Source organism: Somniosus microcephalus, chromosome 8, assembly GCF_052327205.1.
Source record: "Somniosus microcephalus isolate GS21.2 chromosome 8, FLI_Smic_1.0, whole genome shotgun sequence".
Classification (NCBI taxonomy): domain Eukaryota; kingdom Metazoa; phylum Chordata; class Chondrichthyes; order Squaliformes; family Somniosidae; genus Somniosus; species Somniosus microcephalus.
In genome coordinates, this window is record NC_140994.1 from 242,867,001 (window position 1) to 243,011,179 (window position 144,179).

At 48.7% G+C, this 144,179-nt stretch overlaps 1 protein-coding gene and 1 long non-coding RNA gene across 3 annotated transcripts; one reads left to right on the forward strand and one right to left on the reverse strand.

The window, feature by feature from the left end:
• Nucleotides 1-35,193: 35,193 nt before the first annotated feature.
• On the reverse strand, nucleotides 35,194-107,160 carry LOC147114221 (E3 ubiquitin/ISG15 ligase TRIM25-like). 2 transcript variants are annotated; one of them, XM_085995886.1, is made up of 8 exons: nucleotides 106,529-107,160; nucleotides 84,079-84,174; nucleotides 54,890-55,120; nucleotides 54,161-54,183; nucleotides 51,544-51,677; nucleotides 49,263-49,397; nucleotides 46,690-48,333; nucleotides 35,194-41,540 (listed from the first exon to the last, which is right to left on the reverse strand). In XM_085995886.1, the coding sequence occupies exons 1-7, from the start codon at nucleotides 107,084-107,086 to the stop codon at nucleotides 47,813-47,815; spliced, it is 1,698 nt and encodes a 565-aa protein (XP_085852012.1). In that variant the 5' UTR covers nucleotides 107,087-107,160; the 3' UTR covers nucleotides 35,194-41,540; nucleotides 46,690-47,812. The 2 variants fall into 2 exon arrangements, with proteins under 2 accessions (XP_085852012.1, XP_085852013.1); XM_085995887.1 differs by lacking the exons at nucleotides 35,194-41,540; nucleotides 49,263-49,397 and having other exon boundaries at nucleotides 48,142-48,333; nucleotides 51,534-51,677; nucleotides 106,529-107,157.
• LOC147114222 (uncharacterized) lies at nucleotides 51,637-54,923 on the forward strand. Its single transcript, XR_015079385.1, has 2 exons — nucleotides 51,637-52,415; nucleotides 53,147-54,923. It is a non-coding gene; the product is annotated as an uncharacterized LOC147114222 (long non-coding RNA).
• Nucleotides 107,161-144,179: the final 37,019 nt, after the last annotated feature.

The window sequence follows — 144,179 nt, forward strand, 5'->3', positions numbered from 1 at the left end:
TTCTACAGCATTGAAAGGCTGAAAACACTGACAATGACTGTACAGAGGCACAGGGCTGTACCCAGGCTCTCCCATGACACCTCTATATGCTTATGGAGGGAGTCAGAGCACGCAGGGAGGTCCTCTTCCCTTCCAATGGGCAGAAGAGACCTCCCCAGGAGAATAAAACAGCCTGGTTGCACATTGCACAGGAGGGCACAAGCAGGGATGTGGTCAGGAGTTCCTGGGTTGCAGTGGAGCAAACCTTTCAATTATCTCATTAGATCACAAAACGTTAGTACAAAGCCACACTCGACCTCATCCTGCTGTGCCTCTCAACACATCACCATCACTCTGCTTTCCCTACCCTACTCCTGCACTTCCTTACTCACACCAACTTACCTTGCACCTCCACCCATCCCTCTCGATCTACATTATCACATCTCCATCTCACTAGCCACCCCTCACACTCACCCTCATCCTAGTGTAATCATATCAACTAACAACACACATGAATAACCACTTGGGTGTTTTATGCAATGTTCATGTAAGATTTCTCTTAATGTGATGTCAAACATTGAAACCTTTATTTTCAACACTTTCCGATCTTGGACAGATTTGTGTGCACCTTTGGAAGTGTCTTAGTGAGTTTCACTGAATGATGAGACATAACGGTCCTCCCGCAATGGTGGTGAGTGTGAAAGGAATGGATTGGACATTGTAGGGATGCTTTACCGTGTTGGTGTGAGGTGGTGCCAACCTGGCGCATCATGTGGCAGCCAGGGTGTACAGCGTCAAGTGAAGTAAATCTGGCCATGGTGAGGCCATCCCTGGCCTCTCGGGCAGCAATGTGCTCGGGTGCTAATGCTTTCTGTCCTGTGTAGCATCAGGTTGGTGTTGTTGGTGCTGCTGGTGTGCCTGGTGCTGCTGGTGTTGGGGCTGATCGTGGTCGGATTCTGAGGACCAAGATGAGACAGTATAAAGGGCACCCATGTTGATGGAATAGATGGCAGGTGAAGTAGAGATGACAGAAGCATTCTATCAATGGTGAGAGAGTTCTTCCAATGAGGTAAGAGTGGATGGAGAGTGGAAAGTGGAAAGCCCGCAGAATCTGTGCTGGAAATGGACTGAGAAACAGCTTGTGGCTGAGGAAAGTGATGATCTGTCAAGTGGGAGCTTTTACTGTACATTTGAAGCTGTCAAGTGATCAGCTGGAGCAATGGTCATTCAACTCCCGCCTCAGGTTCACAGACTTGGTCCCCGAGCAGCAGGGACCCCGTGGGTGAGCAGTTAAAGTTAAAAGGTAAGTTTAAAAGCATTATTAACTGTCTGTCAACAACCCAATAATTGCTTTAATTGGGTTGCCCGTCTCTGCAGGCTGGGTTGGATCGGAGATCATACATGCGCCTGTGGGAAAGTCACTTTGCAGTGAGTTGACAGCGGGGTCCCGTCCCACTGTCAAAAATATCAAATTTCCCACCGACCCGCCACCAATCCCGTCCGCTGACCCGAGGGAAATTTCCAGCCTGTGTAATTATGTTATTTGCAGTCAATAAATATGTATGCTCATAGGTTGGTTATGAACGACAAAATGTCCTTTTTCCAAGCAATGCTTTGCAGGCTCAGATTTCCAGGTGCTATTTCGAGGTTCAGCGGAGGGATCTTGCACCAAGGTCGGTCCTTCCCAGCAGAGTCAACATGGAGCAGAAACCAGGAAAATTCCAGCTGCAAGTTGTAGTGATTCTGAGAAATGTTAGAATCTGAAAAAGAAAACCTGAGGATTTATAACAAATGAAAACATGTTTAAAATGTAAAATCAGACAACAGCAGAGAGAAGGGGTTTGGTTTCCACGGTTGCAGTTCCAGTGACGGGTTTCTCGCTGCCTTGTGCAGGTTCCTCTGCCCCAGTCTCCGAAGCCTTTTGTTCAGCAACCTCCTTTCTCCTCTGGTTCACAACAACACTTTCCCAGTAAGCACGAGACTTCGTAGTGGAGTAAACTGAACAGACTTTATTGATACACAGTAAAGGTGATCAGTCTTAACTGAATACAGAGAGTGACTTTACCGCTTTCTCTATCTTTCCAGCCCATTCTGACAAACTGTTGACACCGTGCTCCTTTATACACCATATAATATATCTTGACTACATCAAAGGAAAATGTCAAAATGACGAATCTATTTCCCAAATCCTCTGGAAACAGATTATCGATGGAAACAGTTTGCAGTTGTTTACCTCAGAACCATTTCCCCAAAACGAGACTTCCTGACGTAATATTTTCTAGCATCTTTGACCAATTGTTATCTGCATCTAATGGACACCTACTGCCCATGTTTATTACCCTAAAACTAAACATTAACCATTCATGGGTGATGTCATCACTGACACTTCTTCCCTTACACAAGCACTTTACATTTCAGAAACAAGCACTGCCTTCTCCCAAACACTTCAATGTCATCCTGTTTATATCTTGGAAAGCCTGACAATGCATTCCTTCTACGACACTTCCAGGAAAACCTGATGCTTTAAGATACAAAGTAGTTTAACTGTTAAACTTTTAACTTTCACGATGTCCAACATATCCGCCACTTTTTATTTCTTCTTCTAATGCATGTTCCTATAATGAGGTCAGCTGTTTATACAGGATAATTCTAGTCCATAAGTGCTGAACTATGTTTTAAACTGTCACCCACCATTCACGATTTCAAAAGGTAGATGTCCCCTTTTTAACGTTAGCATTACATCATATCATATACATTTAGGCCACGATTTTGCCGGTGCTCAGGGGGCGGGTTCAGAGGCGAGTCAGATGTTAAACTCGCAATGATTGACGGCGGGTCAGAAACCCGCCGCGAACCCGCCTCCGTGTGAGTTTCAAGAGTGTCTGGTCTGTTTTTTCAGCAAAGACCCGGCACCAAGCAGCAGGTAAGGGATTTAAGGCACTTAACTCCTTGTTAGGTGCTTGTTAACTGCTATTTAGAGAGCCTTTTGCAATTTGCCAACATTTGATTGGGGTTTCACGACGTTCGGACAACACGCCAGGTAAGTGTGTCGGGAAGACCAACGAGCTGGAAACGCCACAGCTGTAAATGCAGAATAAAAGCTGCTCTCTCAAATCTGCTCAATTTCAAATGTCAAAGGCTGCTGATTTCACAATTTGGGATACTGTCTTGAGGCTGTAAGTGTCTATTGTTAACTCTATATGCACTGTCACCTGCATTGCTGGACATAAAAGGCGCCCTCATCCATCATTTTGCCACTTTAAATTGGGATCACACAAATGGCAACGATGTCAAATGTTCAGACAAGATTAATTTATTCCAACATAATAAAAGAAAAGAAACTTAACATTGAATTTTATCAGAACACTCAAGTGAGTACCCTTGTGATCATTTATGTGTCAGCTTTCTCTTACGCGTGCTTCTACGTTGTGCTACCCCTGTGTTTTCAGCAGAGGTAGAGACAGCCTGCTCACTTCTGTGCTGCACCTGCTTAGACACCTTTGCCAGTTGTCCTCTGGGTATTGGAGCCTTTGCAGACACATCCCATTGTGCATCATCATGAGCATTCCATTTCTAATGACATCAGATATCATATGTATCACTGGTGAAAGCCAAATACGATGGATGGAGAAGCATTCTGACACCAGGTTGTTCAACTGAGCCCATCTCTCCGTTCCCCACTTCGAGCTGTTCCACTGATCCCACAATTTCCAGAGCGGCCTCCTCAGCTTTGGTCAGCTGTGATAAAGATGGTGGTCCTCCTCCTGTTCTCTCGCTCTCCCTCTTATTGTGGGCTCTCTTTTCCTGCAATGAGGAAAGAAGTGGAGTTTCAGTGAGAGTGATGGAATGAGTGTAAAGAATGGATAGGATAGATGCTTAGAGGGAGACTGTGAATGAGTGGGTTCCCATAACGAAGTTCCCTCCTTTTGAGTTGTTAGTTGTTATCAGTGCATAAACTTGAGGGTGGGTGTGAGGGGTGCATTGTAAGATGGGGAAGTAAATCTGTGCATAGGGAGAGAGGGATGGGGGATGGTGCAAGGGATGTTAGGTTGAGTCAGGCTGTGCAGGAGTAGGATTAGCAATGCAGAGTGATGTGGATGTGATGACAGGCACAGCAGAATTAAGGTAAGTGAGCATTTATACTCAGAATGCAGGAGATCATTGAACCTTTACCTGCATTGGACCCAGGTGCATCTGTACACAGACCCGGCATTGACCTCCTCAGCTATTCGCAGCCAGGCTGCCTGATGTGCCTCAATAGTTCCGAGACTCGATGTTAGCGAAACAAAACAAGGCTTTTATTAACTTAGAAGGTAACACGCAGTGGAGAGAGGTATCTTCCATCTGGAGGTCTGCAGTACTGGATATGAGGCCAGACTGAGCTTGCTTACATAGGGGCCAGGTATGGGCGGAGCCCTACACACAATACATTACAATATACAATACAATGGTGAGGAGACGGAACTGAGGTAAGGGAACTGAAACCTGAAACCAACCACAGTCACAGGCAGTGATGAATGGAATATTTCATCACATTCACCCCTTCTATAGATTTAGTCTGCTCGGGGGTTTGATAGTCCTCTGCGACCGACGTGGCTGTTGTGGTGTCGCGGGTGTCGGCTGGGTGTCCCCGGTGGCCTCCTGGGTCTCTGCCGGGGGTGCCGCCAGGGTTGTTGAAGGGGTAGTTGGTGGGGGTGCCGTTGGTCGATGTTCTTCTGGGGGTGATGAAAGAGTAGTGGGTGGGTAAGAGTTGCTGTGATCGTTGTTGTTGCTATTGCCGTGGTTGATGTCGTTAGCGGCTGGGGCGACGTCTTTTATGGACACGGTGTCCTCCCTTCCGTCGGCGTGCCGGACATACGCGTATTGGGGGTTGGCGTGGAGTAGGTGCACTGGCTCCACGAGAGGGTCCGTCTTGTGGCCCCTCACATGCCTTCGCACGAATACCGGACCTAGGGTGGAGAGCCATGACGGCATGGATATGCCTGAGGTGGATTTCCGGGGAATGACAAACATTCGTTCATGAGGCGTGGCATTAGTGGCAGTACACAATAGCGACCGTATCGAATGGAGCACATCTGAGAGGACTTCCTGCCAGCGGGAGATAGGGAGGCCCTTGGTCCTTAGAACTAGAGTGACTGCTTTCCATACTGTCCCGTTCTCTCGCTCCACTTGACCGTTACCCCGGGGGTTGTAGCTGGTGGTACGGCTCGTGGCGATCCCCCTGGACAGCATGTACTGGCGTAGCTCTTCACTCATGAAGGACGCCCCCCTATCCGTATGGATGTAGCTCGGCATACCGAACAGGCAGAACAGGCTGTTGAGGCATTTAATGACCGTGGCGCTGGTCATGTCTGGGCAGGGGAAGGCGAATGGGAAATGGGAGTATTCGTCCACAATGTTCAGGAAGTAAACATTGCGGTCGACTGACGGGAGGGGGCCCTTGAAATCTAAGCTGAGCCGCTCAAAGGGCCGTGTAGCTTTGATTAAGTGGGCTCTATCTGGGCGGTAGAACCAAGGCTTGCACTCAGCGCAAGTGCGGCAGTTCCTGGTCAGAGACCGAACTTCCTCAATCGAGTAGGGTAAGTTACGGGACTTTATGAAGTGGAACAGCCGCGTGACCCCTGGGTGGCAGAGGTCGTTGTGGAGGGTCTGTAGCCGATCCCCGGTGGCGCTGGCACACATCCCTCGTGAGAGGGCGTCAGGGGATTCGTTAAGGGCCCCTGGCCGGTAAATGATGTCATACTCGAAGGTGGAGAGCTCGATCCGCCACCTAAGAATCTTATCATTTTTAATCTTCCCCCTCTGTTTATTATTGAACATAAACGCTACCGACCGCTGGTCGGTAAGTAGGGTGAAGCGTTTGCCGGCTAGGTAGTGGCGCCAGTGGCGCACTGCCTCCACGATGGCTTGGGCCTCCTTTTCTACGGAGGAGTGTCTGATCTCGGGCCCTTGGAGGGTCCTCGAGAAGAAAGCTACGGGCCGCCCCGCCTGGTTGAGGGTGGCCGCCAAGGCAAAGTCAGACGCATCACTTTCCACTTGAAAGGGAGTGTTCTCGTCCACTGCCTGTACCGTGGCCCGCTCAATATCCTGCTTAATGCTTTTGAAGGCGGCGTGGGCCTCAGCAGAGAGCGGAAAAGAGGATGCTTTCAAGAGGGGGCGGGCTTTGTCGGAGTAGTTGGGGACCCATTGGGAATAATAAGAAAATAACCCCAGGCACCTTTTCAGGGCTTTGGGAGTGTTGGGCAGGGGCAGCTCCCGTAGGGGGCGCAATCAGTCGGGGTCTGGTCCGATTTCCCCATTCTCCACCACACTGCCTAGTATGCAGAGACGCGTGGTGTTGAAAACGCACTTGTCCTCGTTGTAGGTGAGGTTGAGTTTTTGTGCGGTTTTCAGGAACCTCTCGAGGTTCGAGTCGTGATCCTGCTGGTTGTGACCACAGATGGTGACGTTGTCGAGGTAGGGGAAGGTTGCCTGCAAGTGGTGGTCATCGACCATGCGGTCCATCTCCCTCTGGAAGACCGAGACCCCATTCGTCACCCCAAAGGGGACTCTGAGGAATTGGTAGAGGCGTCCGTTCACCTCGAAGGTGGTGTACGGGCGGTCCTCTGGTCTGATAGGGAGCTGGTGGTACGCTGACTTGAGGTCGATGGTGGAGAACACCCGGTATTGGGCGATTTGGTTCACCATTTCTGATATGCGGGGTAGCGGGTAGGCGTCTAGTTGGGTGTACCTGTTGATCGTTTGGCTATAGTCAATCACCATCCGTTTCTTCTCGCTACCCCTTACCACTACCACTTGGGCGTGCCACGGGCTGTTGCTGCGCTCAATAATGCGCTCTTTCAGGAGCCTGTCTACCTCGGTCGCGATAAACCGCCTGTCCTCCCAGCTGTACCTCCTGCTTTTGGTCGCTATTGGCCGGCAGTTAGGGGTAAGGTTCGCGAATAGCGAAGGCGGCTTTACCTTCAGGGTAGCCAGACCGCACACTGTGAGGGGCGGCTGGGACCCACCGTACTTGAGCGTGATGCTTTGGTGGTTGCACTGGAAATCCAGGCCCAAGATCACGCTCGCACATAGATTCTTCATGATTAATACTTTAAAATTATCGTATACAGTTCCGTTAATGGACAATTGTACCGTGCAGTAACCCAGAATGGTCGATGTCTGGGTTTTATCAGCCATAGAGATGGTACCCTGAGTAGGGACCACCTTTAGGGAGAGTTGTTGTGCCAGTTCAGGGTGGATAAAACTCTCCGTGCTTCCACTGTCAATTAAACATTTAACCCGGCACCCGTTTACCTCGATGTCCACCATTGATTTGGATAGCGGGTGCGGCCTGGTCTGGTCCACTGTGACCGATGCCACTGTAGGGCCCTGATCGAGACAAGATGGCGTCCACGCTGTCTGCTCATGAGATGGCGGACCCCACGAGGTCGGGCAAGATGGCGTCCAAGATGGCCGCTCCCACGGCGCACACGCGGCGGTGGCGGGTTTTCCGGCGGGGTTCCCTCTGCACACCTTCCCGAAGTGCCCCTTCTTACCGCACTTAAAGCAGGTGGTGCCTTTCGCCGGGCACAGGTTTCTGGTGTGCTTTGGCTGCCCGCAGAAGTAGCAGTTGGGTCCCCGACGCGTCGCGGCTGTCGTAGGGCTTCTGGGGGGAGAGCGGGGCCCCGACAGTGTCGGGCTGCCGGGCGGGGAAGATGCCTTCCAAGATGGCGGCGCCCTTGGTGCACACGTGGCGGCGTGGACGGCGCGGGCTGAAGAGTAGGCGTCCGAGTTTCTCTGGGCCACATCCAGGGATCGCGCGGTGTCCGCAGCCTGTTTCAGGTCCAATCCCGTTTTTTCCAGCAGTCTCTGCCGGATGTAAGTGGAGCTGAGGCCTGTGATAAAGGCATCACGAACAAGCTCGTCAGTGTACACTGCGGCTTTTACATCTTGGCACTTGCAGTCTTTGCCAAGCATTTTCAGGGTGCCTAGGAACTCCTCCACCGATTCCCCGGGTTGCTGTGCGCGAGTAGCGAGCAGATGCCTAGCATACACCTCATTCGTAGGCTGCTGGTAATGCGCCTTTAAGATGTCGCAGGCGGCCAGGTACGTGTCGGCGTCTTGGATGAGGGGGTAAACCAGGTGGCTTACCCAATTCCGCAGAATTCCGAGTTTCATACTCGCAGCGTCCGTAGCGCCTTTGACGGCTGCGGAATTGTCCAGGAAGAATTCCATACACATAAACCAGTGTCCGAAGCGTGCCGATGCGTCCGAAGCATGCTGGTCCAAATCCAAACGTTCGGGTTTTAGGAGTTGATCCATTGTGTTGAAAAATAAGTTAATAAAATTGATGTGCCTCAATAATTCCGAGACTCGATGTTAGCGAAACAAAACAAGGCTTTTATTAACTTAGAAGGTAACACGCAGTGGAGAGAGGTATCTTCCATCTGGAGGTCTGCAGTACTGGATATGAGGCCAGACTGAGCTTGCTTACATAGGGGCCAGGTATGGGCGGAGCCCTACACACAATACATTACAATATACAATACAATGGTGAGGAGACGGAACTGAGGTAAGGGAACTGAAACCTGAAACCAAGTGATGAATGGAATATTTCATCACACTGCCTTTGTCTGCTGAGAAGGTTTCTTTCTTCCATCAGATGGGTGCAGGACCTCCCGACATCCTCTGACTCCCTCCACAAGAACATGGAGGGAGTCCTGGTTGAAGCGGGGAGCTGCCTTTTGTTTCTCTGCAGACATCGTGGTGAGAAGCAGCAGTCAGAAACACCAGAAACCACCTGAGATCGAAAGGGGAAATGGCCCCTTAAATGCACCGGCTGCAAACGCGTCAGCCTATCAGCTGACCAGAGCCGCACCTTGTGATCAGGGCGGGTAACCCACACGGCGGCTTAACGAGGCCAATCAACGGGAAATTGTGTCAGCAGGCCAGCAGGAGCCGGCAGCAGGACGGGAACCCGCCCACTACCATTCCCGACACAAACCCGCCTCCAGGAACAAAATCACGGCCTTACTGTTTGGGTTTTAAACTATAGGGGACAAAATTTGGCTCCTTTGCGCCTGTGACTAGCGCCTCTGGGGGGCGCTAACGGGGCACAAAGGCGTTATTACCCAGGGCGGGGTGGGGGGCGGAAAAAGACCCTCCCACGAAATTCGGCGGGGCATTGCTGAGGTGCTACCCGATAGTGCCGCGCCACCACCGGTAGCGCCCCGGGCCACCGTGCCGCTGGTGATGACACCATCACCGTGCACGGCAACCACTCAGCACGCCGCCGCGTCCCCTTACCACCCTGCAGCAGATATTCAGCTGTGCCCCATGAGGCTGCTGCGGGCGGTGTCAGTGCCAGCCTCGCGGGTCGTGAACCGGGCCAACCTCTGCTCGCGGGGCGGTACTTACAGGGGAGTTGCGGCCTTGACCGTCGCCGCCATTGTCTTTCTATTGCTGACCTCCAGGTCGACCCTCCGTGGTGGTTCGTGGCGTGGTCCTGGCCGCCATCGCGCAGCCGAGCGCCCCGTCTCAGAGCCAGGCTGTGACCATGGCACCACGCTGCCCTGGTGGCCTAGTGTGGGCCATGGGAGGCCCTGCAGAGTGCGGAGCAGCCCCTCCCCTTTAACTGAAGTGCAGGGTGTTGTAACGCGGCAGTGCTCTGCGGCGCCACCGTCAATCGCTGCCGATCGCGCCCCGACATCGCTTCAGTTACCACCCTACTAGGAAGTGGATCTCCCAAGATTGCACTCCACTTCCTGGGCGGGGCGGTAAGGTGAGTTTCACGGCTGTGGCGGGACTTCCTCGCCGGGCGCAGGATGTCCCGCCTCGCCAGCGTTACCGCCCCGAAACGGGGAGCTACCGAATTTCGCGCCCTAGCGGTCTTGTCTATGTTTAACTTGGGTAGTAATGTTACTCATCATGATACACACAAAGAAAATCTTAACACATTGTACAGAACATTACAGTTTACCATATGATCAAGTACTCAGAGATTAATAGAGTCTCCAGCTCTCCTTTTACAATTATACATCTTGTGGATGTTGTCTCTAACTATTGGCCCAGAAATTCGGGTCGGAGGCTTCCCACAGGTGCAAGCCTCCGACCTGCACTTACCTTGCGCGCCAGCCGTTGAGCTGTGGGCCCCTGTGGAATTGCGATCCTGGGCCTCCTCCAACTGCCGGCACGCAGTGCTTGCGTATCCCAGGGGCGCAGTTAGTTTGATGCGTCCCCTGGGATCACGTGGGCCATGGAGAGCCAATGGTAGCAGGGAATGCATCATTCATAAATTTGACAGGAAAAGCTGTCAGGAAAAGCCCCAAAACATCACTAAAACATCAAATAAATATTTTAAAAAATCACATTTTTAAAATAACTATAAATTACATGAAATAACTATTTAAAACAATAATTTAAATTTTTGAAAAAAAAATTACATTTTCTAACGGAGCTAAAAATAAACTTACCTTTCTTTAAATTATTTAAAAGTAATAAACCTGTTGTGTATGTCCCTTTAAGGGAATAACTGGTCTTAGACTGCAGTACCGGCAGTGACCACCCCTGTATAAAACGCCCTAGCAGGCTTCTGTAGTTTCAGTTTCAAGCTGCCTCTTGTTCAGTAAAGTACCTGTTAAACTGTTCTCCCGAAGTCCAAGTATTATTCAGGCGCGGACTTTACAGTGGCGACGAGTAAGTTCGAACTCACCTGCAGTGTGGCATCATCTCACGGGGATCTCGCCTGAAAGGAAGGTCCTGGAAGGTCGTAGTCTGAGCAACGGGTGTCGACGGAGGGCAACCGCCCAAAGAATCCATCGGTGTTTGGAGAATTGCGGGAGAGACTGTGGTTCCAGCGAATCGTGCTGGTAGCAGGTAGCGCGCTGACCCTTCCGGACTGCGGCGGGCCCAAGCTCGATCGAGCGGCTCTACAAATCGGGCCGCGCAGTGTCGCCGGATAAGAAAACAAGAGAGAGAGGGTGGAGCGCACAGGGCGCGGTCGGTGCTCGAGAACAGGACAGTGGAGAGAAACTAAACGGGGGGGAAGGAAAGCGAGACGAGCCGAAGCTGCGGGTCGCCGCCATTACCCCGTAGAACGCTAGGAGCAGCGTGGCAGTAAGGGGAAGAAGCAAAAGCGCGGGAGGTGCCATTTTATCCTGTTGGGGAAGAAGCGAAAGCGTGGGAGGCGCCATTTTATTCCATTGGGGAAGAAGCAAAATCGCCCAAGATGCCGAAAAGCGGCAGTATCACTGCTTTCGACAACGAGGTAGAAGACTGGACCACGTATGTGGAAAGAATTGAAGTGTACTGCAAGGCAAATGAGGTGGCTGATGGAAAGAGGGCGTCGGTATTATTAAATCTGATGGGTGCGAGTACGTACGGCCTATTGCGGAATTTAATTACCCCAGCTAAACCAATGGAGAAAAGTTTTGAGGAGATTGTTCATATCTTACAGGAACATCTAAGCCCTACACCACTGCTGATAGCAGAAAGATTCAAGTTCCATAAAAGAAACCAGCACAAAGATGAGAGCAATGCTGACTATCTTACGGAACTACGCAAGTTATCGAAGCACTGCCAGTTCGGAGCAGGACTGGCAGACACCTTATGGGATAAGTTTGTCTGCGGGCTCCAGAGTGAAGGAACCCAGAAATGACTACTTTCAAAAAAGGACCTGACGCTAGAACAGGCTTTCAGTGTGGCAGTATCCTACGAAGCAGCAGCATGGGGAGCTGCGGAAATACAACAGAAACCACAAGAACACAGCGCTAACGAAATGGCGTATGGAGCCGAAAAGTGCTATCGCTGCGGCAGAACAACCCATGAGCAGAAGGACTGCTGCTATGCAGGCAATGCGGGAAAATGGGACATATAGCAAGAGTCTGCAGGTCGGGAAAGAAGACCAACACGACAAGAACTACTAAGGAACAGTACAGGAAAGTAAGGAAACTGACAGATAGTAGTTCAGAAGATCAGGAGAGTGATAAGGACTCCGGGAACAGGCGACTAAGTTGTTTAAAGTTACACAACGTGATCGCAAAAGAAGATCACCGAACCATTTGGGTCACCCTCATGATAGCAGGGTCCCCAGTGAAGATGGAATTGGACACAGGATCAGCCCTAACTGTCATGAATCGACGAGACTATGAGCGGCTATTCTCACACATAGCCTTAAAGGACACGTCCATTGTATTGAAGACATACACGGGGCAAAAGGTCTACCCCAGAGGAAAAATAAGGGTGCCAGTTGAATATAACGGAAAAGAAACACAGAAACTATACATGTATATACTACGAGATGGAGGACCACCATTATTGGGACGTGAATGGATCCGAAGACTACAATTGGATTGGCATTCCATTCTGGCACTAACTGTGACTGACAAAAAAGATGATGACGTCGCACCTGGACGTCTGTCACAAATTCTATCTGACGCGGAAGAGGTGTTCCAACAAGGACTTGGGACTCTAAAAGGAGTAAAGGCAACCATAAAGATTGAGGATAACGCTACCCCAACATTTTTCAAGGCCAGACCGGTGCCATACGCAATACGCCCAGCTGTGGAAGCTGAACTGGAGAGTCTGGAGAGTTCGGGGGTTCTGTCTTAGGTGGACTGGAGCGAGTGGGCCACACCCATCGTTCCTGTAATGAAGAAAGCATTGAGCAGCACGCCTGGGAAGCCAAGGAAAGTTCGCATCTGTGGGGACTTCAAGGTGACTGTGAACCCAGTCCTGCACACAGTACAGTAGCCAGGGCGTTTGCGTGGTGGCCGGGAATCGATAAAGAAATCGAGGATATGACCAAGAGATGCACAGGATGCCAGAAGGTCCAAAACGCTCCACCACAGGCCCCGCTACATCCATGGGAGTGGCCCTCACCTCCATGGCAACGGGTGCACATTGATTTCGCTGGTCCATTTATGGACTCAATATTTCTAATCGCTGTGGACGCCCATTCGAAATGGCCAGAGGTCATTAAAATGTTCTCCACCACCACGGAGAAAACTATTGCAGTCCTAAGGACCATCTTCGCCAGGAATGGGTTGCCAGAACAGATCTGTTCCGACAACGGCCCACAGTTTGTGTCTGAGGATTTCCGGAGGTTCCTGAAGAATAATGGGGTGAAACATTACACATCTGCCCCATATCATCCAGCCACAAATGGATTGGCTGAGAGGTTTGTTCAGACCTTTAAAAAGGCCATAAAGGCAATGTATAATGACGACATACCACTGCAACACAAGGTGGATAACTTCCTGTTTGCTTACCGGAATGTGACGCATGCAGTAACCAACCAAACTCCAGCCGTACTGTTTTTCAACCGGAGACTAAGATGTCGCTTGGATTTGCTCAAACCAAACATAAGACGAGATGTTGAGGATAAGCAGTTCCAGCACATAAATGAGAAGCCAACCAGGAGCTTCAAGATAGGGCAACCAGTCTTGGCCCGCGACTACCGAACAGAAAAATGGCAGCCAGGCACGATATGCACACAGCAGGGACCACTAATGTACACAGTGGGCGTTGGAGAGAGCATCATGAGACACCATGCTGACCAGATTCTAGAGTCACAGGAACAAGCCAAACCTGTACCACAAGCATGTGCACCTGGTAATGAACCCGAAGTACAGATTGCGTCTACCTCAGAAGCAGGGGTATTGGAAGCTGACGAACCAACCAATGACAATGAGCCAGAATTGACTCCACCGCCAGAACAGGATACTCGAGAAAGGCGCTATCCAGTCCGGATCAGGAAGCCTCCTCAAAGACTGAACTTATAAATGACTATTCCAGTGGATGTACATATTACTGAGAAAATTGTAATTGTAATTAGTTATTATTTAGTTGTTAAATGAATGTTATGTACTGTTTATCTAAAAGGGGAGGAATTGTTGTGTATGTCCCTTTAAGGGAATAACTGGTCTTAGACTGCAGTACCGGCAGTGACCACCCCTGTATAAAAGGCCCTAGCAGGCTTCTGTAGTTTCAGTTTCAAGCTGCCTCTTGTTCAGTAAAGTACCTGTTAAACTGTTCTCCCAAAGTCCGTGTATTATTGAGGCGCGGACTTTACAAAACCTGTGGAAAAAATGTTTTAATTTTAATTAATTCACCACTTACCTTGTTAAAAGCAGACCTTGCGACTGCTTTTTGCATGTCTAACTGCTGGAGACTTAACTTCCCGGAAAAACCTGTAAAAAAAACGTAAGTTCAATGCACACGCGCAGCCTCTCCTGCGCATGCGTTCGACTTTTGAACCCCTTCTTTCAGGGGATGGAAGTGCCGGTTTCCCGCGCATGCGCAGTGCATGCAGGAAACCGTCACTTTCGTTGGGCCTACGCGTCAGTACCCTGTGCGTACTCACGCGTTGGGACCCGAATTTCTGGGCCATTATTTCCCACTAACTTTCAGTTATTCCAACTTCATTGTGATCTCCACCCTGAATTTTAGAAATCGAAATCCTATGTCCCAACTTTTTTAATTCCAATCCCTCTGATAGGCCCCAGTGCATTTAACTCTAAGGTTTTCTACAGTCTGAGCAAAGTCCTGTAACTGACTCCGAGCTCCCGTCTACAGAAGGCTCACAATCAGCTGGTCCCTTGGCGGTGATGTCGTCCATGTGGCGTGTCCCAGCCACATCCGCCTGGAAAGTTTGGCTGATGATCCTCTGCTGCCAGCAGGTCTTGATTGGTTTTTGACACCAGCCCAGCCTCACATCCTCTTCCTCTCACTTGCTTCTTTTGGGGTAAAGCACGCACTGTAATATTCTGGGGTTCAGCAGGAGGCCCCATTGGCTGCCCATTCCTCCACATCATCCAGCCGTGTCTGGGGCTTTCCTGATGCTATTTCCCACCTCGTGGAGGATACCCAACCGGTGATGTCATCAGCAACTGTGAGGAAGCTCCAGTCCTGTATCGAGGTGTTGGAGTGTTGTTGCCATAAATGAGGAATGGGGGTGGGCCGTGTACGGATGGAGTGGTCCACTTCCTTTACCAAGCTGCTGTCTTGTTCCTTGTGATTGGGTTTGGTGTGGACAGGGCAGAGGTTATCATTGAAGAACTCTGCTCTCTCTGGGCCTGTCTCCAAAGACCAAGAGACTAGTCCCACTGATTATTCATGAATCCAAGAGCATATTTCAAATGAATCGGTTTCTGCATGTGAAGCCAGCCAAGAATTTACCAGCGGAGAATGTAAACAGGAGTTGGGAACATTTTTTAAAAATTTGTTTATGGGATGTGGGCGTCACAGGCAAGGCCAGCATTTATTGTTCATCCCTAATTGCCCTTGCGAAGATGGTGGTGAGCCGCCTTCTTGAACCGCTGCATACTCCCATAGTACTGTTAGGGAGGGAGTTCCAGGATTTTGACCCAGCGATGATGAAGGATCGGTGATATACTTCTAAGTCAGGATGGTGTGTGACTTGGAGAGGAACTTGGAGGTGATGGTGTTCCCATGCGCCTGCTGCCCTTGTCCTTCTAGGTGGAAGAGGTCGCAGGTTTGGAAGGTGCTGCCGAAGAAGCCTTGGCGAGTTGCTGCAGTGCATCTTGTAGATGGTAGACACTGCAGCCACAGTACGCCAGTGGTAGAGGGAGTGAATGTTTAAGGTGGTGGATGGGGTGCCAATCAAGTGGGCTGCTTTGTCCTGGATGGTGTCGAGCTTATTGAGTGTTGTTTGAGCTGAACTTATCCAGGCAAGTGGAGAGTATTCCATCACAGTCCTTATTTGTGCCTTGTAGATGGTGGAAATGGTTTGGGGAGTCAGGAGGTGAGACACTCACCGCAGAATACCTAGCCTCTGACCTGCTCTTGTTGGCACAGTATTTATGTGGCTGGTCCAGTTAAGTTTCTGGTCAATGGTGACCCCCAGGATGTTGATGGTGGGGGATTTGGCGATGGTAATACCGTTGAACGTCAAAGGTCGGTGGTTAGACTCTCACTTGTTGGAGATAGTCATTGCCTGGCACTTAAGTGGCAGGTAACATTCGCGCCACACATCAGCCCAAGCCTGAACGTCATCCAGGTCTTGCTGTATGTGGGCATGGACTGCTTCATTATCTGAGGAGTTCTGAATGGTGCTGAATCAGCGAACATCCCCATTTCTGACCTTAAGTTTGGCTGAAGGTCATTGATGAAGCAGTTGAAGATGGTTGGGCCTAGGACACAGCCCCGAGGAACTCCTGCAGCAATGTCCTGGGGCTGTGATGACTGACCTTCAAGCACCACATCCACAACTGTAAGATCCACAAAATTTGAACATTGTATTATAAGGGTCCTTTGGCAGAATAGGCCCTGTTTTAAAGACTGTTTTAAAAGAAGCCCAGGAAAAAGGGGCATATAAAACGGCCGCCAGACCCCATGACTAGCATTTTGGACACTTTAAAATGGTTCCTGCAGTCCCCAGGCAGCCTTTGTGGATTCAACCCACAGTAAGTTCTGGAAGCCGTTTCGGAGAAAACGAAACCAGACAGAAACACATACAGATAGATAGGATGCAGATCCAGTCAGAACGGCCTGTAGATAAAGACCGTCTAAATGTTTACCCAGACAAAGGGAAACAGTTTCATATTCATAATGGGAGCATCAAAGACCCATTAAAGACATCAAGAGGACATTCAGAACAATGCAGGGTCATTCCAGACCAGAGATGGCCATCACCGGCCATCCCGAAAGCAGTTTAAATATAATAACTACCCCGCTGTGATACAAGCCCGCCAAAAGTTAAACAAAGACTAACTTTGATTTGGCGGAAGATAGAGGCTTCTCTTGAGAAGTATATTTGGGGAACCCGGGGTAGCCATCGAGAGCGATTAGCCATCGAGGATGCTGGTCATCCTCCTTCACAGATCACCAGCTCGGAAGAAGAAGAAGAAGAAAATGAGGCAGCCATCAAGAAGGTGATTCGAGTCTGCGTCCCGCCCCGGGGTAACCATCGTCGACAAACCCCGGGCCGCTGACGAGACCAAGGGCAGCAGCCCTACAGAAGAAACCCATGTGAAAATGGTAACCAGCTAGAGACCCCTCTAACCGTGGTCTCCGTCACCGCCGACGTCCAGGCCTGCCAGTGTCCAGCCTGCCCGTGACCTTCACCTCGAGGAGAGAGTAGAGTAGAGTAGCGCAGCTCACTGTGGCTCCACTGACCACGCGGAAACAGGACGCCTGAGGGGATCAAAACGCAGGCTTGTTTCAAAACTCTATACTTTTCCAACTGGATTGGTGAGCATGTTTCTGGCCCTTCATAATCGGATCTAGATAGGTTTAAGGGGGTGGGCATTTTGGGTATAATTAACATGAGTTGTCCCTCGATGTTCCGTGTGTTTCCCCATTTCATGATGACGTTTGTTAAGTATAATATGCCTGTATCTATTTTAGTTAGTACTGTATTTTGATTTGTTTTTCCCTCCCATGTACCCTCTTATTTGCTTGCATTTGATTTGTTTTTCCTTATGCAATAAAATTTCATTTTGTTTCATTAAACTTGGTCCATTGTAGTTCCTGCATCTAAGTCCAGTGTCTAGAACCTAAGGGGTGAGTGGGTCGAACCACTCAAGGTTTTACTGTGCAAGAGGGAGAGAGAGGCCTCTAGAGAGAGAAACCTCTGCGATCCAGATAGGAGGAAACCCCTTACACAATCATTCACACCTCATCTAGAGTCATCTTTTGTTTCTTAACTTTTCCCATTACCTCTCTTTATGCCTTGCACCATCATCCCTTTTGTCAGTCAATCTCTCCTGCCTTCCAGCCTGTCACAGACCTTCCCTTTGTTCTTTCCGCCCCATCTCCCTGCGCCTGCTTAAAAATCTCTCTTCTCTAAACTTTTCTAGTTCTGACGAAGGGTCCTCGACCCGAAACGTTAACTCTGTTTCTCTCTCCTCAATGCTGCCTGACCTGCTGAGTGTTTCCAGCATTTTCTGTTGTTAAACCACAGCCATCTTCCTTTGTGCTAGTTATGACTCCAGCCAGTGGAGAGTTTTCCTTCCAATTCCCATTGACTTCAGTTTTACTAGGGCTCCTTGATGCCACACTCGGTCAAATGCTGCCTTGATGTCAAAGGCAGTCACTCTCACCTCACCTCTGCAATTCAGTTCTTTTGTCCATGTTTCGACCAAGGCTGTAATGGGGTCAGGAGCTGAGTGGTCTTGGCGGAACCCAAACTGGGCATCAGTGAGCAGGTTATTGGTGAGTAACTGCCGCTTGATAGCACTGTCGATGACACCTTCCATCACATTGCTGATGATTGAGAGGAGACTGATGGGCCGTAATTGGCCGGATTGGATTTGTCCTGCTTTTTGGAGGATGGACAAGATGTCTGCTGGGCTGGCAGCTTCTTTCTGAACTGCTCGTCTCTTCAACTGTAACCGTGGTCATCCATTGCCATCCTTTGCCCTTTCTTCCCCCAGTCTGCTCTCTTCAATTGCTTAAGATACCCTGCCTCTGATAGTGAAGGCATTTCAGCTCAAACTACAAGTTCAAACTACAAGTTTAAAGCTCCCCCTGCAGAGTCCACTGCCCATCCCCCAGTGTCTTTGTTCTCACTGAGCTCCTTCAACTGCTGGAACTCTGCTGACCCTTGCCCTCTATCACTGGATTCCTCGCGGACAGGACCTCGGTGACTACACCGTTTGACTCAGCGGCTGTGGCACTGCTTTGTTTTTTAGTCACTTCAAGTCTTAAGCTGCGGAATTCTTTCGTCAAATTAGCTTCCGATCTCCTGGTCTTCTCCGGACATCTAGACTATATTTCTGCTTTGAACTACATTGGATTACACTATGTTTCTGCACTGGATTACACTGTAAGACATAGCTGCTGTGTCTCTATCTCTGAAAAGGAAAAATGATTTTTACCTTTAACCCTCGGGCTGTGTGTCTGCTGAACTGGTTCTACTGGTTTTTCAGCTCTGCTGGATTGTAGGTAGCAGCTCCACTTGCTGTCCGGTGATTCGTTTTGCCGGTTTTCAGCTTCGCTGGTCACTGGTTTATGGTTTTACTTTTTCTCCGCCGCTTTGATCTATGGTGACCTCCAACTTGCGTCAATTTCACCATCATCTTTCTGCACTGCTACCGACTCTCATTCCTACAGCAACAACCTCCATCCTCGAACTCTCCACCCTTCAAATAGCTTCTGGACTTCACTCGCCTGCTTTGGACAGCAGTTCGTCGATGCTCCGTGCCGGCCCCATCCTGCTCACGTCAGCTTGTCCTTCCATGGGACCTCTGACTTTGACCCTGGTCTCCCTGTTATTGTCTCCAACCTATTCCCTGCTACCAGGAAATATGTATCCCATTAATTATTACATTAAAACAGGCCTATGTAACCTGAGCTTTTCCCGTTTCCATTTGTTTTCACACTTTGGCTGTCGCTCCAAACCCGAGCCATTCCACTTTTTCCCCCATTTTCCTTTTCTCTCTATCCCTCCCTGTCCGCTCTCTCCTGTCGTCATGCCTCCTTTCCTCTCTTCTCTCTCAGATACACTGCCCTCCCAAATCCCTACCCCAATCCTTCATTACACTTTGACCTTTCTACTCTCCTGCCGCCATCCCAGGATTGACTCCCTCTTAGATAAGCCTACAGCTCCTCTCTGTGCCTCTCTAGGCATCCTACGAAGGGCCCATCGATGCACTGATCGCAGCCGCAACAATCCCAACTGTCCCATCCTGCTCTCTGGCTGACCTTCCAGCCCAGCGCGCCCACTGGGGGCAAATCTTGCCAATCTCCTCCCCGTCCATATCATCTCCCCCAGCGCTGACCCTGTGGATGCTGGCAGCGGGGCAGCCATCACCGACCCTCTCCGCATCTCCCTCCAGAATGTCCGTTCACTTGCCAACAAGGCCCTTGCCATCCATGAGCTTATCGTGGATGATTGCATTGACATCATGGCCCTGACGGAAACTTGGTTGAGGGGTGATGACACCTTACCACCTGGCTAGACATTCCACCACTTGCCCCGCTCAGACCGCCGTGATGGCGGTGTGGCTCTCATCACCAAATCTCACCTTGGTCTGTCCCGCTATTCCTCCGCCACTTTCTCCTCCTTTGAGCATCTCACCTTATTCCACCCATCTCACCTCTCATTTAAAAACCTTGTTCTCTACCGCCCACCCAAGTCCCATAAACATTTTATTACTGAGATATTTTCAATGCTCTCCTCCCTCAGCCTCTGCACCGAATGACTTCTCATCCTCGGTGATTTCAACCTCCATCTCAATTCATCATGCTCTCTCCCCTCTGAGTTCACTAGCCTTCTATCCTCCCTTAATCTCTCCCTTCATGTAAACTCCCCAACCCATACTCACGGCCACTCCCTTGACCTTGCCATCCATCGTGTCAATTGCAGATAAAGCCATCGCTGACCATTTCCTTGTATCGCTCTCCACCCACATCCCCCTTCCACCCCCCCTACCCCACAACCCTACTTCCTTCTGTGTCTGCCCCTGGAAAAAACATAGAAACATAGAAGATAGGAGCAGGAGTCGGCCATTTGGCCCCTCGAGCCTGCTTCGCCATTCAATGAGATCATGGTTGATCATCCAGATCCCTTTAGCCTTAAGAAATATATACAACGCCTTCTTGAATATATTTAATGAATTGGCTTCTACTGCCTTCTATGGCAGGGAATTCCACAGGTTCACCACTCTGTGGGTGAAGAAATTCCTCCTCATCTCTGTCCTAAATGGCTTACCCCTTATCCTTAGACTGTGACCCCTGGTTCTCGACTCCCCGACCATCGGGAACATCCTTCCAGCATCTAGTCTGTCTAGTTCTGTTAGAATTTTATAAGTTTCGACGAGATCCCCTCTCATTCTTCTAAACTCCAGCGAGTACAAGCCCAATCGACCCAATCTCTCCTCATATGTCATTCCTACCATCCCAGGTATCGGCCTGGTGAATCTTCGCTGCACTCCTTCCATGGCAAGGACATCCTTCCTCAGATAAGGCGACCAAAACTGCACACAATACTCAAGATGTGGCCTCACCAGGGCCCTGTACAACTGCAGCAAGACATCCTTGTACCTGTACTCAAACCCTCTCGCTACGAAGGCCAACATACCATTTGCCTTCTTAACCGCCTGCTGCACCTGCATGCTTACTTTCAGCGACTGGTACACAAGGACGCCCAGGTCTCATTGCACTTCCCCTTCTCCCAATCTATTGCCATTTAGATAATAATCTGCCTTCCTGTTTTTGACTCCAAAGTGGATAATCTCGCATTTATCCATGTTATATTGCATCTGCCATGTTTCTGCCCAATCACCCAACCTGTCCAAATCATAATGGAGTTTCTCGGCATCCTCCTCACAGCACACATGCCCACCCAGCTTTGTGTCGTCTGCAAACTTGGAGATATTACATCTAGTTTCCTCGTCCAAATCATTAATATATATTGTGAATAGCTGGGGTCCAAGGACCGATCCCTGCGGTACCCCACTAGTCACTGCCTGCCACTCGGAAAAAGACCCGTTTATTCCAACTCTTTGATTTCTGTCTGCCAACCAGTTCTCTATCCAAGTCAATACCTTGCCCCCAATCCCATGTGCCTTAATTTTACACGCTAATCTCTTATGCGGGACCTTATCGAAAACCTTTTGAAAATCCAAATACACCACAGCCACTGGTTCTCCCTTATCTATTTTACCAGTTACATCCTCAAAAAATTCCAGTGGATTAGTCAGGCATGATTTGTCTTTTGTAAAGCCATGTTGACTTTGTCCGATCCGGTCACTTTTTTCCAAGTGCTCTGCTATTACATCCTTTATAATGGACTCTAGCATTTTGCCCTCTACCGATGTCAGGCTTACCGGTCTGTAATTCCCCATTTTCTCTCTACCACCCTTTTTGAACAGTGGGGTAACATTACCTACCCGCCAATCCATGGGTACTGTTCCAGAGTCTATCGAATTTTGGAAGATGAGCAACAATGCATCTATTATTTCTAGGGCCACTTCCTTAAGTACCCTAGGATGTAGATTATCAGGCCCTGGGGATTTATCGGCCCTCAATCCCATCAATTTCCCTAACACCATTTCCCTACAAATACTGATTTCTATCAGTTCCTCCCTTTCATTAGACCCTATGTTCCCCGACATCTTTGGGTGGTTATTTGTGTCCTCCTTTGTGAAGACAGCACCAAAGTATGTATTTAATTGATCTACCATTTCTTTGTTCCCCATTATAAATTCCCCTGTTTCTGACTGCAAGGGACCTACGCTTGACTTCACCAATCTTTTGCTCTTCACATATCTATAAAAGCTTTTACAGTCAGTTTTTATGTTCCCTGCAAGATTACTCTCATACTCCCCCCTTTTTCCCCCTCTTAATTAATCCCTTTGTCCTCCTTTGTTGGATCCTAAACTGCTCCCAATCCTCAGGTTTACTGCTTTTTCTGGCCAATTTATATGTCCTCTCCTTGGATCTTATGCTATCTCTAATTTCCCTTGTTAGCCACGGTTGAGTCACCTTTTTTGTTTTATTTTTATGCCAAACTGGGATGAACAATTTCTGTAGTTCATCCATGCGATCTTTGAATGTTTGCCATTGCCCACCCACCGTCAACCCTTTGAGCGACACTCCCCAATCAATCCTACCCTACTCGCACCTTATACCATTGTCGTCTCCTTTATTTAAATTCAGGACCCTAGTCTCTGAGTCAACTATTTCACTCTCCATCTTAATGAAGAATTCAATCATATTATGATCGCTCCGACCCAAGGGGCCTCGCACAACAAAATTGCTAATTGATCCTTTCTCATTACATAATACCCAGTCTAAGATGGCCTGATCTCTGGTTGGTTCCTCGACATATTGGTCCAGGAAACCATCCCGTATACACTCCAGGGATTCCTCCTCCACAGTATTGTTACTAATTTGGTTAGACCAATCTATATGTAGATTAAAGTCACCCATGATAACTGCTGTGCCCTTATTGCACGCTTCTCTAATTTCCCATTTAATGCCATCCCCGACCTCCGCATTACTGTTTGGAGGTCTATATACCACTCCCACTAACGTTTTCTGCCCCTTGGTATTTCTCAGTTCTACCCATACAGATTCCATATCATCAGAGCTAATATCCTTCCTTTCAATTGTGTTAATCCCCTCTTTAACCAGCAATGCTACCCCACCTCCTTTTCCTTTCTGCCTATCTTTCCTGAATATTGAATACCCCTGGATGTTGAGTTCCCAGCCTTGGCCACCCTGGAGCCATGTTTCCGTAATCCCAATCATATCATATTCGTCTACCTCTATTTGCACAGCTAATTCATCCACCTTATTACGAATGTTCCTCGCATTAAGACACAAAGCCTTCAGGCTTGTTTTTTTAACACTCTTAGACCTTTTAGAATTATTATTTACTGTGGCCATGTTTGATTTAAACCTTTGATTTATCTGCCTGTCACTTTTGCTTTTCTCCTTCCTGTCTTTTGCTTTTATCCTTGTTTCCCTTTCCTCTGTTTCCCCGCTCAGGTTCCCAAACCCCTGCCATTTTAGTTTAAACCCTCCCCCACAGCACTAGCAAACACTCCCCCTAGGACATCGGTCCCGGCCCTGCCCAGGTGCAAACCGTCCGGTTTGAACTGGTCCCACCTCCCCCAGAACCGGTTCCAATGTCCCAGGAATTTGAATCCCTCCCCCTGGCACCATTCCTCTTGCCACGTATTCACGTATTCATCTGAAATATCCTTCTATTTCTACTCTGACTAGCACGTGGCACTGGTAGCAATCCTGAGATTACTACCTTTGAGGTCCTGTTTTTTAATTTACCTCCTAACTCCCTATATTCAGCTTTTAGGACCTCATCCCATTTTTTACCTATATCATTGGTACCTATTTGCACCAGTACAACTGGCTGTTCACCCTCCCCCTTCAGAATGCCCCGCAGCCACTCCGAGGCATCCTTGACCCTTGCACCAGGGAGGCAACACACCAACCTGGAGTCTCGTTTGCGGCCGCAGAAATGCCTATCTATTCCCCTTACAATAGAATCCCCTATTACTATAGCTCTCCCCCTCTTTTTCCTCCCGTCCTGTGCAGCAGAGCCACCCCTGGTGCCAGGAAGTTGGCTGCTGCTGCCTTCCCCTGGTAAGCCATCCCCCCCATCAGTATCCAAAGCGGTATATCTGTTTGAGAGAGGAATGGCCACAGGGGACCCCTGCACTACCTGCCTGTGCCTAGTACTCTGCCTGTTGGTCACCCATTCCCTTTCTGCCTGTGCCACCTTTATCTGAGGTGTGACCAACAGATTAAACTTGCTATTCACGACGTCCTCAGCATTGCGAATGGTCCAGTATGTATCCAATCACTGCTCCAGCACCACAATGCGGTCTGCTGTAAAGTCTGTGGGTTGTGCAGCTAATAAATACACAGACTTCAGGAGTAACAAACAAACAGGTCTTTACTATTCGAAGGTCCGGGCGAATCTGCCCCAGAAATCCTGCTACAACACTTATATACTGGTGTGGTCACTATCGGTATTACAGTATACAGAAGCCAAACAAATAGTGCCACACCTAAAGTAGTTCCCTTAAAGGTGAACGGTTACATTCAATATTTCCCTTAAAGGTACATACACTACAATCCTCCCTTTTTAGCTTATTACTTACAGAGTCCCCGTTAAACATACATATCTTCAACTTCCTATAAAACAAATTACAGCTATAATCTCGGTGGAGTCAATGTCATATAAAACAATTTACAAATATAATCTCAGTGGAAACAGTTCACAGGTTCCATCTCTGCGGAAACAGTTCATAGATTCAGTCTCTGATCTTGACTCGTTCCGAACAACATTTCTTTGGGGTAGCCGGTTCACCTGGCTAGCGTGACTCCTCCATAGCCTTTTTCTTGACGTAGCAGCTTGAACTTTCGTCCTGTTGAACCAGCAGTGCGGACTTTGACAACCAACTGGCTGTCTTGACATTTACCAGTTTTTCAACTAAGTTAGCTCCTTTCGTAATGTCCCGCCTGGAATGGTAGAAGTGCTAATATTTTAGACAGTTATTATCTTCTGCTTCTTCTTTTTCTTTTCTGCCTTTTTGAAACTCTCGGAGCTCCTTTCTCGGCTGCCAGCTGTAGCGCCACCAACTCTCTATGTTCCTTAGACCTTAAGTGCTTCATCCGGATTTCAGCACTTTGAGAGTTTTCATCACAAGCTGGCAGACCACATCCTCATAATATTCAGTGTCACTCAACAGGTCATGGTAATATTCAGGTTCGTCCTGAGTTAGGCCAGCGAGAGAGACTTCTTCTTCCTCCTCACCCGTCTGGACGTTAGCTGATGGTGGTTCCTTCCCTAAACATCTTTCTTGAAAAGCCTTCTTCATGCATTCATATTCATCCCGCTCTTCCTGGGTTATCTGCCATTCCTTCCCGACGGACCTCATTTGTGAGTTCAATACCTTCCGTTCCACTGGTAATTGCGTTATCAGGCTATTTAACCCTTCTACTGAAGTAACGGGTTCCACCTTCTTCTGTTCACCTTGACGTGATTCAACGTACTTTTGGCATCCTTGTAAAATTTGTGTTGCCACCTCAGCTATCTCCGTGACTTTTGAGAGCTCCGAACTCGTTCCCCCTGAAGATTGAAGCTCGTGTTCAGATTGTTCCCCTTGTAGAGTCTTGTCCTTCAGCATATGAAGGAGTTGGCCGACCGTTAACTCTTCCCTGGGAACACGGTGGATCAGAGTCTTCTCCATTTCATCCACCTCTTTCTCCAATACTTCCACCTTACGTTCCTCTTGAACTTTGGCTTTCAGCGCTCGGAAAAGTTGCGCCCTGATGCTCTCTAGTTCATGTTCAGGGACCATTCTTACAGTGTCCTGTTCTTCCACTGCAAGGATTCCCAGTTGAATCTGTTCTTCAAGTTGTTGAACCTCAGACATTGCCGCCTCATATTTGTCTTGGGTGTCCTTCAATGTTTTTATAAGTTCTTGGACATCCTGTCTTTCATGCTCTGCCATGATTTTCACCTCTAATTGCTCATCTATGGATGGAGCTTCTATCGATGAGTCTGTCTTGGCCTTGAGCTCATCAAGAATTTCCTGCAGCCTTTGGACTTTTTGCTCATGTTCAACCTTTAGTTGTTCATATGCTTCTACTGAAACTAGCTTTTCGGAGGCTGCCGAGTTAACCCCCTTCTGAATTGTAGCCTGGGCCTGTTCATACTGTTCTTTCAACTTCTCACACTCTGCTTGTAAGGAGTCGTAAAGAAGAACTGGAATAAAATCCTGGCTCCCTGAAGATTCCTCTTCCTTTGGTTCATTCTGTAAATATTCTAGTTCCTGAACAGCATCAGGGGAATGTGATTGGTATTTGACCATGATGGCTCTATGGTCGTTCTCTGCTTGAGCTAGCTGTCTCTGTAGTCTTTCCAGGTTCCCCCATTCGGTGTCCCAGAACTTTTCCATATTTTTCATCTCCTGTACGAGACGATCACTCAACTGTTCTAATTGTTGTCGTACTTTGACATAAGTTTGCGTCCGAGCTCGGTGTTCTTCCGTCATGGATGAATCCTTTGCTTGAACAGGCTCAGAATTCTCTGTCAACCTGGAGTTCTGCTCTGCAGCTTTATTCTTCTTGGTACCATAAGTCCTTCTGCCTGTCTTCGTTTTCGACTTGGTCTTATCATCATCCATTTCAGAATCTGAGCTAATAGCTTGCACCGAGTCCTCCCTCATTATGGCTTTTAGGTAATGCCCTTCCATGTCTATTTTCTTAATCCACTCCCGTCCTAGAAGTGGTGGTCCTCCCTCAGATAATACGTACAAGCTCATTCTTGGTTGTTCTTTACCCCTATCTCTCACCTTGACTCTTATTTTCCCCACGAGGTATATGTTATGCCCCGTGTATGTCTGTAATACGAACTTGGTATTTCTTAAAGGTATGTGAGAGAATAGCCGGTGGTAGTCCCTTCGGTTGATGACTGATAGAGCTGATCCAGTGTCCAGCTCCATTCTTATTTGGACTCCAGCTATTTTTAGTATGACCCAGATGGCCTGTAGATCCGTTTCTTTACCCACATTGTGGATTCTCAGACTACCCAGCTCCTGGTTGTTTGGGTCTGAGTCTGAATTCTGTTCGTCTGAACTCTTCTCAGCCACCTTGTGTACCTTGTTGTACTTTTCTGGTGGTGGCTTCCTTTGATTATTGATCTTTTTCCCGGACCGGCATACCTTCGCGATGTGACCCAGTTTGCCACATTTCCTACACTCTTGGTTCTTAAACCAGCATTGATTCTGGTCATGCGTTGTCTTCCCACAACGGTAGCATTTTGTTGTGCTTGAAGTAATTTGGTCCACCCCGAGTGCCGCCGCCTTTAGTTGCATTTCCGCCATTCCTTTCGCTGCGGCTTCGTGCGATGCAGCTATAAGGACAGCCCTGTCCAGTGTGAGGTCGTTCTCTTCCAGTAGTCGCTTCTGCGTCCCTTCTTTGGACAATTCGCATACGAACTTGTCCCGCAGCGCTTCTGTCAGATTCCCTCCGAACTGGCAGTATTTCGCTAGCCTACGCAGTTCGACCAAGTATTCCGCATTGCTTTCGTCTTTCTTCTGCGTTCTTGCGTAGAATTTGAATCGTTCAGCCAGCATCAGCGGTGTTCAAGTGATCCTTCAGCACAGCCACAATCTCTTCGAAGGTCTGATCCGCTGGTTTATTTGGTGCTATTAGATGCTTCAAGAGCCCGTATGTTTGTGCCCCCATCGAGTTTAGCAATGTTATCGCCTTGTCGTCTTCCTCTATTTTGTTGGCTTCGCAATAGATCTCTATGCATTCCACGTACGTGGCCCAGTCTTCTATTTCAGAATTAAAGTCGTTAATATTCCCTCGCTTAGGCATCTTTCTTCCCTTGGGAGCAGCACCAGTATTTCTTTAAGTATTCTTATTTATTCATTTGTTTCTAAGATGGCGGTTTTCCCGCGAAATCGGCGGTTTCCCGCTCTTTCCTTCTCTCCCCGCCCACTTCAATGGCGGTATGTCAATCAAGATGGCGGTTTTCCCGCGAAAATGGCGGTTTCCCGCTCTTCCTATCTCGCCCCGCCCACTTCAATGGCGGTTTCCCGCTTCTGGCGTCTTCTCCGCCTAACGGCGGCTTCCCGCGTTTCTTCCCGATGGAAGGGGTACGCTTCCCCCTCAGCGGACAGGTTCAGCCGCTGGCTGGCTACCGCACAGCTCCCCTTACTCGGCTATGTCGTTTCCTCCCGCCCGCACGGCTCTACCGGCGCTGGGTACACCCCGTTAGCGGAGGACAGTTCAGCCGCTGGACTGGCTCTCGCGCAGTCTCTCTCTCCGTACCCGGCTCTGTCTCTCTCACCCGCACGTTCGATGCTACCGGCCCTGGGTACCCCGTTGGTGGAGAACAGCTCACCGCTGGACTGGCTCTCGCGCAGTCTCTCACCCCGTTTTCGGCTGTGTCTCTCACCCACTCCCGCACGTTCGGTTTTGCCGGCTCTGAGTACCCCGTTGGTGGAGAACAGCTCAGCCGCTGGACCGGCTCCTCGCAGTCTCTCTCTCCGCACCCGGCTCTCACCCGCACGGTTCCCGTTCGCCTCCCCAGCCCTCTCGCAGACCGGTGTTTCCCTCCCCGGCTGCGGCTGGGTTTCTCTTCCCGCGCCTACTCGCAGGCTCAGCGCTTCGTGGCTGTGGTCGCTGCCCCGATTGTCCCGCCGATTGCGGTCCGGCTGTTACCCGACGCCGTTGGACCCGTCTTTTGGCTGGCACAGCTCCCCCTCGACCGAGGTCGAGTGCTCTGCCCTTATCCTCCGGATGCTTCTACACCTTCCCCTACTCACAGTCTCTTCGGCCGCCTTGTTTCTTGCTGGTCGGCTCACTCCGCACCGTGGCAGAAGGGTAGTCAGTGCCTGTTGCTGATACAGCTTTTGTTGTCCTGCTTTCTGTTGTTGCAGCCTCGTGTTTTCTTTTGGTAGCACGACGAGGGCGGTTGTCTCTCTTCGACGCTCTTCGTTGCTTATGGTAATCTTGCCACAGGGCACGATCGGACTCGTCGCCACTGTAAAGTCTGTGGGTTGTGCAGTTAATAAATACACAGACTTCAGGAGTAACAAACAAACAGGTCTTTACTATTCGAAGGTCCGGGCGAATCTGCCCCAGAAATCCTGCTACAACACTTATATACTGGTGTGGTCACTATCGGTATTACAGTATACAGAAGCCAAACAAATAGTGCCACACCTAAAGTAGTTCCCTTAAAGGTGAACGGTTACATTCAATAGTTCCCTTAAAGGTAGACGGGTACATACACTACATCTGCCAGTAGCTGCAGCTGGACACACTTCCTGCACACGTAGTTGTCAGGGTCACAGGATATGTCCCTGAGTTCCCACATAGCGCAGGAGGAGCATACCACGTCACCGGGCTGTCCTGACATGACTTACCCTTTAACTAATTGAAATTAAATCAAATCAAATCAATCCCACCAATTACACGACAGATAAATGATATATTTTAGGGCCCTGGTTCACCAACAGTCCCTGCTACACCACAGGGACCCTAGAAACTATAAACCACAGAGTTAGAGTTAAAAAGGAAAGAAATACTAACCAACCAATCACTTAGCTGCTTTCTGGTGACGTCACACTTCGATTACTTTTGACTTCTCTCCCTCTCTGAGATTGGAGATTAGCATGCTATGAGGCCTACCTGGTCTCTGGGGGCCTTTTAAAGCCTCGCTGCTTATGTATCCCGCCGCCGCTGCGGCCGCTGATGCTATGAGGCCTACCTGGTCTCTGGGGGCCTTTTAAAGCCTCGCCGCTCATGTATCCCGCCACCGCTGCTGCCGCTGATGCTGTGAGGCCTACCTGGTCTCTGGGGGCCTTTTAAAGCCTCGCCGCTCGCGTTTCCCGCCGCCGCCGCTGCCGCTGACGTTGTGAGGCCTACCTGGTCTCTGGGGGCCTTTTAAAGCCTCGCCGCTCGCGTTTCCCACCGCCGCCGCTGCTGCTGACGCTAACATCTCTCTCCCAACTCTCTTACAACTGCACTTATGAAATCCCAACTGTCCAGCCTCTGGCCCTCCATTCACCATAACATTTCTGCAGCTACCGATCTGCTCAACCACACCCTCACCACTATCTTTGATGCCCTAGTCCCTACTAAAACAATAACCCTCTCTCACCCTGACTGTTCCCCCTGGTACGGCTCTCATCTTCGCTCCCTTTAGTCCAAGGGATGCAGACTCAAACGGATATGGCGGACAACTGGTTTAGCCATTCACCGCCAGATCTGGATGGACCACATGAAGCATTATCGGGTCCTGCTCTCGTCTGCCAAAACTGCTCACTATTCCAGAATCATTCTGGATTACAAAGATAAACCCTGGCTCCTATTCTCTACTGTTAACCGTCTTCTTTAAACCCCTGCCCTGTCTCCTCCACCATCACCTCCAATAACAAGTGCGAGGAGCTCATGGACTTCTCTGTCTCTAAGATTGGGACCAGCCGTTCAGCTGCCTCTGCCACTTCCCTTCCTTCCCCTAGCCCACTTGGACAAACTTTCTCTAAGGTTCCCCCCTGCCCTAGCCCTGAACTCACATCTTTCTCCAGTTTCTCTTCGATCTCCTCTCATGAACTCTGTGCTCATCTTGTCCATGAGACCCACCTCCTGCTCCCTCGACCCTATTCCCACCAAACTGCTGACCACCCAACTTCCTTTTCTGGCCCCCATGTTAGCTGATATTGTTAACGGTTCGCTCTCCTCAGGTACTGTCCCACTCTCCCTCAAATCTGCCATCATCACCCCTGTCCTCAAAAAAACAAACCTTGATCCCTCCTTCCTTGCAAACTACCGCCCCATCTCCAAACTCCCTTTCCTCTCCAAAGCCCTTCAACGTGTTGTTGCCTCCCAAATCCGTGCCCATCTTTCCCACAATTCCATGTTTGAATCCCTCCAATCAGGTTTCCGCCTTTCCACAGTACCAAAATGGCCCTCATCAAAGTCACAAATAACATCCTTTGTGATTGTGACAAAGGTAAACTATCCCTCCTCGTCCTTCTTGACTTCTCTGCAGCCTCTGATACGGTTGACCACTCCATCCTTCTCCAATTCCTCTCCACCGTCGCCCAGCTGGGTGGGACTGCACTCACCTGGTTCCATTCTTATCTATCTAATCATAACCAGAGAATCACCGGCAACGGATTCTCTTCCCGCTCCCACATCGTTACCTCTGGTGTCCCCCAAGGATCTATCCTTGGCCCCCTCCTATTTCTCATCTACATGTTGCCCCTTGGCAACATCATCAGAAAACACAGCGTCAGTTTCCACATGTACGCTGACGACACCCAGCGCTACCTCACTAACACTTCTCTCGACCCCTCCACAGTGTCTAAATTGTCAGACTGCTTGTCCGACATACAATTCTAGATGAGCAAAAATTTTCTCCAATTAAATATTGGGAAAAACAAAGCCATTGTTTTCGGTCCCCACCACAAACTCCGTTTCCTAGCCACTGACTCCATCCCTAACATCTGTCTGAGGCTGAACCACACTGTTTGCAACCTTGGTGTCATATTTGACCCTGAAATGAGCTTCTGACCACATATTTACAGCATAACAAAGAACGCTTATTTCCACCTCCGTAACATTGCCCGTCTCCATCCTTGCCTCAGCTTATCCGCTGCTGAAACCCTCATCCATGCCTTTGTTACCTCAAGACTTGACTATTCCAACGCACTCCTGGCTGGCCTCCCACATTCCACTCTACATAAACTTAAGGACATCCAAAACTCGGCTGCCCATGTCCTAACTCGCACCAAATTCCGTTCGCCCATCACCCCTGTGCTCGCTGATCTACATTGGCTCCCGGTTAAGCAGCGCCTCGATTTCAAAATTCCCATCCTTGTTTTCAAATCCCTCCATTGCCTCATCGCTTCCTATCTCTGTAATCTTCTTCAGCCCCACAACCCCCGAGATATCTGCGCTCCTCTAATTCTGGCCTTTTGAGCATCCCTGATTATAATCGCTCAACCTTTGGTGGCCGTGCCTTCTGTTGTCTAGGCCCTAAGCTCCAGAATTCCTTGCCTAAACCTGTCCACCTCGCTACCTCTCTTTCCTCCTTTAAGACACTTCTTTAAACCTACCTCTTTGACCAAGCTTTTGGTCACCTGCCCTAATTTATCCTCATGTAGGTCGGTGTCAAATTTTTTTGTCTTAAAATACCTCTGTGCTGCGCCTTGGGACGTTCTACTACTTTAAAGGCGCTATATAAATACAAGTTGTTGTTGTTGTTGTTTTTGTGGTCAGGACATACCTGGGCAGTTTTCCATATTGTCGGATAAATGCCAGTGTTATAGTTGTACTGGAACAGCTTGGCTAGAGTCGCGGCTAATTCTGGAGCGCAAGTCTGCAGCACGATAGCAGGGATGTTGTTGGGGTCCATAGATTTTGCTGTATCCAGTGCGCTCAGCCATTTCTTGATGTCACGTGGAGTGAATCGAATTGGCTGAAGACTGACTTCTGTGATAGTAGGGACCTCAGGAATAGGCCGATATGGATCATCCACTCGGCACTTCTGGCTGAAGATGGTTGCAAACGCTTCAGCCTTGTCTTTTTACACTCATGTGCTGGGCTCCACCATCATTGAGGATGTGGATATTCATGGAGCCTCCTCCTCCCGTTAGTTGCTTAACGGTCCACCACCATTCACGACTGGATGTGGCAGGACTGCAGAGCTTTGATCTGATCCGTTGATTGTGGGAATGCTTAGCCCTGTCTATAGCCCTGCTTCCGCTCTTTATCCTGCATGTAGTCCTATGTTGCAGCCTCCGCAGGTTGGCACCTCAATTTTAGGTATGCCGGTGCTGCTCCTGGCATGCTTTTCTACACTCCTCGTTGAGCCAGGGTTGGTCCCCTGGCTTGATGGTAATGTTAGAGTGAGGGATATGCCAGGCCATGAGGTTACAGATTGTGGTGGAATACCATTTTGCTTCTGCTGATAGCCCACAGCACCTCATGGATGCCCAGTTTCGAGCTGCTAGATCTGTTCTGAATCTATCATTTAGTATGGTGGAGGTTGTCCTCAGTGTGAAGATGGGACTTAGTCTTCGCAATGACTGTGCGGTGATGACTGTTACCAGTACTATCCTGTACAGATGAACCTGCACCAGGTAGATTGGTGAGGATGAGGTCAAGTAGGTTTTTCCCTTGTTATAGTTTTCACACCACCTGTCGCAGGCTCAGACTCGGTCAGCAGTGGTGCTACCAAGCCACTCTTGGACACTGAAGTCCCCCACCTAGAGTACATTCTTTGCCCTTGCTACGCTCAGTGCTTCTTCCAAGTGGTGTTCAACATGGAGGAGTATAGATTCATCAGCTGAGGGAGGGCGGTAGATGGTAATCAGCAGGAGGTTTCCTTGCCCATGCTTGGCCTGAAGCCATGAGACTTCATGGGGTCCGGAGTCAATGTTGAGGACTGTATATATTATATCCGTGTATAATTGAGACACGGACTGCAGGAGTTGGTTATAACAGGTCTTTACTGAATGGAGGCAACCTGGAACTACTATGCAAATGTTACTACACAGGCTTATATACAGGGGTGGTCACTACTGGTACTGCAGTATACACGGACTGCAGAATATAGTTCCTTCTGCAAAGTACATACACAACAGTATACCGCTGTGCCACCACTCCTGGTGGGTCTGACCTCCTGTGATGGAGGATGTTGGGACATTGGCTGAAAGTATGATACTGTGAGGATGACTATGTCAGGCTGTCTGTGCAGCAGCTCTCCCAATTTTTGCACAAGTCCCCGATGTTGGTGAGGAGGACTTTGCAGGGTCGACTTTGCCTTTGCTGTGTTGGTGCCGGGTGGTCTGTACAGTTTCATTCTTATTATTGTGTTTCGTAGCAGTTTGTTACAACTGAGTGGCTTGCTAGGCCATTTAAGAGTCAACCACATTGCTGTGAGTCTGGAGTCACATATAGGCCAGACCAGGTAAGGATGGCAGATTTCCTTCTTTAACGGACATTAGTGAACCACGTGGGTTTTTATAACAATCCGATAGTTCTATTGCTGATACTAGCTTTTTATTCCAGATTTTTTAAATTAACTGAATTTAAATTCCCAGCTGCTGTGGTGGGATTTGAACTCACATTTCTGCATCATTAATCCAGGCCTCTGGATTACTAGCCCAGTGACATTACCAGTATGCTACCATTCCCATAGGGAGACTGTAGTGGGAACTGGTCCAAGGCCCAGAGCTGCACAATCCAGGGAAAGGGGCACAGCCACAGGTTAGTAGGAACCCCATTCAGGGCCAGACAGGGCCGGTTACTGATTGGGGGCCATATTAAAGTATAAATTCAGCCCCACCCTGGGCACTGTTCCCTTGGATATCAATGGTCCCCTGTTCTGTTCCTCTCACAGTGAACGGGCAGCAACAAATCAGCAAACTCAGCGACAGATTGTAAAGGGCAGATTATTCATCAATTTACAGCTCCGCTCCCTCACACATTACTGCCAGTAATAACCTTTCACCTCAGCGTGCCTTGCCCTACCCATGAGCCCTGTCTATCCAGACTGGGGTGGCACTGAGTAAAGATCTACAAATTGAATAGTGTGGGGAAACATGCTCGGGGGGTGAGGCAGAGCAGCTACCCACTGTGGTTCACACCCGTGCAGACAGCAGGTAAAATCTGCCCGTGCTGTTCATTGGCTGCAGGCCTGAAGGTGGGGCCTAGTATTGGGAGTTCAAAACACTACTTAAAGGCAGCCAGCACCTCTTAAATGGGAGGTGCACTGTGGCTGCAATCCCTGTTCTACAAGTACCTGAGAAAGAAATGGCTGAAGCAGGGAGAGAGAGGGCCCCAAGGTTCTCTGATGCTGCACTGGAGGCCTTGGTGCAAGCAGTGAACATGAAGAGGGCCATCCTCCCCATCCCCCACCTCCCCACAACTGGCAGGGTGCCATCCAGGCAGCTGATGAGGCAGTGGGAGGAGAAGGGACATCCTTTAACCCCTGGGGGCAGGAAGCCCCTCTGGTACCTGAGGCAGAGGCAGTGGGAGGAGATTGCTCACAAAATCAATGCTAGGATTATTGTTCCCAGGACGTGGAAGGAGTTCAATGATTTGACTAGAATCATCAAGGTAAGAGCACTGAAGTACTTTCTCATCACAACTGCACCACTCACAGACCATGAATGACAACACTCACAGCACTCACTACACTCCCCTCCCCCACTACTGTTGAAGTGCCTTACTTCTTAGCTCTGGGTAATGACTCAATACACTCTTGGATTCGTCAGACGGACAGGCCTTTTATTTCACTTGCAAGGGGAATCAGCACCTCTACTCAAGGGGTGAGGCTACTATTCCAATGATACAGCGTAAGCGTTCCATATTTATACAGTGTAACAAACAAGTTTGATTGACGTTCCTTTGTTCCTCTATCAGGATACATTTTAGATTAATCATCAGGTCTTATGACATACTAACAGAAGGATCCTGGACACATAAGTCAACCGTTAATCTATAACAGGGCATGAATCGTGTAACCGGAGGTCCTCTTTAATCTTAATCATGTATTGGGAGGCTAGGTTTGCTTACGGTCGCAAGTTGTCAGGTCACTGGTTACTTCAAAGGAACCCATTGTTTCACTTCTACATTCTCATTAGATGGGCAGACATCTGTTCTTGGCTGTAATCTAAGTACGTACAATAGCTTTAGTTACACATCGACTCTTGACCGGTGTCAAGTCTGAAAAACTTTTACCCAGCAAGCACCTGAAATTAACCCCTTATAATATGTAGATTTCCTCATTCCCCCCTTTTGTCCTTTCTAAGGACAATCTATTTCGCTAAGTTTAAGAAATTCTACATCAAAGGTCTCACCCTTAATATCCTCATATTCAGACATCATTGGTACTGGAGGAGTTGACGTTAACAAGGAAAGGACTTTTGTACACAATAATTTTAAACAACCAATCAATAAACTAATTAAAATGATTATCATCACAATTGCGATCAAGGCTTCCAAAATTTGCTTTCCTAGTGCTCCTCCCCATCCTGAAATCCAATCCCACATGGACCACGGTTCAGGTTGATGTAGTTTCTCTACAGCCTCCTTTATGTGGTTTACCAGGTTGGTGATATTTTCTGAGCTATCTGGGATATAGGTGCAACATTCGCTTTTTATGATTGCACATGTGCCCCCTTCTTTTGCCAACAAATAGTCCAGAGCCATGCGGTTTTGTAAGGCAACAGTGCGCATAGCCACCATTTCTGCGTTTACATCGCTAAGAGCATCAGCAGTATCATTGGCTATTTGTTCCAACACTGCTGCCATGTTTATAGATTCTCTTGCTAACTTCCCTGTTCCATACCAGGGAAATGCTATAGCAAAGAACCTTTCAGTTTCTGTAATGGCTCGTTTTGCTCGTGTCCCAGGGTGGCTATCCAAAGATGAAATATGATGTATATAGGGCACTACATATCCCAAATAACATGACCCAGTCCAATTTTGTGGTAACCAAGGGTATGCTCTATGCCCACAGATGAAATAGGTGTTATTATAGGCTTCAAATTTGTTCCATATCTGGTGCATCATTCCTATTCCTTGTTCTCCTTTCCAGATTTTTTTACTAGTCAAATTTTGTACTGTGGACAGGTTCCACTGTCCCCAATAGGGCCATTCGACTGCACCCGGTGGTTTAGTAGTAGTTTTAGTCAAAGTGTAGTTACATTTGCACTCACTCCATCCAACCATCAATCCTTCTCCATTGTCGTTTACCAGACAGACTTCTCCTTTTGTTTTATTTACGGTTCCCATTGACGTCACTAATAGACTCTCTGGATTCCTTTGATTATCATATTGGGGATGAAACCACCCTTCAAATTTTATAAGGTTGTATCCGAAACCACCCTTCAAATTTTATAAGGTTGTATCCTGCATCTTTCCATTCATTTTCCAATTGATCTGGGTTTAAACTATTTTGGGTCTGAAATGTACTGGCTGCCTCCTTATTCCAGGTGGTATTAGACTGTAATAACCACCCTACCATCTCTTCTATTTTGAAGGGAATGGGCCTTAGAGGTATTCCACCCTCTGCGTGCACAGGGATGTGGCTGCATATCCAGCATTTAGTAAGGTTCTGTCTTTTGGCATACAAATAACTCATGTATAGCCATGCTTGTTTAACAGCCTTCTTCCTCTTCTTCCCTGTTTCTTATCTGTCTTATTAAGTTTTCTTTTCTGAGTGGCTAATGTTGAAATAAAGGGCTGTGTAACTGGATTGTTACAAAACATTGGCCTGGCCGTCAGGGCCAGTCCTCCCTTTGGATTACCACTACAGATAACTCCTTCATTCGCAATTCTTTCACTTGGTGACACAGTATCGGGGCATGTAACCCATAGTTTATCAAGCTTCTGTCCACTATCTTCTTCTACTATCTTATTCTGCCTAATCCTAAGACTCAGGGGTTGATACGGGGGTACCTGCATAGTGTGATCCTGAAGCTGAACCTTCATAGTCTCGTTATAGCATATAATATAAAAGAAATCACTGTTTAAAAGTACACATTCTTCTATGCATGGTTTGCCCTTCAGGGGATCTGGGTAAATCAATATGGCAGCTTCAATTATCGTTAACAAAGGGAACAGTCTTATTAGAGTCCAAATCCAGTTCATCTTGGCAGTGTATCGTCTTCAACTGATGCGTTCTTACAATGGGACGCATGTATCCATGTTGGTCGCTCCTTTACTTTTACAGCGGTGTTTGTGGTCAGGAGTACTTGGAAGGGTCCCTCAAATCTGGGTTGAAGGCCATTCTTTCACTTGAAGATTTTTATGTAGACGTTATCTCCTGGCTCGAAAGTATGGCACTTTCCTTCAGCGGGATCGACCTGGGCTTCCTTCACCTGTTGATGGAAACTAGGAATGCATTTGGTTAGTGCAATGCAATAACTCAACATATCTTCCTCCATTTTATGAATGTCCATTTGTTTAGCTGTTAAAGGTGCCAAAAAGGGCAATCTTTGTGGTCTTCCCATGACGATCTCGTGAGGCGACAATCCTGTAGTTCTGTTGGTAGCAGACCGTATTGTCATTAAAGCTATGGGTAACAAATCAACCCATTTAAGTCCAGTTTCTTTACACAGTTTTGCAAGCTTGTTTTTCAGCATCCCGTTATATCTTTCCACTAGTCCAGCCGACTGTGGATGATAACTGCAATGGAGGTGCTGGTTAATCTGTAAGGCTTTGCATAGTTCCTTAATCACTGTTCCCGTAAAATGGGACCCATTGTCACTTGACAGTTTTGCTGATATCCCAAAGCGAGGCACAATGTCCTTCAATAAACATTTAGCAACAGTAGTGGCGTCACTCTTTCTACAAGGAAACGCTTCAATCCATCTTGAAAACATATCAACAATAACTAATACATATTTAAAGCTCATACACACAGGTAGTTCAATAAAATCCATTTGCAAGTGTACAAAAGGACCCATGGGGTTTGGATGGGATGCGGGCTGTACCTTCTTTATTTTTTTTCCTGCATTCATGGTCTGGCAGATAATACAATTTTCACAAATTTGTTTTGCCAATTTTGAGATTCCTGGTGCATACCAGGTCTTAAGGATATAGTCTGCCATCCCCCCTTTGCCCGCATGGGTGAATTTATGAACACATCGGGCAATTGGTGATAGTAATGATTTGGGTGCCACCATGCGGCCGTCATGATGAACCCATAAGCCGTCAGTGTTTTTAAAACAATGATTAACAACCCATTCCTTTACTTCATCAGAACTGGCCCTATCTTGATGGGTCAGCACATCATCTAAGGACGGGGGCTGCGGTATCTCTGGCTTTTCCCTAACAGGGAAGGCTGAAACTTGTCGTTCAGTACTTGATATAGCTACTGACTTAGCAGCGCTATCTGCAGCAGCGTTTCCAAGCGCAACCTCGTCCAAATGCCCCGTGTGCGCTTGGCACTTAATAATGGCAATCTGCTTAGGTCTCTGGATGGCTAATAAAAGGTTTTGAACCTCGTGCATTTTTTAAATTTGGGTTCCTGATGACGTTAAATAACCGCGAATCTTCCAAATCTGTCCATAATCATGAGCTACTCCAAAAGCATATCGAGAGTCAGTATAGATATTTACAGACTGCCACATAAATTCATAGAGACATCTCCTGATAACAGAAAGGAGTGTTCTTCCTCAAATTCTTCTACTTTTACTGTGAGGGGAGCCGATTGATTCAAGCGTTGTAGTATTCCAGCCAATCCAGCTATCGGGGTCTTTTTCCCATTAATAGGCATTCCTTCAGAATATCCTTTCCCTAACACCGAAAAGGTTGCTCCTGTATCTACTAAAATGAAACAACGGGCATTTGGTGGTCAGTCAGTAATTCTGATCTCTATTTCTCCTAAATCCCTGTCCCTGTAGGGTAACCTCCTGACTGGTCCGAAAAAGGGTTATAGACAGTGAAATTAGGACCTTTATTCTCTAACGGAGGTCCATTATTGGAGGTTTGGTTCTGACGATTTTTCGCAGGGCATTGGTTTGCCCAATGTCCGGGTTGTCCGCAATTGTAACAATTACCAGATCGTCCATACCCTCTTACTCTACCACGTCTTCCTCTATATTCCCCTCTATTCATCCTTCTATAGTTACCTTGTTATCCTACCATAATAGAGGAGAAAGGTATTTCTTCGGGGTAAATTTTTTTTTTCTTCTGACTCAACAAACATAGAGGCATTCTTTTTATCTGGCTGTTCTCTATTTCTCTCTTGTCCGTTAAACATTCCTCGAGGCAAGTAATTCTTTCTATGTTAAATGAACCATCTGAGGGAAAGGGTCTAGTCTTATTTACAGTCCATTTGGACCAATTTGGTAGGTGATCAATGGATGATTTACCACAGTTCTTTAACATAAAGGCTGCTGGCGTGCCTTTCTCGGGTGGCTTACTGGTGCTAGCACCCATTTTAGCAGCTTAAATGGTTCACTTAAAACAATCTAAACTCCTGTGACAATCCGTGATCTGCGTTGTACGCCCCTACAGATCAGATTAATAAACTATACATGCGTATAAAACTCGAGGGTTCTCAACCCTCGTGGAAGGTATTTCTAACTGGGGAAAATACTGAATCCACAATAGCTTAGTGGATCATGTAAAAGACATCACTATTTTCTCAACAATACATTCCGCCGCGGGACTCACTTCCCCGGCTTGGGTCTTTTCCAACCCCTTCTGCAGTTTTTTTTTCAGCTTAAATATTTTAGTTAAAACATACAACAATTCCGTAACATTCTATGATCTGCGTGGGACGCCTCTACAGATCAGACATAACTAAACATTAATACATATGACAATAAACAATAAACAATACACTTGTTAAACAACAACCAAAGTGTTACTAAATCCCCAACCTATGCAGCCTTACTGGACAAAGTTGATTGATAATAACAAGTAGTTAATACTCACTCTCATAAACATTAAACATTGACACTGTGTTTCAGACAATCGCCCACTCTTCTTCCCTCTACCCTACTCCCTTTAGCCAAATTTTTAGCAAAAAGGGCCTTCAATTTGTCCCAACTAACTTCACCCACTCTTCTCTCCTTCTACCCTACTCCCTTTAGCCAAATCTTTAGCAAAAAGGGCCTTCAATTTGTCCCAACTAACTTCAAGCTGGAACCTTGCTAGTTCAATTTCCAATAAATCGCTAGCTCCTTAGTTAAATCAAATTCCTGACTTAGCCTTCTCTCTCAGTAAGCTGGAACCCTGCTAGTTCAATTTCCAGTAAATCGCTAGCTCCTTAGTTAATCAAATTCCTGACTTAACCTTCTCTCTCTGGTACCTTTATTTCAGCGCTTCCTACAGTCCTTTTCTGCCCGATCCTGTTCGCGGGGCGTCAGCGCCTCATGGCTGATCCCCTGTTCCGTTTCTGAAAGGGAAGCACTCACAACGGCAGTTTAACCTCCGAACCTTGTGAGTCAATTACCCGATGGCAGTACTGTCCAATGGAATAAACAGACTATGCGCAGCTATGCTTCTGGCAGGGAAAGTCCCAAAAATGTGGCAAAACACCACCTTCGGCCGATGGGATTTTCCTAACCGAGCAACGTACTCGGCGTCTGTTAACTCACCAATTGGTACAGCAAGCCATCTCGGTGGAACCTCCAAATTGTTGAAGTGCCTTACTTCTTAGCTCTGGGTAATGACTCAATACACTCTTGGATTCGTCAGACGGACAGGCCTTTTATTTCGCTTGCAAGGGGAATCAGCACCTCTACTCAAGGGGTGAGGCTACTATTCCAATGATACAGCATAAGCGTTCCATATTTATACAGTGTAACAAACAAGTTTGATTGACATTCCTTTGTTCCTCTATCAGGATACCTTTTAGATTAATCATCAGGTCTTATGACATATTGACAGAAGGATCCTGGACACATAAGTCAACCGTTAATCTATAACAGGGCATGAATTGTGTAACCGGAGGTCCTCTTTAATCTTAATCATATATTGGGAGGCTAGGTTTGCTTACGGTCACAAGTTGTCAGGTCACTGGTTACTTCAAAGGAACCCATTGTTTCACTTCTACATTCTCATTAGGTGGGCAGACATCTGTTCTTGGCTGTAATCTAAGTACGTACAATAGCTCTAGTTACACATCGACTCTTGACCGGTGTCAAGTCTGAAAAACTTTTACCCAGCAAGCACCTGAAATTAACCCCTTATAATATGTAGATTTCCTCACTACCCTGCACGGTGCTACAATCACTGCACCACACTTCAATCAACATCCTTCTCCTCATCCTCACACACTCAGCACGATTACAAACTTCACTTACCCACAACTCACATCTCACACACACACACACAGTCAGCTTTTCCACCATGGTAGCCACATTCTCCAAACACCTCACAAGACTCTCACTGACACACTTCCCTCTTTATTGCAGGAGAACTATTAGTCGAACGTCTGTTGTGGGGAGGTTATTACAAACTGTTAATAGGGACAGAGTGACTGTCGGATTTTTAAATTTACTCTCTGAGTACTGAGTGCAGATAAACAGAGTGCTGCTAGTTGGGTGAGTCAGGGAGTCTTAATTGTTTGCTAAAATCAAACTTTTGTTTGTTTTACTTTTACTGTTTAAAATCTAAGTTTCCCAGCTTTAAGCAGGGTTATAAAGGGATATACAAGGCCGACAATTCAGAGGAGCTGAAGGCAGTTAATTAGGGGAACTAGATTAAACTGGTTCTCCTGAAGCAGGGCAGGGCCCAGCAAGCTCCTTGGTTTCAAGGCCTATAAAAACAGGCTTTGACGTGTGATTTTGCACTGTGTGCGGTTTGAACAGAGTGCTGCAAGTTGGGTGAGTCAGGGAGTTAGGTGAGGAGTGGAAGGAGGAGCTCCCTTGCTTCGCCTTTGTTTTTCCTAACTTTTCACCCTGTAGGAATTGGTTCTTACTCTACACCAATGAAAGAGTCCGAGAGCGGGACCAGTCAAACAACCACAACTGCGAAACCGCTAAAGTGATGTCACAACCAGGGAAGGAGCTGATTGGTAAGTAGGACCTGGTGAGTATTTCTACAGTCCAGTCGTTAAAGGCAAAGTAATGTCTCTAGTTTAGAGCAAGTAATGTTTAAAGGGAAGTAAGGTCCCTAGTGTAATTAATATTATTTAATTTAAAGGGAGTAAATTAAGGGTAGGACATGGCAGGGCAGCTCGGCTGCGTGGAGTGCTCCTCCTGTGCTGTGTGAGAAGTCAGGGACAATTTTGGTGTCCAGGGCGAACACATACAGGAAGTGTCTCCAGCTGCAGCTACTCGAAATCCGCGTTTCAGAGCTGGAGCTGTGGTTAGAGTCACTGTGGAGCATCCGCAAAGCTGAGGTCTTCATGGATAGCATGTTTAATGAGGTGGTCACACTGCAGGTAAAGAGTGCACAAGCAGAAAGGGAAGGGGTGACCGCCAGACAGAGTAAAAGAACTAGGAAGGTAGTGCAGGAGTCCCCTGGATCCATCTCCCTTTTGTGGTAGATTTTCCATTTGGGATACTGCTGGGGGAGATGGTTTCTCAGGGGAATGCAGCAAGAGCCAAGTCTGTGGCACTACAAGTGGCTCAGCTGCACAGGAGGGGAGGAAAGAGTGGGAGAGCAATAGTGATAGGGGATTCTATCGTAAGGGGAACAGATAGACGTTTCTATGGCCGCAGACGTAACTCCAGGATGGTATATTGCCTCCCTGGTGCCAGGGTCAAGGATGTCCCTGAACGGCTGCAGGGCATTCTGAAGGGGGAGGGCGAACAGTCAGAGGTCATGGTTCACATTGGTACCAACGACATGGGTAGAAAGAGGGATGAGGTCCTGCAACAAGAATTTAGGGAGCTAGGTAGCAGATTAAAAAGCAGGACCTCAAAGGTTGTAAACTCTGGATTACTCCCGGTGCCACGTGCTATTGAGTATAGGAATAGGAGGATAGAGCAGATGAATGCATAGCTAAAGCGTTGGTGCAGGAGGGAGGGCTTTAGTTTCCTGAATCACTGGGTCTCCTTCTGGGAAAGGTGGGACCTGTGCAAGTCGGACAGGTAGCACCTGAACCAGAATGGTACCAACATCCTTGCGGGGAGGTTTGCTCGTACTTTTGGGGGGTGTTAAACTAACTTGGCAGGGGTATGGGATACGGAGTGGAGCTATAGTAGAGGGTGATGCACAGCCAAATATAGAGGAAAAAACAAGTCAGCCTGGAAGGCAGAGCAAATATGTAATGGCACAAGGGAGTATGGCAAGGCTGGATGGCATTTATTTTAATGCAAGTAGTCTTGCGAGTAAGGCAGATGAATTGAAGGTGTTGATGAACACATGGGAGTATGATATTGTTGCTATCACAGGGACATGGTTGAGGGAGGGGCAGGACTGGCAGCTCAATATTCCGAGGTATAGAATCTTCAGGCGAGACAGAGTGGGGTGTAAAAGAGGAGGGGTTGTCGCAATATTAATCAAGGAGTCAATTACAGCTGTAAGGAGGGATGGTATCTTAGCAGGTTCCTCTAATGAGGACATATGGGTAGAACTTAAAAACAAAAAGGGGGCAAGCACATTGCTGGGAGTGTACTATAGGCCGCCAAACAGTCAGGGGTAGATGGAGGAGCAGATATGTAGGCAAATCTCAAAGAAGTGCAGAAATAATAGGGTAATAATAGTAGGGGATTTCAACTTCCCCAATATTAACTGTGATAATCAGAGTGTGAAAGGCTTAGAGGGTGCAGAATTCTTAAAGTGCATCCAGGAGAGCTTTTTGAGCCAGCATGTAGAAAGTCCGACAAGAGAGGGGGCAGTACTGGACCTAATTCTAGGGAATGTAGCCGGGCAAGTGGTAGAAGAGTCAGTAGGAGAGCATTTTGGTGACAGTGATCTTAATTCGGTGAGATTTAAGGTAGTCATGGAAAAGGACAAAGAAGGACCGGAAATAAAGGTTCTCAATAAGGGGAAGGCCATTTTAATATGATAAGGCAGGATCTGGCCAAAGTGGACTGGGATCAGCTACTTGTAAGAAAATCCACACCAGAGCAGTGGGAGTCTTTCAGAAAGGAAATAGAGAGAGTACAACGCAAACATGTTCTCGCAAAGGTCAAGGGTGGGTCCAACAAACCCAGGGAACCTAGATGTCAAGGGATATACAAGAATGGATTAGGAAAAAAAGGGAGGCTTTTTGCAGATACAAAGGACTAAAAAGGGTGGAAGCCCTAGAGGAGTATAGAACATCCAGGGGGGTACTTAAAAAATAAATTAGGAGAGCGAAGAGGGGCATGAAAAAACACTGGTGGGCAAAATAAGGGAAAATCCCAAGATATTTTATAAGTATGTTAAGAGCAAGAGGATAACCAGGGAAAGAGTAGGGCCCATTAGGGATCAAAGTGGCAATCTGTGTGTAGAGTCGGAAGATGTAGGTGAAGTTTTAAATGAATATTTTGCATCTGTGGTCACTATGGAGAAGGACGATGTAGGTATAGAAATCAGGTTAGGGGATTGTGATATACTTGAACAAATTAGTATTGAGAGGGAGGATGTACTAGCAGTTATAGTGGGCTTAATAGTGGATAAATCCCCAGCCCCTGACGAGATGTATCCCAAGCTGCTGTGTGAGGCAAGGGAGGAGATTGCAGGGGCTCTGACACAAATTTTCAGAACCTCTCTGGCCACAGGGGAGGTACCAGAGGACTGGAGGACAGCTAACGTAGTACCATCATTCAAGAAGTGTAGTAGGGATAAACCAGGGAATTACAGGCCAGTGAGCCTATCATCAGTGGTCGGGAATTATTGGAAAAAATTCTGAGGGACAGAATTTGTCTCCACTTGGAGAGGCAAGGATTAATCAAGGATAGTCAGCAGGGCTTTGTCAGCGGGAGATCAAGTCTAACCAATTAGATTGAATTTTTTGAGGGGGTGACTCGGTGCATGGATGAGGGTAGTGCAGTTGATGTAGTCTACATGGACTTCAGTAAGGCTTTTGACAAAGTCCCACATGGGAGACTGGTCAAGAAGGTAAGAGCCCATGGGATCCAGGGCAATTTGGCACATTGGATCCAAAATTGGCTTAGTGGCAGGAAGCAGAGAGTGATGGTCGAAGGTTGTTTTGGTGACTGGAAGCCTGTGTCCAGTGGTGTACCGCAGGGATCGGTGTTGGGTCCTTTGCTGTTTGTAGTGTACATTAATCATTTAGATACGAATGTAGGAGGTATGATCAGTAAGTTCGCAGATGACACAAAATTGGTGGAGTGGTAAATAACGAGGAGGGAAGCCTCAGGCTACAGGATGTTACAGATGAGTTGGTCAGATGGGCAGAACAGTGGCAATTGGAATTTAACCCAGAAAAGTGTGAGGTGATGCATTTTGGGAGGACTAACAAGGCAAGGGAATACACGATGAATGGTGGGATCCTAGGAAGGACAGAGGATCAGAGGGACCTTGGTGTGCATGTACATAGATCCCTGAAGGCAGCAGGACAGGTAGATAAGGTGGTTAAAAAGGCATATGGGATACTTACCTTCATTAGCCGAGGCATAGAATATAAGAACAGAGAGGTTATGATGGAGCTGTACAAAACGCTAGTTAGGCCACAGCTGGAATACTGTGTGCAGTTCTGGTCGCCACACGATAGGAGGGATGTGATTGCATTGGAGAGGGTGCAGAGGAGATTCACCAGGATGTTACCTAGGCTGGAGCGCTTCAGCTATGAAGAGAGACTGGACAGGCTGGGATTGTTTTCCTTTGAGCAGAGAAGGCTAAGGGGGGTCCTGATTGAGGTGTACAAAATTATATGGGGCATAGATAGGGTAGATAGAAAGGAACTTTTCCCCTTAGTAGAGGGGTCAATAACCAGGGGGCAGAGTTTCACGGTAAGGGGCAGCAGGTTTATAGGGGATTTGAGGAAAAACTTTTTCACCCAGAGGGTGGTTGGAATCTGGAACTCACTGCCTGAAAGGGTGGTAGAGGCAGGAACCCTCAAAACATTCAAGAAGCATTTAGATGAGCACATGAAATGCCACAGCATACAAGGCTACGGACCAAGTGCTGGAAAATTGGTTTAGAATAGACAGGGCTTGATGGCCGGCGTGGACACGATGGGCCGAAGGGCCTCATTCTATGCTGTATGACTCTTTACTGTTTAATCAGTGGTAAGATCAACAAGGCTTTAAACATTTCTAACTAATTGGTTTTATTAACGTTAAAATACAAGTAGTTTTACAGATAGAGATTCATACAAGCTTTAAGTCAGTAGTAGAACTCAACTGAGAATGGTCAATTCTTCTGCTTCGGGAGACTGAGGGGTTAATTCTCCATCGCCATCCTGTGTGGTGATCTTCTGGTCTGTCTCATGGACTGTCTCCTTCCATCTTACTAAAATGGCTGGTTTACACCCTTCTTGCTGGCAAAATCACACAGTTGGTACTTTTCCACTCTCTCTTTCCCACGGTTTAAAACAAGTTGATACGACAGCATCTGATGTTTACAGCAGTTTCTTACAGACCATCAAGGCCACGCGGCTCTGACCTTTAACCTTCTAGACAGTCTGCTGAATAAAACTTTCCCAATGTGGCCAACCTTCCCAGCATACCCCTCAACAGGCAGCTTAACAATTCCTTGGTTGAATTCATACTGTTAAACAAACTCAGCTCCTTTAACAGGAAATTAATAACTGGGATTTAGAATTCCAAGATCCATCAGTCCTCCCTCAGTGAGTGTGAGAGATCAAACAACTCCCTTTAAATCATTCATGGAATCTGAATTGTGCTCACCACAATCGGGCCCCGCCCACAGCATCACCAGGGGGAGGGGCCTGACTGAGAGCCCCGCCCACAGCATCACGAGGGAGGGCGGCTGAGAGCCCGGCCCACAGCATCACCAGGGGGCAGACAAGGAAGTGACATCATCAGTGCCCCCAGCCCAGAAGTGACATCTTCAATGTGCCAAAACAGGAAGTGACAGCATCATTGACCCCAGCCAGGAAGAAACATCACAAACCCGTTTATGAGGACCCGCCCAAAACCGGAAGTGACATCACCAGATTCCCAGAGCCAGAAGTGATGTCACCGAGTCTCAGTTATGGGGCTTAATTTACCAGGGGGAGGGGTCTGAGAGAGCCCCGCCCACAACATCACCAAGGGAGGGGCCTGAGAAAGAGCCCCACCCACAGCATCACCAGGGGAGGGGCCTGATACAGAGCCCCGCCCACAGCATCACCAGGCTGCAGACCAGTGACATCATCATTGACCCCAGCCAGGAATGACATCATCAGTGACCCCAGCCAGGAAGTGACATCACAGACCTGTTTCAGAGGCCCCACCCCAAACCGGAAGTGACATCACCCGATTCCCGGAGCCGGAAGGATGCCGCCGAGTCTCAGTTATCGGGATTAATTTAACAGTTTTAGGGATTTGTTCCCACAATAAAATGCTGGAAACACGGGTTCAGTGAATGTGGTTTGAAATGTGTGTAAATGTGTCAGTGAGTCAGTGACCTGGTGAAATGACACAGTCCCAGCCTCGCAGTCCAACTGAACTCGGATCCTGATCACAGACCCGAACCGTCCGAGGGGAGTGAACTGGGAATTGTGCCGGGCCCTGAGAGAACCAGAATCATAATATAAACCCCAGGATTTACTGTTGTACCCAATGAGAGAGATTACCCCCGCCCTCTCGACGCACCCAGACACAATCCCGATTATCCAGTTATTCCCATCAGTCTCCACATCCCAGGAATGGGATCCTGAGGAGAAGCTCTGGGAGCAGAGGACTTGGGAACAGTCTTTAAACCTCTCTGGGTGAGGTGGGTAGGGCTGTTTCTGTTCAGTCCGTGTCACTGATCTCAGATCATCAGACAGAACCAAGTTCCAGTTTGCTGTCTTTGGATCCAGGCTCATCGGTGAGCTTTGCCCTAGAGAGGAGAGAAGAGATTGGTCAGACAGGGTTATTCCACTCAGATCAATGATTGACAGCTGCAGGGTAGGAGTGTCAGTATTTCCCAGACAGTGTCAGCCCCATATTACCGGTTAGACTGGATTCTTCCCATGTTAAATCAATGGCCTTCAATCAGAATCCCTGTTCAATAGCAGTGTGTGGGCCCCAGTGCTGTACACTCCGGGCAAACGCTGCAGTGAGACACACAGTAGCAGTCAGTTTAAATCACACAAGCCCCTGGCACTGTGCACACGTTCTCCCAGACACAATGGAGGAGATTCACCGGCACACAACACATCCAACAGCCTCACAGTTACAGCCCCACAATCTCAGCACTGGCTGTACTGGGAACACACAGCTCACAGGAGTGTTCCCGGGGCTCACTCCCTCCTGTTACTGTTTATCCTGACTACAGGAATGTTCCTGGGCTCCCTCCCTAATGTTAGTTCATCCAGAATACAGGAGTGTGTCCGGGGCTCTCTCCCTCCTGTTACTGTCCCATCCTCTATACAGGAGTGTGCCCTGGGCTCTGTCCCTCCTGTTAGTGTCTTATCCTGAACACAGGTGTGTTGCCCTGGGCCCTCTCCCTCCTGTTACTGTTCATCCTGAATTGAGCTTTATTAAAGCCTCCACCATTTTACACACAGCAGTGAGGATTCAGTTGTGAATTGAGATGAATCTGAGGACCCTTCTGTACATTAAACTGTTGCTCCCTGTTCACTCTGAATTCACCAACACCCCCTCGGCCCCAGGTTCTGAGACTCTGTGAGGAGGGAACAGGTGCAGGAACTCGACCCTCAAATCCCTCACACTGAACTCTGACTGACGAAACAACACAGAAAGACAAAGGGTTAAATAGAAATTTAAAACTGTCAGAGTGATCCCCGTTTCAGATTCTAAACACACATTGGGATACTCCCTCTCTCCCCCTGATCCCAGTCGACTGTTTGATGGCGCTCTGTGGGACAGGGGCTGCTCCAGAGGAGCTGTGTGGGGGAGGAGTTACGTTCGATGGGCCCCTGTATTCGGTGGAAGCTGGCACTGCAAACAAAGCAGACGGTGATTGGGAATTGTGACACAGCGAGGTCCCGACTCCTTCATATTACTCGATGGGGGGGGGTTATATATTCCATACTTAGATATTCTGACATTACAACTGTGACTACACCTCAAAAATAGAACTTCATTGGCTGTAAAGCACTTTGGGACCTCCTGAGGTTGTGAAAGTCGCTATATAAATGCAAGTCTTTTTTTTTTACTTTACCCATCAATAACACTGACGGCCCTGTGATGAACGGTGCCCCTTTAAGAGACACCCTGATTAAACATAAGATGATAAGAATTTGGAGCAGGACTAGCCCCTACGGGCCTTCGAGCCTGCTCCGCCATTCAATGAGATCATTGCTGAACTTCGATCTCAACTCTACTTTCCCGCCCGGTCCCCATACCCCTGGATTCCCTGAGAGTCCAAAAATCTATCGATCTCAGCCTTGAATATACTCAACGACTCAGCATCCACAGCCATTTGGGGTCGAGAATTCCAAAGATTCACAACACCCTGAGTGTCGAAATTCCTCCTGATCTCAGACTTAAATCCTGAGATTATGCCCCCTAGTTCTAGACTCTCCAGCCAGGGGAAACAACCTCTCCTATATGTTTCAATGAGATCCCCTTTCATTCCTCTAAACTCCAGAGAGAATAGGCCCAATCTACTCAATCCCTCCTCTCATCCCAGGGATCAATCTAGTGAACATTCGTTGCACCTCCTCTAAGGCATGTATGTCCTTTCTCAGATAAGGACAACAAAACTGTGCACAGTACTCCAGGTGTGGTCTCACCAAAGCCCTATACAATTGTAGGAAGACTTCCTGACTCTTGTACTTCAACCCACTTGTAATAAAGGCCAACATGCCATTTGCCTTCCTAATTGCTTGCTGTATCTGCATGCTAACTTTCTGTTTTCCCTGTACGAGGACACCTAAATCTCTCTGATCACCAACATTTATAGTTTCTCAGCTATTAAAAAAATATTCTGTTTTTCTATTCTTCCTACCAAAGTGAATAACCTCACATTTCCTCACATTATACTCCATCTGCCACCTTATTGCCCACTCATTTAACCTGTCTCTACCCCTTTGCAGGCACTTTGTGTCCTCCTCACAGCTTACTTTCCCACCTATCTTTGTATCATCAGCAAACTTGGATACATTGCACTCGGTCCCTTCATCCAAGTCGTTAAAATAGATTGTAAATAGCTGAGGCCCAAGCAATGATCCTTGTGGCACCCCACTAGTTATAACATGCCAACTGGAAAATGACCCGTTTATCCCTACTCTCTGTTTTCTGTCCTTTAACCAATCGTCTATCCATCCTAATAAATTGCCCCCAACCCCATGAGCCCTTATCTTGTGTAGTAAACTTCTATGTGGCAACTTATCGAATGTCTTTTGGAAATCCCAATATACTACATCCACTGGTTCCCCTTTATCTACCCAGCTAGTTGCATCCTCATAAAACACTAATACATTTGTTAACCATGATTTCCCTTTCATAAAACCATGTTGACTCTGCCTAATCATACTATGACTTTCTAAGTGCCCCATTATCACTTCCTTAATAATAGATACCAGCATTTTCCTGATGACTGATGTCAGACTAACTGGCCTGTATTTCCCTGTTTTCTCTCTCCCTCCTTTCTTGAATAGCGGGGTTACATTTGCTACCTTCCAATCTGCTGGGACCGTTCTAGAATCTAGGGAATTTTGGACGATCACAACCAATGCATCCACTATCTCTGCAGCCACCTCTTTTAGAACCCTAGGATGTCGGCCATCAGGTCCAGGGGATTTGTCGGATTTTAGTCCCATTAGTTTCTCAAGTACTTTTTGTTCACTGATATTAATGACTTTAAGCTCCTCACTCTTATCAGTCTCTTGGTTCCTCACTATTTTGGGTATGCTTGGCAGAGTATAACCCGCCCCTACCTGGCCCATGGGGGGTGAAGCTCTGGCCCATTACAGTGAGGAATGTTTAAAGCAGGTGTTACTGGGGGCTGAGGATTAATCTCAGGCTCCTGATCCACAGACACAGGGAGCTGATATTAAAGTTCGGGATATTCACTGTCTGAACACAACTAACCCGACCTGCTCCCAGTCCCTTATATTGGAGAAAAGCTGCATGTTCTTACTGATGATTCCCAATATGTCGGAGTGGTACTTTTCCCATCCATTCAGCCTCTTCTGGATAAGTTGAGATATATTGGACAGGTTGAGGGTGAGCGCTGGAACATCTGGGTCTGTGATTCTCTGAGTCTCAGTCACTCTAGAATGAAAGAGGAGAGAATGTTTTTATCAGTGGGGACATTTCGATCAGAAACCCAAAGGGGAACGAGTGATCAGTGCAACAACCTGCAGCCCTTCTAATGCTCGTACTGACACCCTGCAGCAACCCATCCTGAAAATGGCAGAATCCCGGGATTGTCAGTCTCCCTGCATTCACACTGATCTCCACACGTGCAGTGGGATCCTGCTTTGCTGCCACTTCAGCTCAGTTTGTGATTTTCAAAGCTGTCTGTGTTCAGTCCAGTGTCTCTGTCCTGGAGTCTCATCTTTCCATTATTAATAATAATTATTATCCCAAGGGTCTCCAGTCCGTGCTCCCCCTCGCTGCAGGAACACACTCACTACAATCACGTGAAGTGAGGAGAAGAGAAGGAACAGCCTCCCAGGGACCTGGGATCGGTGGGTTTCCCTCACAGACGTCTCGATTTTAATCCCCTCACACCCCGACGGGCGGGAGAGGATCTGGGGTTAAAACATCCGGATCGAGTAACCCGACCCCAGCCCGACCCCGTTCCCAGCTATTTCAATTTAAACAAACACAAATCAGGCCATCGACGAGGCTCCTGCGAAAGGCAGGCGGGGCCTCATTAACATTCGAAAGTCACGGCCTGATGACATAATCAGGATGGTGAGTGAAATGTGAGTGTGGGTCAGGGGGAGGCCGGCGCTGTCGGCTGCCCCACAGCAGATTCGAGACGGGAGAAGCCGACTGGCCAAGGTAAGGGCGAAAGATCGGATCATTTTAGCACTCCTTGTGGGCCCGGAGGAGCAGGAGACCCCCAGGCCTCACAAGGAAGCATTGGGCCTGCCCCAGCCCAAATCTTTCAGTCTTCGTCCCCAGCCCCCCGCGCCCCCCTCCCAGTGGGCCCTCGGTCCATCTCCTCTCCCCCCCCCCCCCCCCTCCCTTCCCTCTCCCAATGGGCCCCCAGAGCCTCTCCTCTCCCACCCTCCCCCTCCCTTCCCCCCCGCAGTGGGCCCCGGAGCTTCTGCTTCCCTCTTTCTGAGTGATGGGGAATGCCCCCACGGGCCCCCGGCTGCAGCCTCCTGCCGCTTGTTTTGCTCCTGTCCGCCGGCCAGGCCATCAATCAATAGGGCCTCCATGTCCCCGGCATTCCCACGTTAACAGCCTCCCCCGCACCCTCCCCACCTCCCCGTTAATATCAGGGTCATAGTGTCCAGTGACACTGACATTCCTGGGAAATCTCAGCACCCACTCATTTCTCTGTTAGTGGATAGAATGAGCCAATCACAACACATTTTACTGTCACTGACACTAGGACCCGCCCCTCTCCTCATTCTCCATGGGCTGGTTGACAGAACAAGCCAATCACACAGCACTTACTGACCCAATGGAATAAAGCTGTCACTGACACACATGGAGCCTTCAGGAAGCCTCGGTTAGATACAGGTCACTGCAGCTTTAACACTCTCTCACTTCCTGTCTAACAGGTTCCTGAGAAGCTCGACACACCGATGGAACAGCTCATGTCACTCAACAACAACAACGTGCTTTCATATCGTGCCTTTAATGTAGTAAAACATCCCAAGGCACTTTACAGGAGCTTGGTCGAAGGGGTAGGTTTTAAGGAGCATCTTAAAGGAGAAGAGAGAGGTAGAGAGGCGGAGAGGTTTAGGGAGGGAATTCCAGAGCTTGGGGACCAGGCAGCTGAAGGGGCGGCGGCCAATGGTGGGGCGAAGGAAATCGGGGATGTACAAGATGCCAGAATTGGAGGAACGCAGAGATCTCGAAGGGCTGTAGGGCTGGAGGAGGTTACAGAGATAGGGAGGGGCGAAGCCATGGAGGGATTTGTAACACAAGGATGAGAATTTTAAATTCAAGGTGTTGCTGAACCAGTGGTCAATGTAGGTCAGCGAGCACCGGGGTGATGGGTGAACAGGACTTGGTGCGAGTTAGGATACAGGAAGAGTTTTGGATGAGCTGAAGTTTATGGAGGTTGGAAGATGGGAGGCCGGCCAGGAGAACATTGGAATAGTCAGCTCAGGGTCACACAGGACACTGAGGTTACAAACAGTCTGGTTCAGCCTCAGACAGTGAGCAGGGAGGGGGGATGGAATTGGTGGCCAGGGAACGGAGGTTGTGGCAGGGACTAAAAGACAATGGCTTCAATCTTCCCAATGTTTCATTGGAGGACATTTTGGCTCATCGGAGACTGGATCTCGGACAGGCAGCGTAACCAGACAGATGCAGTGGAGGGGTGGAGAGAGGTGGTGGTGAGGTAGAGCTGGGAGTCCTCAGTGGACATGTACAATCTCCCATTTCCCACAGGCTGCCTGAGCCAATAACCCCTCAAACCCCAGTTACACATCACTCAATATTCCCACCATTTGAAAGCTCCTTATCTGGGAAGGTTTCCAAGCCGTGATTCTACTTTCACTCTTCTCCCAGATACAGCTGAAGGTTCCCTATCAGCAGCAGCTACTGTATGACTGAGAGGAACTTACCTGGAAAGGAGCTGCTTCGAGTTCTGTGAATAAAGAGAGGAGATCAAATCAGTCAATGAACAAACCAACACCCAATGGAACCAAACCGTGAATTTGGGATTGAGAGTAAAGAGTTCAGTGTGGGACAGTAGGTGGGGCCAGTCACAGGAATGGGGAATAATCCCACATTTCACTGCAGTCCATCCTGGGGCAGCACGAACACTCCGAGGGCAGGGCGGAGGGGGCACCAACACTCCGAGGGCAGGGCTGAGGGGCACCAACACTCCGAGGGCAGGGCTGAGGGGCACCAACACTCCGAGGGCAGGGCTGAGGGGCACCAACACTCCGAGGGCAGGGCTGAGGGGCAACAACACTCCGAGGGCAGGGCTGAGGGGCACCAACACTCCGAGGGCAGGGCTGAGGGGGGGCACCAACACTCCGAGGGCAGGGCGGAGGGGCACCAACACTCCGAGGGCAGGGCTGAGGGGCACCAACACTCCGAGGGCAGGGCGGAGGGGCACCAACACTCCGAGGGCAGGGCGGAGGGGCACCAACACTCCGAGGGCAGGGCTGAGGGGCACCAACACTCCGAGGGCAGGGCTGAGGGGCACCAACACTCCGAGGGCAGGGCGGAGGGGGCAGCACCAATGCTGGGTCCCACCAACAATCTTCAAACAATTCAGCCCTCACACCAGCCTCACACAAACGCCCCATTCCCCAGCCATGGCCCTGTTTATATTGAAGATGTACCTGAATAAAGGAGAGAGGGTCCCTCTGTACCAGACTCTGGGTTTCTCCATCTATTAATGAAATCTGTTCCATCCTCTTGTTTAATGCTTCAGAACAGCTTCTAATCTGTGAGAGAGCTCGGAGCCCCTCCTCATCGATCAGTTTCAGTGCGTATTCTTCATCTTCTTCCAGCTGTCTCCTCCATTCAGAGAAGCTCTTCGATAGCTTTCCTTTCAGCTCATTGATTCGTGTCTGAAACCCAAACCAACTCTCATTACAAACGTCCCTTCCACACAGCTGTTACCCTGAGCACACGGCACTCTCCAGGGACGGGACAGTTTGTTTAGATCACAACTCGATCACCCGTTAAAGATAGACAAGCAGTGGAGGGTGTCTACTGGGAGAGAAAACAGAGTTTAACCAGAGTTGCCGTGAGCCTTCTTAAAAAAAAACCTGCAAAGGAGTTAACCCTTTCCACTGACAGCTGTTTAAGTTCACCAAGCAGCAACTTTAGTGTTGCTGAATGAAATTTAAAGATATTGGACATTATTAAATTTAAGTTTCTTAATTTTAAGTTAATATTTCCCCACAGTGAATGAAGGAAAATTATGATTTGATAAATTAACCCCTTGGGTTCTGAAGCAGAGCCACAATGGATTCTCTGTTTTCTTTTGTTATATGGAAGTCACCTTGTAAACTAATTGTAGCACTTCTGTCTCTAATGATAAAACTCTGTGTAAACCACCTAGCCTGGGAATCACTGGTTTCTGAAATTGGAGTTTGTAGTGTCTGTGTGTAGATAAAGACACTGAAGACAGGAGTTGGTTCATAGGTATTTACTAAGCAAGTCTGGGGGGGGTTTCTAAAGGATATACACAATACACAGGCTTATATAGCCCAAGTGGCAATTACCAGCATTACGCACACCTGGGGCTCTTAAAGGCACATACACCACAATTCCTCCCCTTCTAGCTAACTAGTACATCATATTTTAAGTAATTATTAATTACATGTTATATGCAAAATAATATACATTGCTGTATTAATTAATTATAAGTTAGTCTCTCAGGAGGCTTCCTGACTCGGTCCGGATAACGCCTCGGGGGTGTAGTAGTTTCTGGTGGTGTAGTAGGTTCTTCTGGCAAGGCTGATTCGGCTTGAAGGCCAGTGTCGGGTTCATCGGGCTCCAGTATCACCGGATCGGAGGTAGATATGGGTATCTCTACTTCATCGTTAGATGTATAGAGTGGTGGTGTAGGTTGTCCCTTTTCGGATGACTTGATGATTTGGTCAGCATGGCGCCTTATTATGCTGTCTCCGATGTCCACGGTATACATCAGTGGTCCTAATCGTGTGCAGCTAGTTCCAGGCTGCCATTTCTCGGTACGGTAGTCCCGGGCCAAAACCGGTTGGCCTATCTGGAAGGCCCTAGTTGGCCTTTCATTCATGCCCTGAAACTGCCGGTTCTCCACGTCCCTTCGGATGTTGGGCTTGACCAAATCCAGCCGGCATCTTAGGTTTCTATTGTAGAACATCATGGCGGGAGTTTGGTTAGTAACCATATGCGTTGCATTCCTATATGCAAATAAGAAGTTATCCACCTTGTGCTGAAGTTTTATGTCTTCATTACCCATGGCCTTGATGGCCTTCTTGAAGGTCTGGACAAACCTTTCAGCCAATCCATTGGTGGCGGGATGGTATGGGGCGGACGTGTAGTGCTTTACCCCATTGTTCTTTAAGAACTTTCTGAATTCTTCGGACACAAATTGCGGTCCATTATCAGAACATATCTGCTCCGGCAGCCCATTCCTGGCAAATATGGTCCTTAATACTGTGATAGTTTTTTCCGTGGTGGTGGAGGACATCTTTATTACCTCCGGCCACTTGGGAGTGTGCATCAACTGCTGTAAGAGCCATAAAAGCTTAAGAAAATACTTTAAAATAGTGGCTAAATGGCATAATACAGTTAATTTACCTGAACGACTTATTGTATTAAGAAACCCCCTATTTTCTTGCTCCAGTGGTATAGTCCGACACCCCCTTCAATCTTGCCACAATGGAACAGTCCCTAAGCCACACATGGGTGCAGCCATCTTACAGTTTTAAACTGCACGTGGTGAAAGAGGCAGAAGCTGTGAGGTTTGGAGCAGTACAGTTTTTGACCGTGTTCGTTTATACGTGTTTGCTTTGTAATTCTGTTTAAGTGTTATAGTAAACCATTTAAAAGACAAAGCTACGTTTGGGAACGTTTTATTTCGACACGCGTCTACTCGTTGTTAAAGGCCCCACAGCTCAGTGGCCTGCCTGTTTGGAAACTAAGAAGCGCCACTACATTAGTCAAAAACTAGCTCCCTAAGAAGGAAGGGACGGAATCGTCGGCGAACGTATACATGAATGGTCACGGAGCCAGACGACAATTTAAGAAAGCGAAGGTACAGTGACTGTTACTTGCTTTGTTCATTCTGTTGAGAAGCTAAATAAGAGCTGCGGGTAAAATGGCCGAGGCCTTACGGAGCCAGGAGCTTCCCCCAGCCAGAAGGATTGCTGGCCAAAAGAGGGAAATAAAGCTCACCCCAAAGGCAAGGGAAGAGAAGTTACATAGAAGCATAGGTGCAAGGAAGGCTAAATTAGTTCAGATAACTGGAAAAATGAAGATAATTGATCGTCTCATGGAAGATAATGCTAATATTAAGAAAGCTGAAGACATGATGTATTACGATTTCTCCAAGCTGCATGAAGAATTTAATATACTCAATGAAGATGTATTAGCACTTCTGTCTGAAGAAGAGGGAAACACTGATCAGCACGACTGGTTTGATCTTAAATCAACCAGCATTAAGGACTATATCAAGGCCACGGAGCAGTGGATGTTAAAAATTCGTCATGATGCGGATACAGCAGAGAAAGATAAGGTTGACGATGAAGTCGGACCAGACGATAGCATTTCAGAGACTTCCGCCAGACCGAGCAAAAATCGAAAAGAAGGTAGCTCTGTTTCTGGACGCAGGTCAGTCGCTTCTACCACAAGCTCGGCGTGACGCATGAGAGCGGAGGCTGAACGGGCGGCGTTGATGGCGCGCGCAGCATCTTTAGATGAGAAGCAAGCTCTTGAACGGGAAGAGGCCCAACTGCAGGTCCAAGAGGCCCAACTGCAGGCTCAACTGCAGGCCCAGCGGGCCCAGGTGCAGGCAAAGAAAGAACGGCTGGAGATGAAAACAGCTATCGAGGTCTCAGATGCCAGGTTGAGTGCGTACGAAGATTATGAAGGCTCACGGGACGGCGGGAGCCACTGCCAGTCAACGTTGCCACATAGAGTTGGATCCAGGGCACCTTCAAGAGTTACAACAGAGCCCAAAAGCAATTCCCCGGCATTACAGCGTGGAAGAGTGGCCTCTCCACTAACAGGAGCACGTGATGCTACCCCAGACGTCAGAAGGTCTAGACTGGACCCTGCTGATGACCACCAGAGGCCTGAAGACACAGGGAGAAGCCTATACCGAGTGATGCAACGTCAGAACGAAATTACAGAGATGCTTGTAAAACAACAGAATCTGTTTCGACTCCCTCAAAGAGACATACCAGTGTTCCAAGGCGACCCACTCAAGTATAAGCCCTTCATCAGATCCTTTGAACAAGCCATTGACTCCAAGACAGAGAGCAGCAGTGATAAGTTGTACTACCTGGGACAGTACACCAGTGGTAAACCACAAGACCTGGTCAGAAGCTGTGAACACATGAGACCGGACCGGGGATACATAGAAGCCAGGAAGTTGCTGCAGGAGCACTATGGTAACGAGCTGAAGATAGCCACTGCATATATCGAAAAGGCTACCAAGTGGCCACAGATCAGATCGGAAGACGGAGAGGCATTGAACGCATATGTTCTCTTCCTCATAGGATGTCGCAACACCATGGAGGATGTTGAATTCATGGAAGAGATGGACAATCCTACGACTATGAGAATCGTCATCTCTAAGCTTCCTTACAGGATGAGAGAACAATGGAGAAGAACAGCCTTTGAGATAATGGAGAGACGGAAAAGTAGAGCCAGGTTTGCAGACTTAGTGAATTTCATAGACAAACAGGCTAAAATTGCTAGGGACCCATTGTTTGGAAACATCCAGGATGTCAGCCCGACCACCGATGGAAGAGTGAAAGCCAAGCCTGCTGAATCAAAGACTCTCAGGAAAGGTGGTTCCAGGGGAAGCAGCTTTGCAACTATCATCACTCAGGCCGAGGAAGAAAGGCCCCAGAACTCATCTCCCAAAAAGAGCAGCACAGTGACACCTGCTAATGCCTTTCAGAAGCCATGCTTATTCTGCCAGAAGAATCATACATTGGATTTCTGCAGCGACATCAAAGCACAGCCACATAAGGACAGAATCGAATTCCTGAAGTACAACGGCCTATGTTTTGGATGTCTCTCTCAGGGGCACCTGAGTAGAAACTGTAAGCAAAGAACAACATGCAGAGAGTGCACTCGGAAACATCCCAGTCTGCTGCATATCCATAAAGAAGAACAAGTCTCTAAGAAGAGTGAAGAAAACAATACCGACGAGAAGGTTGTTTCAAGTGCTCTGGTGTCGCTAGAACCAGAGACTTGTGGACTCACTGGGGCCGGTGACAGTGACTGTATTCTTGCCATCGTACCAGTAAGGATCAAGTCTAAGAGGAGTGAGAAGGTTGTGGAGACTTACGCCTTCATGGATCCAGGTAGTTCAGCAACGTTCTGCACAGAATCACTCATGCGACAGCTGAACGTTAGAGGCAGAAGAACAGAAATCCTATTACGCACCATGGGTCACGAGAAGTCAATGCAAAGTTATATCCTGTCAGACCTAGAAGTGTGTGGACTTGAAGAGAAGGACTTCATAGACCTGCCTAATGTTTTCACACAGAGGGAGATTCCTGTTAGAATAGGGAACCTAGCCCTGCAGAAGGATGTGGATAGATGGCCCTACCTAGAAAAGGTGCGTCTCCCATACATTGAAGCAGAAATTGGCCTATTAATTGGAACCAATGCCTACAAAACTATGGAGCCATGGCAGGTGATAAACAGCAAGGATGACGGACCCTACGCCATCAGGACAGCCCTTGGATGGGTAATCAATGGACCGGTAAGGAGAGATGATGGCCACAAGTCGAACAAGGAGGAACGACAAAACGTCACAGTTAATCGCATCTCTATCGCAAGCATTGAAGAGCTGTTGATACAGCAGTTCAACGCAGACTTCTCAGAACGCAGCTGTGAGGAAAAGACAGAGATGTCACAAGAAGACCATCAGTTCATGGGTTTGATGACAAGGTCTACACAGTTCATTGATGGCCACTATCACATTGGTTTGCCACTGAGAAGACAGACCGCGAAGATGCCGAACAATCGCTGCATAGCAGAGCAACGCGCCATCAGTCTAAAGAGAAAGCTGAACAAGAACCCCGACTTTCACGAAGACTACAAAGACTTCATGAGAAACATCATAGCGAAAGGCTATGCTGTAAAAGTGCCCGAGGAACAGTTGAACAGAGACGATGGAAGGGTCTGGTACATTCCTCATCACGGGGTGTATCACCCAAAGAAGAAAAAGATCCGTGTAGCGTTTGACTGCGCCGCCTCATTCAGAGGAACTTCATTGAATGATCAGCTGCTTCAAGGTCCTGATCTTACTAATACCCTCATTGGCGTCTTGACTAGGTTTAGACAAGAGCTCGTTGCCACGATGGCAGACATAGAATCAATGTTCTACCAAGTCAGAATCCCTGACGAAGATGCTGATCTTCTGCGTTTCCTTTGGTGGCCAGATGGCGACGTTAGTGAAGCGATGGTGGAATGTAGAATGGCCGTACACCTGTTTGGAGCCACATCATCTCCCAGCTGTGCAAGCTACGCTCTCAGAAAAACTGCAGAAGATGGCAAGGGCAAAGCACCATCCGAGGCTGTGGAGACAATCTTCAGAAACTTTTATGTCGATGACTGCCTGAAGTCCGTGTCAACAGAAGACGATGCCATCGCACTGTCAAGAGACCTTAGAACTCTGTGTTCGAATGGAGGATTCCATCTGACTAAGTGGATAAGCAACAGCAGAGCAGTTCTAGCTTCTATCCCAGAAAAGGAAAGAGCCACTGAAGTCAAAGATCTGGACCTGAGCCACGATGTCCTTCCTATCGAGAGAGCTCTTGGTGTACAATGGTGCATCGAGTCAGACACGTTCAACTTCAGGATAATGGTGAACGAAAGACCATCCACAAGACGAGGGATTCTCTCCGTGGTCAGTTCCATCTACGACCCTCTCGGATTCCTGGCACCACTCATTCTGCCGGTGAAGCTGATGCTACGAGAGCTGTGTAGAGACAAGAGAGGATGGGATGAAGATATCCCAGAAGGTCAAGCTCAGAGATGGCACAGATGGCTGACAGATTTGCAACAACTTTCTAGCTTCAACGTCAGTAGATGCATCAAGCCCGCGAGTTTTGGAGTTACAAAGACGGCTCAACTACATCATTTCTCGGACGCCAGTGAGGACGGCTATGGCACGGCTACCTACCTCTTGCTGACAAATCAACAGGGCCAGAAACATTGTGCCTTCCCCATGGGAAAATCCAGGGTGGCTCCGCTGAAGCAGGTCACCATCCCGAGACTGGAATTGACGGCAGCGGTTGTTGCAGTTAAAGTTGACCAGGTGATGCGTAAAGAGTTACAGCTCCCATTAGAAGAATCTGTCTTCTGGACGGATAGCACGACGGTGCTGAAGTATATAGAGAATGAGAAGATACGCTTCAAGACCTTCGTAGCAAACAGAATCTCATCCATTAGAGAAGCTACACAACCATCTCAATGGAGGTATGTAAACACCTCATTAAACCCAGCAGATCAAGCCTCACGGGGATTGAAGGCTGAAAACCTCATGAGGAGTGAAACTTGGATACAAGGCCCAAGTTATCTGCTGGAAACAGAGAGATCATGGCCAGAAAGACCAGATATGCCAAGTCAGATTACTGAAGACGACGTCGAAGTCAAGAGATCAGTCACAGTAAATTTCATAACTACGAAAGAGAACTTTGACACAGTGAACAAGCTTGTTAACCATTTCTCAGGATGGCACCAGTTGAGGAAAGCAGTTGCATGGTTTCTAAGGTTGAAAGAGTTGCTGCTACACCTGAGCGGTAAGAGAAAAGAGTACCGAGCCACGATCAGTCAGTCCGAAAGTAACCCTGATAAGCAGAGAATGCTTCTACAGCAGTATATGCATCAGCACGAGACCACATTGAGCAAGAATTCATTGACCGTGGAGGATTTGGCCAAGGCTGAGAAGGAGATAGTTTGCTTCAGTCAAAGACAAAGATACCCAGAAGAAACCGAAGCTCTACAGCAAAATACTCCAATCAAGAAAGGTAGTCATATCTACAAGCTGGACCCTACACTGCAAGATGGAGTACTGAGGGTGGGAGGGAGACTAAACAAATCTGCTATGCCAGAGGAGGCCAAGCATCCTGCTATCCTTTCTAAGGACCTCCGGGTTGCTACTCTCATTCTTCAGCATATACACCAGAGTATTGGACACAGTGGGAGGAATCACGTGCTTGCGAAGCTAAGACAAAGATACTGGATTCCAGGAGCTAATTCCGTAATAAGAAAAATACTCTCTGAATGTATTGTTTGCAGACGGTTACACGCTAGAGCTGGGGAGCAGAAAATGGCAGACCTGCCTGAAGACCGTTTGTTACCAGACAAGCCCCCATTTACAAACGTAGGGGTGGACTATTTCGGGCCTTTCGAGGTAAAGCGAGGACGGAGCCTTGTCAAGAGATATGGTGTGCTTTTCACTTGTTTGACCATCAGAGCAGTTCATATTGAGGTGGCACACACGCTTGACACTGATTCCTGTATTAACGCCTTGCGGCGCTTTGTCTGTAGAAGAGGACAGATGTCCATTATGCGTTCTGATAATGGCACTAATTTCGTCGGAGCGGAGAGAGAACTACGGGAAGCTATTGAAGGTTGGAATCAGCTTAAAATACAGGAAGCCATGATGCAAACAGGAATTAAGTGGATCTTCAATCCTCCGGCTGCATCCCACCACGGAGGTGTCTGGGAAAGACAGATACGCACCGTAAGAAAACTACTCCGTTCTGTACTGAAGCAGCAAGCGCTGGACGACGAGGGACTCCAAACCGTTCTGTGCGAGGTCGAAGCCATCATTAATGACCGACCGATAACTAAGACATCAGATGATCCCAATGACCTCGAAGCCCTGACTCCGAACCACCTGTTGTTGTTGAAAACACAGCCAGCCATGCCCCCGGGAGTCTTCAAAAAGGAAGATCTGTATGCCCGTCGGAAGTGGAGGCAAGTTCAGTATATGTCAGACCTCTTCTGGACCAGATGGACAAGAGAATACTTACCTCTGCTACAGGAGCGTCAAAAATGGTCCAAAATAAAGGGGAACTTCATCGTCGGAGACATTGTCCTAATTGTGGATGATTCAGCCCCTAGAAATTCTTGGTTGATGGGAAAAATAATTAAGACCATGCCAGACTCCAGAGGCGTCGTTCGTCGCGTCTGTTTGCAAACCAAGACCAGTACCCTGGAGAGACCGATCACAAAGCTCTGCCTGCTACAAGAAGCAGCGTGAAAAGCTCCTGAACGAAAGAAAAAAGTGGACACTTGTATTGTAAATATGTTGAACTCATTAGTTTATGACTCTTAAGAATGTTTGAGTAATTGATATGCTTCATGTGCCTAGTCAATTAGGGGCCGGAATGTAAGAGCCATAAAAGCTTAAGAAAATACTTTAAAATAGTGGCTAAATGGCATAATACAGTTAATTTACCTGAACGACTTATTGTATTAAGAAACCCCCTATTTTCTTGCTCCAGTGGTATAGTCCGACACCCCCTTCATTCTTGCCACAATGGAACAGTCCCTAAGCCACACATGGGTGCAGCCATCTTACAGTTTTAAACTGCATGTGGTGAAAGAGGCAGAAGCTGTGAGGTTTGGAGCAGTACAGTTTTTGACCGTGTTCGTTTATACGTGTTTGCTTTGTAATTCTGTTTGTTAAGTGTTATAGTAAACCATTTAAAAGACAAAGCTACGTTTGGGAACGTTTTATTTCGATACGCGTCTACTCGTTGTTAAAGGCCCCACAGCTCAGTGGCCTGCCTGTTTGGAAACTAAGAAGCGCCACTACAACTGTGATTAAGAACATTGAGTCCATAAATGGACCAGCAAAGTCGATGTGCACCCTTTGCCAGGGAGATGAGGGCCACTCCCATGGATGTAGAGGGGCCTGTGGCGGAGCATTTTGGACCTTCTGGCATCCTAGGCAGCTCTTGGTCATGTCTTCGATGTCTCCATCGATACCTGGCCACCATACAAACGCCCTAGCTAGGTTCTTCATTTTCACTCCACCCAGATGCCCCTCATGAAGCTACTTTAGCACTTTATCCTGGAGTTTGGGTGGAATCACCATTCTGGATCCACACATCAAGGTTCCTCGGCACACTGACAGCTGTTCTCTTCTTTGCGAGAATGCTGGCAACAGTGGTTCGCCATGTGCTGGCCATCCCTTCACTGTTAAATCGTAGACCCGTGAGAGAGTAGGGTCATTTCTTGTCTCCCTTTCAATGGCAGAATTTGTCACCGGTAGACATTCCACTATGGTAGAGTGGAATATCTCTACTGGGTCTACTGTAGGTGCCTCTTCTATCGTTGGCAACGGTAGGCGTGATAAACCGTCAGCATTCCCATGCTGTTTTGACCCTTTGTATTCAATGTTGTATTGGTGTGCCCCTAGAAAAAGGGACCACCTCTGTAGTCTTTGTGCCGTCATAATGGGGACACCTTTTTTAGGGTTGAATATGGAGATGAGGGGTTGATGGTCAGTCAGCAAGGTAAATTTTTGTCCGTGTAAGTAATGGTTGAATTTCTTCACTCCCCATACCAGGCTGAGTGCTTCCTTGTCTATCTGGGCATAGTTACGCTCAGCTGAGTTCAATGAGCGTGACGCAAAAGCTATCGGCCGTTCCGAGCCATCAGGGAATCTATGGGACAATACCACTCCTATGCCGTAAGGGGATGCATCGCACGCCAGTCTGATTGGTAGTGATGGGTTGTAATGAGCCAAAATTTTCTCGGATGTGATTAAGTCTTTACATTTATGGAAGGCACGTTTACAGTCTTCGTTCCATTTCCAAATCACTCCTGTGTAGAATAGTTGATAAGTTCGGTAAAAATTTATGATAGTAATTTATTAATCCCAGGAATGACCTTAATTGTGAAACATTTTCAGGTGCTGGGGCTTTTATAACTGCTTCAATTTTTTCAGGTGACTTATGCAACCCTTCCTTATCAATTATGTGGCCACAATATGATAGCTGATTTTGGAAAAATTCGCACTTGGGGCGATTTGCTCGTAGGCCCCGTTCTTTCAGCCTAGTGAGCACCTGCTCCAAATTGGCAAGGTGCTCGTTGTCGTTTTCTCCTGTTATAAGGATGTCGTCTAGGTAGCATTGAGTCCCCGGAATCCCTTGCAGGACTTGCTCCATAGCTCTTTGCCAGATAGCTGGAGCTGATGCTATTCCAAAAACCAGTCGATTGTACTGGTACAGGCCTTTGTGTGTGTTTATTGTGAGATACTTTTTAAGAGTTCTCCTCAACCTCCATCTGTAGATATGCCTATGCCAAGTCAATTTTTGTGAAACGTTTCCCTCCAGATAGTGAGGCGAAAATATCTTCTATCCTCGGAAGAGGATACTGTACCGTGTGAAGGACCGGGTTTACAGTCACCTTAAAGTCCCCACAGATGCGAATTTTTTTCTGTTCCTCAGAGTTATTTTTCAATGTTTTTTTCATGACTGGAACGATGGGTGTTGCCCATTCGCTCCAATCTATTTTGGATAATACGCCTGCCTTTTCCAAATTCTTCAGCTCTGCCTCGACTGCCGGACGTATTGCGTATGGCACCGGTCTTGCCTTAAAACATTTTGGAATTGCTGTATCTTCCACTTTTATTGAGGCGGTGATGCCTTTCAAGGTTCCTAGTTTCTCTTGAAACACTTCTTTGGCGTTGGCCAAGATGTCTTTTAATCGTTCAGGTATGATGTCATCATTGTTTTTTTCCTTACTGGTCACCGTCAGTGCCTGAATGGAGTGCCAGTCTAAACGTATCTTCCTTATCCATTCACGTCCCAACAACGGTGGACCACCATCTTGTAGAATGTATAAATACAACTTTTGTATTTCTTTGCCATTGTATACTACAGGCACCCTTATTTTTCCTTTGGGGTAGACTTTCTGCCCCGTATATGTTTTTAAGATAATGGATGTGTCTTTTAGAGGTATATGCGAAAATAGCCTCTCGTAATCTCGTCGATTTATTACGGTTAGAGCTGATCCTGTATCTAGCTCCATTTTAACTGGGGACCCTGCTATTGTGAGGGTAATCCAAATGGTTTGGTAATCCTCTTTGGCAAGTACATTATGTAATTTGAGACAGCTTAGTCTCTTGTTCCCGGAGTCGCTATCGCTATTCTGGTCTTCGGAGCTATTGTCCGTCATCATTTGTACCTTCCTGTACTTTTCTTTATTGATTTTTTGTTTTCTGTCAGTGGATTTATTTTGTCCAGATTGGCATACCCGTGCAATGTGTCCAATCTTACCACATTGCCTGCATGCTTTGCCCTTGAACCAGCAGTCCCTCTGGTTATGGGTGGATCTGCCGCAGCGATAACATCTTCCGAACTCCTGTGTCATTTTATGGGTGCCGAAGTCCTGTGTCTCTTGTTGTATCTCTGCAGCTTATTTTGCTGCTGCTTCGTATGATACAGCCATACTGAAAGCTTTGTCCAATGTTAAATCTTTTTCAGAAAGCAGTCTTTTTTGTGTTCCTTCACTTAAGAGACCGCAAACAAATTTGTCTCGAAGATAATCCGATAGTCCTGCTCCGAATTGGCAGTACTTTGATAGCTTTCTTAATTCGGTTAGGTAATCAGCATTACTTTCATTCTTGTGTTGATTTCTCTTGAAGAACTTGAATCGTTCCGCTATCAGCAGCGGTGTTGGGTTTAAATGCTCCTGCAGGGTATCAACAATTTCTTTAAAAGTCTTGTCCTTTGGTTTGGCTGGAGTGATTAAATTTTGTAACAGCCCGTATGTCTTTGCGCCCATTAAGTTCAGAAGTACTGAAGCTTTTTTTTCATCTGTTATTCAATTTGCAGTGCAATAAACCTCTACTCTTTCCACGTATGTGGTCCAATCTTCTATTTCGCCATCAAAAGCCTCAATATTACCAGATTTAGGCATTTCAGAAAAGATATGGCGCTTCCCGCGCTTTTTTTTTCTCTGTAGCAAAGATATGGCACTTCCCGCGCTTTCCCGCCGCTGCTACCGATAACAACGCTGTTTTACTGTGGTTTCCGTTTATTCACTGTTGGAGACTCGTTCCCGACGGAGGTCTAAACGCTGACCTGCTTGCCGCGCCGGCCGTCTCTCGAGTGCACCCTCCCAGTCCGTTATTGCTTGCCTCCGATTTCGCTGCCTGTCTCCGCTGTAGAGCCTGCCGCTGGAGCTCCAGCCTGATGCCCAGGAAGGATTAGCGCAGTACCTGTCACCAGCTTGGCCAGCTGGTGAAACCACAGTTTCTCTTACTTCCTTGAGTCTTCTGGACGCTGGAGGAATCGATGTCCTTGAGGTGCTGCCGAATTGCAGGTAAGTCCGTTTCCACTTCGTCGCCACTGTAGTGTCCGTGTGTAGATAAAGACACTGAAGACAGGAGTTGGTTCATAGGTATTTACTAAGCAAGTCTGGGGGGGGTTTCTAAAGGATATACACAATACACAGGCTTATATAGCCCAAGTGGCAATTACCGGCATTACGCACACCTGGGGCTCTTAAAGGCACATACACCATAATTGCTCTTAAAGGCACATACACCACAGAGTTGATAAGATAAATTGATAGAAATGAAATTTAACATTGACAAAACCGGTCAGTTCAACAGTACTGCTTTTTGGACTTTGGGATAATTTTGAAATGACAAAATGGACCCAGGCACTATATATTGGGTTACTTTTGGGAAAATAAAAGATCCTCTAAATTAATGATCAATAAAAAGTGTTAATAAATTGGACCAAGTGAGAACATGTGATCTATGCTTTCTATCTTAAATATTGTACTGGACAGTAAAGTTCCTCCAGGGCTGATGAATGAGATATGAATGGTAATTAATGGGATGTGTAAAATGGAGAGAGGAAGTGATTGAGGGTGTAAGATAGAAGCAGGAAAATTACACGACCAAATGAGAATGTTCCTAGCTTTCTATTGAAAGGCAGAAAAGTGTAAAGAGTAGTAAACTGGTAGCTTTCTCTCGGAGACATTTGTGTCCCTGCATTGACGGTGGATAGGCAATGGCAAACATTCAAAGACCAAATGGATGAGCTACAGAATTTGTTCATCCCAGTTTGGCATAAAAATAAAACAAAAAAGGTGACTCAACCGTGGCTAACAAGGGAAATTAGGGATAGCATAAGATCCAAGGAGAGAACATATAAATTGGCTAGAAAAAGCAATAATCCTGAGGATTGGGAGCAGTTTAGGATTCAACAAAGGAGGACAAAGGGATTAATTAAGAAAGGGAAAATAGAATATGAGAGTAAGCTAGCAGGGAACATAAAAACTGACTGTAAAAGCTTTTATAAATATGTGAAGAGAAAAAGATTGGCGAAGACAAGCGTAGGTCCCTTACAGTCAGAATCAGGGGAATTTATAATGGGAAACAAGGAAATGGCATACCAACTAAATGCATACTTTGGTTCTGTCTTCACAAAGGAGGACACAAATAACCTCCCAGAGATGCCGGAGAACATAGGGTCGGAAGAAAGCGAGGAACTGAAAGAAATCAGTATTTGTAGGAAAATGGTGTTAGGAAAATTGATGGGACTGAAGGCCGATAAATCCCCAGGGCCTGATGGTCTACATCCCAGGGTACTTAAGGAAGTGGCCCTAGAGATAGTAGATGCATTACAGATCATCTTCCAGAATTCGATAGACTCTGGAACAGTACCCATGGATTGGAGGGTAGCTAATGTTACCCCACTATTCAAAAAAGGTGGTAGAGAAAAAGCAGGGAATTATAGACCGGTAAGCCTGACATCGGTAGTGGGGAAAATGCTAGAGTCTATTATAAAAGATGTACTAGCAGAGCACTTGGAAAGCAGTGACAGGATCGGACAAAGTCAACATGGATTTACAAAAGGTAAATCATGCTTGACTAATCTACTGGAATTTTTTGAGGATGTAACTGGTAAAATAGATAAGGGAGAACCAGTGGATGTGGTGTATTTGGACTTTCAGAAGGCTTTCGATAAGGTCCCACACAAGAGATTAGCGTGCAAAATTAAGGCACATGGGATTGGGGGCAAGGTATTGACTTGGATAGAGAACTGGTTGGCGGACAGAAAGCAAAGAGTTGGAATAAACGGGTCGTTTTCCGAGTGGCAGGCAGTGACTAGTGGGGTACCGCAAGGATCGGTCCTAGGACCCCAGCTGTTCACAATATATATTAATGATCTGGACGAGGGAATTGGATGTAATATCTCCAAATTTGCAGACGACACAAAGCTGGGCGGGAGGGTAAGCTGTGAGGGGGATGTCGGGAAACTCCAGTACGATTTGGACAGGTTGGGTGATTGGGCAGAAACATGGCAAATGCACTATAATGTGGATAAATGTGAGGTTATCCACTTTGGTGGCAAAAACAGGAAGGTAGATTATTATTTGAATGGCAATAGATTGGGAGAAGGGGAAGTGCAAAGAGACCTGGGGGTCCTTGTGCACCAGTCGCTGAAGGTAAGCATGCAGGTGCAGCAGGCGGTTAAGAAGGCAAATGGTATGTTGGCCTTCGTAGCAAGAGGGTTCGAGTACAGGAACAAGGATGTCTTGCTACAGTTGTAGAGGGCCTTGGTGAGACCGCACCTTGAGTATTGTGTGCAGTTTTGGTCACCTTACCCGAGGAAGGACGTTCTTGCCATGGAGGGAGTGCAGCGAAGATTCACCAGGCTGATACCTGGGATGGCAGGAATGACGTATGAGGAGAGATTGTGTCGATTGGGCTTATACTCACTGGAGTTTAGAAAATTGAGAGGGGATCTCATCGAAACCTATAAAATTCTGTCAGGTCTGGACAGACTAGATGCAGGAAGGATGTTTCTGATGGCCGGGGAGTCCAGAACCAGGGGTCATAGTCTAAGGATAAGGGGTAAGCCATTTAGGACTGAAATGAGGAGGAATTTCTTCACCCAGAGAGTGGTGAACCTGTGGAATTCTCCGCCACAGAGGGCGGTGGAGGCCAGTTCATTAAATATATTCAAGAAAGAGTTGGATATATTTCTTGAGGCTAAAGGGATCAAGGGATATGGGGAAAAGGCAGGGACAGGGTACTGAATTGGATGATCAGCCATGATCACGTTGAATGGCGGAGCAGGCTCGAAGGGCCGAATGGCCTACTCCTGCTCCTATCTTCTATGTTTCTATGTTGACACATACTCCACCGAGAAACTATATAATTAATGAAACAATCAGAATAGAGTTAAACACACTGGTACCTGTTAGAGGAATTGAAATTGAAGTTTAAGTAAAGAGATACATGGAATTTGGATTGGACGGCTGAGGGCGTCTTTGGGCTTGTGTGTTCCCAATTTCCAGAGGTAAGGGCTAGACACAAACAGGATTGTGGGAGGGTCGATATGACACCCTTCATGATCAAGAGGGAAACCCACAAACCACATAAACAATATCCTACTTAATACTGGATGGTTAAGAGCAGTATCAGGTAGCCGAAGAGCAGCGTGGGAAGCCGTACTTATCCCAAAGGATAAGTCCGTACAGATTGTTAAAGACGGTGGATTAAACCCTGTGGGCGGCATATTAACGGAAGGAGAAGAACATCAGTGTGAACTAGCGGTAGAGGATGAGGAAAGTTGTGGGGTAAAAGATAGCCCACTTGAAGGGGAATGTGAAGTAATGCTTGTCGATGGTTCTAGGAAATTTAGAAGTGGTACACCCCATACGGGATGGGCAGTCGTGAGGAAGGATGGTCGGGTGGTCCGACAAGGGGCTCTGGAAGGAGGGGACTCCGCCCAGGTAGCGGAACTGGTAGCTCTTATCGAAGCATTACAGGCTTGTCAAGGGAAACGAGTGAATATTTACACCGATAGTCGGTACGCATTCAGCGTAGTCCATGATTATATGCCCTCATGGGCTTGAAGGGGATTTATAACATCCTCAGGGTGGTCACATTATACATAAAGTACTAGTAAAGGCATTGGTGGAGGCTGCAGGGCTCCCACTGGAGGGAGCAGTAGTCAAGGTAAAAGCACATCAGAATGGGGGCGATTGGATACAGAAAGGATACAAATGAGCTGATATGGCGGCTAAAGGGGCCGCAGGAAATATGCCCCCTTCTCCGGCCCCGGTGGTAGCTTGCGCCATCGGACCAGAGGAAATAAATATGGTGCAACTGCCCGAAGATATGTCAAAGGAAGAGAGAGAGGTTTTGGAGAGTCACGGGGCAAAGGAAGATGTGACTGTGGTATGGGAGAGTCACAGGGCAAAGGAAGATGTGACTGGTGTATGGGAGAGTCACGGGGCAAAGGAAGATGTGACTGAGGTATGGGAGAATCACGGGGCAAAGGAAGATGAGACGGGTTTGGGAGAGTCATGGGGCAAAGGAAGATGTGACTGGGGTATGGGAGAGTCACGGGGCAACGGAAGATGTGACTGGGGTATGGGAGAATCACGGGGCAAAAGAAGATGAGACTGGGGTTTGGGAGAGTCATGGGGCAAAGGAAGATGTGACTGGGGTATGGGAGAGTCACGGGGCAAAGGAAGATGTGACTGGGGTATGGGAGAGTCATGGGGCAAAGGAGGATGTGACTGGGGTATGGAAGTTAGAAGGGGCAGACCAGGTGGTAGCCCCCGAGTGTATCAGGCAGAATTTACTAGAAATCTATCATCATGGGGATATACATCAGGGACGTGGCAAAGCACTGCCAGAGGTGCCTGATCTGTGCGCAGTATAACCCAGGAAAGGGGATAAAGGTTCTTATGGGAAATCACCCGAGACCGAAGGGACCATGGGAAAACTTACAAATCCATTTCACTGGTCCCCTTCCAAAGAGTAGGGGAAACACCTACTGCCTGGTGATAATGGATCACTTCACTCGCTGGGTAAAGGCCTTCCCAACACGAAATTGCACCGCCGTTACGGCCACAAGAAGTTTGGCAAAGGAGGTGATACCCCGGTGGGCGGGTCCCCCTACAAATCGATACAAACCAGGGGACCCACTTTATTGGTAGGATCATGAAGACGGCATGTCAGTTACTGGTGGTAAAGCAGAGGTTCCACATACCTTACCACCCTCAGAGTTCCGGAATACTCACAATGGCGGCCTGGTGGCTGGCCGTGTTGGCGATCACCCTCCTGACAATTACAGTAGCGTGGGAGGCGCCCACCGTGCACATCGATAAAAGTACTTGATTACATCCAGAACAATACATGCAACTGCCACAGGGTGGGAAAGGGGAATGGATAAAGAAACCCAATATATGGATCACGGACCGGGTCACCGCACGTACCCATACGACCAAGGTATGGAAAATAAATCCCAAATGTAAAATGGGACAAGGATACTGGGACACTATCTGTGGCAGCAACAATGAACTGTCCGCCCCCGGTCAACCAGTCCGATTGCAACCGCCTCCCTGCCCATCACAAAGGGAAAGTTCAGTGTCCGGCGCCCCGGGCAGTTGGTCCTACGGCACCACGTAAGCAGACTCCTTCAACTCGGTCTGGATCCCTGTTATCGGACCCAGAAGTGACAATTATACACAACTACAAATTAGCGTGAATACTGATGGAGATATAACAGTCACCGGCATATATGATGACGCCGGACTGTGACGTTGGTTATACTCCTGCTCGCTGCACAAAGGACAGCGCGGAAAAATGAGGGGTGAGGTCATCAGTACCATCAACATTATAGCAAGGTGGACTAAATTTCCCCCATTCATTTGGGAACCAGGACTTGTGGGACAATATTGCCAAGAATTGTGTAGCGATGTTCTTAAGCGGTTGGGATGTACTGATATAAGATGCATTGATTTAACAACATGTGGATATCAAAAGCCGTCGCGATGTCCCACCACGGTGCCATCTCCAATGGATGGCATGATCAGTGTCGGGGGTCCAAAGGCACTGTTACATGATGTAACTATGGTCACTTTAGAAGTAACCTATAACCTGAGCAGTATAGTTCCAGCGTTAGAGGCCAATGGTGGTGATCACCCAGCATCAATTACTTGGGCTAAAAGACATTGGCCTTGAAATTGAGTTTGCCTCCGCCAGGGCTGTAGCGCCCGAAATTTAGCGCCAGCGTTAATTGCCGCTGCGCCCGCCAAAAATTCAGCTGCGCCGCGCCCAGACGGCTGCGGGCGCTAATGGAGGGTGTCAGCGCCTCGCAATGGGCGCTGAATGCAGGATTGCGTCGCTAATCCCCCGCTGCGGCACCCGATGCGGTGCGGCAGGCTGGGGTACTGCAGGCCTCCTCCTTCTGTTAAGGAGGAGCTGCCTGCAGCCGACTGCTGGCCGGTGGAATCGCATGAAAAATGAGCCCGGCACCTCGGAGAAGTGCCGGGCTCAAGGCCCACACACATCTGTGCCACAGGGGGGTGGTGGAGGAGTCCGGGGAGGGAGGTGCGGGCAGGCGGCCGCCGGGAAAGCGGCCGGCCGCCGCGCCACCTTAATGCGCCGGCGCTAAGTCCAGCAAGAAACTTTTGAAAAATCGTTGGTTGCGGCTGCCACGGGCGAGGCGGCCCCAACTGAATTTCGGCGTCCGGCCGCGTTACCACGGCAACCGGGACGCTGCGCACACCGATGACGTCATCGGTGCCGGCGCAGCGCTATCGGCTAACGCCGATGGTAGGGCCCAAATCAATTTCCGAAGCGGCTATAATTCCGGCGCAAGGCCCTCTCGCGCCTCTAATTGGGCGCTAACCCCACTCAATTTCTAGGCCATTTACTTTGGACAATGAGCGTCTCAATAGGTGATTTAACGGTGAATAGATGATTTAACTTTGGACATTGAGACTTCGTGTTTTAATGGGTTTCGATGGATCTTCAATGGATAAGACAACGATGCCAATTTTGCCGGAATAATGGACTTCCTGGCCTCAATGAAAAACATTTTAACCTTGGGCAAAACACATCAGCAGTAAGACTAAATCACATCAAATATGTACCACAGGGATGGGGAGAAAAGATAAGGAGTTGTCTTCCATCCCCCAGCCCTGTACGTGTCCTGTGGTTTGGATTACTGGGTGTGGATTGTTGGGGGAAGGCCCAGACTCGAAAAGGCGGGACGGAAGAACTGTAAGAAGGAACCACACACAGCTCTCTCTCTCTTTCGCTCAGAAGCTCTCGGAAGTCTCTCTCTTTCACTCAGAAGCTCTCTCGGAAGCTCTCTCTCTCGGAAGCTCGCTTTGACTACAGCAACTGCCAAGTGTAAGAAGGAAGGGAAGACGGTCATCTCCAGCTCCCAGCCTGCAATCGACGTCGGACACGACTAGCCGGACGGGTGATTTTAAATATCAGTTGACTCTACAAGGGGTTTGTGCTGTGTAGGCAGCTGCAGTCAGATAATGGAGGACGGGGACAGGTCATCTCCGATCCAGGCCTACAATCCACAACGGGAACGACTGTCCGGATGGGTGATTGTAAGTTTCAGCCAAATCTGAACAGGTTTTTTTCTGTGTTTTGTTGGTTTTAATAAACTAACAGTTTTGGGTTGAACCTAATCCTTTATGTCATCTACGATTTTGTTCCTGTAAAACCCAGAGTCAAGGTACCCTTGTAAGGACGAGGAAACCAAACACCTTCCATATCTTGGTGACTGTGCCAAGGACTCTTGAGGTGTGGAGCAAAATAAGGCACAAAGTAAGGGCAACAAACTCTTGGGAGGCTAAGGTAGTCTCAGGGATGCTAAAGTAGTCTCAGGGAGGCTAAGGTGGTCTCAGGGAGGCTAAGGTGGTTGCAGGGAGGCTAAGGTGGTCTCAGGGAGGCTAAGGTGGTCTCAGGGAGGCTAAGGTGGTCTCAGGGAGGCTAAGGTGGTCTCAGAGAGGCTAAGGTGGTCTCAGGGTAGCTAAGGTAGCCAGAGTAAACATTTCTGAGCCAGGGGCAAATGAAATGATGCACTCTCCAGGATAAAGCGGCAGAGTGGGCGGTTAGTGTTAACCATAAAAGAACGAGAGAGAAGGTGATTTGGCTACTGTGTCTACAGAAGCAAACCTCAATTCTCAGGGAAAAGGTGAAACAGCTGGAAGATGAGAAAAGGGAACTAGAAACCAAGGCAAGCGATAAGGACGCCGTCATAGAGCGACTGACGAAAGATTTAAGTGAAGAAAGGCAGGAGAGAAAGGTTAAGGAGGAGAGGGTGCAGAACAATTTTGAATACTTAGTGTCAGGTGTCAGAGGGTAAGAGGCTGTGTCAGACTCACTGCGAACAAAGTGCAAGGAATCTAGAGACGCGAAGAGGCGGAGGAACGATTGAAAGGTATCAGGGTAGCGAATAGAATAGCCCAAACTCCGGGTTATGAGGGGGCAGATCACAGGCCTTGTAATGAAAAGATCTGTAAGTTGACCTTGAACCATCCCTCTGGCCCTGGATAGTTTTATCTCATGTCGCCTGGAGAGGTTGTGGAAGACTGGGATATGGAGAGTAAAGAATCAGATGATGGGCCCCCGTACAGCGAGCATCGGCCGGCTCCCGAAGCACCGGGACCACCGAGACCAATGTGTCCCCTACGACAGCAGAAGTTCGGTCCGCCACCAGTGGGCGGTGGCCCGGTGCCATTGCAGAACGATTATGTGCTCCCATTTACACCGCTTCAGCTACAGGGAATGCTGACGAGTGTGGCTAAATTAAAGCAGGGAGGAGACGCCTCCGTTCATTTCGCCAATGTAGAGCAGGTAGGGGCATTAATAACTGCAACAAGCAGGAGATGAGGAAGTTGATGCTGTTCTCCCTAGAAGGGAAGCGATATCAGAGTTTGTCGGCAGCCACCAAGGGGGAGGAACCGTGCACGGCTTAAAAGATGAGATCTTGGTAGCACTAGGGCACAGCCAAGGTAGTCCGTTCTTGCAGGTGGAGCAGACGAGGCAGCAGGCAGGCGAGTTACCAGATACTTTTGTAGATAGATTGTGGCCGACTTACGTGAGGGCCACTGGAGGAGATCTAGTGCGCGCAGAATTAAGAGGGGCTCCCAGGAATCATTGGCTGAGGACCGTAGTGTCCAACAGTTTGCCGTGAATCAGCGCAAAGGCTGAGTCATGGTTGGACCCAGAGGGCCTCCACAATACGGAGATGGGTGTGCTGAGGAAGCTGACTCTAGCTTTCAAGTCAGGACAAGGGAGGAAGAGGAGAAACACAGGGGGAAGGTGTACGAAGTGAAAGGGAATGTGAGGAGTAAAAGGGAATGGAGACAGGAGGGAAGTAATGCGGGTCGATCCCAAGCGTGTTGTAACTGTGGGAAGTTGGGACACTGGAGTAAGGAGTGTAAGCTCCCGAAAGGGGGGAAACCAGGGCACGAGGGTCCCAAGGTAGAGACAAACCGAGGGAAGGTAGAAGACGACCCAATAAAAATCTTAGTGGCCGCATTACAGCAGGTTCTGGGCAAGGATAAAGGGAAACTGGATGTTGCTGTGGGTGACAGAGGACCCAGCGCGTCTGCACCCTCACTGTGACGGGGCCGCGCCCAGCCCGAGTACCTGTGTCCGCTCATCTACAATGAGTGGGGTGTGGAAATATGATTTTGCCCTTACTAGTGCATGATGGGATACTTGACATCTAATGTATTTTTGTATCATTGCCGCTGGACTAAAGTCGAGTCAGCAGCAATTAACGTAATCTTCTGACCTATTGCAAAAGTTAATCACAAACTGCCAGAACAATACATCGCAGAACTATTGGGTAACCGCACCACGTTTTGTACGCTTGCAAACTGAGAGGTGATAATGACATCTGATCAAAGAGTGAAAAGTTCTGTTAAAAGTTAATCTCGTTCTGCATGAATACTGAAATAGCTTTGTACAGAGTTGACTTGCTAACTTTTATACATGATCATATGGAACTTGTGTTCTTCACTGTATAAATATGGTAATCAGACATGAGTAAGCAAATAATTTTTGGTAACAAGATTCAGACAGAACCTCCTGACAGAATGTAATTAACTAACCTTGTCTGAAGATATTTCTGTCCTGCTGACCTTTTGATTGTCCTTGTGCCAAACTCTTAATTTGTTTTAACTCTTAATTCATTTAAAAATGATACAATCCCATTACACGTGATTTATGGAACACTTGCTTGTTTGAGTGTATCAATATGCTGCATTCACAGATGTTCTCTGGAGTTGTGAGCCGAGCCATTGACTGGGCTCTCGCTCCCCTTGTGCAAGTCAAAATAAAGCTTTGCTTATCTGACGGTATTTACGTGTTTCAGAGTCTTACTCGGAGTCGAGATTTCGACGGGGCAGACCATGTGTAGATGTGAAAGTGGAGACCGTTAGGGGAAGGTATTTGATAGATACAGGCGCCTCTAGCACGGTGGTCCACTCACCGAATCCGACCACTTCCCCATGGTCGAGCGGGGTCCCATTTACACTAGCAGGTTTCACAGGTAATGAACAGGCTGGGGCGGTATCGAAACCCTTAACAATAGAATTAACAATAGAATTAACAATAGAATTAGGACCCAACGTAACACTATGGGAAGGGAATCAGAAGGCTGATGTACCTGCCAAAATGGGGGTAGGGGAAGGGATACCTTGGGACCCGTACCGATCTGGACAGATCATGGCTGTAAAAGGGAAAAGAGAGAGCCAAGGAGGTACAATTGCCACCCGATTTGAAACAGGCTCAGCTGCAAGATGCAGTCCTTAAAATGGTAATTCAGGATAAGGAATGTGGGAAGCCTGTAGAGGGACCTTTGGAGCAGCAGACGTAGCAGTGAAACAGGGGATGTTAGTCAAGGGCAATAGGTGGGTCGTGTCCGTGCAGTACAGGGAAGAATTTTTGCAGCCAGCTCATGGGGGTCCGGGGGCCGGACATACAGGGCCAGAAACGAGTTGGAATAAAGTGGAGGCTGTGGGATGGTGGCCCCAGCTCAGGGAAGATGTAAGGGATTATTGCGAGAACTGTTTAGTGTGCGCGGTGAATAATCCAGACCCCCCACCGAAGGAAGGTTCCGTTGGGACACACAAGGAGGGTAGAGGGACCATGGCAGTCTGTACAGGTAGATTTCATTGGGCCACTGCCCACCACAAGTAGGAGCAATAAATATTGTCTGGTATTAGTGGATACTTTCTCGAAATGGGTGGAAGCTTTTCCTTGCAGGCCAGCGACAACGTTAAACACGGCGAAGATTCTAGTGAAGGAAGTGTTTTCCCGGTGGGGACTGCCCCTAATAGTAGAGTCAGATCAGGGAAGTCATTTCACCGGACTAGTAATGCAGGACACCCTGAAGCTGCTGGGAATACAGGGAAAATGGCATGTGATGCATAACCCCCAATCATCGGGTATAGTAGAGAGGATGGACCGGACCTTAAAAGAGAGGCTTAGGAAAGAGATAGGAGAGGTCCCGAAAAGATGGGGTGAGGTCCCACCCCTGGTCCTAATGAACATCAGAGCCAGTCTCTGTAAAAGTACGGGACACTCCCCGCATGAGTTAATGACAGGGGGGTCGCTGAGAACCCCGACTCATGTGTTGGTCCTGGTCCTGACCCAAACACAGGTTCAGCAGGTCACACGGGACAGGTTTGTTAGAGATCTGTACCATACTCTAAGGGGGCTGCATTGGGAGGCAGCTAACAATATGGGAAGGCAGCACCAACAGAATAAAATGCTGTTGGAACCACGAGTGGAAGGTAGGGGACCAGGTAATGGTCAGGAATTATGCCAGAATAGGGGCATTCGAGCCATTATTTAAAGGACCCTATAACATCGTGGATAAGGCAAGTCCTATGGTCGATGCGATCCAGCTGCCGAGGCAAGTAAAATGGTTTCACATTAACCAGTGCAAGCTGTACGACTCCGGAGAGAGAAGCACAAAACGGGCCAAGGCCCAAGGAACCGTAATGAGTTTGATCAATGTGAGCCTTTCTCCCGTGCTGTGGGATGGTGAGGATGACTCAGAGGGTGGAGCGGTGAGACGAAGTAGTCGGGTGCCGAGACCCAGGGTGCTCTGGACACCTCCTCCTACTCCACCCCCGGGCCTCAAGAATCCCAAACATCAGGACAAGAAAAAACGAAAGCAGTGATTGAACCAAAGTGTAAATATGTGTATCAGTTAAGTGTGACCTGTGAAGGGGAGACCCCTCACAGAGCAGTGTTATTCTTTTGTTTTGTTTTTATAGAAACGAATCGAATCAAGGACGCGAGATGAGGTGGACGCTGCGGCTGAGCGTGTAGATGATCCTGCTTAAAGCAGGGTGGGGAGGTCGGGGAGACACCGAGACATTCTTTACATACGGGTGTATGGGAGGAACTGTCCCCACCGTAACTCAGGGGGGGCAACACGGGGTGATAATGGTACAGTTACATACTCCCACGTTGGGAATTGGCCGGGTTGGCTAAGGTCGAACTCGGCCAAGTATTCAAGGCGACCCGGGTACAAGATTTTGGAAGTGTCAGTGTCCTGCCCAAAGGTAAACATCAGGACTAAGAGGGTACGGGTGAAAGAGGGTAGACGGGTTTGTCTGGAATGTAAGGGAGCACCCCCATGGGATGGTGGTGGTGGTTGCGGAAAACAGACAAAGGTAAAAATAATGCATCCACGGAATGGGAAGAGTTGGATAATAATTCAAACAGATGGACCATGGGAACTAAGGAAGGGGTAAAATTGTGTTGGGATAAAAGGTGGAAGAAGGAGCAAGGAGTTTATGTGTTCATGGTCGGGTCGGGGCACAACTGCAAAGTGGGGGTTGCCATTACTTTCAAACGGCAGTGGCAGGGCTCCGGGTCAGGAGTGAATTGGACTCAGAGTTTTGACTCTTGCGTGACCCCAGATCCTCCAAAAGCAGTCAATGCGACCGAACTGGTCGCGAGCAAGATGAAGCCTCTACCGAAAGCCCCAGAGACTCAGGGTACAGAGGTCAAATGTCCCGTAACAGCACCCGGGCCTAAAACTGGGCTGGTGTTGATCCCAACAGGAAAAATGATGTATCACACCGTATATTATGAAGTAGCGTCAGTTATTCTTAATTTAACGGAGTTACAGTTGCCCCGGTGGTGCCCGCCAAAAGTTGTATGAAAAGTTGTTAAAAGAAATGTTCAGACAATTCTACTAGAGGAATTATGGGGACGAAAGTCGGGTGGGAGCATACATACCGGGAAATAACAGCCACATGGGCTGGGGGAGACGAAAAAGGGGACTGATTAATGATGTGGCCACGGTGTTTAATACAGGGACATCACTGGTCAACAGTATGGACAACGCGCAGTTACAATTACAAGTAAATACCCTAAGGGACCAGCTAAGGAAAATACTGGGGGAGGGTAATGACATTGACGGTCCCGAATTGCAGGAAGACCAGGTGATGATGATTCATCTAAAGGAAATGGCAGCTGAGCTGGAGACTCATGCTCAGACCATCAATGTATTAATAAAGGAGGGTCGAAATGCGTCGGATCGAGCTGCCCAAAATGATGGGTCTGTCATGTACGGGGCCTGGTTGTTAAACGAGGGGCGCAGTAATTTAAAGGATAATCCCCATCTCAGACCACAAACACATCGGTATCACAGTTAACGGTACTTCACCGAACCTCCAAGAATACATATCGCGTTTTGGTTACGATATCCTGCCGTTACCTGAACATTTGGTTAAGCTATTAAAGAACCTAGAGTTGTCCCAAAAACATTATTACGTGTTACAGCAAAAGAATGGGAAAGAATGGGAAAGAAAGGGAGGAAATTGAAGAGATGATTAACCCTCCGTGGTGGGATGTGGGACTCAACATTGAGATCCCTCCTTGGATTCGAATCGCATCGCATGTGTTGGTAATTGTACAATTGTGTATTATGTTGTACCTATTAATCTTGTCATGTAAATTAAAAAGGAAGACAAGAAGGGGGAAACTTAAAAGATTGAAACGGGGGGTTCAGAGTGTTTGAACCGAGTGTATGTATGTATGTAATAAAAGTGAAATGGAAAGGTTTGGTTGAGACTGACAATGCACCCAAAGGCAAAGAAGAAGTAGAATTCGTCAAGAGTAACGTCTCCAGTTTAAAAAGAGACATTAAAGGGAGGAATGTAGATTTCAAAAAACCAATAGCAAAATGCTGGAAGCCTGTTTGGCCCAGTGGTAGGGGCGAGGTGCAGTTGGACCTAGAAGCACAGACACACCTGTGAGTTTCAATTTAACTTTGGAAAAGACATTTACTTTGGACAATGAGCGTCTCGATAGGTGATTTAACGGTGAATAGGTGATTTAACTTTGGACATCGAGACTTCGTGTTTTAATGGGTTTCGATGGATCTTCAATGGATAAGAAAATGATGCCAATTTCACCGGAATAATGGACTTCCTGGCCTCAATGAAAAACACTTTAACCTTGGGCAAAACACATCAGCAGTAAGACTAAATCACATCAAATATGTACCACAGGGAGGGGGAGACAAGATAAGGAATTGTCTTCCATCCCCCAGCCCTGTACGTGTCCTGTGGTTTGGATTACTGGGTGTGGATTGGAATACAGGAGTTGGGGGAAGGCCCAGACTCGAAAAGGCGGGACGGAAGAAATGTAAGAAGGAACCACACACAGCTCTCTCTCTCTTTCACTCAGAAGCTCTCGGAAGTCTCTCTCTTTCGCTCAGAAGCTCTCGGAAGCTCTCTCTCTCGGAAGCTAGCTCTGACTACAGCAAATGCCAGGTGTAAGAAGGAAGGGAAGACGGTCATCTCCAGCTCCCAGCCTGCAATCGACGTCAGCCACGACCAGCCGGACAGGTGATTGTAAATATCAGTTGACTCTACAAGGGGTTTGCGCTGTGTAGGCAGTTGCAGTCAGATAATGAAGGACGGGGACAGGTCATCTCCGATCCAGGCCTACAATACACAACGGTAACGACTGGCCGGATGGGTGATTGTAAGTTTCAGCCAAATCGCAACAGGATTTTGTCTGTGTTTTGTTGATTTTAATAAACTAACAGTTTTGGGTTGAATCTAAATCTTTGTGTCATCTACGATTTTGTTCCTTAAAACCCAGAGTCAAAGAATCCTTGTAAGGACGAGGAAACCAAACACCTTACAAATGAGTCAGAGCACTACATCATATGTACCTGTAACACCCTGAAACCGATAGAGGAGGGCTCAGCAGTGGTGGTGATGGGAGAGCCTCTGGAAGGTGCCTTTAGGGCGATTCAGGCATCTCCGACTCAGTGGTGTTCTCTGAGCGATGAGAAGAACTACTTCTACGGAGGATTGGTTAGTGCAAATAATCATACGTTTTGCCTTCAAGTTTCAGACTCTCTCACCTTGGGAGATTTCCATCTCCCAGGCAGAACCCTCGCCGGCCTGGTCTTCAGCTCATGGTGGGATGACGAGTTGAGTGTGGATGATACACCAGGGAGGGCCGCTAGGGTGGCGGTGGAACAGTCCTTGATTGCCACAATGGAATACATTGCACGAAGTAAACAGGCCCTCACGGGGAAGAATGGAAGTGGACTTGGCCAAAAGAACGGCTAGAAGGCTGGCAGCAGAGTTCAGCAGAATGAGGGGGGATCTCATTGAAACGTATTAAATTCTGACAGGGCTGGACAGACTGGATGCAGGGAGGATGTTTCCCCTGCCTGGGGGGTCGAGAACGAGGGGTCACAGTCTCAGGATACGGGGTAGGACATTTAGGACTGAGATGAGGAGAAATTTCTTCACTCAGAGGGTGGTGAACCTGTAGAATTCTCTACCACAGAAGGCTGTGGAGGCCAAGTCACTGAATATATTTAAGAAGGAGATAGATAGATTTCTAGACACAAAAGGCATCAAGGGATATGGGGAGAGAGCAGGAATATGGTACTGAGATAGAGGATCAGCCATAATCATATTGAATGGCGGAGCAGGCTTGATGGACCGAATGGCCTACTCCTGCTCCTATGTTTTTATGTAGGTATGTAGGCTTTGCAGTTATGGAAGATTTCAGGATTGTAATACACCGCTTGCAAAGCCACGTGGGTGCAGTCGATGGCGCCCTGCACCATGGGGAAGCCCCTATCCTGGCAAAGCCACATGCTTCCTCATCCTTCTTCTCTCTGCTCAGTGAGAGGACAACGTAGTCACTTCTCCTGGTGTAGAGAGCCTCAGTGACCTCCCGGATTCAGCGATGGATGGCGAGCTGTGAGATGTTAGCTATGTCTCCTGCTACAGACTGGAAGGATCCGCTGGCGAAGAAATTGAGGGCCACGGTGACCTTGACTGTCACTGGGAGAGCCGTGTTCACCCTGCTCTCAGGCTGCAGGTCTGGTTACAGGAGGTGGCAGAGTTCTGTGACCACCTCCTTGGTGAAGTCTAGCCTCCTAATACACTGCTCCTCACTTAAATGGACATAAGAGGAGTGCTCTGGGAAGACCCTAGGTGGTAAGGCCTCCTGTTGAGAACCCTCATTGCCCTCCTCCCTCTGCGCACATCTTCTCCTCTTCTTCGCTTCCACCATTCCCTCTCCCAAAGATACTTGACTGCAAGGCCCCTGTGACTGTGAGCAGAAGCCTTTAAATAACAATAGCAGCATTTTCCACTTGCAGCAACTTCAGAGTCACATATAGGCCAGACCAGGTAAGGACGACAGATTTCCTTCTCTAAAGGACATTAGTGAACCAGATGGGTTTTTACTGCAATCTGATAGTTACCAATACTTATACCAGCTTTTTATTCCAGATTTATTTAATTAACAGAATTGAAATTCCCCAGCTGTCATGGTGGGATTGAAACAAACTTCTCTGAATCATTAGTCCAGGTCTTTGGATTACTAGCCCAGTGACATTACCACTACGCTGCCATTCCTTGTTGGGACTGAGCCCCAACAGAACCAGCCTGGTTTGGAAGGCCTGTTTCTGATGTGCTCATTGACTCAGTGGGGAGAGAAACCCTTTCGAAATCCAGTTCCACTTTTCCCTACCTTTATTTCAGCTTCTGATCTCCCCAAGTCTCGCTCTTTGCTGGAACAATTCCGCTGGACTCGCCGAAGCTTCTCGATTTCTCTCTCCAATTCTTCCTGTAAAGTTCATTGGAAAGTGTTTAAATTAACAACCTGCATTTATATCGCGATTTTAACACAGTAAAACATCCCAAGGTGCTTCACAGGAGCGAAATCTGACAAAAATTGACACTGAGCCAAAGGAGGAGACATTAGGACAGGTGAGAAAATGCTGGGTTAAAGAGGGAGGTTTAGAGGAACGTCTTAAAGGAGGAGAGGGAGAGGCGAAGAGGGTTGGGGAGGAAATTCCAGAGCTCAAGGCCTAGACTGATGAAGGCGGGGCTGCCAATGGTGGGGCAAAGGAAGTTGGGGATGTTGAAGAGGCCAGAATTGGAGGAACAGAGAGTTTTCGGAGTGGGATTGGCTGGAGGAGATTACGGAGATAGGGGCGGGTGAGGCCACGGAGGGATTTGAACACAAGGGTGAACATTTTGAAATCAGGGTGTTGCCGGACCAGGAGCTAATGCAGGTCAGTGAGCACAGGGCTGATGGGAGAACGGGACTTGGTGCGAGCTAGGATACGGGCAGCAGAGTTTCAGATGAGCTTTTGTTTATGGAGGGTGCAAGGTAGGAGGCCGGTCAGAGAGCTTTGGAATAGTCGAGTCTGGAGGTAACAAAAACCTGAATGAGGGTGTCAGTAGCTGATGGGCTGAGGCGGGGCGGAGACGGGCGATATTACAGAGGTGGAAGTAGGAGGTCCTCGTGATGCTGAGGATCAGGGGTCGGAAGCTAAGCTCAGGGTCAAATCGGACACCGAGATTGCGATAAGTCTGGTTCTGGCTGAGACAGTGGCCAGGGAGGGGGATGGAATCGGTGGCTAGAGAACAGAGTTTGTGGCCGGGACCAAAGACAATTGCTTCGATCTTCCCAATATTTAGTTGGAGGAATTTCTGCTCATCCAGTACTGGATGTCGGAGAAGCAGCGTGACAAATCAAAGATAGTGGAGGGGTCGATAAAGGTGGTGGTGAGGTAGAGCTGGGAGTCGTCAGTGTACATGTGGAACCTGACGTTGTGACTTTTAGATGATGTCGCCGAGGGGCAGCATGTAGATGAGAAATAGGAGGGGTCAAGGATAGATCCATGGGGGACTCCAGAGGTAACAGTGCGGGAGCGGGAGGAGAAGCCATTGTAGGAGATTCTGTGGCTATGACTGGATAGGTAAGAGTGGAACCAGGTGAGGGCAGTCCCACCCAGCTGGACAACAGAGGACAGGCGTTGGAGGAGGGTGGTGTGACACCGTGTCAAAGGCTGCAGACAGGTCGAGAAGGATGAGGAGGGATAGTGCACCAGGGTCATCGTCACATAGGATGTCATTTGGGACTTTTTAGTCGGGCTGTTTAAATACTGTGGCAGAGGCAGAAACCTGATTGGAGAGGTTCAAACATGGAGTTGCTGGAAAGAGGGGCACCGATTTGGGAGGTGACAACACATACAAATACTTTGGAGAGGAAAGGGAGGTTATGATGGGGCGGTAGTTTGCAAGGACCAAGGGGTCAAGGTGAGTTTCTTTGAGGAGTGGGGCGATGGTGACAGACTTGAAAGGGAGCGGAAGAGTACCTGAGGAGATGAGAGCCATTTACACTATCAGTGAGCATGGGGCCAGGAAGGGAGGTTGGGTGGTCTGTAGTTTAGTGGGAATAGGTTCAAGAGAGCAGAAGGTGGGTCTCATGGACAAGATGAGGCAGCACGCTGGCATAGTGGTTAGCACTGTTGCCTCACAGCGCCAGGGACCCGGGTTCGAATCCGGCCTCGGGCGACTGTCTGTGTGGAGTTTGCACATTCTCCCCGTGTTTGCGTGGGTTTCCTCCGGGTGCTCCGGTTTCCTCCCACAGTCCAAAGATGTGCGAGTTAGGTTGATTGGCTATGATAAATTGACCATTAGTGTTAGGGGGATTAAATACGTGGGGTTACGGGGATAGGGTGGGGTATGTGTCGGTGCAGGCTCGATGGGCCGAAATGGCCTCTATCTGCACTGTGGGGTTTCTGTGATTCTGTGAGATGAGCACGGAAAGGGCATGAGGGGAGATAGGAGAGAAATTATGGAGAGATGTGAGTTCAGGGCTAGAGCAGGGGCAACCTTGGGGATGGTTTGGTTTGGTGGGCTGGGGGAAAGGAGGGAAGTGGCAGAGGGAGCTGAGCGATGGCCTCAATCTTGCTGAGAAAGAAGTCCCTGAGCTTCTGGCATTTGTTGTTGGAGGTGAGGGAGGTGGGGCAGAGGAGAGGGGTTTCAGGAGACTTGGTGGTGGAGACAAGAAGCGGGGAAGGTGCCTCCTTCCGGTTTAACGGCGGCGGGTTGGGTCTGCGCCGAGTAACCTGCTCCGGAGAGGCGGGCCAGTAATTATAATATTTAAATGAGGCTCCGTGCCTCAGATTTTGGCAGCGATTGGATTTAACGGCTGCGGGCCGTCTATCCCGGGGCTTGGGAATCCCCACAGCTGAAGGGAGGCGGGAGCTGCCAGATCCAGCAGGCAAGTGTTTTTCCAGCACTGCGTGTGGGCCTGGAGGAGCAGGAGAGCTTCCCCTGAACCCTCAAACAAACCTGCCCTTGACCTTCTAGGTGGAAGAGGTCGCGGGTTTGGGAGGTGCTGCCGAAGAAGCCTTGGCGAGTTGCTGCAGTGCATCTTGTAGATGGTACACACTGCAGCCACGGTACGCCGGTGGTGGAGGGAGTGAATGTTTAAAGTGGTTGATGGGGTGCCAAACAAGCAGGCTGCTTTGTCCTGGATGGTGTCGAGCTTCGTGAGTGTTGTTGGAGCTGCACTCATCCAGGCAAGTGGAGAGATTCCATCACACTCCTTACTTGTGCCTTGTAGATAGTGGAAAGTCTTTTGGAAGTCAGGAGGTGAGACACTCGCCACAGAATACCTAGCCTCTGACCTGCTCTTGTTGCCACAGTATTTATGCGACTGGTCCAGTTAAGTTTCTGGTCAATGGTGTGCCCAGGATGTTGATGGTGGGGGATTCGGCGATGGTAATGCTATTAAATGTCAAGGGGCGGTGGTTAGACTCTCGCTTGTTGGAGGTAGTCATTGCCTGGCACTTGTGTGGCACGAATGTTACCTGCCACTTATCAGCCAAAGCCTGAACGTCGTCCAGGTCTTGTTGCATGCGGGCATGGACTGCTTCATTATCTGAGGAGTTGTGAATGGCACTGAACACTATGCAGTCATCAGTGAACATCCCCATTTCTGACCTTATGTTGGAGGGAAGGTCATAGATGAAGCAGCTGAAGATGGTTGGGCCTTGGACACTGCCCTGAAGAACTCCTGCAGCGATGTCCTGGGCCTGTGATGATTGACCTTCAATCACCACAACCATCTTCCTTTGTGCTAGGTATGACTCCAGCCAGTGGACAGTTTTCCCCCTGATTCCCATTGACTTCAGTTTTACTAGGGCTCCTTCATGCCACACTTGGTCAAATGCTGCCTTGATGTCAAGGGCAGTCACTCTCACCTCACCTCTGGAATTCAGCACCTTTGTCCATGTTTGGACCAAAGCTGTAATGAGGTCAGGAGCTGAGTGGTCTTGGCAGAACCCAAACTGGGCATCAGTGAGCAGGTTATTGGTGAGTAAGGGCCGCTTGATAGCACTGTCGATGACACCATCCATCACTTTGCTGATGATTGAGAGTAGACTGATGGGGCGGTTATTGGCCGGATTGGATTACATTGACAAGTCCTGCCAGTCCCACAATACTGCTCTCTGGATTTTTGGATAATTTTGAAATGATATAATAAACAAAAATGTGTTGATGACTTGGCCCAAGTTGGGAACGTTTACTCTGTGTTTTATGGGTTGATGATAATATTGTATTGGACAGTAAAATTCCTCCAGAGCTCAGTAATGAGATGAAATGGTAATTAATAGGATGAGTGAAATGGTGTGACAGGCAGTGATTGAAGGGTTGTGATGGAAGCAGAGAAAGTGCCCCACCAAATGGGGTCTAGGGGCATTGCCCCAGGTGGTTGAAAGATGTGTGAGGGCACCCACGAGTACATTATAGTGAAAGTCAGGAAAGTGTAGGTGAGAATCGTTAATTGACAGCTTTCTCTTGGAGATGTTTGTGTCGCCACCTATACTGAACAATGAGAAAAGTGTATGAGATAGCCTGGCCGCTAACAGAGACATTGGGACCACACGGGGCAGATAAGCAAAGACCTCCAGACAACCCCCGATCTTCTGATGAGATAATCTGGAGAGAGAGAAAACCTGGAGAGAGTAAACCTGTTAATCAAAGCCCAACAACAACAACTTGCATTTATAAAGCGCCTTTAACGCAGTAAAACATCCCAATGTCTGAAAAGGAGACGTCTACCCTTGGGAATGATGCATGGTGGGAGATGGTTAACAACACAGCTCAGCACCCAGGGGCTAGAATAATATCAGTGAGTTTTGTCACAGCCCAGATAATTGTCCTCATCATTCTAATTGGTGCAGTGTGTTGGTTCAAACGGTTAATTAAGAGACTGTCACAGAAAACCCAGAGCTTGGAATTGTCTGCTTTGATTAAAGGATGAGGGGAGTTGGAACATCCTGAACCCTCCCTACCTGAGGAATAGGTGAGAACCATTAAAAACACCAAGAGAAGGACTTGGAGTTGGAAATTCCCAATGTACATGTGTGTGTGGGATTGAAAGGGTTAATTTCTAACCAGTCTGTGAGCCGCCAGCTCCAACACAGAGAGAGAGAGAGAGAGAGAGAAGCTCGAGTCTCTCGCATGTTGCTGGCTGCTCGCCAGCTCCAAAAGAGAGAGAGAGAAACCTCGGGAGATGAGGCCGAGCGAGTCTCTCGCAGGTTGTTTTCAGGGTTTGTCTCAGTTAAAGAGATTGTCCGACAGGGTCAGGGAGCCGTGTGTGTGGCCGGGGCGCCGCAAATTAAAGGGCAGGTGTCGGGCGGACATTTATTTTGGGCTGCCTGCCAGCACCTGCCCCCTCTCGCCGCCTCCTGCGGGGTGCCGGCCGCGATCGGTCAGCCCGACACTCCTCTTAAGTGCCGGGCTCTTTTGCCGACACCCCGCTCCCCGGTGGTCCGGCAGGGCCCCGGTGCGCGCTGCGCTAGGCCCCTCCCTTTAAACAGGGGAGTGAGGCCTGCAGTACCGCCTCGCTCTGTGCCGACGCTCATGGCGCTGTTACACGTGGTGCCGCGATACTGAATGGGAGCCCCCCCAGAGGGAGGGGTAGCGCTTCCAGGAGCCCCGCCTCCTGCTGGGGGCGTTACCATTCAATCTCCGGCAAGAGGGCAATAACTTTTTTGAGGGGCTAAAAGCAGCGACCCGGCGAAGTTAATGCTCCAAAGGGGGCGCGACCCAATTGTTCCCCATTATTCTTCAAATTAGATCATTTAGTGAGATTGAAGCCCTGATTTAGTCAATGATTATCGATATTTTACGCTTGCAACCTAAACAATCACTGATGTCAGATATTAGCCAACAGCCTATATTCCCTCTTTCAGATATATTCCCGCGGTTTACCCATGACCTTATTGCTCGCTGGCGTGTTGGGCAGTGTCGTGCCCCTCGGTGAATCGAGAAGCCTCTCGGGCGACTGGCACTGTGTCGTCACGAGTTATACCAGCAATGAGAGCCGGCCATGGTCAACACGGGGCGGTTCACACACGGACCAGCAGGGAAAGGGCTTCGATTGACGTGTACGTGTATCGGTAAAGGGATCGCCAATGGCACATCATCAGCTATCAAGTGGTCTCGGACAGAGTGAACACCAGTAAAGACAAGGACGTTGAGTCTTTTGCCAAACCCTATATGGGAGACACAACACTTTGCGTTCCCTAATGGGACACGGGCAATGAGCAGCTCTCTCAATTCCCCTCAGGTCTGGAAATAACATGCTGACTGAAAGGGGGTGAATGAACAGAGAGCCCATGGGGTATATGTGCACAAATCATTGAAGGTAGCAGGGCCGGTTGAGAAAGCAGATAAAAAAGCTTACGGGATCCTGGGCTTCATGAATAGAGGTATAGAGTATAAAAGCGTGGAAATTATGATGAACCTTTATAAAAAACTGGTTTGGCCTCAACTGAAGTATTGTGTCCAATTCTGGGCATGGCACTTTAGGAAGGATGTGAAGGCCTTAGAGAGGGTGCAGAAAAGATTTACAAGAATGATTCCAGGAATGAGGGACTTCAGTTACGTGGATAGACTGGAGAAGCTGGATTTGTTCTCCTTAGAACAGAGAAGATTGAGAGGAGATTTGATAGAGGTGTTCAAAATCATAAGGAATCTGGACAGAGTAGATAGAGAGAAGAACATAAGAACATAAGAAATAGGAGCAGGAGTAGGCCAATCGGCCCCTCGAGCCTGCTCCGCCATTCAATAAGGTCATGGCTGATCTGATCCTAACCGCCAATCCACTATCACAGAACCATCTCCTGAATCTAACAGAATTAGACACACGAAATAGGAGCAGGATCAGGCTACACGGCCCCTGGGCCTGCTCCGCTACCCACAGGGCCATGACCGATCCGAACCTAGACTCATGTCCAAATTCCTGCCCACTCCCCGTAACCCTTAATTCCCTTTACTTCTAGGAAACTGTCTATTTCTGTTTTAAATTTATGTAATGATGTAGCTTCTACAGCTTTTTGGGGCAGCATATTCCATGGACCTACCACCCTCTGAGTGAAGTAGTTCCTCCTCATCTCAGTTTTGAAAGAGCAGCCCCTTATTCTAAGACTATGCCCCCTAGTTCTAGTTTCACCCATCACCGGGAACATCTTCCCCGCATCCACCCGATCCAACCCCTTCACAATCTTATGTTTCAATAAGATCGCCTCTCATTCTTCTGAACTCCAATGAGTAGAGTCCCAATCTACTCAACCTCTCCTCATATGTCCATCCCCTCATCCCCGGGATTAACCGAGTGAACCTTCTTTGTACTGACTCGAGAGCAAGTATGTCCTTTCTTAAGTATGGACACCAAAACTGTACGCAGTATTCCAGGTGCGGTCTCACCAATACCTTGTACAACTGAAGCAATACCCCACTATTTTTATATTCTATCCCCCTAGCAATGAAAGCCAACATTCCATTGGCCTTCTTAATCACTTGCTGCACCTGCATACTAACCTTTTGAGTTTCGTGCACCAGGACCCCCAGATCCCTTTGTACTTCAGTACTTTCCAGTTTCTTGCCATTAAGATAATAACTTGCTCTACGATTTTTCCTGCCAAAGTGCATAACCTCACACTTTCCAGTATTGTATTCCATCTGCCAAATCTCTGCCCACTTACTTAGCCTGTCGATGTCCCCTTGCAGGTTTTTTATGTCCTCCTCACTCACTACTTTCCCTCCCATCTTAGTATCATCTGCAAACTTTGATATGTTACACTTGGTCCCCTCCTCCAAATCGTTAATATAGATTGTAAAGAGTTGGGGACCCAACACTGACCCCTGCGGAACACCACTAGTTACTGATTGCCAGTCTGAGAATGAACCATTTATCCCAACTCTCTGCCTTCTGTTAGATAGCCAATCCTCTATCCATGCCAGAATATTACCCCCAATCCCGTGATTTTTTATCTTAAGCAATAATCTTTTGTGTGGCACCTTGTCAAATGCCTTTTGGAAATCTAAATACACTACGTCCACTGGTTCCCCTTTATCCACCCTATACGTTACTTCCTCAAAGAACTCCAGCAAATTTGTCAAACATGACTTCCCCTTCATAAAACCATGCTGACTTTGTCCTATTAATTTATGATTATCCAAATGTCCTGTTACTGTCTCCTTAATAATAGACTCCAAAATTTTACCTACCACAGATGTTAGGCTACCTGGTCTATAGTTTCCAGCCTTCTGTCTACTGCCCTTTTTAAATAAGGGTGTTACATTAGCAGTTTTCCAGTCTGCCGGGACCTTTGCCGAGTCCAGGGAGTTTTGGAAAATTATTACCAATGCATCCACAATCCCTACCGCCACTTCCCTCAAGACCCTAGGATGTAAGCCATCAGGTCCAGGTGATTTATCCGCCTTGAGTCCCATTATTTTACCGAGTACCACTTCCTTAGTGATTTTGATCGTGTTTAGCTCCTCCCCCCCTTTAGCCCCCTGCTTGTCCAGTGTTGGGATATTCTTAGTGTCTTCTACTGTAAAGACTGATGTAAAATATTCATTCAGTGTTTTTGCCATCTCCATATTTCCCACCATTAATTTCCCGGTCTCATCCTCTAAGGGACCAACATTTACTTTAGCCACCCTTTTTCTTTTTATATAACTGTAAAAACTCTTACTATCTGTTTTTATATTTTTTGCTAATTTACTTTCATAATCTATCTTCCCTTTCTTAATCAATCTTTTTGTTATTTTTTGCTGTCTTTTAAAGTTTTCCCAATCCTCTATACTCCCACTAGATTTGGCTACCTTATATGCCCTTGTTTTTAGTCGAATACTATCCTTAATTTCTTTACTTAGCCACGGATGGCTGTCTTTTCTTTTACACCCTTTTCTTCTCAGTGGAATATATATTTTTTGGAAGTTGTAAAATAACTCCTTAAATGTACACCACTGATCATGTATCGTCTTACCCTTTAATCTATTTTCCCAATCCACTCTACTCAATTCCGCTCTCATACTTTCATAGTCTCCTTTATTCAAGCTTAGCACGCTTGTTTGAGATCCAACCTTCTCACCCTCTAACTGAATATGGAATTCAACCATGTTATGGTCACTCATTCCAAGGGGATCCTTTACTAGGACATTTTTAATTAATCCCGTCTCGTTACACAGGACCAGATCTAAGGTTGCTTGCCCCCTGGTCGGTTCAGTTACATACTGCTCAAGAAACCCATCCCTAATACACTCAATGAACTCATCCTCAAGGCAGCCCTGCCCAATTTGATTTGTCCAATTAATATGATAGTTAAAATCCCCCATAATTATAGATGTTCCCTTATTACAAGCCTCAACTATTTCTTGATTGATGCTCCATCCAACAGAGTTGCCACTGTTCGGAGGCCTATAGACTACGCCCACCAGTGTTTTTTTCCCCTTATTATTCCTTACCTCCACCCAAACTGTTTCATTATCCTGATCTTTTGACCCAATATAATTTCTCTGTATTACAGCGATTCCTTCCTTCATTAACATAGCCACCCCACATCCCCTTCCTTCCTGCCTGTCCTTCCTGATCGTTAAATAACCTGGTATGTTAAATTCCCAGGCATTGTCACCCTACAGCCATGTTTCTGTAATGGCCACAAGATCATACCAATATGTAGTTATTTGTGCCATTAACTCGTTTATTTTGTTACGAATGCTACGTGCATTCAGATAGAGAACTTTCAAATATGTTTTGTGACACTTAGTTCCTGCTTTTGCCCTTTTTATTACTTTACCTTTTACTCCATACCCTCTGCCCCTTCCTGACACGCTCTGGTTTTAAATGACCTTCTCTGTTGTCATTTTTATTATTTGCTCTCTAGGAACCTCCCCCCCACTAGTTAGTTTAAAGCCCTCTCTATTGGCGGAAGGGTCGAGAACCAGAGGACACAGATTTAAGGTGATTGGCAAAAGAACCAAAGGCGACAAAAGAAAAAACTTTTTTATGCAACGAGTGGTTAGTATCAGGAATGCACTGCCTGAAAGGGTGGTGGAGGCCGACTCAATCACGGCTCTCGAGGTGGGACTGAACAGGACCGGACACAATACTCGAGGTGGGACTGACCAGAACTGGACACAGAACTCGAGGTGGGACTGACCAGAACTGGACACAGTACTCGAGGTGGGACTGACCAGAACTGGACACAGTACTCGAGGTGGGACTGACCAGAACTGGACACAGTACTCGAGGTGGGACTGACCAGAACTGGACACAGTACTCAAGGTGGGACTGACCAGAACTGGACACAGTACTCGAGGTGGGACTGACCAGAACTGGACACAGTACTCGAGGTGGGACTGACCAGGACCGGACACAGTACTCGAGGTGGGTCTGACCAGAACTGGACACAGTACTCGAGGTGGGACTGACCAGAACTGGACACAGTACTCGAGGTGGGACTGACCAGAACTGGACAGAGTACTCGAGGTGGGACTGACCAGAACTGGACACAGTACTCGAGGTGGGACTGACCAGAACTGGACACAGTACTCGAGGTGGGACTGACCAGAACTGGACACAGTACTCGAGGTGGGACTGACCAGGACTGGACACAGTACTCGAGGTGGGACTGACCAGAACTGGACACAGTACTCGAGGTGGGACTGACCAGGACCGGACACAGTACTCGAGGTGGGACTGACCAGAACTGGACACAGTACTCGAGGTGGGACTGACCAGAACTGGACACAGTACTCGAGGTGGGACTGAACAGGACCGGACACAGTACTCGAGGTGCGACTGACCAGAACTGGACACAGTACTCGAGGTGGGACTGACCAGAACTGGACACAGTACTCGAGGTGGGACTGACCAGAGCTGGACACAGTACTCGAGGTGGGACTGACCAGAACTGGACACAGTACTCGAGGTGGGACTGACCAGAACTGGACACAGTACTCGAGGTGCGACTGACCAGAACTGGACACAGTACTCGAGGTGGGACTGACCAGAACTGGACACAGTACTCGAGGTGGGACTGACCAGGACCGGACACAGTACTCGAGGTGGGACTGACCAGAACTGGACACAGTACTCGAGGTGGGACTGACCAGAACTGGACACAGTACTCGAGGTGGGACTGACCAGAACTGGACACAGTACTCGAGGTGGGACTGACCAGAACTGGACACAGTACTCGAGGTGGGACTGACCAGAACTGGACACAGTACTCGAGGTGGGACTGACCAGAACTGGACACAGTACTCGAGGTGGGACTGAACAGGACCAGACACAGTACTCGAGGTGGGACTGACCAGAACTAGACACAATACTCGAGGTGCGACTGACCAGAACTGGACACAGTACTCGAGGTGGGACTGACCAGAACTGGACACAGTACTCGAGGTGGGACTGACCAGAACTGGACACAGTACTCGAGGTGGGACTGAACAGGACCGGACACAGTACTTGATGTGCCTCAATAAATCCGAGACTCGATGTTAGCGAAACAAAACAAGGCTTTTATTGACTTAAAAGGTAACACACAGGAGAGAGGTGTCTTCCATCCAGAGCTCTGCCGTACTGGATGTGCTGCAGGCTGGGCCAGCTTACATAGGGGCCAGGTATGGGCGGAGCCCTACACATAGTACAATACAATGGTGAGGAAACGGAACAGAGGTAAGGGAAATGAAACTGAAACCAACCACAGTCACAGGCAGTGATGAATGGAATATTTCATCGCATTCACCCCTTCTATAGATTTAGTCTGTTCGGGGGTTTGATAGTCCTCTGCGACCGACGTGGCTGTTGTGGTGCCGCGGGTGTCGGCTGGGTGTCCCCGGTGGCCTCCTGGGTCTCTGCCGGGGGTGCCGCCAGGGTTGTTGAAGGGGTAGTTGGTGAGGGTGCCGTTGGTCGATGTTCTTCCGGAGGTGATGAAAGAATAGTGGGTGCGTAAGAGTTGCTGTGATCGTTGTTGCTGCTATTGTCGTGGTTGTTGTCGTTACCGGCTGGGGCGACGTCTTTTATGGACACGGTGTCCTCCCTTCCGTCGGCGTGCCGGACATACGCATATTGGGGGTTGGCGTGGAGTCGGTGCACTGGCTCCACGAGAGGGTCCGTCTTGTGGCCCCTCACATGCCTTCGCACGAATACCAGACCTGGGGTGGAGAGCCATGAAGGCATGGATATGCCTGAGGTGGATTTCCGGGGAAAGACAAACATTCGTTCATGAGGCGTGGCATTAGTGGCAGTACACAACAGCGACCGTATCGAATGGAGCACATCTGGGAGGACTTCCTGCCAGCGGCAGATAGGGAGGCCCTTGGTCCTTAGGGCTAGAGTGACTGCTTTCCATACTGTCCCGTTCTCTCGCTCCACTTGACCGTTACCCCGGGGGTTGTAGCTGGTGGTACGGCTCGTGGCGATTCCCCCTGGACAGCATGTACTGGCGTAGCTCTTCACTCATGAAGGACGCCCCCCTATCCGTATGGATGTAGCTCGGCATACCGAACAGGCAGAACAGGCTGTTGAGGCATTTAATGACCGTGGCGCTGGTCATGTCTGGGCAGGGGAAGGCGAATGGGAACCGGGAGTATTCGTCCACAATGTTCAGGAAGTAAACATTGCGGTCGACGGACGGGAGGGGGCCCTTGAAATCTAAGCTGAGCCGCTCAAAGGGCCGTGTAGCTTTGATTAAGTGGGCTCTATCCGGGCGGTAGAACCGAGGCTTGCACTCAGCGCAAGTGCGGCAGTTCCTGGTCAGAGACCGAACTTCCTCAATCGAATAGGGTAAGTTGCGGGACTTTATGAAGTGGAACAGCCGCGTGACCCCTGGGTGGCAGAGGTTGTTGTGGAGGGTCTATAGCCGATCCCCGGTGGCGCTGGCACACATCCCTCGTGAGAGGGCATCAGGGGATTCATTAAGGGCCCCTGGCCGGTAAATGATGTCATACTCGAAGGTGGAGAGCTCGATCCGCCACCTAAGAATCTTATCATTTTTGATCTTCCCCCTCTGTTTATTATTGAACATAAATGCTACCGACCGCTGGTCGGCAAGTAGGGTGAAGCGTTTGCCGGCTAGGTAGTGGCGCCAGTGGCACACTGCCTCCACGATGGCTTGGGCCTCCTTTTCCACGGAGGAGTGTCTGATCTCGGGCCCTTGGAGGGTCCTCGAGAAGAAAGCTACGGGCCGCCCCGCCTGGTTGAGGGTGGCCGCCAAGGCAAAGTCAGACGCATCACTTTCCACTTGAAATGGAGTGTTCTCGTCCACTGCCTGTAGCGTGGCCCGCTCAATATCCTGCTTAATGCTTTTGAAGGCGGCGTGGGCCTCAGCAGAGAGCGGAAAAGAGGATGCTTTCAAGAGGGGGCGGGCTTTGTCGGAGTAGTTGGGGACCCATTGGGAATAATAAGAAAATAACCCCAGGCACCTTTTCAGGGCTTTGGGAGTGTTGGGCAGGGGCAGCTCCCGTAGGGGGCGCAATCGGTCGGGGTCTGGTCCGATTTCCCCATTCTCCACCACGCTGCCTAGTATGCAGAGGCGCGTGGTGTTGAAAACGCACTTGTCCTCGTTGTAGGTGAGGTTGAGTTTTTGTGCGGTTTTCAGGAACCTCTCGAGGTTCGAGTCGTGATCCTACTGGTTGTGACCGCAGATGGTGACGTTGTCGAGGTAGGGGAAGGTTGCCTGCAAGTGGTGGTCATCGACCATGCGGTCCATCTCCCTCTGGAAGACCGAGACCCCATTCGCCACCCCAAAGGGGACTCTGAGGAATTGGTAGAGGCGTCCGTTCGTCTCGAAGGCGGTGTACGGGCGGTCCTCTGGTCTGATAGGGAGCTGGTGGTACGCTGACTTGAGGTCGATGGTGGAGAACACCCGGTATTGGGTGATTTGGTTCACCATTTCTGATATGCGGGGTAGCGGGTAGGCGTCTAGTTGGGTGTACCTGTTGATCGTTTGGCTATAGTCGATCACCATCCGTTTCTTCTCGCTACCCCTTACCACTACCACTTGGGTGCGCCACGGGCTGTTGCTGCGTTCAATAATGCGCTCTTTCAGGAGCCTGTCTACCTCGGTTGCGATAAACCGCCTGTCCTCCCAGCTGTACCTCCTGCTTTTGGTCGCTATTGGCCGGCAGTTAGGGGTAAGGTTCGCGAATAGCGAAGGCGGCTTTACCTTCAGGGTAGCCAGACCGCACACTGTGAGGGGCGGCTGGGACCCACCGTACTTGAGCGTGATGCTTTGATGGTTGCACTGGAATTCTAGGCCCAAGATCACGCTCGCACATAGATTCTTCATGATTAATACTTTAAAATTATCGTATACAGTTCCGTTAACGGACAATTGTACCGTGCAGTAACCCATGATGGTCGATGTCTGGGTTTTATCAGCCATAGAGATGGTACCCCGAGTAGGGACCACCTTTAGGGAGAGTTGTGCTAGTTCAGGGTGGATAAAACTCTCCGTGCTTCCACTGTCAATTAAACATTTAACCCTGCACCCGTTTACCTCGATGTCCACCATTGATTTGGATAGCGGGTGCGGCCTGGTCTGGTCCACTGTGACCGATTCCACTGTAGGGCCCTGATCGAGACAAGATGGAGTCCACGCTGTCTGCTCATAAGATGGTGGACCCCACGCGGTCGGGCAAGATGGCGTCCAAGATGGCCGCTCCCATGGCGCACACGCGGCGGTGGCGGGTTTTCCGGCGGGGTTCCCTCTGCACACCTTCCCGAAGTGCCCCTTCTTACCGCACTTAAAGCAGGTGGTGCCTTTCGCCGGGCACAGGTTTCTGGTGTGCTTTGGCTGCCCGCAGAAGTAGCAGTTGGGTCCCCGACGCGTCGCGGCTGTCGTAGGGCTTCTGGGGGGAGAGCGGGGCCCTGACGGTGTCGGGCTGCCGGGCGGGGAAGGTGCCTTCCAAGATGGCGGCGCCCTTGGTGCGCACGTGGCGGCGTGGACGGCGCGGGCTGAAGAGTAGGCGTCCGAGTTTCTCTGGGCCACATCCAGGGATCGCGCTGTGTCCGCAGCCTGTTTCAGGTCCAATCCCGTTTTTTCCAGCAGTCTCTGCCGGATGTAAGTGGAGCTGAGGCCTGTGATAAAGGCATCGCGAACAAGCTCGTCAGTGTACACTGCGGCTGTTACATCTTGGCACTTGCAGTCTTTGCCAAGCGTTTTCAGGGTGCCTAGGAACTCCTCCACCGATTCCCCAGGTCGCTGTGTGCGAGTAGCGAGCAGATGCCTAGCATACACCTCATTCGTCGGCTGCTGGTAATGCGCCTTTAAGATGTCGCAGGCGGCCGGGTACGTGTCGGCATCTTGGATGAGGGGGTAAACCCGGTGGCTTACCCAATTCCGCAGAATTCCGAGTTTCATACTCGCAGCGTCCGTAGCGCCTTTGACGGCTGCGGAATTGTCCAGGAAGAATTCCATACACATAAACCAGTGTCCGAAGCGTGCCGATGCGTCCGAAGCATGCTGGTCCAAATCCAAACGTTCGGGTTTCAAGAGTTGATCCATTGTGTTGAAAATTAAGTCAATAAAAATGATGTGCCTCAATAAATCCGAGACTCGATGTTAGCGAAACAAAACAAGGCTTTTATTGACTTAGTAGGTAACACACAGGAGAGAGGTATCTTCCATCCAGAGCTCTGCCATACTGGATGTGCTGCAGGCTGGGCCAGCTTACATAGGGGCCAGGTATGGGCGGAGCCCTACACATAGTACAATACAATGGGCCAGGTATGGGCGGAGCCCTACACATAGTACAATACAATGGTGAGGAAACGGAACAGAGGTAAGGGAAATGAAACTGAAACCAACCACAGTCCCAGGCAGTGAAGAATGGAATATTTCATCACAGTACTCGAGGTGGGTCTGACCAGAACTGGACACAGTACTCGGGGTGGGATTGACCAGAACTGGACACAATACTCGAGGTGGGATTGACCAGAACTGGACACAGTACTCGAGGTGGGACTGACCAGAACTGGACACAATACTCGAGGTGGGACTGACCAGAAATGGACACAGTACTCGAGGTGGGATTGACCAGAACTGGACACAGTACTCGAGGTGGGACTGACCAGAACTGGACTCAGTACTCGAGGTGGGATTGACCAGAACTGGACACAGTACTGGAGGTGGGACTGACCAGAAATGGACACAGTACTCAAGGTGGGATTGACCAGAACTGGACACAGTACTCGAGGTGGGACTGAACAGGACCGGACACAGTACTCGAGGTGGAACTGACCAGAACTGGACACAGTACTCGAGGTGGGACTGACCAGAACTGGACACAGTACTCGAGGTGGGACTGACCAGAACTGGACACAGTACTCGAGGTGGGACTGACCAGAACTGGACACAGTACTCGAGGTGGGACTGACCAGAACTGGGCACAGTACTCGAGGTGGGACTGACCAGAACTGGACACAGTACTTGAGGTGGGACTGACCAGAGCTGGACACAGTACTCGAGGTGGGACTGACCAGAGCTGGACACAGTACTCGAGTTGGGACTGACCAGACCCGGACACAGTACTCGAGGTGGGACTGACCAGAACTGGGCACAATACTCGAGGTGGGACTGACCAGAACTGGACACAGTACTCGAGGTGGGACTGACCAGAACTGGACACAGTACTCGAGGTGGGACTGACCATAACTGGACACAGTACTCGAGGTGGGACTGACCAGAGCTGGACACAGTACTCGAGGTGGGACTGACCAGAGCTGGACACAGTACTCGAGGTGGGACTGACCAGAGCTGGACACAGTACTCGAGTTGGGACTGACCAGACCCGGACACAGTACTCGAGGTGGGACTGACCAGAACTGGACACAATACTCGAGGTGGGACTGACCAGAACTGGACACAGTACTCGAGGTGGGACTGACCAGAACTGGACTCAACACTCGAGGTGGGACTGACCATAACTGGACACAGTACTCGAGGTGGGACTGACCAGAACTTGACACAGTACTCGAGGTGGGACTGACCAGAACGGGACACAGCACTCGAGGTGGGACTGACCAGAACTGGACACAGTACTCGAGGTGGGACTGACCAGAACTGGACACAGTACTCGAGGAGGGTCTGACCAGAGCTGGACACAGTACTCGAGGTGGGACTGACCAGAACTGGACACATTACTCGAGGTGGGTCTGACCAGAGCTGGACGCAGTACTCAAGGTGGGTCTGACCAGAACTGGACACAGTACTCGAGGTGGGACTGACCAGAACTGGACACAGTACTCAAGGTGTGTCTGACCAGAACTGGACACATTACTCGAGGTGGGACTGACCAGAACTGGACACAGTACTGGAGGTGGGACTGACCAGAACTGGACACAGTACTGGAGGTGCGACTGACCAGAACTGGACACAGTACTCGAGGTGGGACTGACCAGAACTGGACACAGTACTCGAGGTGGGACTGACCAGAACTGGACACAGTACTCGAGGTGGGACTGACCAGAACTGGACACAGTACTCGAGGTGGGACTGACCAGAACTGGACACAGGACTCGAGGTTGGTCTGACCAGAACTGGACACAGTACTTGACGTTGGACTGACCAGAACTGGACGTAGTACGCTGTGCATGGCTGCTAACCACCTCCTGAATTTCGCCCGGGCGCTAACGAGAGGCTTCATTTTGTTGTGGGTAGTGAAGTGTCAACCACGTTGCTGTGTGTCCGGAGTCACATATAGGCCAGACCGGGTACGGACGGCAGATTTCCTTCCCTAAAAGACATTGGTGAACCAGTTGGATTTTTACGACTATCCGATAGCTTTTTATTCCCGATTTATTTATTGAAATTCAAATTCACAAACTGCCATGGTGGGATTTGGACCACATCTCGGGATTATAAGTCCAGGCATCTGGATTACTGGTCCAGTAACATAATCACTATCCTACCGTCCCCATTGGCTGCGGGCTTGACATTAAGAATGCTACGAATGTTTAACAAGCTGCAGCTTTCCTTTTGTTTGAAAGTCTCTCTTAACAATGTGTCTGTGTGATGTTTGTTTGTGGTGTCAGCTCCGCCCTCTTTTCCCTTCATTGAGCGAAAAGCAGTTTAACCCTCTGTCGTCTTGTCCATCATGTTGGGAGTATTTCAAGCATTTTGATCAATGTCTTTTCTCTAAGCATAGGCTTTCTTCAGTTTGTTCATTGCTTTCTCTGTGTGTGTACACACGCGGGTATTAGTTTTGAGATATTAAGTCCTTCTGTTTTGAATTCAAAAATTCAGTGGTAGCGCCCCCAGCAGGAGGTGGTGTTCTACTGGAAAGTGCTCCCCCTCCTGCTCGGGGAGCCACGACTGAATTTCACGGCGCTACGTGTAGCAGCGCCATGCATTGCGGCTCGTAGCACCGCGTCATTGTTCGCCTCCCCCCTGATTAAAGGGGAGGGGCCTAGCGCTGTGCGCACCGGGGCCCTGCTGGACCACCGGGGAGCAGGGTGGGTGAAAACAGCCCGGCACTCAAGAGGAGCGATCGCGGCCGGCACCCCGAGAAACAAAGGGAAAGGGGGCAGGTGCTGGCAGTCGGCCAAAATACAAATGGCCGCCCGACACTTGGCCTTTAAGTAGCATCACCACCACTGCAGAACCGCCCCCTGATCCTGTCGGACATATCATCCGGGGCGCTGCGTACGGCGATGACGTAATTACCGGCGGTGCAGCGTCGCTTGGCGCTACCGGCTACCGCCGCCGCTAACCACCCGCTGAATTTCGCGGGAGGCATTTTCGGTGCCGGGACCGGGCGCTAACGAGCGGCGCAAACCAGCCCACTTTTCCCCCCAAAGAGTTTTTCTACAAAAGAAGATAAAATGCAGCTTTGAAGAATCCCAAGTTCCAGTTGCAGGACGAGGTCGGGTTGTCCATCAATTGGAACTTCTTCAAAGCACTTTGTTTGAATTGGATTTCAGCTCAAAACTGCTCTTGCTTTCTGCAGTTTAAATGAGATGAACCAACTGAAAAGCTGCCTTTCCTGACAAGACTGTGTTTAAAGTTAATCCAGAATTGAATTGTATCAGGATCTTTGTGCAGGTTTTGACGGCACTGAGACTTTTGGAGTTTGGTTCCTTTTCTCTGGGCGATGTTTTGAACTTCAGGTGAAAGCTGTGTTACACAAGCTGCGCCAGTCTGACCATATCTGGCTCCGCCTCCTTATAAACACACAAAGCACTTAACCCCTTCCGCTGACAGCTGCTTTAATTCACCAAGCAACAACTTTCACATTGCTGAATGGAAACAGATTTTGGGCTTTGTTAAATTTGAAGTTTCTTAATTTGAGTGGATATTTCCCCAGGGTGACAGAAGGAAATCATGAATTGATGAATTAACCCCTTGGACTCTCTAGAAGAGCCACAGTGGATTTTCTGTTTTTCGGGACTGCGAGTGTTAATGGTGCAGGATTACCGAGAGTAGCCTTGACATAAAAATGGTTTCACAGAGTTACGAAGCGACCTCTGCTGTAAAAGTGTTGGTGCCGGCGGAGATCCAGCAGTGTTTAGAGTTCCAGACCTCATCTGCAGATATCAGCAGACATCAAATGTCACAGCGTGGTGACGATTTGGACTAAGACTTTGCCTCTCAAAGGCTCGGCTTCAACCCATTCATGGCCATTTTATGATTTGACCTGGCCATCTCACGTGGCCTCGCTACTCCCATCGTGTCAATGACAGATAAGGCCATCTCTGACCACTTCCTCGTATCGCTCTCCACCCACATCCGCCTTCCACCCCTGTCTCCTCCCCCCCGCAACTCTACTTCCTTCTGTGTCCGCCCCTTGAAAAAACTCTCTCCCATCTCACTTACAACTGCACTTCCAAAATCCCTACTGTCCAGCCTTTGGCCCTCCATTCACCATGTTATTTCTGCAGCTACCGATCTGTTTAATCACACCCTCACCACCCCCTTTGATGCCCGAGTCCCTATTAAAACCATTACTATCTCTCTCACCCTGGTCGTTCCCCCAGTACGGCCCTCATCACCGCTCCCTTAAGTCCAAGGGACGCAGACTTGAACAGATATGGCGGACAACTGCCTTAGGATTCACTGCCAGATCTGGCTGGAACACATAAAGCACTATCGGGAATAACAACAGAAAATGCTGGAAAAACTCAGCAGGTCAGGCAACATCCGTGGAGAGAAATTTGAGTTGACGTTTCGGGTCAAACCCTTCTTCAAAACTGGAAAGAGTTTTTCCAGCATTTTCTGTTGTTATTTCGGATTTCCAACATCTACAGTATTTTGCTATCGTAAAGCACCATCGGGTCCTGCTCTCATCTGAAAAAACTGCTCCCTATTCCAGGATTATTTTTTATTTTGGAATGCAAAGATAACGCCCAGCTTCTTTTCTCTGCTGCAAACTGTCTTCTTAAACCCCTCTTCCCGTCTCCTCCACACTCAACTCCAATAACAAGTGCGAGGAGCTCATGAACATCTTTGTCTCTAAGATTGAGACCATCCAATCAGCTGCCTCTGCCACTTCCCTTCCTTCTCCTAGAAAACCAGGCCAAACTTTGTCTAAGGTTCCCCCCTGCCCGAGCCCTGAACTCACATCTTTCTGCAGTTCCTCTCCGATCGCCCCTCCTGACGTCGCCGACCTCATCTTGCCCATGAGACCCACTTTCTGCTCCCTCGACTCTATCCCTACTAAACTGCTGACCACCCACCTTCCTTTTCTGGCTCCCATGTTAGCTGATATTGTTAACAGTTCTCTCTCAGGTAATGTCCCCCTCTCCTTCAAATCTGCCGTCATCACCCCTCTCCTCAAAACATCAACCCTTGACCCCTCCGTCCTTGCAAAACTACCTCCCCATCTCCAACCTCCCTTTCCTCTTCAAAGTCGTGGAACGTGCTGTCGCCTCCCAAAACCGTGCCCATCATTCCCGGAACTCCATGTTTGAATCTCTCCAATCAGGTTCCTCCTCCTGCCCCAGTACCGAAACGGTTCTTATCAAATTCACGAATGTCATCCTCTGAGACTGTGACAAAGGTAAACTTCTACGCTGTGTTTACGGCCGCGGCGGAGCAAATTAAAGGGCAGGTGCCGGGCGGACTTTTATTTTGGGCCGCCTGCCAGCACCTGCCCCCTCTCGCCTCCTCCTGCGGGGTGCCGGCCGCGATCGGTCAGCCCGACACGCCTCTTGAGTGCCGGGCTCTTTTGCCGATACCCCGCTGCCCGGTGGTCCAGCAGGGCCCCGGTGTGCGCTGCGCTCGGCCCCTCCCCTTTAATCAGGGGAGCGAGGCCTACGGTACCGCCTCGCTATGTGCCAACGCTCGTGGCGCTGTTACACGTGGCGCCGCGATACTGAATGGGAGCCCCCAGAGGGAGGAGTAGTGCTTCCAGTAGCCCCGCCTCCTGCTGGGGGCTGTTACCATTCCATTTCCGGAGCGGGGGCGATAACTTTTTTGAGGGGCTAAAATTAATGACCCGGCGAAGTTAGTGCTCCAAAGGGGGCGCCACCCAATTGTTCCCCCATTATTCTATAAATTAAATCATTTAGTGAGATTGTAGCACTGATTTAGACAACAATTATGGATATTTTATGCTTGCAACCTAAACAATCACTGCTGTCAGATATTAACCAAGAGCCTATAGTCCCTCTTTCAGATATATTTCCGCAGTTGACCCATGACCTTATTGCTCGCTGGCATGTTGGGCAGCGTCGTGCCCCTCGGTGAAACTCTCTCCTCCACCATCTCACTCTCTCTGCCCTCACTCTCTCTCCCGCCATCTCTCTCTCCCACCATCTCTCTCTCCCCTGCCCGCTCTCTCTCCCCGCCCCCCCCCTCAAATCTCCCCCCTGTGCTCCGAGCCCACCCAACTCTCTCTCCGCTGTGCTCTGAGCCCACCCCACAAGCCCTGATCTTTGATTCCCTGTCCCCACCGTTCCCCGGCTCCTGCCTTGTCCCGCAGGATTTCCCGCCCGGCAGCGCTCAGCCTCTCCGTGTGGCTCCGCTGCCGGGAGGGAAACAGAGTCAAACAATTCTAATGAGGTCGTGCTGTTAAATTCGGCTGGACCCCCGTGTTCCCGGAATTTCCGTGTTTCCCGGCCACTGACAGGCCCCCTGCTCCCTCCCTGCCTTCCCGTGAATCTCGGGGCCTCGGTGTCTGGGCCCTGAGCAGAAATATTGCCTTCTGTGTCTCTCAGTAAAGAGGCTCCTGCCCTGTATAAACTGAGTGAGCTCACACACACCGGCTTCTTTTCACAGTGACACACCATGTGCTGCATTTTCACAGCGACTCAGCTCCTCCATTTCCAGCAATCAGCCGCGGGGAAAGGGAGACAGACTCCGACACACCAGCATTTCTCAAACAGCAATTCCCTCTTGTTGTGAGGAACAGTTTCTCCACCCAGCCCCTGAGTCTCCCCCTGTGGGTGTCCCTCACTCCCCCACCGGTGATGGTCCTCTCCCTGCTGCTCAGAGGGCAGAATCCCCCAGCGTTACACAGGGCCACAACATGCTCTGCTCTCCAGCCCTATGCCATGGAGTGCCAGTTCTCACAGGTGCCCACACAGTGAATTACTGAGCTCTTCAGTGCCCTCCCCAGGAGGGGCTGAGTGTGGGTGAGGGGCAGTCACCCGGGGCCACTCTCACACCCCTCCCAGTGCCCACCCTGCTCTCAGACAGACTGTAAGAGAAAGGGGAGGGAGCAAATCTGACTGACAGAAAACAAACACCCAGACCCAGGGCAACAAAAAATACTGGGCTAAAGCAGCACTGTCTGCAATCAGATCCAATTAGTGTTGGTCATTAACAGGAAAACTCTCCCTCACTGTATTTAATATCGGAAATTGTGTCACTCACCTTAATTGCAGTTTGTGCCTGATCTAGGCTCAGCAGTTTGTGGGATTGATGTTTCCCTGTTATACAGGATCCACACACACACTCTGCATCATCTTTACAGTAGTACTCTAGAATCTTCTTATGGTCAACACACTGTCTGTCTGTGAGGTCAGTCACAGGCTCGATTAGGGTGTGTCCACTGAAGGCCTTGTTCCGTAAATGTGGTTTTAAATGGAGGGAGCAAAGAGATATTTCACATTTCAGACACGTCTTCACAGCTGAGGTTGGACAATCATCACAGAAATCACACATGACACGGGCTGAATCAGCAGCAGGCTGTGAGCGGCTGTATTTTTCCACTATATTACACAGCGTGAAGTTTCTCTCCAGACTGGGCCTGGGGTTGAATTTCCGGCGACACTGAGGACAATCAACCCCTCCTGGGCCTGCTGTCTGGGCCCAAACTCCCTCAATACATTTCAAACAGAAACTGTGTTGACACGGTAATCCCACAGGATCCTGGTACACGTGGAGACACACAGCACAGGTTAATTCAGCCTCTAAAGCTCCGGGCTCCATTGTTACAGCACCTGAAGAGTTTTCACACAGCACCGGAGAGAGCGAGGAACCAGAGCAGGAAATGAAATTCTTATAAACACTCGGTGCAGGGAGTGACAATGTTAGTTTCACTTTCATGACTCACTTTGGCTGAAGATTAACTCTTTCAGGCCTGCAGCAGCAGTTCAGAACCAAAATCAGAAAAACAAGATTGCAATTTTACAATATAGAGCCAGAATACAGCAAGCTGGGCTCAGGAAACACAGACCCAAAACTAATCAGCTCAGACCAGACCCAAAATAGTTCAACAAACAAATTAAAACTGATATAAAGAAGAAAAATAACCTTTACAAACCCTGCAGAGAGGAAGGGGAAGGAGCTCTCTGGGTGGAATAGAAAAATATACAGAAAAAGTTAGAGGTTCATCAGAGGGGCAAAGAGAGATGGGAAAAAGCAAAGCAGCAGAGGCTACAAGTCTCAGTAAACTCAACACGAAACATGTCCAATCAACGCAGAGCTGCAACAACAAAGACAAAATAATTTTGGACTAAAAATCCTGAACAGGAGAATCCAGTCACAGGAACTCATGATAAAACTCCACAGACTCTGGTCAGTCACACCTCGAGGACTGTGTCCAATGCTGGTCAGTCCCACCTCGAGTGTAGCGGGGACTGTTGTTAAACCAGTTAACTGTAGTGTAATTAGTGGGATTGATTGATTTAATTGAAATTCAATTAAGTAAAGGGTAAGTCATGGCAGGAGAGCCCGGCCCCATTGTATGCTCCTCCTGCAGTATGTGGGAACTCAGGGACACTGGAGCTGCGATTGGATGCATACTGGAGCGTTCACAATGCTCAGGACATCGTGAATATCACATTTACGGAGTTGGACACACCGCAGGTAGAGGTTGGACAGGAAGAAAGGGAATGGGTGACCAATAGGCAGAGTACTAGGCACAGGCAGGTAGTGCAGGGGTACCCTGTGGACATCCCCCTCTCCAACAGATACACCACTTTGAGTACTGCTGGGGGGGATGGCTTATCAGAGGAAGGCAGCAGCAGCCAACTTCCTGTCACCAGGGGTGGTTCTGCGGCACAGAATGGGAGGAAAAAGAGGGGTAGAGCTATAGTAATAGGGGATTCAATTGTAAGGGGAATAGATAGGTGTTTCTGCGGCTGCAAACGAGACTCCAGGATGGTGTGCTGCCTCCCTGGTGCAAGGGTCAAGGATGTCTCCGAGCGGCTACAGAACATCTTGGAAGGGGAGGGTGAACAGCCAGTTGTCGTGGTGCATATAGGCACCAACAATATAGGTAAAAAGTGGGATGAGGTCCTGAAAGCGGAATATAGGGAGTTAGGAGATAAATTAAAAAACAGGACCTCAAAGGTAGTAATCTCAGGATTGCTACCAGTGCCACATGCTAGTCAGAGTAGAAATAGAAGGATACTTCAGATGTATACGTGGCTAGAGGAATGGTGCCAGGGGGAGGGATTCAAGTTCCTGGGACATTGGAACCGGTTCTGGGGGAGGTGGGACCAGTTCAAACTGGACGGTTTGCACCTGGGCAGGGCTGGAACCGATGTCCTAGGGGGAGTGTTTGCTAGTGCATGGGGGAGGGTTTAAACTAAAATGGCAAGGGGTTGGGAACCTGAGCAGGGAGACAGAGGAAAGGGAAACAAGGATAAAAGCAAAAGATAGGAAGGAGAAAAACAAAAGTGGCAGTCAGAGAAATCAATGGTTTAAATCAAACATGGCCACAGTAAATAATAATTCTAATAGGTCTAAGAGCGTTAAAAAAACAAGCCTGAAGGCTTTGTGTCTTAATGCGAGAAACATTTGTAATAAGGTGGATGAATTGGCTGCGCAAATAGAGGTAAACGAATATGATTTGGTTGGGATTACAGAAACGTGGTTCAAGGATGGCCAAGACTGGGAACTCAACATTCAGGGGTATTTGATATTCAGGAAAGATAGGCAAAAAGGAAAGGGAGGTGGGGTAGCATTACTGGTTAAAGAAGGGATTAACACAATTGTAATGAAGGATATTAGCTCTGATGATGTGGAATCTGTATGGGTAGAATTGAGGAATACTAAGGGGAAAAAAACATTAGTGGGAGTGGTATATAGACCTCCAAACAGTAAGGCGGTGGTTGGGGATGGCTTTAAAAGGGAAATTAAAGAAGCATGCAATAAGGGCACAGCAGTCATCATGGGTGACTTTAATCTACATATAGTTTGGGCCAACCAAATTAGTAACAATACTGTGGAGGAGGAATTCCTGGAGTGTTTACGGGATGGTTTCCTGGACCAATATGTTGAGGAACCAACCAGAGATCAGGCCATCTTAGACTGGGTATTATGTAACGAGAAAGGATTAATTAGCAATCTTGTTGTACGAGGCCGCTTGGGTCGGAGCGATCATAATATGATTGAATTCTTCATTAAGATGGAGAATGAAGTAGTTGAATCAGAGACTAGGGTCCTCAATTTAAATAAAGGAAACTATGATGGTCTGAGGAGCGAGTTGGGTAGGATTGATTGGGGAATAGCACTCAAAGGGTTGACGGTGGATAGGCAATGGCAAACATTTAAAGACCGAATGGATGAGCTACAGAATTTGTTCATCCCAGTTTGGCATAAAAATAAAACAAAAAAGGTGACTCAACCGTGACTAACAAGGGAAATTAGGGATAGCATAAGATCCAAAGAGAGGACATATAAATTGGCCAGAAAAAGCAATAATCCTGAGGATTGGGAGCAGTTTAGAATTCAACAAAGGAGGACAAAGGGATTAATTAAGAAAGGGAAAATAGAATATGAGAGTAAGCTTGCCGGGAACATAAAAACTGACTGTAAAAGCTTTTATAGATATGTGAAGAGAAAAAGATTGGTGAAGACAAACATAGGTCCCTTGCAGTCAGAATCAGGGGAAATTATAATGGGGAACAAAGAAATGGCAGACCAACTAAATACATATTTTGGTTCTGTCTTCACAAAGGAGGACACAAATAACCTCCCAGAGATGCCGGGGAACATAGGGTCTGATGAAAGGGTGGAACTGAAAGAAATCAGTTTTTGTAGGCAAAAGTTGTTAGGAAAATTGATGGGACGGAAGGCCGATTAATCCCCAGGGCCTGATAATCTACATCTCAGGGTACTTAAGGAGGTGGCCCTAGAAATAGTAGATGCATTGCTGGTCATCTTCCAGAACTCGATAGACTCTGGATCAGTACCCATGGATTGGAGGGTAGCTAATGTTACCCCACTATTCAAAAAAGGTGGTAGAGAAAAAGCGGGGAATTATAGACCGGTAAGCCTGACATCGGTAGTGGGGAAAATGCTAGAGTCCATTATAAAAGATGTAATAGCAGAGCACTTGGAAAGCAGTGACAGGATTGGACAAAGTCAACATGGATTTACAAAAGATTAATCGTGCTTGACTAATCTACTGGAATTTTTTGAGGATGTAACTGATAAAATAGATAAGGGAGAACCAGTGGATGTGGTGTATTTGGACTTTCAGAATGCTTTCGATAAAGCCCCACATAAGAGATTAGCGTGCAAAATTAAGGCACATGGGATTGGGGGCAAGGTATTGACTTGGATAGAGAACTGGTTGGCGGACAGAAAGCAAAGAGTTGGAATAATCGGGTCATTTTCCGAGTGGCAGGCAGTGACTAGTGGGGTACCGCAAGGATCGGTCCTATGACCCCAGCTGTTCACAATATATATTAATGATCTGGATGAGGGAATTGGATGTAATATCTCCAAATTTGCAGACGACACAAAACTGGGTGGGAGGGTATGCTGTGAGGAGGATGTCGTGAAACTCCAGTACGATTTGGACAGGTTGGGTGATTGGGCAGAAACATGGCAAATGCACTATAATGTGGATAAATGTGAGGTTATCCACTTTGGTGGCAAAAGCAGGAAGGCAGATTATTATTTGAAAGGCAATAGATTGAGAGAAGGGGAAGTGCAAAGAGACCTGGGTGTTCTTGTGCACCAGTCGCTGAAGGTAAGCATGCAGGTGCAGCAGTAGGTTAAGAAGGCAAATGGTATGTTGGCCTTCGCAGCAAGAGGGTTCGAGTACAGGAACGAAGATGTCTTGCTACAGTTGTACAGGGCCTTGGTGAGACCGCACCTTGAGTATTGTGTGCAGTTTTGGTCACCTCACCTGAGGAAGGACGTTCTTGCCATGGAAGGAGTGCAGCGAAGATTCACCAGGCTGATACCTGGGTTGGCAGGAATGACGTATGAGGAGAGATTGTGTCGATTGGGCTTATACTCACTGGAGTTTAGAAGATTGAGAGGGGATCTCATCGAAACCTGTAAAATTCTGTCAGGCCTGGACAGACTAGATGCAGGAAGGATGTTCTGATGGCCGGGGAGTCCAGAACCAGGGGTCATAGTCTAAGGATAAGGGGTAAGCCATTTAGGACTGAAATGAGGAGGAATTTCTTCACCCAGAGAGTGGTGAACCCGTGGAATTCTCTGCCACAGAGGGCGGTGGAGGGCAGTTCATTAAATATATTCAAGAAAGAGTTGGATATATTTCTTAAGGCTAAAGAGATCAAAGGATATGGGGAGAAGGCAGGGACAGGGTACTGAATTTGGATGATCAGCCATGATCACATTGAATGGCGGAGGAGATTCGAGGGGCCGAATGGCCTACTCCTGCTCCTATCTTCTATGTTTCTACTGTGTCCAGTTCTGGGCAGTCCCACCTCCAGTCCTGTGTCCCATTCTGGTCAGTCCCACCTCGAGTAATGTGTCGAGTACTGGTCAGTCCCATCTCGAGTGCTGTGTCCAGTTCTGGTCAGTCCCACCTCGAGTAATGTGTCGAGTACTTGTCAGTCCCATCTCGAGTACTGTGTCCAGTTCTGGTCAGTCCTACCTCGAGTAATGTGTCCAGTTCTGGTCAGTCCCACCTCGAGTACTATGTCCAGTTCAGGTCAGTCCCACCTCGAGTACTGTGTCCAGTTCTGGTCAGTCCCACCTCGAGTACTGTGTCCAGTTCTGGTCAGTCCCACCTCGAGTGCTGTGTCCAGTTCTGCTCAGTCCCACCTCGAGGGTTCAAAAAAGGTGGTAGAGAGAAAACGGGGAATTACAGACCGGTAAGCCTGACAGTGGTAGTGGGGAAAATGCTAGAGTCCATTATAAAAGATGTAATAGCAGAGCACTTGGAAAACAGTGACAGGATCGGACAAAGTCAACATGGATTTACAAAAGGTAAATCGTGCTTGACTAAGCTACTGGAATTTTTTGCGGATGTAACTGGTAAAATAGATAAGGGAGAACCAGTGGATGTGGTGTATTTGGACTTTCAGAAGGCTTTCGATAAGGTCCCGCATAAGAGATTAGCGTGCAAAATTAAGGCACATGGGATTGGGGGCAAGGTATTGATTGGATAGAGAACTGGTTGGCAGACAGAAAGCAAAGGGTTGGAGTAAACGGGTCTTTTTCCGAGTGGCAGGCAGTGACTCGTGGGGTACCGCAGAGATCGGTCCTTGGACCCCAGCTATTCACAATATATATTAATGATCTAGACAAGGGAACTAGATGTAATATCTCCAAATTTGCAGACGAAACAAAGCTGGGTGGGCGTGTGTGCGGTGAGGAGGATGCCGAGAAACTCCAGGATGATTTGGACAGGTTGGGTGATTGGGCAGAAGCATGGCAGATGCAATATAACGTGGATAAATGTGAGATTAGCCACTTTGATGGCAAAAACAGAAAGGCAGATTATTATCTGAATGGCAATAGATTGGGAGAAGGGGAAGTGCAACGAGACCTGGGTGTCCTTGTGCACCAGTCGCTGAAGGTAAGCATGCAGGTGCAGCAGGTGGTTAAGAAGGCAAATGGTATGTTCAGGGTTTGAGTACCGGAACAAGGATGTCTTGCTGCAGTTGTACAGGGCCTTGGTGAGACCTCATCTTGAGTATTGTGTGCAGTTTTGGTCACCTTATCTGAGGAAGCATGTTCTTGCCATGGAAGGAGTTCAGCGAAGATTCACCATGCTGATACCTGGGATGGCAGGAATGACGTATGAGGAGAGATTGGGTCGATTGGGTTTGCACTCGCTGGAGTTTAGAAGAATGAGAGGGGATCTCATTGAAACTTATAAAATTCTGACAGGACTGGACAGACTAGATGCAGGAAGGATGTTCACGATGGTCGGGGAGTCCAGAACCAGGGGTCACAGTCTAAGGATAAGGGGTAAGCCATTTAGGACAGAAATGAGGAGGAATTTCTTCACCAAGAGAGTGGTGAACCTGTGGAATTCTCTATCACAGAAGGCAGTAGAGGCCAATTCATTAAATATATTCAAGAAGGAGTTGGATATATTTCTTAAGGCTAAAGGGATCAAGGAGTATGGGGAGAAAGCAGGGACAGGGTACTGAATTTGGATCATCAGCCATGATCGCATTGATTGGCGGAGCAGGCTCAAGGGGCCAAATGGCCTACTCCTGCTCCTATCTTCTATGTTTCTATGAGTACTCTGTCCAGTTCTGGTCAGTCCCACCTCGAGTACTGTGTCCAGTTCTGGTCAGTCCCACCTCGAGTACTGTGTCCAGTTCTGGTTAGACCCACCTCGAGTACTGTGTCTCGTTCTGGTCAGACCCACCTTGAGTACTGTGTCCAGTTCTGGTAAGTCCCACCTCGAGTACTGTGTCCAGATCTGGTCAGTCCCACCTCGAGTACTGTGTCTGGTTCTGGTCAGTCCCACCTCGAGTATTGTGTCCGGTTCTGGTCAGTCCCACCTCGAGTACTGTGTCCAGTTCTGGTCAGTCACACCTCGAGTACTGTGTCCAGTTCTGGTCAGTCCCACCTCGAGTACTGTGTCCAGTTCTGGTCAGTCCCACCTCGAGTACTGTGTCCAGTTCTGGTCAGTCTCACCTCGGGTACTGTGTCCAGTTCTGGTCAGTTCCACCTCGAGTATTGTGTCCAGTTCTGGTCAGTCCCACCTCGAGTACTGTGTCCAGTTCTGCTCAGTCCCACCTCGAGTACTGTGTCCAGTTCTGGTCAGACCCACCTCAACTACTGTGTCCAGTTCTGGTCAGACCCACCTCGACTACTGTGTCCAGTTCTGGTCAGTCCCACCTCGAGTAATGTGTCCAGTTCTGGTCAGTCCCACCTCGAGTACTGTGTCCAGTTCTGGTCAGTCCCACCTCCAGTACTGTGTCCAGTTCTGGTCAGTCCCACCTCGAGTACTGTGTCCAGTTCAGGTCAGTCCCACCTCGAGCACTGTGTCCAGTTCTGGTCAGTCCTACCTCGAGTACTGTGTCGAGTTCTGGTCAGTCCCACCTCGAGTACTGTGTCCAGTTCTGGTCAGTCCCACCTCGAGTACTGTGTCCAGTTCTGGTCAGTCCCACCTCGAGCACTGTGTCCAGTTCTGGTCAGACCCACCTCGAGTACTGTGTCCAGTTCTGGTCAGTCCCACCTCGAGTACTGTGTCCAGTTCTGGTCAGACCCACCTCGAGTACTGTGTCCAGTTCTGGTCAGTCCCACCTCGAGTACTGTGTCCAGTTCTGGTCAGTCCCACCTCGAGTACTGTGTCCAGTTCTGGTGAGACCCACCTCGAGTACTGTGTCCAGTTCTGGTCAGTCCCACCTCGAGTACTGTGTCCAGTTCTGGTCAGTCCCACCTCGAGTACTGTGTCCAGTTCTGGTCAGTCCCACCTCGAGTACTGTGTCCAGTTCTGGTCAGTCCCACCTCGAGTACTGTGTCCAGTTCTGGTCAGACCCACCTCGAGTACTGTGTCCGGTCCTGGTCAGTCCCACCTCGAATACTGTGTCCAGTTCTGGTCAGTCCCACCTCGAGTACTGTGTCCAGTTCTGGTCAGTCCCACCTCGAGTACTGTGTCCAGTTCTGGTCAGACCCACCTCGAGTACTGTGTCCAGTTCTGGTCAGTCCCACCTCGAGTACTGTGTCCGGTCCTGTTCACTCCCACCTCGAGTACTGTGTCCAGTTCTGGTCAGTCCCACCTCGAGTACTGTGTCCAGTTCTGGTCAGACCCACCTCGAGTACTGTGTCCAGTTCTGGTCAGACCCACCTCGAGTACTGTGTCCAGTTCTGGTCAGTCCCACCTCGAGTACTGTGTCCAGTTCTGGTCAGTCCCACCTCGAGTACTGTGTCCAGTTCTGGTCAGTCCCACCTCGAGTACTGTGTCCAGTTCTGGTCAGTCTCACCTCGAGTACTGTGTCCAGTTCTGGTCAGTCCCACCTCAAGTACTGTGTCCAGTTCTGGTCAGTCCCACCTCGAGTACTGTGTCCAGTTCTGGTCAGTCCCACCTCGAGTACTGTGTCCAGTTCTGGTCAGACCCACCTCGAGTACTGTGTCCGGTCCTGGTCAGTCCCACCTCGAGAGCCGTGATTGAGTCGGCCTCCACCACCCTTTCAGGCAGTGCATTCCTGATACTAACCACTCGTTGCATAAAAAAGTTTTTTCTGATGTCGCCTTTGGTTCTTTTGCCAATCACCTTAAATCTTTGTCCTCTGGTTCTCGACCCTTCCGCCAATTTGAACATTTTCTCTCTATCTACTCTGTCCAGACCCCTCATGATTTTGAACACCTCGATCAAATCTCCTCTCAATCTTCTCTGTTCTAAGGAGAACAAATCCAGCTTCTCCAGTCTATCCACGTAGCTGACGTCCCTCATCCCGGGAATCATTCTCGAAAATATTTTCTGCACCCTCTCTAAGGCCTTCACATCCTTCCTAAAGTGCCGTGCCCAGAATTGGACACAATACTTCAGTTGAGGCCGAACCAGTTTTTTATAAAGGTTCATCATAATTTCCATGCTTTTATACTCTATACCTCTATTCATGAAGCCCAGGATCCCTTAAGCTTTTTTATCTGCTTTCTCAACCTGCCCTGCTACCTTCAATGATTTGTGCACATATACCCCATGGGCTCTCTGTTCATTCACCCCCTTTCAGTCAGCATGTCACCTCCAGACCTGAGGGGAATTGAGAGAGCTGCTCATTGCCCGTGTCCCATTAGGGAATGCAAAGTGTTCTTAGTGTCTCCCATATAGGGTTTGGCAAAAGGCTCAACGTCCTTGTCTTTACTGGTGATCACTCTGTCCGAGAACACTTGATAGCTGATGCTATGCCATTGGCGATCCCTTTACCGATACACATACACGTCAATCGAAGCCCTTTCCCTGCTGGTCCGTGTGTGAACTGCCCCGTGTTGACCATGGCCGGGTCTCATTGCTGGTATAACTCGTGACGACACAGTGCCAGTCGCCCGAGAGGCTTCTCGATTCACCGAGGGGCACGACGCTGCCCAACACGCCAGCGAGCAATAAGGTCATGGGTCAACTGCGGGAATATATCTGAAAGAGAGATTATATGCTCTTGGTTAATATCTGATATCAGTGATTATTTAGGTTGCAAATGTAAAATATCGATAATCATTGAGTGAATCAGGGCCACAATCTCACGAAATGATCTAATGTGAAGAATAATCTCTGTAACTGAGACAAACCCTGAAAACCTGTGAGAGACTCGACCTTCTCTCCCTCTCTCTCTCTGTCCGAGCTGGGCATCAACAGTTGGTTTTGACATCACACCTCTCAGTAACCCTTTCAATCCCACACACAGATGAACCGAGACCAGGAATGTCCAATCGGACTTGTCCCCCTCAACTTGTTTATTGTCATCCTCCACAGGAAGGATGCAATATCCCCTTCCGATACCCTGTCCCTGCCCTTTCTTCATCTGGTTAATCTGCAGCCACCTATAACCCAAAGGCTGGATCAGCTTCTTAGTCCTCAGAAACTGCCCATTGTAATCAATCTGCAAATTTCCCCAGGGTCCATCGGATGGCAGGACACGGCGAAGGGGCGTTTTATCTCCGGGCCCGGGCTCATACTGGGCATACACCAGGCGGTCAGTAATAATGGCATTCACTGTCTAATCCACACAAGGCCACCACATCGCTGGGCCCAATGGCCTCACTCTGTGCTCCATCAGTCTCTGAATCTCAGACCTGCGACACTGGCCTTTGGACCAGGCTGTCCCGCTTGGAACAAATGGGTGGCGCCCCCTTTGGAGCATTAACTTCGCTGGGTCGCTACTTTTAGCCCCTCAAAAAAGTTATTGCCCTCTTGCTGGAAATTGAATGGTAACAGCCCCCAGCAGGAGGCGGGGCTCCTGGAAGCGCTACCCCTCCCTCTGCGGGGGGCTCCCATTCAGTATCGCGGCACCACGTGTAACAGCGCCATGTGTGTCGGCCCAGAGCGAGGCGGTACTGCAGGCCTCACTCCCCTGTTTAAAGGGAGGGGCCACCGGGGCCCTGCCGGACCATCGGGGAGCGGGGTGTCGGCAAAAGAGCCCGGCACTCAAGAGGAGTGTCGGGCTGACCGATCGCGGCCGGCACCCCGCAGGAGGAGGCGAGAGGGAGCAGGTGCTGGCAGGCGGCCCAAAATAAATGTCTGCCCGGTACCTGCCCTTTAATTTGCGGCACCCCGGCCCCACACACGGCTCCCTGACCCTGTCGGACAATCTCTTTAACTGAGGCAAACCCTGAAAACAACCTGCGAGAGACTCGCTCGGCCTCATCTCCTGAGGTTTCTCTCTCTCTCTTGGAGCTGGCGAGCAGCCAGCAACATGCGAGAGACTCGAGCTTCTCTCTCTCTCTCTCTCTCTCTGTGTTGGAGCTGGCGGCTCACAGACTGGTTTGAAATTAACCCTTTCAATCCCACACACACATGTACATTGGGAATTTCCAACTCCAAGTCCTTCTCTTGGTGTTTTTAATGGTTCTCACCTATTCCTCAGGTAGGGAGGGTTCAGAATGTTCCAACTCCCCTCACCCTTTAATCAAAGCAGACAATTCCAAGCTCTGGGTTTTCTGTGACAGTCTCTTAATTAACCGTTTGAACCAACACACTGCACCAATTAGAATGATGAGGACAATTATCTGGGCTGTGACAAAACTCACTGATATTATTCTAGCCCCTGGGTGCTGAGCTGTGTTGTTAACCATCTCCCACCATGCATCATTCCCAAGGGTAGACGTCTCTTTTTCGGACATTGGGATGTTTTACTGCGTTAAAGGCGCTTTATAAATTCAAGATGTTGTTGTTGGTCTTTGATTAACAGGTTTTCTCTCTCTCCAGGTTTTCTCTCTCTCCAGATTATCTGATCTGAAGATCGGGGGGGTGTCTGGAGGTCTTTGCTTATCTCCCCCGTGTGGTCCCGATGTCTCGGGTAGTGGCCAGGCTATCTAATACACTTTTCTCATTGTTCAGTATAGGTGGCGACACAAACATCTCCAAGAGAAAGCTATCAATTAACGATTCTCACCTACACTTTCCTCACTTTCACTATAATGTACTCGTGGGTGCCCTCACACATCTTTCAATCACCTGGGGCAATGCCCCTCGGCCCCATTTGGTGGGGCACTTTCTCTGCTTCCATCACAACCCTTCAATCACTGCCTGTCACACCATTTCACTCATCCCATGAATTACCATTTCATCTCATTCCTGAGCCCTGGAGGAATACAATATTACTGTCCAATACAATATTATCATCAACCCTTAAAACACAGAGTAAACGTTCCCAACTTGGGCCTAGTCATCAACACATTTTTTGTTTATTTTATCATTACAAAATTATCCCAAGCCCAGAGAGCAGTATTGTGGGACTGGCAGGACTTGTCAATGTTCAATTTTATATCCCCAAAACCTTCCTTCCTTGACCCACAGCATTGGGCAGGAACCACTTAGCCTGGACCCTTTAAACAAATGATCATCCCCAGGAGATTACACGGCAGTGGAGTGATGGGTGGGGGAGGGAAGAAGTGTTTAGTCATTAAAGCTCCGGCCATCATGGTGTGGGCCAGGCTTGATGGACCAGCTGGGCTTTTCCTGCCCGTCAATTTGTAATAATGTGAGGCTTGTGTTCCATACATCAGAATTCTGTTCCACTTGACACCAAAACTAACAGGACAAAGGCAGGCACATTTTCCAAGACAGGGACTTCATTTTCCAGAGGCTGCTCTCTAAAGGATAATTTAATTCATTATGGACCTTGCTCATTATATTTCTGTGTTGTGTTGTGTTGCTAGTTTTTGTCTAATTATTTCCTGCTTCACAGTTTTAATGAAATATAAATCAATATATTTTAGTTGCTTCAGCGTCTTTTTAAAAACCTTTTCCTCATTTTAATATTCTGCCATTTCTGCAGTAGTGTTGCACTGGGAGACTACAACTCATTCAGTCTGCAGATTATTACAAATTGGATCATTGTTAACCTTGCAGTTCATGCTGCTGTGTAAAGGCAGATTACAGTAAAGACACAGCTTCCAGATAGTGGGGACACAGCCTACTTACAGCAACTGGGGCAGGATCATGGAGTGAGAAACTGCTCTCTAAAATAAGGGACATTGGAACAATTACAATCTGTTTTTATGGGCTAAATTCACTGGTTTTTCGACACAATACAACATCAAAGAATGATTTCAGATTAAATCTGATAAGTTTTTGTTTCTCCATAACTGATCAATAGAATGTGGTTCTGGGGAAACTATTTCCCACTATTTGCTGTCACTCTGACCCTGGTCCTGGGTCCTTGGTCTCAGGCCCAGTCTGCTGATTTTCAACATCAGGTGCACACAAGCAGATCCTGGGCTCGGAACACTGACTCTCCGTATAAAATGGGAACACCTTGGCCTGTCTGTCACAGGCTGGCACAACCCCAGATTCTGGGGCATTTGGATTTGAGAATCCAGCAGCAGAACAAAAGTGCAGGAAACAAAAGAGGAACAAAATGGAAAATAGCACAAACTGAAGAGAAAGTTGGAACAGAAGGAAAAGGAATTGCAGAGTCAGAATGGGCCTAAGCCGGCACTCCTCACTGACTGCACTTTGGCTTTGGACAAGCACAGAACGAAATGGTCGGGTTGCACAAGAGATAATGATACCAATGAAGACCTTGCACCTGAGAAACCACAAACCAAACCAATAGAAGCCAGCTCGCTTCAGAAACTCGAACACAAGGCGACATGTTTCAGTTCAAACACAGATGTTTATGTCAGTCAGTATTAACTGTGCTCTTCATGTGAAGCTGTGTCAATCTGCTAACTGTACAAAACGCTGCAAGGTTTAAGGACCTTTTACACAAGACTTCTTTTGTTCTCATATAAAATGAAGTGTTTTATTTAAATTGTGAGCTTGTTTTGAACAAAGCAAGTTCTGCAATTAATTGACTCCATGAGGAAGCTCCTAATGCTTTTGATAATAAGGATCTGATTACATTTTTTAAAAGGACTTGCTAATAAAGACAAAATATATGGGTGAATTTTTAGGCCTCCTAGTCAGTGGAAATGGGGTGCTAGAGCCCCAATAATAGAGGTCAGTGACCTACTACCCCGATACCTCCATCGCTGTGTCCACGGCAATGTCCCCCGGGCCTACCACTGGCAGCCTGAGCGGCCCTCTGGGTCAGGTGGTAGGCCCGTCTAAAATGTAAATCAGGGTCCTGTGACGCGATGAGGACTGTGATTGGCATTTTGGACTAAACTGATGGAGTGTGATCCCAGTTCAGTGCAAAAATTGCAATCAGCTGGCAGCCTGGCTGAAGAGGATCCCGTGGGTAAGTTGCTTATTAATTTTGGGGACACCAGAGGTAACGAAGTGGGAGCAGGAAGAGAAGCCATTGTAGGTGATTCTCTGGCTAGGATTAGATAGATAAGAATGGAACCAGGCGAGTGCAGTCTCACCCAGCTGGACAACGGTGGAGAGGCGTTGGAGAAGGATGGAGTGGTCAACCATGTCAAAGGCTGCAGACAGGTCGAGAAGGACGAGGAGGGATAGTTTACCTTTGTCACAGTCTCTTAGGATGTCATTTGTGACTTTGATAAGAACTGTTTCGGTACTTTGGCAGGACGGAAACCTGTTTGGAGGGATTCAAACATGGAGTTCCGGGAAAGATGGCACGGATTTGGAAGGTGACAACATGTTCAAGGACTTTGGAGAGGAAAGGGAGGTTGGAGGTGGGGCGGTAGTTTGCAAGGACAGAGGGGTCAAGGGTTGATGTTTTGAGAAGAGGAGTGATGATGGCAGATGTGAAAGAGAGGGGGACAGTACCTGAGGAGAGAGAACCGTTAACAATGTCAGCTAACATGGGAGCCAGAAAAGGAGGTTGGGTGGTCAGCTGTTTAGTAGGATTAGAGTCTTGGGGGCAGAAAGTTGATCTCATGGACAAGATGAACTCGGAGAGGTCAAGAGTGGAGATCAGAGAGAAACTGGAGAAAGATGTGAGTTCAGGGCTAGGGCAGGGGGGAACCTGAGAGGAAGTTTGGCCCGGTGGGCTTGGGGAAGGAGGGAAGTGACAGAGGCAGCTGATTGGATAGTCTCAATCTTAGAGACAAAGAAGTCCATGAGCTCCTCGCACTTGTTATTGGAGTGGAGGGTGGAGGAGACGGGAAGAGGGGTTTAAGAAGACAGTTTGCAGCAGAGAAAAGAAGCTGGGCGTTATCTTTGCATTCCAAAATAATCCTGGAATAGTGAACAGTTTTGGCAGATGAGAGCAGGACTGGATAGTGCTTTATGTGTTCCAGCCAGATCTGGCAGTGAATGGCTAAGGCAGTTGTCTGTCATATCCGTTCAAGTCTGCATCCCTTGGAATTAAGGGAGCGGAGATGAGGGCTGTACCGGGGGAATGGCCAGGGTGAGAGAGAGAGCATTGGGTTTAATAGGGACTCGGGCATCAAAGGTGGTGGTGAGGGTCTGGTTGACCAGATCGGTAGCTGCAGAAATGACATGGTGAATGGAAGGCCAAAGGCTGGACAGTTGGCATTTTGTAAGTGCAGATAAAGGGAGTTGTGAGAGAGTTTTTTCAAGGGGCGGACACAGAAGGAAGTAGAGTTGCGGGGGGAGGGGACAGGGCTGGAAGGCGGATGTGGGTGGAGAGCGATATGAGGAAGTGGTCACAGATGGCCTTATCTGTCATTGACACGATGGGAGTAGCGAGGCCACGTGAGATGGCCAGGTCAAATCATAAAATGACCCTGAATGGGTTGAAGCCGAGCCTTTGAGAGGCAAAGTCTTAGTCCAAATCGTCACCACGCTGTGACATTTGATGTCTGCTGATGTCTGCAGATGAGGTCTGGAACTCTAAACACTGCTGGATCTCTGCCCGCACCAACACTTTTCCAGCAGATGTCGCTTCGTAACTCTGTGAAACCATTTTTATGTCAAGGCTACTCTCAGTAATCCTGCACCACTAACACTCATGCAGTCCCGAAAAACAGAAAATCCACTGTGGCTCTTCTAGAGAGTCTGTTGTGTATGTACCTTTAAGAGAGAACTGACTTTATACTGTAGTACCGGCAGTGACCACACCTGTATATAAAGCCATAGCAGGCTTCTGTACTTTCAGTTTAAGCTTACCCTCTGTTCAGTAAATACCTGTTATTATTGTTCTCCTGCAGTCCGTGTATTATTGATACGCGGACACTACACTGGCAACGAGCAGGTTCGAACTCACCTGCAGTACTGCATCACCTCACGGGGATCATTCCCTGAAAAGAAGCTTCTTGGAGGTCGAAGTCAGAGCAACGGGCGTCGACCGCGGGCAACCGCCCAGGGATCCATCGGAGTTCGGAGAATTGCAGGGGAGGCTGCGGAGAGCTGGGCTTGGCTCCCCAGTCGAGGTGCTCCAGCAAATCGTGCTGGTAGCAGGTAGTGCGCTGACCATTCCGGACTGCGGCGGGCTCGAGCTCGATCGAGCGGCTCTGCAAAGGGGCCATGCAGCGTCGTCGGGAGGAAAAGAGAGAGAGAGAGGGTGGAGCGCACAGGGCGCGGCCGGTGCTCAAGAACAGGGCAGCGTAGAGAAAATCAAACGAGGGGAAGGAAAAGTGAGACGCGCCGAAGCCGCGGGTCGCCGCCATTACCCTGTAGAATGCAAGGAGCAGCGTGGCAGCAAGGGGAAGAAGGAAAAGCGCGGGAGGCGCCATTTTAATCCATTGGGGAAGAAGAAAAAGCGCGGGAGGCGCCATTTTAAACCACCCAAGATGCCGAAGAGTGGCAGTATCACTGCTTTCGACAACGAGGAAGAAGACTGGACCACGTATGTGGAAAGAATTGAAGTGTACTGCAAGGCAAATGAGGTGGCCGATGGAAAGAAAGCGTCGGTATTATTAAATTTGATGGGCGCAAGAACGTACGGCCTATTGCGGAATTTAATTACCCCAGCTAAACCAATGGAGAAAAGTTTTGAAGAGATTGTTAATATCTTACAGGAACACCTAAACCCTACACCGCTGCTGATAGCAGAAAGATTCAAGTGCCATAAAAGAAACCAGCACAAAGATGAGAGCAATGCTGACTATCTTACGGAACTACGCAAGTTATCGAAGCACTGCCAGTTCGGACCAGGACTGGCAGACACCTTAAGGGATAAGTTTGTCTGCGGGCTCCAGAGTGAAGGAACCCAGAAACGACTACTTTCGGAAAAGGACCTGACGCTAGAACAGGCTTTCAGTGTGGCAGTATCCTACGAAGCAGCAGCACGGGGAGCTGCGGAAATACAACAGAAACCACAAGAATACAGCGCTAACGAAATGGCGTATGGAGCAGAAAAGTGCTATCGCTGTGGCAGAACAACCCATGATCAGAAGGACTGCTGGTTTAAGGGCAAAGTATGCAGGCAATGTGGGAAAATGGGACACATAGCAAGAGTCTGCAGGTCGTGAAAGAAAACCAACACTAAAAGAACTACTGTGGCGGAGGCCACAAAGGGACAATAACACAATGTGTACCCAATGCTGTTATATGTACCTAACACAATTCACTTTGTATAGCAATGCTGTGGTATGTACATGCTGGGTTGGGTTATTGGTGCAGGGCCCCTTTAAGAGTGTCGGGTCCTTTAAGAGTGTCGGGCTACGTGATGACTCATCAGCCCCTGCTTGTAACCCTGCACGGGGCTGAGGTGGCAGTCCATGTGGAGATGTGATAAAAGCAGGACACGTTTTGTCCTTTACCAAAAGAAAGTCTCAGCCTGTTCATTTCTGTCGATCCCAACATTGGTGACCCCGCTGCTCCTTTAGACAATTCCAAAGGCCTCTTCTGAAATGGCGACGAACGCCGTTTCCATCAAACTACCCGAGTTTTGGGAACAACAGGCTGCCGCTTGGTTCGCCCAGGCCGAAGCTCAATTTGCAATCCGGAACATCACCGCGGACGACACGAGGTACTACTATGTCGTCTCTGCTCTCAGCAGCACCACCGTGGCCAGAGTCGTGAACCTGCTAGAAAACCCCCCGGAGCACAGCAAATACGACACGCTTAAGGCACACCTTCTACGGACTTTCGGCCTCACCGAAGCCGAACGCGCTCGCCGGCTCCTCTCCCTGCCCGGGCTCGGTGACTCCAAGCCCTCGGAGGTGATGGACCACATGCTGGCCCTCCTGGGCACACACACGCCGTGCTTCCTCTTCAAGGAACTGTTCCTCCAGCAGCTACCAGGTCAGGTACGGTCGGCGCTAGTCAACTCTTCTATTACCGATTTCCGCGGCCTGGCCAAGGAGGCCGACCAATTTTTTTCCGCCGGGCAACAGTACTGCGCGGCCACGCGGAGCCCTACCCCCACTGATACAGCCCAACAGCGGCAACTCTCAGGCCTCTGCTTCTACCATGCGCAGTTCGACCCCAAAGCCCGGAGGTGCCGGCCCCCATGCAGTTTTCCCGCGTCGAAGCAAACTAAAGACCACTCGTCGGTTGCTATGGCTGTCGGCCGTTCAGGCAGCTTGTTGTTTGTTACTGACTCCGACTCCAGGCGCCATTTCCTTTGCGATACAGGCGCCCAGGTGAGCATCCTGCCCGCGTCATCCATAGACATCCAAGGGGGGAACCACGGCCCCGTCCTCGAAGCCGCCAACGGCAGTTCCATCCGCACCTTCGGGACACGGAACGTGGCGCTTTGTTTGGGCGGGCAACGGTTCACCTGGGACTTTGTCACAGCAAAAGTGTCCACCCCTCTCCTCGGCGCTGACTTCCTCTGCGCCAATGGCCTTTTGGTGGACGTCAAGAACCGACGTCTCATCAACGCTGAAACCTTCAGCTTGCTCCCGTGTTCCCTCAGTAGGTCCAGCACGATGCTGTTGTCCAGTGCACTCGCGGCCTCCGACGAGTTTTCCCGTCTCCTCACCCAGTTCCCGGACCTTACGAGACCCACGTTCTCGTCCGCCACCACCAAACACGGGGTAGAACACCACATTTCGACCACCGGTCCGCCCGTCTACGCCCGTGCTCGGCGCCTCGACCCAGGGAAGCTCGCCATCGCCAAAGCCGAGTTCAACACCATGGAGCGCCTCGGCTTCATCCACCGGTCGAACAGCCCGTGGGCTTCGCCCCTCCACATTGCCCCGAAACCAGGCGGTGGGTGGCGTCCGTGTGGAGACTACCGGCGCCTCAACGACGCGACGACCCCTGACCGCTATCCTATCCCACACATCCAGGATTTCTCCACCCGCCTGGCTGGGAAAGTGGTATTCTCGAAAGTGGACCTCATCCGAGGTTATCACCAGGTCCCCGTCCGGCCGCAGGACGTTCCGAAAACCGCGGTGATCACCCCGTTCGGGCTATTCGAATTTCTCCGCATGCCATTTGGCCTCAAAAACGCCGCACAGGCTTTTCAACGCCTCATGGACACCGTGTTACGGGACCTGACGTTCCTGTTCGTATACCTGGATGGCATCCTCATCGCCAGTGCCTCCAGGACCGAACATGTGTCCCACCTCCGGACTCTTTTCGAACGACTCAGCCAACACGGCCTAATCGTCAACCCGGCCAAGTGCCAGTTCGGGCTGTCCTCGATCGACTTTCTCGGGCACCGCATCACGAAGGATGGGGCGGTGCCACTGCCATTGAAAGTGGAGGCCGTGATGGACTTCCCGCGGCCCCTCACCGTTAAGGCCCTACAGGAGTTTTTGGGCATGGTGAACTTTTACCATCATTTCGTCCCCCGAGCAGCCCAGCTTATGCGGCCCCTTTACGAGGCCCTCAAAGGCAAGCCCGACAAACTCACCGTCAACTGGTCTGATGAGATGGCCGCTGCTTTCACAGACACGGAGAGGGCCCTGGCCAACGCGACCATGCTGGCGCACCCGTTGCCCGATGCGCCGATTGCTCTCACCACCGACGCCTCGGATTACACAGTCGGCGCCGTCCAAGAACAGTGGGTCAATGGCGCCTGGCAGCCGCTTGCCTTCTTCAGCCGGCAGCTCCGCCCCAACGAGCGGAAGTACAGTACATTTGATCGCGAGCTCCTCGGCCTCTACCTCGCTGTCCGACACTTCCGTTTCCTGTTGGAGGCCCGCCCGTTCACGGCGTTCGTGGACCACAATCCATTGACCTTTGCCATGGCCAAAGCCTCCGAGCCGTGGTCGGCCCGTCAGCAACGCCACTTGGCCTTCATTTCGGAATTTACAACGGACATCCAGCATGTGGCTGGGAAAGACAACCCCGTCGCCGACTGCCTCTCCCGAGCCGTCGCCAGCGTCGTACACCTCGGAGTTGACTACACCCGCATGGCGGCCGACCAGGCCTTCGACCCGGACGTCCAGGCCTACAGAATGGCGGTCACAGGCCTTCAACTCGCAGACGTCGCGTTCGACGCTGCCGGCACCACACTCCTGTGTGACGTCTCCATTGAGCAGCCACGTCCCGTCGTGCCCGAAGGGTGGAGACGGCAAGTATTCGACGCCATCCATAATCTTTCCAACCCGGGCAGGAAGCCATCGCAGAAACTGGTGGCGGCCAAGTTCGCCTGGCACGGGCTCAGGAAAGACGTGCACGGCTGGGCCAGCACCTGCGTGGTATGCCAACGCTCCAAGGTACATCGCCATACCAAGGCCCCGTTGGCGCCTTTCGCATTACCCGAGAGGCGGTTCGACCACGTTAACGTGGACTTGGTAGGGCCCCTGCCGCCCTCTCGCGGGTTCACCCACCTCCTCACAATGGTCGACAGAACCACCCGATGGCCGGAAGCCATCCCGCTGTCTTCAACGATGGCCGCCGATGTAGCTCGGGCGTCCATCAGCACTTGGGTCGCCCGGTTCGGCGCCCCATCTGACATTTCCTCCGACCGGGGGCCCCAGTTCACGTCAGAGCTCTGGAACGCCGTCGCCCAAGGCCTCGGGTTGAAACTCCACCGCACCACAGCATACCGCCCTCAGGCTAATGGACTGTGCGAACGGTTCCATTGCTCCATGAAGGCCGCGCTCCGGGCCAGCCTCCAGGACGATGGCTGGATCGACAGACTTCCGTGGGTCATGCTGGGACTCAGGACCGCTCCCAAGGAGGACCTCCAATCTTCGTCCGCCGAGCTCGTCTACGGACAGCCGCTGCGGGTTCCCGGGGATTTCGTCCCCAACGCAACGGAGCCTTGGTCCGTAGCTCGTCAGCGGTCCGACCTTCTACACAACGCCAAGGTTTTCGCTCCGGTGCCCACGTCACAGCACGGCCTCCCGCAGTCCCACATTCCACTCGACCTTCGTGCGGCGGAGTACGTCTTCGTCCGCCACGACGCCCACCGGGGACCTCTGCAGCCACCCTACGATGGGCCATTCTACGTCTTGGAAACCGGGGACAAAACCTTCGTCGTAGATGTCGGCGGCAAGCCGGACTGCATTTCAGTCGACCGCCTCAAGCCGGCCCACCTGGATCTGGACCGGCCCGTCGAGTTGGCACAGCCCCCGAGACGGGGCCGACCTCCGCTTTCCATGCCCTCCGTTCACCACCGAGCGCCCGAGGTCCCCCCAACGAACCCCCCGGTCTCCACCCCGGAATCGAGGAGCCGTTCCAACCGATTGATCCGGCCCCCCTGACGACTGACATTGCCAGTACTTGTGAATTCTGGGGGGACGTATGTGGCGGAGGCCACAAAGAGACAATAACACAATGTGTACCCAATGCTGTTATATGTACCTAACACAATTCACTTTGTATAGCAATGCTGTGGTATGTACATGCTGGGTTGGGTTATTGGTGCAAGGCCCCTTTAAGAGTGTCGGGCCCTTTAAGAGTGTCGGGTTACGTGATGACTCATCAGCCCCTGCTTGTAACCCTGCATGGGGCTGAGGTGGCAGTCCATGTGGAGATGTGATAAAAGCAGGACACGTTTTGTCCTTTACCAAAAGAAAGTCTCAGCCTGTTGATTTCTGTCGATCCCAACACTACTAAGATAAAGTACAAGAAAGTAAAAAAAATGACAGACAGTAGTTCAGAAGGTCAGGAGAGTGATAATGACTCCGGGAGCAGGAGACTAAGTTGTCTAAAGTTACACAACGTGATCGCAAAGGAGGATCACCGAACCATTTGGGTCACCCTCATGATAGCAGGGTCCCAAGTAAAGATGGAATTGGACACAGGATCAGCCCTAACTGTCATGAATCGATGAGACTATGAGCGGCTATTCTCACACATACCCTTGAAGGACATGTCCATTGTATTGAAGACATACACGGGGCAAAAAGTCTACCCAGAGGAAAAATAAGGGTGCCAGTTAAATACAACGGCAAGGAAACACAGAAACTGTATCTATATATACTACAAGATGGAGGACCACCATTATTGGGATGTGAATGGATCCGAAAAATACAATTGGATTGGCATTCCATTCAGGTGCTAACTGTGACTGACAAAAAGGATGACGACGTCACACCTGGACGACTGTCAAAAATTCTAACTGACACAAAAGAGGTGTTCCAACAAGGACTTGGGACTCGAAAAGGAGTAACAGCAACAATAAAAATCGAAGATAACGCAAACCCAAAATTTTTTAAGGCCAGACCGGTACCGTACGCGATCCGCCCAGCCGTTGAAGCAGAGCTGAAGAGTCTGGCGCATTCGGGTGTGCTGTCCAAGGTGGACTGGAGCGAGTGGGCCACACCCATCGTTCCTGTAATGAAGAAATAATTGAGCAGCACGCCTGGGGAGCCGAAGAAGGTTCGCATCTGTGGGGACTTCAAGGTAACTGTGAACCCATTCCTGCACACAGTACAATATCCACTTCCACGGATAGAAGATATTTTCGCCTCATTATCTGGAGGGAAACTCTTTACGAAGATTGATCTGGCCCAAGCGTATCTACAAATGGAGGTGGAAGAAGCATCTAGGAAATACCTCACGATAAACACTCACAAAGGTCTTTACCAGTACAACCGACTGACATTCGGGGTAGCATCAGCCCCGGCTATTTGGCAGAGGGCGATGGAACAAGTCCTGCAAGGGATCCCGGGGACCCAGTGTTATTTGGACGACATCCTGGTTACGGGCGAAAATGACAGTGAACACCTTGCCAACCTGGAGCAGGTGCTCACTAGATTACAAGAATATGGGCTACGAGCCAACCGCCCCAAATGCGAGTTCTTCAGGAGACAAATCTCGTATTGTGGCCACATGATTGATGAGGAAGGGTTGCATAAGTCCCCAGACAAGATTGAGGCAGTAGTCAAGGCTCCAGCACCGGAAAATGTGGCGCAACTGAGGCCGTTCCTCGGGTTGGTGAACTACTAGCATAAGTTCTTGCCGAATTTATCTACAATTCTGCACCCACTGAATGCCCTGCTGCAAACTGGAGTAACATGGAAATGGAGTGATAAGTGCACGCGTGCCTTTCAGAAATGTAAATGCCTAATCGCTTCAAAAGAAGTATTGGCGCACTACAATCCAACACTACCGATTCGGTTGGCATGTGATGCATCTCCCTACGGCATTGGAGTGGTGCTGTCACACAAATTCCTTGACGGTTCAGAGGGGCCAATAGCCTTTGCGTCGCGCTCGTTAACCTCAGCCGAGCGTAACTACGCCCAGATTGACAGGGAGGCCCTCAGCCTGGTGTGGGGGGTGAAGAAATTCAATCACTATCTGCACGGGCAGAAATTCACCCTACTGACTGATCATCAGCCTCTGGTCTCCATTTTTAACCCAAAGAAGGGCGTTCCGGTGATGACGGCACAACGGCTGCAAAGATGGTCACTTTTTCTAGGGGCACATCAGTACGACATAGAGTACAAGGGTACGAAACAGCATGGAAATGCTGATGGGCTGTCGCGCCTACCGTTGCCTACGGTGGAGGAAGCATCTGCAGTGGATCCTGTTAAGATATTCCATTCAACCATAGTCGAATGTCTACCTGTTACAAACTCAAGTATAGAGAAGGAAACCTGAAATGACCCGACACTCTCTCGGGTCTATGATTTGACGGTGAAGGGATGGCCAGCACATGGTGACTCACTGTTGCCAGCATTCTCGCCAAGGAGAGAACAGCTGTCAGTGTGTCGGGGGACCTTGATGTGTGGATCCCGAGTGGTAATTCCACCCAAGTTGAGAGATAGAGTGCTCAATGAGCTTCATGAGGGTCATCTGGGAGGGGTAAAAATGAAGAGCCTAGCCAGGGCGTTTGTGTGGTGGCCGGGAATCAATAAAGAAATCGAGGATATGACCAAGAGATGCACAGGATGCCAGAAGGTCCAAAATGCTCCACCACAGGCCCCGCTACACCCATGGGTGTGGCCCTCATCTCCATGACAACGGGTACACATTGATTTTGCTGGTCCATTTATGAACTCAATGTTTCTAATCGCCGTGGATGCCCATTCGAAATGGCCAGAGGTCATCAAAATGTCCTCCACCACCACGGAGAAAACTATTGCAGTCCTACAGACCATCTTCACCAGGAATGGCTTGCCAGAACAGATTTGCTCCGACAATGGGCCACAGCTTGTGTCCGAGGATTTCCGGAGGTTTCTGAGGAATAATGGGGTGAAACATTACACATCTGCCCCATATCATCCAGCCACAAATGGATTGGCTGAGAGGTTTGTTCAGACCTTTCAAAAGGCAATAATGGTGATGTATAACGACGACATACCACTACAACACAAGGTGGATAATTTCTTGTTTGCTTACCGGAATGCGACACATGTTGTCACCAACCAAGCTCCAGCCATAATGTTCTTCAACCGAAGGCTAAGATGTCGCCTGGATTTGCTCCAACCAAACATAAGACGAGATGTTGAGGATAAGCAATTCCAGCACATCAATGAGAAGCCAACCAGGAGCTTCAAGATAGGGCAACCACTCTTGGCCCGCGACTACCGAACAGAAAAATGGCAGCCAGGAACGATATGCACACAGCAGGGACCACTAATGTACACCGTGGACATTGGAGAGAGCATCGTGAGATGCCATGCTGACCAGATTCTCGAGTCACAGGAACAAGCCAAACCCATACCATGAGCATGTGCACCTGGTAATGAACCCGAAGTACAGATTGCGTCTACCTCAGAATCAGTGGTATTGGAAGCTGACGAACCAACCAATGACAATGAGCCAGAATCGACTCCGCCGCAAGAACAGGATACTCGAGAAAGGCGCTATCCAGTCAGGATCAGGAAGCCTCCTCAAAGACTGAACTTATAAATGATTATTTCAGTTGATGTATATAGTACAGAGAAAATTGTAATTGTAATTAGTTATTATTTAATTGTTAAATGAATGTTATGTACTGTTTATCTAAAAGGGGAGGAATTGTTGTGTATGTACCTTTAAGAGAGAACTGACTTTATACTGTAGTACCGGCAGTGACCACACCTGTATATAAAGCCATAGCAGGCTTCTGTACTTTCAGTTTAAGCTTACCCTCTGTTCAGTAAATACCTGTTATTATTGTTCTCCTGCAGTCCGTGTATTATTGATACGTGGACACTACAGAGTCCAAGGGGTTAATTCGTCAATTCATGATTTCCTTCTGTCGCCCTGGGGAAATATCCACTCAAATTAAGGAACTTCAAATTTAACAAAGCTCAAAATCTGTTTCCATTCAGCAATGTGAAAGTTGTTGCTTGGTGAATTAAAGCAGCTGCCAGCGGAAGGGGTTAACTGCTTTGTGTGTTTATAAGGAGGCAGAGCCAGATATGGTCAGACTGGCGCAGCTTGTGTAACACAGCTTTCACCTAAAGTTCAAAACATCGCCCAGAGAAAAGGAACCAACCTCCAAAAGTCTCAGTGTCGTCAAAACCTGCACAAAGATCCTGATACAATTCAATTCTGGATTAATTTTAAACACAGTCTTGTCAGGAAAGGCAGCTTTTCAGTTGGTTCATCTCATTTAAACTGCAGAAAGCAAGAGCAGTTTTGAGCTGTAATCCAATTCAGACAAAGTGCTTTGAAGAAGTTCAAATTGATGGACAACCCGACCGCGTCCTGCACCTGGAACTTGGGATTCTTCAAAGCTGCATTTTATCTTCTTTTGTAGAAAAACTTTTTGCGCTTTTAACAGCGGCAGAAATAAATTTCAGTCAAAATAAACTTAAAATGTGAAGCACAAAAGATTCCCTCAAATTTCCTGTTTCTGGGGCATAATCTAAAACTGAAATGAACGCACTCAACATCCATATTCACACTTTCATGCACCTTAAAAATATTGATCCCTGTAATGGGTCATGAACTCAGAAAGGGCCAAGTTTGATGTGATAATCCCAGGTCGCGAGCCCAAGGAATATTCACACAGTTTAAATAACTCGCTGTCTGTAGTGGCCACCCACAGAAAACCAGTTTCATAATTTGATAATTTAATCAAAGACTCAATCTGCACAATTACTTCAAATCAGTTCCAAACCGGAAACAGAAGGACTCAATATCTCAAAACTAATACCTGCGTGTGTACACACACAGAGAAAGCAATGAACAAACTGAAGACAGCCTATGCTTATAGAAAAGACATTGATTAAAATGCTTGAAATACTCCCAACATGATGGACAAGACGACAGAGGGTTAAACTGCTTTTCGCTCTGTGAAGGGAAAAGAGGGCGGAGCTGTGCATGATTCGCAAAATTAAACATTGTCCTATAAAGGGTCGATTGGCAGAAAAGGCCTTAATTTTAAAGACTATTTTAAAAGAAGCCCTGGAAAAGGGGCATACAAAATGGCCGCCAGACCCCGTGACCAGCTTTTGGGCAGTTTAAAATGGTTCCTGCAGTCCACAGACAGCCTTTGTGGATTCAGCCCACAGTAAGTTCTGGAACACAGTTTCAGAGTAAACAAAACCAGACAGCACCCCATACATATGGATTGGATGCAGATCCAGTCAGATCGGCCTGTAGATAAAGGCCATCTAAATGTTTACCCAGACAAAGGGAAACAGTTTCATATTCATAGGGGGAACATCAAGAACCATTTAAGACATCAGAAGGACATTAAAAACAATACCAGGTCATTCCAGACCAGAGATGGCAGTTACCGGCCATCCCGAAGGTAATTTTTAACACAAAGACGATCCCGCTGTGATACAAGCCCGCCAAGAATTAAACAAAGACTCACCGTGATATGGCGGGAGATAAGGGCCTCTTTGAGAAGTATAATTGAGGACCCGGGATAGCTGTCGGTAGCTTGGTAGTTTGGGGGTAAGAGACTGAGAGTATTGGAGCATCAGAGTATCGATTCAGTTTTGAGCTTGAGCTCAGCTTAGCTCATTCGGTGGTGGTTGGAGAGCCCTGGAGGGACGTCGATCCGGAGACCAGTCAAGAAGGTGATTCGAGTCTGCGTCCAGCCCCGGGGTAACCATCGGGAGATCATCGACCAACCCCGGGCCGTTGACGAGACAAAGGACAGCAGCCCTCCGTAAGAAACCATACGAAAATGGTGAAACAGCTGGGCTCTGCGACGAAACCCATATGACAATGGTGAAGCAGTTTGTCTCTGTCCACGCCGACGTCCAGGCCTGCTAACATCCAGCCTGTCTGTGACCTTCACCTCAAGGGAGAAGAGAGAGTGTCGCAGCCCGCAGCACTGACCACGTGAAGACAGGACGCCTGAGAGGATCATAATGCAGACCTTTCAAAACCTCATACTTTCTAATTGGATTGGTGAGCATGTTTCTGGCCCCTCATAATCCGATCTAGATAGGTTTAGGGGGTGGGCATTTAAGGGGATAATTAACATGAGTTGTTGTCCCTCGATGTTCCGTGTGTTTCCCCATTTCATGATGACTTTTGTAAAGTATAATATGCCTGTACATACCTTAGTTAGTACTGTAGTATGACTTGTTTTTCCCTCCCATGTACCTTTTTATTGACTTGCATTTGATTTGTTCCTCTATGCAATAACATTTCATTTCATTTTCATTAAACCTGGTCTATAGAGTATTCTCTACATTGTAGTTCCTGCCTCAAAGACCAGTGTATAGAACCTAAGGGGCGAGTGGGTCGAACCACTCAAGGTTTTACTGTGCAAGAGAAAGAGGCCTCCAGGGAGAGAAACCTTTGCGGTCTAAAACCCCTTACAGCTGACACCACAAACAAACATCACACAGACACATTGGCCCAGAAATTCGGGTCCCAATGCGTGAGTATGCACGGGGTACTCACGCGTGGACCCGATGGAAGTGCCGGTTTCTTGCATGTACTGCGCATGCGTGGGAAACCGGCACTTCCGATCCTCTGAACGAAGGGGTTCAGAGGTCGAACGCGTGCACGTGGGAGTCTGCGCGTGCGCTTTGTACTTACGTTTTTTTTACAGGTTTTTCTGTGAGGGTAAGTCTTTAGATTTTAGAAATGTAAAAACCAAGCGTAAGGACTGCATTTTAAAAGGTAAGTGGTCAATTAATTAAAATTAAAACATTTTTTCCACAGGTTTATTATTTTTAAATACTTTAAAGCAAGGTAAGTTTATTTTTAGCCCTGTTTTTTTATAAAATTATTTTTTTCAAAAATTTAAATTATTGTTCAAAATAGTTATTTAATGTAATTTATAGTTTATTTAAAAAGTGTGATTTTTAAAAAAAATTATTTGAAGGTTAACTACTGTTTTGGGCCCTCAGCATTCATATGTTTTGACAGGTCTTTCTGTCAATCTTATGAATGGGCTTTTCCCTCCTCCGATTGGCTGCCCATTGTTCATTTGATCCCAGCGGACGCATCGCACTAACTACGCCCCTGGGACACGCAAGCACAGCGCGCCGGCCTCTGGGCCAGGCCCCGGAGAGGAATTCTATGCAGGCCCAGAGCTCAACTGCCAGCGCGCTAGGTAAGTGTAGGTCGGGGGCTTGCACCCGCGGGAAGCCCCCGACCCGAATTTCTGAGCCATTGTTAAGAGAGACTTTCAAACAAAAGGAAAGCTGCAGCTTGTTAAACATTCGTAGCATTCTTAATGTCAAGCCCTCAGCCAATGGGGATGGTAGGATAGTGATTATGTTACTGGACCAGTAATCCAGAGGCCTGGACTAATAATTCCGAGATGTGGGTTCAAATCCCACCATGGCAGTTTGTGAATTTGAATTTAATTAAATCTGGAATAAAAAGCTAATATCAGTAATGGTGACCATGAAACTATTGCATTGTCGTAAAAACCGAAATGGTTCACTAATGTCCTTTCGGGAAGGAAATCTGCCGACCTTACCCAGTCTGGCCTATATGTGACTCCAGTCCCACAACAATGTGGGTTGACTCTTCACTGCCCTCTGAACAGGCCCAGCAAGACACTCAGTTGTATCAAACTGCTACAAAAAGATACAATAATAATAAAAACAATGGACCACCCGGCATCAAACTAGGCACCGCATTCGGACACGATGAAGGCACACCCAGCCCAGTCGACCCTGCAAAGTCCTCCTCACTAACACCTGGGGACCTTTGCCACAGACGAGTCAAGCGACAGCCTGACATAGTCATACTCACAGAATCATGCCAACAGGCATCGTCCCAGACTCCTCCATCTCCATCCCTGGGTATGTCCTGTCCCACCGGCAGGACAGGCCCACCAGAGGTGGCAGCACAGTGGTATACAGTCGGGAAGGAGTGGCCATGGGAGTCCTTAACATTGGCTCCGGATCCCACTAAGTCTCATGGCATCAGGTCAAACATGGGCAAGAAAACCTCCTACCGCCATCCCTCAGCTGATCAATCGCTACTCCTCCATGTTGAACGCAACTGAGAAGAAGAACTGAGGGTAGCAAGGGCACAGAATGTGGTCTGGGTGAGGAACTTCAATGTCCATCACCAAGAATGGCTCGGTAGCACCACTTTTGACTGAGCAGGTTGAGACCTGAATGATATAGTTACCAGACAGGGCTTGCGGCATGTGGTGAGAGAACCAACACAAGGGAAAAACGTACTTGACCTCTGTCCCTAACAGTCCTTGTGGAGATGAAGTCCGATCTTCAAACTGAGGACACCCTCCATCGTGTAGTGTAGCACTACCATCAGCTAGACAACATCCAGACATCCAGGCTTGGGCTGATAGGTGGTGTAAGGTTCTCAAAATTCCAACATTTCCCCGAAGTTATTAATCAAAAGGGACCCTGGATGGACTTGATTTCAAAACCAGGGCACCCAAAATGGCTGCGGTAAACCTCATGACCAGGCCGAGTGCGATGTTAAAACAAAGGTTTTGCAAAGTAAGCAGGTCAAGGAGTTCAAGTTTTAAACTAATCAAGGATTTTGTAAAGACTGATGAAATGGACAAAAGACTGTAACATTCCAGTCCTCAAGTGGGAATGGGCTCCATCAAGCCATTAGGCTCTCTGCATTTTAAATCAGGACCCGCTCACCAGAGACATTAAGCCTGAATGGGAGCAATTCACAACTTGTCTTTAACAACGGCCAGGGTTTCGAGGCTACTTTAGACATAACGACTAGCACTCTACAGGTCATTTTTATAAACGTTTTTAAACATTTAAACGAGCTCACCCAAATCAGACAAAGGACTGGACTGATTTGGAGCGCAGATAAGGGCTCCCGATGGGGGTATAACTATGGGCCCATCAGGAAGCCACTCTCTCTCTTGCCTCTTCTCTCCTGCCTCCTGCCTCTCAACTCGCTGCCAGATTACAACCAGGGCGGGTTGTATGAAGAAGCCTGCGTGGGGCTTCGAATAAACGGGCCCTCAGTCCAGCTCATTCAACCCAACAGGATCAACCAAGGAAGAACATCAACTGAAGAAGAGCCCGTCCTGCGAGGGAAACTACCCAGGCAGAGACTTTAATATTGGGGTATTTTACCTGGACGGCACCATTGCAGCGCGCTGGAACCACGTGACGTCGGCAGGCCACAGAGTGCACAAGGAGTGAACCCAAAACCTTCAACTGTTTTTTTTAAACGTAACAAGTTCTTGGATTGGTGAGCATGAAGTTCTGGCCCCTCATAGTCTAATCTAGTTAGGTATAGGGGGTGGGATTTAAAGGAATTGCTAATATAGTTGTTTTCCCTCGATTGTGCCGTGTGTTCCCCATTCCCTTTAAGTATAAGCATTTTATGTCTGTAGTGTGCTGTACCAGTAATTTTCTTGTGTAAGATTATTATAATTTTTTCAGTTCAATAAAATCTTGGTTCTTTTACACCAAACCACTTGTCTACTCGATTTTCTGTATCGCTGCCTGTATCTAAGTCCGGTGCCAGAACCCAGGAGGCGAGCGATTCGAACCGCTCAAAGAAGGTAGTCAGAGGCAAAGCTAATTGACCAAACACACCTGTGCAAACCCCCTACAGAAATGACAACCGTGGCAGGACATCGGCAACAAGGTTGCGATACAGTAGACAATGGTTTGGATGAGCGAACCGTGATGGAGGAAAGGATTTCAGATTATGTGTTTAAGAAGGTGAATATCACCAAAAGGTGGATCACCACTCTGTTAAGGACTGGGCGTCCGGTAGATGCCGCAGCCAAGTGGACAGAGGGTAAAGAGCATAAGAAGTCTATAGAAAAGGCAGTTGCCCTGTAGCGGTTTGATATAACTGAGGGGCTCGCTCGGACATTTCAGAGGGCAGTTGTCAGCCACATTGCTGTGGGAGTGGAGTCACATAGAGGCCAGACCGGGTAAGGATGGAAAGTTTCCTTCCCTGACGGACATTAGTGACCCAGTTGGATTTTTACGACAATCCGATAGCTTCATGGTCACCATTACTGACACAAGATTTTTATTCCAGATTTAATCAATAGTTTTTTTTTAATTGAATTCAAATGCTGAAACTGCCATGGTGAAATTGGAACTCATGTATCCGGATTATTAGACCAGTGAAATCTGACACCTCGAGTACTGTGTCCAGTTCTGGTCAGTCCCACCTCGAGTGCTGTGTCCAGTTCTGGTCAGTCCCACCTCGAGTACTGTATCCAGTTCAGGTCAGTCCTACCTCGAGTACTGTGTCCAGTTCTGGTCAGTCCCACCTCGAGTGCTGTGTCCAGTTCTGGTCAGTCCCACCTTGAGTACTGTGTCCAGTTCTGGACAGACCAACCTCGAGTACTGTGTCCAGTTCTGGTCAGTCCCACCTCGAGTACTGTGTCCAGTTCTGGTCAGTCCCAGCTCAAGTACTGTGTCCAGTTCTGGACAGACCAACCTCAAGTACTGTGTCCAGTTCTGGTCAGTCCTACCTCGAGTACTGTGTCCAGTTCTGGTCAGTCCCACCTCGAGTACTGTGTCCAGTTCTGGTCAGTCCCACCTCGAGTACTGTGTCCAGTTCTGGTCAGTCCCACCTCGAGTACTGTGTCCAGTTCTGGTCAGTCCCACCTCGAGTACTGTGTCCAGTTCTGGTCAGTCCCACCTTGAGTACTGTGTCCAGTTCTGGCCAGTCCCACCTCGAGTACTGTGTCCAGTTCTGGTCAGTCCCACTCCGAGTACTGTGTCCAGTTCTGGTCAGTCCCACCTCGAGTACTGTGTCCAGTTCTGGTCAGTCCCACCTCAACTACTGTGTCCAATTCTGGTCAGTCCCACCTCGAGTACTGTGTCCAGTTCTGGTCAGTCCCACCTCGAGTACTGTGTCCAGTTCTGGTCAGTCCCACCTCGAGTACTGTGTCCAGTTCTGGTCAGTCCCACCTCGAGTACTGTGTCCAGTTCTGGTCAGTCCCACCTCGAGTACTGTGTCCAGTTCTGGTCAGTCCCACCTCGAGTACTGTGTCCAGTTCTGGTCAGTCCCACCTCGAGTACTGTGTCCAGTTCTGATCAGTCCCACCTCGAGTACTGTGTTCAGTTCTGGTCAATCCCGCCTCGAGTCCTGTGTTCAGTTCTGTTCATAGGAAAATAGTATAAGGGAATTTGAATGTGACACCATTTTGGTTGAAGCTTTCTGTTTATTATTCTTGAACAAAGGTGTAAATTTGCAATTCTCCGGTCCTCTGGCACCACCCCCATTTCTAAGGAGGATTGGAAGATTATGGCCCGTACCTCCTCGATTTCTTCCTTCACTTCCCTCAGTGTCCTAGGATGCATCCCATCCGGTCCTTGTGACTTATCTACTTTAAGTACAGCCAGCCATGCTAGTACCTCGTCTTTATCAATTTTTATCCCATCCAGTATCTTCTCTACCTCCTCCTTCACTATGTCTATGGCAGCAACTTCTTCCCTGGTGAAGACAGATACAAAGTACTCATTTAGTACCTCAGCAATACCCTCTGTCTCCATGCGTAGGTCTCCTTTTGGTCCCTAATTGGCCCCACCCCTCCTCTTCCTACCCGTTTACTATTTATATGCCTATAGAAGACTTTTGGATTACCTTTTATGTTGGCTGCCATTCTATTCTCATACCCTCTCTTTGCCCATCTTATTTTCTTTTTCACTTCTCCTCTTAACTTTCCATATTTAGCCTGATTCTCAGATGTATTCTTGACCTGACATCTGTTGTACACCCCATTTTTCTGCTTCATCTTACTCGCTATCTCTTTCATCATCCAGGGAGCTCTGACCTTAGTTGCCCTACCTTTCCCCCTAGTGGGAATGTACCTCGACTGTACCCAAACTATTTCCTCTTTAAAGGCAGCCCATTGTTCCATTACAGTTTTGCCTGCCAATCTTTGATTCTAATTTACCCGGGCCAGATCTGTTCTCATCCCGCTGAAATTGGCCTTCTTCCAATTAAGTATTTTTACTCTAAATTGTTCCCTGTCCTTTTCCATAGCTAATCTAAACCTTATGATACTATGATCACTGTTCCCTAAATGTTCACCCACTGACACTTGCTCCACTTGACCCACCTCATTCCCCAGAACCAGATCCAGCAATGTCTCCTTCAGAAATTCTTCCCCCTCTCTGCCCTTTACACTATTACTACCCCAGTCTATATTAGGATAGTTGAAGTCCCCATTATCATTTATCTATAGTTCTTGCACCTCTCTGTAATTTCTCTGCAAAGCTGCTCCTCCACATTTTCCCCACTAGTTGGTGGTCTATAGAATACACCCAGTAGTGTAATGGTACCTCTATTATTTCTTAACTCTCGCCATATAGATTCTGTCCTTGACCCCTCCAGGACATCCTCTCTCTCCAGCACCGTAACATTCTCCTTAACCAATACTGCCACTACACCTCTTATCTTTCCTTCCCTATCATTCCTGAACACCCTATATCCGGGAATATTTAATACCCAATCCTGCGCTTTTTTGAGCCAGATTTCCGTTATTGCCACAACATCATATTCCCATGTGGATATTTGCACCTGCAGCTCACCAACCTTGTTTACTATGCTTTGTGCGTTCACATAGATACACTGTAAACCTATCTTAGACCATCCTGTGTTCCCTCTTAGTCTGACCCCACCTAATACCTTACTATTTCTTACTTTAGTGCCATCCATCTCTCCCAATGCCTTGTGCCCTTTGTTTCTCCTTTCTAATGCTACATCCTGGTACCCATCCCCTGTCAACTTAGTTTAAATACCCCCAACAACACCAGCAAACCTCCCCGCGAGGATGTTGGTCCCGGCTCTGTTGAGGTGGAACCCGTCTGTCCTGTACAGGTCAAACCTCCCTTAGAACTGGCCCTAATGCCCCAGGAATCTGAAGCCCTCCCTCCTGCACCATCTCTCCAGCCACACATTCATCTTCTCTATACTCCTACTTCTATACTCACTTGTGTGTGACACTGGGAGTAATCCGGAGATTACTATCTTTGAGGTCCTGCTTTTTAATCTCTTTCCTAGATCCCTAAAATCTGCCTGCAGAACCTCATCCTTCTTTCTACCTATGTCATTGATACCGATATGGACCACGACCTCTGGCTGTTCACCCTCCCCCCTCAGAATGTTCTGCAGCCGCTCAGTGACATCATTGACCCTGGCACCAAGGAGGCAACATACCATCCTCGAATAACGTCTGCGGCCGCAGAACTGCCTGTCTGCTCCCCTCACTATCGAATCCCCTACCATTCTTGCTTTCCCTTTCTTCCTCCTCCCCCCTGTACAGCTGAACCACCCGTGGTGCTTTGGACTTGACTCTGGCTGTACTCCCCAGAGGAACCATCACCCTCACCAGTACTCAGAACAGAATACTGGTTGGAGAGCAAGATGCACTCAGGGGACTCCTGCACTACCTGCCTGGTCCTCCTCTTCTATCTGACGGTCACCCATTGCCTCTCTGTCTGCACATTCCTTAGCTGCGGGGTGACCATCTCCTGAAACGTGCTATCCACGTAGTTCTCAGCCTCGCGGATACATCGCAGTGACGCCAGCTGCTGCTCAAGCTCCGAAACCCGGAGCTCAAGCTCCTCCAGTTGAAGACACCTCTTGCACACGTGGTTGTCCAGGACACGGGAAGCATACTGGACTTCCCACATGGCACAGGATGTGCATTCCGCGGGACCGAGCTGCCCTGCCATGCCTTTAGTTATTCGACTATTAACTAACTTTACAGAAACTTAAAACTAAGGTTTATCTAATTCAAGTTATTAATTTAATATAATATTACAGTTACTAATTTAATATAGTATTAACAGTTACTAATCTCTAAGCTCCTGCTTTATCCCTAAACAGCTATTTTAAACCTGGCCCCTAACTTGAAGAGCAAAAAAACCATGTGACCTTTACCAACCAATCATAGAAACATAGAAACATAGAAAAATAGGAGCGTGAGTCGGCCATTCGATCCTTCGAGCCTGCTCCGCCGTTCAATATGATCATGGCTGACCCTCTATCTCAATACCATATTCTCACTCTCTCCCCATACCCCTCGATGCCTTTTGTGTCTAGAAATCTATCGCCAGCTATCCTGTGATGTCACTCCTGGAGTTTTTTTTGCTCTCTCTCTCTCTCTCTCTCACTCTCTCTCTCTCTCTCTCTCTGCTCTGGTTTCCCAGTCAGGTCCGCTCTCACCGCTGCTCTCGGTGAGTTTGGGCCTTCTCTCCTCTGCGCTTTATCCCATGGCTCTGCCCCGGTTTCCCAGTCAGGTCCGCTCTCGCCGGACCGCTTTCTCCTGCACACATGGTTGTCTCACTTGTTCCAGGCAGTGGGATGTGTCGGCCTCCCTTATCAGTGTCCGCACTCCCTCAGTGCCTGCTCCTCATCCCTGAAACACACTGCTGTATCAACACGTTTTTAGAAGCTTCCTTTGTTAGCTACATCCCTCTGCCTTATGGGTAGTTTTAACTTGACCATTTCTGTCTTCTCAGCTGTTTATGTGTTAATGTTTAATCAACTTCTATAAGTGCGAGCTGGTTATATGTATTCGAATGCTCAGCCCAAAAGTGAGCGGTTTATATATTTTATATGTTTAAAAACACCTAATCTAAACATAAGATTTATACACTAGAAAAATTACATGTAAAAGGTTTAACCTTACAATAGAAATAGGAGGAGGCCATTCAGCCCCTCGAGCCTGTTCCACCATTCAATCTGACTGCGGCTGATCTGTATCTTAACTCCATCTCCCCGCCTTGGTCCAGAATCCGCAATAACATTGCCCAACAAAAGTTTGTCCTTTTCAATTCGAAATTTTTAATTTACCCTCAGCCTCAACAGCATTTTGGTGGAGAGAGTTCTAGATTTCCACCAACCTTTGTGTGAAGAAGTGCTTTCTGATTTCCTAAATGGCCGCTGTTCTGCCCTCGCAACGCGCTTCTATGCAGAGCTAGACAGATAGCGAACAACTCGATATCTTCCAATAAAATCACAAGGCTTGACTTTTCTTGTAACGCTTTACTGAACGATTCTAATTGTAAAACTGAAATACAACACAGAAATGGAAGCACACATTAGTATACAGGCGCATAACTGATATGTATACACAGATTTAGGTACGCCTGAGCAACACAGTACATTTAGTAAACTGGGAGGCATTCTCTTTAAATTAGCCCTGTACATAGTGTATGAAAATACAGCTACTAGTTAATCAGCTAGACAGAGAAAAGTTACAACTAAACATTTTCTACAACATACAGTGCACATTAATCATCCATAGCATTCTAAAATACTTACAGACAAACAATTTCCAAGACTCAAGCATGGGGACAATACAACTGCCCGGAGCCTGTGCTGCTGTAGGAGCACCGTGGTGTAGGTCTGTGTCCCAGCGAGGACTCCACGAGGACTACGTAGCAGTCCTGTGGGGAGCGTGATGACCTCATCACGCTCGGTAGCGTTGTCCGCGCTTGGGGCGTCACGTGATGCGCGTGGTCGCGTTTCTGGCCGTGGAGGCCGAAGTCGGGAGCGGGAGCTGGAGGCCAGGCTGAGCCGATGCTTGCCGCGGGAGCGGAAGATCGCGTCGCTCCCGGCGGCTGGTAGATGCGGCCAAAGACGTTAGGCCGGGCTGTGCCGGCAGCCGCCTCACGCACGTCACGTCGTACGTGCCGTGACGTCAGCACGCTACGTTGTACGTGACGTGACGTCAGCACGCTAAGGCGCGTCTTAAAGGGGCAATGGCCCTAAAAGGTAAGTTAAAGGGGCAACGGCCCCAACAGTTAGGTTATACATATATAAGTAAGTTAAATACATACAGTGAGGTTAAGTTAGAGGGAGAGGCAGCACACTCCCCGCTTGGTACAATTCCATTGTACCACTACAGATACAAAATAAACCTGAAGAAAACGTCCTTTGGCTGCAACATACTCAGAGTCCGTTCTCTAGGTTACTTCAGAAAGGAGGATCTCTGAGACTGGCCTCAGAAACACTTTGATAGGCCCCTCCTTGACAATCTTCACCTCCACCTTGCGGACCCTCTTGTCCCTGGTCGGCAGAGTTTTGACAACCAGGCCCACTGGCCATTCATTTCTGCGTGCTTGGCTGTCTTTCAGCAAGACAACGTCTCTCACTTTGACGTTTGGCTTGTCTTCTGTCCATTTCCTACGGCTCTGTAGGGTGGACAAATACTCTCCTCTTTGCTTGGGGAATGTC

Bases quoted from the DNA above. Each gene is read 5' to 3' on its own strand.
- LOC147114221 (XM_085995886.1), bottom strand. From the start codon at position 107,086: ATGGAGCCCGGAGCTTTAGAGGCTGAATTAACCTGTGCTGTGTGTCTC. The intron at 49,398-51,543 runs GTAAGAACATGC...CTTTGTTTGCAG, and splicing joins CGACATATTGGGAATCATCA to TGCCAGCTTCCACCGAATAC. The intron at 48,334-49,262 runs GTGTGTTTAGAA...TCTCCTCTCTAG, and splicing joins GAGAGAGGGAGTATCCCAAT to GGCAAAGCTCACCGATGAGC.